This window comes from Miniopterus natalensis, chromosome 5 (assembly GCF_054644295.1).
Source record: "Miniopterus natalensis isolate mMinNat1 chromosome 5, mMinNat1.hap1, whole genome shotgun sequence".
NCBI lineage: Eukaryota > Metazoa > Chordata > Mammalia > Chiroptera > Miniopteridae > Miniopterus > Miniopterus natalensis.
The window spans coordinates 24,352,235-24,496,413 of NC_142085.1; the positions used below are offsets into that span (position 1 = coordinate 24,352,235).

The 144,179-nt window shown below is 37.6% G+C and overlaps 1 protein-coding gene across 1 annotated transcript; it reads left to right on the forward strand.

The window, feature by feature from the left end:
* The first annotated feature begins 19,873 nt into the window (after positions 1 to 19,873).
* SACK1B (scaffolding CK1 anchoring protein B) lies at positions 19,874 to 100,896 on the forward strand. Its single transcript, XM_087817450.1, has 5 exons — positions 19,874 to 19,891; positions 37,460 to 37,963; positions 85,830 to 85,994; positions 86,694 to 86,818; positions 94,672 to 100,896. The coding sequence occupies exons 2-5, from the start codon at positions 37,520 to 37,522 to the stop codon at positions 96,962 to 96,964; spliced, it is 3,027 nt and encodes a 1,008-aa protein (XP_087673576.1). The 5' UTR covers positions 19,874 to 19,891; positions 37,460 to 37,519; the 3' UTR covers positions 96,965 to 100,896.
* Positions 100,897 to 144,179: the final 43,283 nt, after the last annotated feature.

The window sequence follows — 144,179 nt, forward strand, 5'->3', positions numbered from 1 at the left end:
CCTCTGCTGTAATCCCCCTAGTAGCTTTCTATATCACACTGGATAAGAACCTAAAGGCTAGAGTGTGAAAGGCTTACGTAGTCTCTCTGACTTTACCCCTGTCCACTCTCACACTTGATCCCTTTGTACTGGACACACTGACATAGTGTTGTTAGTAGATGTATATTTAGGGGTAACATATGAAAATATAGGATCACTACCTGGAATATTAAGATAAAATAATATGTAAAACTTGAGTTTTATATGAAAATATTGGTTGAAATTCCTGGGAGTGAAAACAATCATTATATTCAAAGAAATAGTTTTTAAAATATACTTCTGTATCTGGAAAAACAAACAAACAAGCAAACAAACAAGGATTAAAGGTCACCTTTAAATTCTCTTACGGGTTTTGAAAAATTCATTTCAGCTAGATATAATATACCGCTAACAAAGAACATAACACCAGAGGCAGCAGTAACTGGACATTTTTTAAAGGGAGAGAACTTCATAAAGCAAAAATCTGACCCTGAGTTACCTTTTAGTATGCTTATCTAGTTTGAATTTTGGTGATACTCCATGAAAAGTGAGCCTGAGAGGTCCCTTCTCCCTTTTCCTTTCTTGAAGTAAAATCTCTATTAAAACAAAAACAGATTTACTTTATCTCCTGTTTAAACCTGCATTTCAGAAAAATGTCCACAGTGGGCTTTTTTTTTTTTTTTTTTTTTTTTAGCATTTAAATAAATTCCATTTTAATGCTAAACAAACTAGTATAAAACTGAATAAATAAATGTCTTTCTATAAACTTTTTAAATTAAAAATTGGCCTGATTCTTGCAACTGACTAATGGTCCAGCCTTGAATTCTACAAAATAAAACAACAAAGTATTAAATGATATAATGGGGGAATTCTTTTTTCAAAAATTGTGGTAAAATATATGTAACATAAATTTTACCATTTTAACCATCTTTAAATAAAATTCAATTTATTCACATTGTTGTGCAAAAATACATTCCCCAATCTTTTTTTAAAAAAATATATCTTTATTGATTTCAGAGAGAGTAAAGGAGAGGGAGAGAAAGAGAAACATCAATGATGAGAAAGTCATTGATCGGCTGCCTCCTGCACGCCCCCAACTGGGGATCGAGCCCGCAACCCGGGCATGTGCCCTGACCGGGAATCGAACCCCGATCGCCTGGATCCTAGGTCGACCGACGCTCAACCGCCGAGCCACACCTGGCTGGGCTCCCCAAAGTTTTTTATCATCCCAGACCAAAACTCTGGACCCACTAAACAGTAACTCTACTATCTTGCTTTCTGTCTCTATGAATTTGACTATTCAAATTACCACATAAAAGTACAATCATACAATATTTGTCTTTTTATGTCCAGGTTATTTTATTTGGCACAATGTTTTCAAGGTTTGTCCATGTTGTATTATGTGTCAGAATTTTATTTTTATTCCTGAATAATATTCTATTTTATGTATATACCATATTTTATTTATCCATTGAGCTGTTGATAGACATTTAACTGCTTTCTTCCTTTTGGCTATTGTAAATAATATTGCTTGAATATTGTTCAAATCCCTGCTTTCGGTTCCTTTGTGTATATAACTAGAAGTGGAATTTCTGGATATGGTAATTCTCTGTTTAATCTTTTGAGGAACTGCAATATGGTTTTCTATAGCAGCTGCACCATATTACATTTCCATCAGCAATGCATGCTTCTAATTTCTCTATATCCTTTCCAACACTTCTTACTTTTTAAATTTTTTATAAGCACCCTAATTGGTCTTAGGATATATTTTTAATGAGAAAAAAAATTCCAAAAATGATATGAAAAAAACCAGAAGCTATGAAACAATATATTGATGAACTTGATTACTTAAAAATGAAAATCTTTAAAGTCTCTGTATGGCTGAAATCATCATAAGAAAAATCAATAAAAAGATAAACTAGAAAATAATTGCAATTTTCAGACAGGAGTTGATTTTCCTAATTTGTAAAAAGCTCCTTCAAATAAATAAAAAATAATCACCAACCAATTGAAAAGTGGACAAAGGTTATAATTAAAAAGTTAACAGAAGAGAAAATACAAATAGGTCTTAAATATATAAAAAGATAGTATGAGTTTCAGGTTGCCCATCTTCAAAGTGAGCTAATGATATCTATTGCAGTAAGCTAATAGACAGATTAAATGGTAGGTACTCAATGAAAAATTTTCATATATTTTAATGTGCAATCTAGAGTCTCTAGGAAGTAGAGCAAAACAATCTACTTAAGACTGGTACAAAAGAGAAAAGTAGTTCTTACCTTTAAACTCAGCTTAAAAAAATAATTTCTCTAGAACCAAAGTTTAAGAGATAACCAACCAATATAAGGTATTAAAATATAAACCAGATTACAGAATTAGATTAAGTCAAATTAGCTTCAGTATAGTTGTAATTTATAGAACAGTTGTTCCAAAAAGAATACAGGAAATTTTTTTAATCAAACATCTATCTATGAGAAGAAATCATAGAACTTTTTGAATATTAGCAATATAAAATTATGGCAAGAAGAGCTAATAAAAATCTCTTTCAACACACTCATCATCAGAGATTGAAATAGAATGAAGATCTCTAAAAATATTCACCCACCATGAGAAATGTGGCTTTAGTGAATCTTGGAACTATTTTAGTATAATTCTAAGAAGTCTCATTAACTTTGAGAATGATTCCTCCTTGAGCAAAGCTCCTTGGTAAGGAAAATCTATTTAAATTTCATAAATATTTTGTATGGGAGGTAGGTGTTTCATTTTCATGTTTCACATCAGGAGATCAGAATGATCAAGAACATTCATGTAGCAGCATTTCTAATCTTGCCCATAAAGTCATTATTAAATGAGTAGTTAATACTCATACAGAAAAACAAAGTTAATGAGCTTTAAAAATTATTTTTTACAGTAGTATTAACTTTTATCTAACTCCAAATGAATGCCTCCTGTTTTCCAAAGGCTATTCTTGGTGTTTCTGGGTAGAACAGTAAACAAATATGATGAAGTCCCTGCCCTTGAAAAGACTACACACTAATAGGAAAAGATCATAAAAGTCATAAAAACAAATGAAAATGCAATATAAAAGTAAGTAAATCAAAATAAAGAAGGGTGAAAGGGGCTAGGAAACGACTAAGGGTGTTTGTCTTGTGTAGAGTGGCAGGGGAAACCCTCACTATGAGGTCATATCTAATAAGCCATATGAGTATTTGAAGGAAGGATATTCTGGCCAGAAGGAATGGTGAGTGCAAAGGTGCTGCAGTGAGTCTATCTGTGAAATGTATGAAGATAATATGTATGTAGGATAGTGAGCAAGGGGGAAAGTCAATGGCAAGGAAAGCAGAGAGGAAGTGAGAGGAATATTTATGTACCTTTCAGGTTATTGTATGAATGCTGGATGTTACTCTGAGTGGGATGAAATGCCATTAGAAAGTCTTATCATGAAGCATTATATGATGAGATATATCTTTAAAATTTTACACTTCTTGTTCTGTGATAGTAGACATTATGGGGCAAGGGTAGGAAGATCAACTAAGAGCCTCTTCCAATAATTAAGACAATAGTCTCATTCTATCCATACAGTGGATTAGGTGTCTGGATGGTTGTTCTTGCTGAAAATAACTGCAGACGCTGAAGAATACAGTATAAGAAAGTGTGGCAAAAACTGCTAGATGCATCCCAATATTTACTTTCCTCTTCTCTAGAAACAGATTATTAGATCAGCACATTGATGGATGGTTGGCGTACTTCCTAACTTTTCTGGTAGTTAGGCATAGCCAAGTGACAGAGTTCCTGCTATTAATTAGGGAGTAGAAATGTTATGTGCAGACTCCTAGAAATACTCCTAAAAGGAATCACCTTCTCTTTGTGCCTTCTTAGCTCCTTGCTCCTCAGAATGCAGATAGGTGCCCAGCTGAAGCACACATCTTAGATTGTGACACCATTCAATTAGTATAGTGGAACAGTGAGATAGAAGGACCCCTGATCCCTGATGACTATGGAACCTACTGGAAATTTCTATCTTGTTCATGCCACTGCTTGTGTATTTCTACTAAATATAGCAGAATCCAAACTTAACAAACATTAGGGGCAAAAGTGAATGCAGGTTAACAAGTTTGGAGACATCTGTAATGGTCCAAGTAAGAAATGACCAGGGTTAAGACATAATAGAATAATAATAAGTGGCAAGACTTAGGATATAGTTTAAAGGACAATCCAACAGGATTTGTTGGTACATTGAATGCAGATTATATTATAAAGGGAGAAATCAAGCATGCATTCATATTTTTGATGAAATAAAAAGAAATGGAGTTACTATTTACTGATTTGGGGAAAAGATTACAAGTGGGGCAGGATTGTTTCATTTTGTTTTGTTTTTGAATGTTGGGCCTAAAAAGACTTTATTTTGGATACATTGGTTTTAGATGCTATTATATATCTAAATTGAAATATGGTGAGGGCATCTAATAAACGATTCTGCAGTTCAAGGGAGAGGACCAGGGTGGAAATAAAATTATGGACCTATCAGAGATCATCTTAGGAATAAGTCTAAATAATAAAAAAGAGGTAAAAGGATGAGCTGAGGTGTACCAGTGTCTATAAACCCAAAAGATAAGGATGAGTTATCACAGAAACGCAGAAGGAAAAGCCAGTGAGATGTCTTGGAGGCTTTAAGACATGGGGTAGAGGGTTGTGTTTCAAAAGGAATAGAGTGATCAACTGTGACAAATGCTCCTGACTGATCCAATTAAATACAAATCAAGAATTGACCATTGGGCTTGGCAATGTGAATGATGTGGACAGTTTTGTCAAGAGCTCCTTTCATTGAGTGGTGGGGGAAAGCCTCAGTGGAATGAGTTCTAGAAAGAATGAGAAGACCGGCATTAGAGACTCCTGATATAGACAACTCTTTTTGGAACCTTTGTTGTAAAGGGGAGCAGGGAAATGAGGAAGTAGCTTTAAATTTTTTTTTTCATTTTCTTTTGGACAGGAATAGTATAACATGTTATAGTATCTCTTTACGTTTGTGGGAAACATTCAATAGAGAGAATCAATGGAAAGGATGAAACAGGAGAGAGGAAGTCATGTCCTGTCCATGAGTGGGTGTCAAGGGATAGAATCTAGTGCATCTGTGGAGGGACTAACCTTCTGCAGCAATAGGGTATAGTTCATCCAAAGGTTAGAACAAGATTTTATTTTTAGGGTTTTATATTTGTTTGCTGAAACGTTGGGACATTTTCTTCTGATTTCTTCAGTTTTCCCAGAGGGTGCCATTGTTGGTCATGACAAGGTCTAGGACATGATCATGGGAGTGGTTACATGAGGTAGGTTGGAGAAGAGATAAAAAACAAACAAAATACTCAGTGACCAGAGTATGTTGGAAAGATGATCTATGTGGATCTGCACTCACCAAAAATTAGAGAGCTATTCAGGTGCTGGAATCTTTAAGGAATTAAAGAGAGTGACTAAGAAACCATAGGTGACCATAAAAGAAGGGATAATAAGTGTCCAAACTACTCATGTACTCCTTACATTGACAGCTTTGTGAATGCACTGGAACCTTGAGATAATTCTAGGTTTGATACAATATTGATTTATTTTACCCAGTTTTAATAAGTGCTCACATGGTACTAGGCTGAAGAAGGAAAGGTGAATTAAGATGGCACAGTCTCTGATATTAAGTATATCAATCTAATGGGGAGACAAACATGAAAATAAATGATAATGCAGAGAAAATGCATTCTATCAATCTGTGAAACATCTGTAACAACCAGAAATTATGGTAGTGGCGAATTGTTGAAATGAAAGCTTTCTGGATCATACACAAGTCATCCTTAGATATAGTTCAAGAAATAGATCCACCTTTCATCGACTTTCTCAAAAAAATCTAATGAGTACTTTATAAAAGTGCAGAAGAAGATACAGTGAAAAATTAGATGAAAACCTCGTCTTTATATTGAATTATATTATGGGAGGTCATGTCACAGGTGAGATTTCCCATGGTTAGCTTTTCTTCTGACATTTTATTTAGGCAAGTCATGTAAGTTCTGTTCAGCTAGGGGCGAAGTTGGTTTTTCATGTTACAGCAAATTGCCTGAGTCATGTAAGCATTTGTTTAAAATTTAAAGCCAGAGTTTCAGCTAAGAGAAATATCAGGGGAAAACAAAACTAGATACTGAAGGTGGAGTGCACCAAGTGTTATCTCTCCAAATATTCACGAGATTTTGTATGCAAACTTAAAACAGGCTTAGTATCAGTGGGATACCTTTTTTTCCTTTTTTTCTGTTGGATCAAGTAATAATACATGTCAAAATGACTCATAATGCCACGTGATGGCTGGTATTTACCTCTTAATAACAATCATACCGTGTTACTAAATAACCAAAACCAAAAAAGAATCTGCTTTCTTCTGGGGGTTATTACTCATCTTGTCTGTTGGAAATTTAATATATCAGAGTTGACTTAAAGGAACTCAATATTTATTGATTTTTAATTTATAGTAATACTTTTCTTGAATAATTTTCAACTAAGCATGTGACAATGTATGTTAACACTGATTTTATCATATTTAAATTGGGGGGAATAAAAATATCTACATTGTGAGGTTACAGTGAAGATGAAGTGATACATGTAAAACTGTGAAAAATGTCCAATAAATGTTAGCTCACATTATTACCATTGTCATCAAAATTATTATTACAGCTACACAGGTATATTATTTTAAAAGAAAACCCGGCTAGTAGAAGGGCAAGCACACAATGAAGCTTAGTTGGACCTGCAGAAATGGAGGCCTGACATTAAGGGCTGTCATAGCATTGAGCTTCAGAAGACAAGGCCCAGGAGAACCATCAAAATTCTTTTTCCATCTTTCTTCTTAATCTCTTCCCTTATATATCATATTTTCCATCTCGGCATTATGGTGTCCCCTGCTGTCCATCTTCAGGGTAGAATCACATTGCCACAAGCCTCAAGTTTACATGTTCTAGTTCCAGCCACATGCCATGACTGACTAGCTGACACTCAAGATCATTTCCAAATAGGACAGACAGTGCGAGCAGTCTAAGTTGGTTCAGTAATTTCCTCCTGAGCTTGTTGGGATCAAAGAGATGATACAGTTTAAAACTGGCTGTTATCTCACTCTTGTGGTGCTTGGGACAGTTTCCAGAGGCAAGAGGATTAGTGTTAGCACTGCAAACAAGACCTACTTTGTCCTATTATTTCTCAGCACATATTTGTCTTTCTTTCCATATATCCGAACATATATCCATGATTCAGCGAACTGATGCATAACAGCAAACACACTCAACTATTTCATAAATGGAGGACACCTAATATAAAATGAATTACTTTACCCAGAGGCATGCTATAGGGCATATATTGGGACTTTCTTAGGAGAGAAACAACTCAAACATTTAAAACTAAAAGGAAAATTTACTAATCATTAATTGGGAAGTTCAAAGGTATCTCTAGATTCAGGCTCAGCTAGATTCGAGAGTTCACACAATTTTCCAATATGTGTATCTCTGAGGCCACTGCTTTCCTCTGTATGTAACCTTAATATTCTTGGCTTCAGAGGGACTTTCTCCCTGTGTCTGGGGGAGATGGGTCACTGTTAGACTCATGGTGTACTGAGCCAGTTTTCTCTCCATTATCCAAATATACAATCCAGAGGAGGACCGTTGTAATTGATCTTGTTTGAGTCATAGGAGCAATTGTTCTATTTAAGAAAAATGGAGTTTTATCTGTGGACAGGCCTGTGTTGTGCACTTAATCTGAGGCCTGGCATATAGGTGGAGGACAGGGATGTGCTCTATGAGTGACAGCTGTGCTGGAACCTCATGAGTGGGAAAAGAATGATTCCACAAAGATAGAAGTGCTGATAAAATACTGTCTAATCCGTTCCTGTATTCCAACCATGGCTGCCTGTCATCCACATTGTAACCGATTATTAAATGTCTTCGCCTAATGTGCCATAATAACTCCAAATGTCACCAAATATATACTCGGCCTCTCTCCATAGAGCAACAAATCAATATCATCTCCAGATGACACATCTACTGAAGTGTACTCTCCCATGGTCAACTCTGGATCTGTGGGTTTTCCATGATGTATTTAACCACCCTAACACAATCTGCAATGGGGGTTGGCAGGGAAAAAACACACACATAATAACTGAAATAAACCTACTTTTTGTGAAAAGGGGAGAAGAAGGAATAATTGCTGTTACTGAACCTTAGCAAAAATCATATTCTTTAGGAAGGAATTGTAAGGAACCCCTCTTTGGCCATGGAGTAAATAGTCACAGATCTACCTCCGTCTGCTCTGAAGTCTAGGAAGAATGCCAGGGTCCATTTTCCTCAATGGCCACCTGAAAGTAGCATGTGGAGAGATTTCCTCTGTAGGACTATAATTGCTTAATCTACCCACTTTCTGTAGATATGGTTGTAATGACCTGAGTGATGAATGAGCAATAATAGATTTCTGTTTTCCAGTCTTGAGGGGTCTCTGACAATTAAACATCCTAAAACACCCACTCTCCTACTTAATTTATTTCTGAAATCTCCACAGGATAACAAGCAGCAGTAGCAATCTTGGATCAAGAGCACTGGTGTTTTTCCCAATAATTGTCCTAATGCTCTGCTGATTTATTGAACTTACTGCTAAAGGGCTTCCGCTGAGCCCTCAGCTGGTGGTGGTAAGGGTGAGTCCATCCCTGCCTTGCCCTGCTGCATCCCAATGGAGAGTGCTTTACTACCCAGGGAGGGTATTTCCTCTGCCAGTCTGGATACAAACGTTAGGAGATTCCATTGGAAGATGAGTCTATGACTTAAGCTGCTCCTAGGTGCTCACCTTATTTTCTCACTTCCCTGCTTTTGCTTGTTCTAACTTTATTTTGAGTAGATAATATTTTTGTTTTATGACCAACAAAGCATGGGTTTTAGGCCTCTCAGTCATCTCAGATTCATGTGTTGTGTTTTGTTAGCAAATCTAAATATTCCCTTCTGCTTGCAAGTCACTGGATTGAGACTCAAAGCTTATTCTCATTTTTGCAGAATCTTACTGGAAGCTGCTAAAAATACCAATATTCGCTCACATTTTCATCTTTTTATCAGGTCCCCCTATATTTCACCCCAGGAAGGTAGAGGGTATGAATTCTTGGATACGTCAAACAAACACTTCCAGCTTCCTATCCGGAGACAGAGATCATTGCTGCTCACAGTGACATCTGGACTCAGTTTCCCACATCAGGGCTTTGTTTCCTCCAGTATTTCAAGACGCCAATTTATATATGAGAACTCTTTGGGGTACAAGGGACAAAACCTAATTTAAATCAGATTAAATTTAAAATTGGAACTGAACTGGGTTGATTGTTTTATACTTGGTTGTACCCAGGATGCAACTGTTCTAGGAAAATCTCCACACACACACACACACACACACACACACACACACACACACACACACACACTTATGGCTTATTTTTCCTTGTAAGCTGGCTCGGTTCCCTCACCCTTCAGCATTCCTCCATGCAGTTAGTGATGAAGGAAGCTGATCCAGGCTCCCTCACCTCAGATTACCTGCCTCAGCAGAAAGGTGACTTCTAAATTCTCTAATTGCTTTATTCTATATTGATATAGTTTTAAACTTTACGAAGTAATTTTATATATAATTCAAGAATGCATACATATGTAAAGGGAAAAGTATCAGGACAAACATAAGAATGATAAATACCAATTTGGGGAGAGTTATTACCTCTGCGAGGTCACAGGAGAATGGGCTGCGATAGAGAACACAGGACCTTCAGCTATATTGGTGATATTTCTTGTTACACTTTTTCTTATACATTTTAGGATGGCCAAGATATTTTATGATTTAAAAAGAAGAAAAATTATGTTATTTATGTTGAGTTTTTGATCGCAGAGATAGTCTCTTGATAGGCCCTATTTGGGTAACTTGAGCAGTTCGCGTCCTTGTTTTTATTTTTTCAGTAAAATGTACAAGGCGAGGTTATATGCTGACCCCTGTGGCTGTGGGTAGAATGAGAAGATACTGTTCTCAGCCCATCAGATCCAAAAGGAACAGGGAAAACATAGTTTTCAAAAAAAATAAAATAAGAGGTGTTAGTTGGGCAAAAACAACTGAGGGACATTTTAATTGTTTTAATTTTATCTAAGTGAAACTCATTCTTTCTCCAGTTGGTTTTCAATCTGTCCAGGTATGGATTCTCCCCACCTTCTATACTATCAGCTGAAATGATGACGTTAACCATGGCCAGTACACCTGGTAAACAACGGTGGGGGAAAAACAAGTGCAATCTTAAATACAGTAAGTCTTAATGTTTCCTCGTGCAGTGTCATTCAAGGCCACCCCTGGAGGAGCATGAGGAAGGCTCCTCGGGGTGTGGGTGTGTGTATGTGCACACACATAGGTATGCAAACACCACTTACTTCCTAGTGGTGCTTGAATTGGGACCTGAGGGTGACCCAAGTGGATAACACTCCCCACACTATTTGTTATTATGGGTCATTGTGCCTCAGAGTTTTACACTGCCCTGAAAACTCCTGGACTATCATCTTTTGGCTTCATTTTGGGGGACTCAACTTGCTAAAAACAAACAAGCAGACAAACAAAACAAAAACACTTCCACAAGACACTGCCTGTTTGGTGACTCTCCAGACCTTATTTTGCCATGAAAGCTCCCTGCAGGTGATTATGAGCTGTCACCAGTGCTCAGACATCCCCATTTGTCTCTGCTGATTGACCTCAGCCACAGTCCAAGGATGGGTAACAAAGGGATTAGGAAGGGACTTTCTTACCGTGACCACATCCTGCCCCGTCCTCCTGACAGTGTAGTGACGGAATGAGCTTTACAGTAAAATGTGGAGAGTATCACTGTTGGGAACAGATGTTTGAATACTGCTTTAAAGCCATGCTAGGGGGTAGTGGTCATGTTTGATAGATACACACCCAATATTTGGATTCTGTGGTTTTTAAATTAGTATATCAGTCTTATCTACAGCACCTACTGTAGTTCCTGTAATTTATGATTTTTTTTGTCTAACCTCAAATATTTTAAATCATTGACAAGTTCTGTATATGCTTGAAGTTGAATGCAGAACTGAAGAATATCCTGGGCAAAAACGAATAATTTCAAGGTACAAACCACACACTCCCACATACACTGTTATTTGCTACTATTTCCACTAATGTTTCATTAACACATAATTCATCATTAGGTTAACACTCTGCTTAAGTCTCAAGAGTCAACAGGTAATAGCTTAATCAAATACTTTATTGTGGGTGGGAAACTTCCTCTTCTAGGGTGGGAACACCCTCCCTGGAGACTTGACCCTTTCCTGAATTGCCCTGTTTGACATTCTCTGGGGGTCCCTTAATCTTGCCCTTCACCTGATTTTAAAATAGGTGATTCTTTAGAATTCTTTAGAATTCTAACAATAACAGAAACCAGCTTGTGTTTATAATTGCGGGAATGGAAAATACGTTATAATGATGAATGCACATCTCCCAGAGACCAAGGACAGGCAAGCCCACAGCAGAATCTGGACTTAGGGAATGGAAAGCAGTTAGGACTCAGTTTCCACTTTTCTGCCCACTTCACCCTGTCCCGTTGTGTCCTTGTTTTCTTTGCAGGCCAGGTTGGTTTACTGTCTACACGACTACATATGGCTCCACAGGCTCCAGATACATGCTCAAGTTGCCTCTAAATTCTAAGAGAAAATCTGATTGGCTTAATTTAAGACAAATGCTCTCCCTTAGTCCATAGGTTGTGCTGTGTGAAAACTTAATTTGGGAGGTTATTTTGAAACATTAGATAATCTCTTTAGAACATAACCATTCAAGGTGAACCATCAGCATGGAATTCTGCCACGTAGTCAATAATACTGTGCTTTCCATCTTAATTCATCTTAGAGCTTGTCTTGGCTTTGATGTTTGAAATAGGTGTACAATGTCTGCAGTAATGATAACCATAATAATATCAGACTTTTGCACAATAATTGCAGGTTTTCTAAGCTCTCCAACATCTCTTTGAGGTTCGTCAGTATTACTATAATTATGCTAGATTTAGGGATATGGATATGGAGACACAAGAATTTAAGATGCAGTGCTAAGGGGTCATGACAAATCCCGGATTTGCACGTAGATCAGCTGACTCAACAACTTGGGCTCAGTAAACTTAGGCGATGGTATTGGATTCCAATCTTTGTTCTACAAGGATTTCTATTTTCTTCTCATCATTTCTCATTCCAGATACTTTACCTTCCCAATTGCTTTTCACAATAGAATTGTTCTTCATATAATAACAAATAGCAAAGTAATCTGTCTGCAGCAGTAATATCCTATATGTTTTGTACATTTTTTCTCTACATTAAACATTCTCCCTTAATTCCTTTTTTCCAACTAACAATCATATTAATGGTAGATTTTATTTTGCCTATGTAAGCAGAGTCAGAGCCTTAGGGAACATCTGCCTAAACAAAGTTTAGTGAGTTTAAATTAAATTCCTGTTTCATCCCCATTGGGGAAATATGATTTTGGTTGGAATATTGAGGGTGGCGAAGGCAAAAAATGACACTGTTCAAAAGTGTGGCTGCTTGTGTTTAAACATGAATAATTTCAGTGCTTAAGAGATAAATTTTAATCCTGGAAGTTTGATATTGAGGAATATAGAAGTCAGATCTTTGAAGCTCACTGTATCTCCCATTTATCTTTTCAATGCTATCTCAACTCTCAGCTCTCAGAAGGAAGAGGGGAAATGTCAGCTACAGGAGTTAGGAGACAGAAGAGAGGCTACGCAAGCATCATTTGCAATAGTTAAATGGAGTATGCTCTAAGTTATACTATTTTATGAATTCATTCACTTTATTCACATTCTCACTCATTCTTCATATACTTACTGAGTTCCTATTATACACCAGAGGTACAGTGGTGGATAGAAAGGTATGGATGCTTGCTCTCTGGGAACCAGTGTCAGTTCTCTTGGAACTGGAGGGGTGAGGTTTTTGCATAAATGAATGTAAAATTATAAGTATGACCAGTTTCAGGAAGAAAAAGCACATACAAATTTATAAACCTAGAACTTAGCTGGTCTGAGGAGTGAGAAAGGCTTTCCTGTGGAAGAAGAGTTGCATTTAACTCTGAAGGAGGAGTTCATAGTAGATTTTTTTCTTAAATGAACAAGGATGTTTATTGCAACACTGTGACTAGCAGAACAATATAATATAGATATAAAATTCTAATCAATAGGGGAATGCCGCATATATAATAGAGTATATCCTCACAAAGGGACATTATACACCCATTAAGAGAATCAATTAGAGCTTTGCCTTTGAAAAGTTATACTGAGTGGGGGAAAGAAACAAATATATACATAAAGCATGGGAATAATTCTAGGGAGCAGTTTCCTCAAGGGAAAAAGAGGGGAATCAGAGTGAAGAACCAGCTTGCCAGGCAGAAGGACCAGCATTTGCCAATGGCCTGAGGAAGACGAGAGCCTGGTGAAACAGATGAGCTAAAAGGATGCTGATGGAGTTAGAGCTCAGAAAATGCAGGCAGGGGTGCAGGACATGGGGAGGAGGGAAGGCCAGGCGAAGCAGGGAAGTAGACAAGCCAGATCATGCAGGAATAGGCCATGCTAAGGACTTTGTTGTTATCATTCAGTAAATTATTTTACCTTTGAACTACTTGTTCTTTCATCACTTAGCCATTGAATGCCATCACTGAGCAGGCCCTGCAGAGTATTGAGTATATAATAAACTCTAAGGCACTAAGCCTGGTATAAAGGAATTACTAAATAAATCCTAGCTTTCGACTTCATTTACCTTTCCTTTACATCCTGCTTCTCCTGTGGAAGGTATAATCTGGTTCTGTAGTTCTCAACTCTCAGACTCATGTTCCTCTATGTTTTTGAACAAATAAGGTTAAGAAGGTTAATGTCCCTTTATTATAGCTGTCAGATGTTTGACTTTCAGATACCCAGGGAGACCGATGTGTTTTATTGGTAACTGATGCAGTTCTGTTAGTGATGTGAGTTATAAAATAAAGAATAGTTCTTGTCAATTGTCTTAGCAAAATACATTGTAATTGGATTCCTGGAATTTGGTGTATGTTAAAACTGCACAAAAATTTATTGCATTTGTGTATAAAACAGAGAGAAGTTCTAGTCTTAAGCAATTATAATGGATTTTTCACCCTAATTATATCTGGCGGGAACACCTATGATTTGCACAAGACATGGGGTAATTTTCCATTTTGCAGAACACATTACAGGACATTCCTCCAGGTCATTGCCCACAAAAGCCAGTAGAGATTGAGAAATGCCTCCATCATTTGTAGCATTTTCCAAATGTCTCCTATGGGCTGGGCTGGTATCCCTTCCACTTAGAATCACTCATCTGTTTGGAAGACAAGGCATTGGAAAAGTTACATTATACCAGCAAACTTCAATAACAGCCCAGAAAAATAATAAAAGGGATGTTATAAGATCACATATTTTTGGCAGAGGAGTAGTAAAGGGATCAAGGCTTATGCATTTTAAGGAGCTCACACTAGTCAAAGGTAGAATTAGAAGATGCGGGGATGGAGATGGGCCTTGCGTGATGGCTCCTGCAGAGTCAGAAAGGAGCAAGGGAGGCGCCACAGGCTGGAGATCCGCTGAGAGGTAGGGCAGGCGTGAAAGGCAAACAGGCGTGTAGGGCTGGGAGCGAGCGGCACAGAACTGCAGACGTCTGTGAGTTAGGCCTTCCAGAAAAGGCAGCTGAAGTTGGAAGTTTACTGCTACCTGTTTCACTCTTTCTCTCTCTCTTTCTCATTCTCTCTTTTCCTTTTAATCACAAACATACAAGTTATATCCCAGACCTCAGCTGACCTCTGTGAAATCCAGTCCAGATAATGACTGATTCTGAGGACACCTAGAATGATCACGGTTGATGTATTTCTACCTAATTCATTCAACATGGAATAGCAGTGGATGTAATTGTGTTAATAATATTGGTCATAATGACTGTTACCTACTGCCATGATAAAATACCTCTGAAAATGGCTATTCATCCAAAAAAATGATACATAGCCGATGACTTTTCAGAAATTAGGCAAAATATCTTAAAAAGATATTTAAAATGGACAATATATGTCTCAGTAAATACTGGTAACAGAAGATTAACAGATATATTTAAAATAGAATAATTATAATAATTAGTACTTTATATCAAATATCTTTTTATTACCATCACTCCACATTCTGTCTAGCCTCCTAACTGTATGATGATGCATTTTACCAATTGATGCTGGCTAGATATTTAGTTATTTATGTGTGTTTTCAAAAATGTAAGCAACCTAATATTTTCATGTCTGATCTGCAGAAGAAAATAAGAGGAAATGCATTCATGAGAGAGTAGGATACGATGAGTTTTGCTACTTAAAAACAAAGGAACATGGTTTTCTGCTGTTTTATCTTTTTATTTCTTTCCCTCATTCCCTAAAATAATTTGTTACAATTATCTAATATTTTACAGATACTTACAGATTAAAAAAATAATTACACAGTTCTACATCATCATTTTGAAAGAGTGGAGGAAGCACAAAGTATAATGTTTCCCATCCTTCTAAAGAAATTTGTTGAGGGGGCAAAAAGCAGAAAAACATTTATTAATCTACATATATGATGTGATTTAATTACACCTGTTTTCACACCCCTTTTCACAAATACTCATATATCTTTTTGAACTTTAAATTGTATTTATGTTTTTTCATCTTTACATACACATGAACACACACACACAGACAAGTTGAGGGTTCAGATAAACGAATCCTAGTTATATTTACTATGCTTTATTCTTTCCAACTCCTTCCCCAACCAGTGCCTGGCACAATACTTTTCCTACAGAAAAGTCTAAATAAATATGTGTTGAATTAATGACACTTACATAATATTTTGTATAACAATTTAAACATGGTAGATATATGAAATTATTATAAAGTTCATTTTAGTAATTTTCACAGTAGTCTTACATGCAATGCCGTAAGACTATTAAACTAATGTTATGATTCATCCAGCAATAGGTTTTGCCAACACTAACAGGAATTTTGCATCTTAATTTCCCCAAAGTACTTGGAGAAAATGTTAGACATGACATTCTTTCTGTATCAATGGCTTTATCTGCCTGGAGGCCACTGCCTTGAAGCACATGAAAATATGAATATTTCTAAGCTCTTGAAGGGACTAGGAGCTTAATCTACAAATAATCACTTTTATCTACAAATAATGACTGAGACCTTATAACCCAATGAAATATGTTCTTACCACATTTTTAAGAATTTTTAAAGGAACATGTTTGTTAAAAACAATATAAATAATTAGAAAAAAATATAACCAGAACATAATTTTCTTCTTTTCCAGTAAACTGTAGTTGCTCCCTCTCTTCTGTAATCATATACCTTTTGTTTTTTTGTATTTTTGTGCATATCTATATTAATATCTGTATTATTCTACTTCATATATATTTTTATTTTCTCAATTAAATTATAAAGAGGGCAGGAAAAAAACACCTGACAACTGCTTTTGAATCCCCTTGTGTACTTGAACTCAATATGGGAGGTAAACTGAGATCTGTTGAATGTAATTTAACATGTCCACTATTTTGTCCTTAAACTTTGGACTCAGTTTTGTAGAATTGAGTGAAGATTGACTTGCTATTTTGTCAATAAATATTACCTTGGGGCCTCTTCATCATGAGTACAATCTTCTCACTCACCTAGTTATGTTTTAGGCATTAACTGTAAAATTCTTGTTTTAGTTTCTGTTTTTAATATATCCTAACTGTTGTAAAATAAAATTGGAGTTGAGAGAATTTATTAGGCCCAGTTTTCATATGGAAAGAGTGAGCTTTGTGTTTCCCTGCCCACACCGCCGGGACCCTGCTCCTTACCCACTATTTGTTCTAGCTGCTTCTACTTCCTCTCCACAGCCTTTCTCTGAGTGCCTACATAGAGAGGTCCCCAAAATAACCTTTCACGTGACCCTGCTCCTGCCTCTTTCTACTTTTCACACATAGGGCTATTGTACTCTTGCCTTCCCTCCACTGATAACTCTTAGCGGCTTGAAACTCCAGTTATTTTTTCTTTCTTTCCCTTTAACTTCCACATCCAATCTGACCCCAAATGATATTGATTTTCAGTCTAATTGGCTCTCAAATTGGTCTCCTCTTTTTCATTTTTCATTACTCCGATCCTTGTCACCGCTTTTGTACCACAGCTGGCCCAAACTGCTCTCCTGACTTCCTAGAATTTATGCTAAAGGTCACCAACTGCTAACTGAGTCATTATATCACATCATCAGTAGACACAAGTCCATGTTCCTTGCAATCAGGGCTCTTCACAGTCTGACACCCAGTATAATAATAGTGGCCACTTCTTGTGGCTTTACCATATATCAGGTGCTGTGGTAAGGGTTTTATATAAACCATTTCTAATTCATAATTCTCGTAACAACCCTTGATGGTAAATAATACTGACCTCATTCTGTAGGTGAGAAAATGACTCACAATTTCATTTCCAAACTCACCTTCCAATACAGCCATGCTATGCCCATGGCCAAATCTGGCAATTGATTTGTATGGTCCTGGAACTTTCTCACTTCCAGCCTTTACACCTTCAGCATCTAGTCATACGTCATTTTCAGACTCCTGTCAAGTCTGCTCACCAGTCGGGACCCAATTCGCATTCCAGCAGTTCTGTGAGGTTCTGTCAGCATACTCCAATGAGCTAAGCAGTTAATCATTTCTTCCTCTTGTCTCTTAAAGGACTTGAGTCCTTTCCACTTAAAGCTCTTCACTCTGGCTGGTACTAATTAGCTGCTTTTGTTGTGCACGTGTCTTCTCTCCTCACCTAGCTTGTAGGCTCCTTAATGGGTCACGTCAGTTTTATATGTTCTCCTGCCCCACTAAGGATGGAAAGCCCTTCCCATAGTGCCGTTAATGAATTTTCCCTTTTCATTTACATTTCCCTCTCTTTTATTTGTTTTAAATAATTAACACTGTAGTAGATTTACTTCCTTGTGATTTCACTTGATTTATGTACGAATGCCTATCAATAAAACTAGACTTCCCACGGGCCCACTTAAATTTGTTGAGTCTAAATATTCTCACTGTTTTTCAGAAGTAAGTGTATATTTATGGATGCAGTCTCCAAATGTTCTTAAATATTGCTCCTTTAAGAAATGTCCATAATTAGTTTTGAGCACTGAAAAGGCATACCAGCAAATAAAGTATCACACAGAGAACATGCTTTGAGTGAGTCAGACAATAGCATGTGAAAAATGAAGCCTGGAATTGCAAAAATATTAAAAGGTTAGACATGGAAATTAGCAGAAACAGAAGAAAAAAGTTAGATATGTAAAACAAGACAATTCTCTATATGCTGTTGAAGAAACTATAGATCACAGATGTCACAATCTGGAAGCTTAGTTTTTTTTTTTTTTTTAAATATGTCTTTATTGATTTCAGAGAGAGGAAGGGAGAGGGAGAGAGACGGACAGAAACATCAACAAGTCAGTCATTGATCGGCTGCCTCCTGCACACCCTCTACTGGGGATCGAGCCTGCAACCCAGGCATGTGCCCTGACCAGGAATCAAACCGAGATCAACGGCTGAGCCATGCGGCTGGGCTGGAAGCTTAGTTTTGTACTGACCTGGAACTTGCTTTTATCTACTGCCTTTGGCCTTTGCTCTGTTTTCACCACTAGAATATGAAAATTTCATTCTCCTGTCTAAGTCTCCTCATCAGTTAAAACCTAAGTCAAATCCCAACAGTTTAGTGTTCCCCGAGTATTTTATTTAGAGCAAAATAGCTATAAAAGTCATGTTTAAGGTCAATTCTACTTTATGGTAATTTACATATGAGGTTGGAAGCTTAAAATATGCCTATGATCACCCTTAGGTTCATTCTTCCCCTAGGAGGCTGCATTTTTACCATTTGCTGTTAATGGCTATATCTTGGACACTCTATGGTTATACAATTACTAGAAACACTTGTACTGAGTTGCAGGCAAGGGAATAAAAACAAACTTTATTAATTTCCGTTTTTATATTTAAACCAAATTATAAAGTCTCTAATTTCATAACATTGCCTCCTAGCCTCTCACCTGGAGTGACCCGCCTATCACTCAGGTGTTCCTTTTTAGAAGAGTGTCTTTTCACTCCAAGTCAGTAACCGGGGCAGTCCTAAGTCAGCACCAAATCTTGAATGATACTTAAAATGCTTCTTTCCTATAAAAAGGTGCATGCACAAGCACTTTTTCTCCCACCTTTTCCACTTCCTGTCTTTTCCAGGCCTGGAAGCAGTCGGGCAGTTGGGCGGCTGCGGACTGGAATTGCCAACCGCGGGCCGCGCCCGCCCCGCTCCTGAGGGGGCTGTGACCCCGGCCGCCCCCTGCAGCCCCCAAGGCCTCCCCTGCACGCATTCCCGAGCCGAGGGCGGGGGGAGTGGGAGCGCAGTCCTGCTCCGCCATGTCCACCCTCCTCCCAGGTGAGGGCTCGCGTCCTCCCAGGCCTGCGCTCGCCCGGGCTCGACGTGAGATGCGGGGACTTGTGATTGCCGGGTCGTCTCGAGGGCGGACAGGAGAGAAACGCTTTTTATACTTGGCCGGGAGAGGGTTGGGTTTTTGAGTTCAGACAGGTTCCGAGGCACTCTCTGGCTGCGCGGAGTTTGGTGTGACACGACCTGGGACCTGTCGGAACAGGTCCGCACAGCCGCCCTCGCGCAGCTCCGCGCCTAGCCCCGGGGGCGCGGGGCGCGGGGCGCGGGGCGCGGGGCGCGGCGGGCCGGGAGCCGCCGGGCTGCGCGGACCTGACGCTCGCAGGTAACTCCCTCCCGTCCCCTCCCCTCCCTCCCCTCCCCTCCCTCGCGCTCGCCGCTTCCTGGGCGGCAAAGCGGCGGCGGCGGGCGCGGCGGCGCGCGGCTCCGGGGTGCTCCTGGCCGTGAGTGGGGCTCGGGGTGCCCACCGGGCGGCGGGCTGGCGGGCGCGGGGGTGGGCGCGCGGCGGGGGCCGCGGCGGCGGGGGGTAGGGATGGGTGCCTGTCCCCGCGAGCGCGCGCGGGCTTGGACACTCCGCGGGGCGCAGCCTGTCTCCGGTGCGTTTTCTTCCCCGGTCCTGGACGTGAGAGGGAGTTGGGAAGTTTGAAAAGTTGAGTCTCGGGCGGCGTGGGGTTGGGTCCCGCCGGGGCAGGCGCCGCCCGCCGTGGACGTTGGGTTGCTTTCCCTTCTGCTGAGAGTCCCCGGGCCCCGGGGGGAAGCGGCGCGCGGGGCTGGGAAGAGCCGCGTGGGGGGAAGTCGCGGTGGGAGAGGGGCGCGCAGGGAGCGGGGAGGGCCGGGGGCCGGGGGGCTTAGGCTGCAGGGGGCCTGGGGCGTTCTTTAGGTCCCGCGGGAGGAACAGGACTGGGAGAGAAGTTTTTCTTGAGAAAAATTTCTTTTTTGTTTGTATCCAGTCCCGCCTCTGCCTCCAGAGGAGCGAGCGGTGGACCCTGCTTTCCAGACTTGAGTTGGCGCGCGCCTGGGCCCCTGCCCTTGCTGAGCTGGTCAGGGGAATGGGGTGTATACTGTATCGGGAACCCCTGTGCTAGGCTGTGGTTGTGGTGACCCTCAAAGGAGAGTGTGGCTAGAGGAGACCGCTCCTGGAAAGGTCCTGGGGAACTTCAGGCGACACGGTGGGGGAATGACTAGCTCCGTGAGGCGGGCGAGGAGGCAGATAATGGGCATGTGTTAGTTGCCGAAATCATCGGTCTGTAGAGACCATAGTGCTTACAGGGTGGAGTCCGGAGGTGGTGGGGACACAGGACAGCATGCTGACTGCGCTTGGGGTGACGAGGTTACAGGGTCTCTGCCTGGGAAGTGGAGATGCGACCCAAGCCACGCTGGTGGCCTGCAGCCAAGGCCCGACGGCCGCGCTCAGCAGCTCACCGCCAGCTTCCCACATGCCAGACGTTTTGCCAGGTTGCTTACTGACAGGCACCTCCCTTCTTTCCCTTTCTCATCCCGAACAAATCCAAGAGCCCCAGGGAAATCCATGACTGAGGCTGAATCAGTCCTGACAAGCAGCAGGCTAGTGATGAAAGGGACCTGTGAGAGAAAGCTGGTTGGTCTTTTTGTTGTTTCAAAATGACTGAAGAATGCGAATGGTGTGCAACCTGATGAAGAAGGGAGGTGCGGGTGGGCCTGTGTCTGGTCGGTTTTCTCCCTGTCTCCGTACAGTTCCCAGAAGGATAGAAGCCCCCACACTTTCCAGTTCCAGATTCCACTCCCCTTGCTTTTGGGCTTAGGTCACACGTGGTGTACACACCTATTGCTGGTGCTGACTGCGCCCTGCAGAGCCTGCCTGAGGGGCTGGGTGGGCCCGGCCTTCACAGCTGGCACATTCTAGACCGCAGATGCTCGGGGTATTGTGGGAAGCTTCACCCGTGGAGCAGGGACTGAAAGGGATTGCGTAGATGCAGACAGGCCGCACCTCTGGTGCTGACTCAGTGATGCCTCTTGTGATTACTCCCTGGAGATTATTACTTTAACTATAACTGAGTAATCGCTTTGGGAATGGGTTAATTTTTTTATTCTTTTTTATGATATCCGCTCTTGGTACCATAGCCCCTTCCAGTTTATGGTAGAGGTTCATACATTGAGTATTTTCCTGACCGTGACTTACCTTGCAACAACTCACGTACCTGTTTTCCATTCAATTACGTTTTTCAATAACGAGTTTCCAAGATGTAACGCTGTACTTTAGGTGGGCAGAATCTTGTGGTGCAAATATGACCCCAGTAAAGCAGGCCTCTTCTATAGCATAAATCTGGTTGGCGGAAACCTTTTAAAAAGGCCCCACTTAGCTTAATTTAACTAATCATTTGTAAAATTACAAGTTGTCCTCGTTTAGCTAGTTAGGTAAGTTTGCATGTCTGTCCCACTGTAACTTGCAAAATATGAGCGCTCCAGGGATGTTTCACAATTCACAGTTTGTAAAACACAGTGTTACTGTTAACTTTGAAATGTACTTTTGTTCATTTAATTATTTCTAATCTGGAAATGAAGTGTATTTTAGAACTTTGTTGGTGTGAATTTATCATTTGAGAGTCAGAATACATTCCCTCCTCACCACCACCATGGAAATACAGCTCTAAATGATGGTTATTGACAAGTTAAATTTTGTACAGATAACACCTAAGCTCCATAAAAAAATAATTCCATCAACATTCCTGAGAAAATGTGCTGGAGCCTTCAAGTGGTGCCTCCTTCCTGTGGAGGTGGGCCAGTAGGCATTGGCACTGTTTTGAGGTGGCTATCACGGCCCACAAGGGTGAGTAGGGTTCTCAGAGGGATTGGCACTGCCAGTCCTTGGAGACTGAGTACTTTGAGTGGTGGTAATGGAGCTGGGGAAATGGTGAACTCCAGTAAAAAGGATACGTGTGGGGTGAAGGGGGTGAAGTGGAGTGGGAGCGCATTGGCTGGAGGATTGGGGAGGAGGGTTTGTTAAGGTGTCAGGAGGCTAAGGTACACAGGAGATAGGGGTGGGGGATCAGGGAGGCAAAAGATGTTTTCAGCAGCTATGATTCTGTGAGGAAGATAAGCCTGGGTTGGAGAGACGATCCAAATACAAGGAATTTTCTCACCCATTGGGCACATCTATGTTACGAAGTACTTGAATAACATGATCATGAATGATATGAGGAACCTTTTCCTCTGGGGACATCTAATTACTACCCAGGTTGTATTTTGTTTTATTTTCATAAAGTCCTCAGGAGTGAAGCCAGTTGTCTCCTAAAGGCACATGACATTTATCTTTTGAGCTATGTATCAAGTAATTTGTAGACTGCACCCATCCCTTGGGAAGGGATGTAGGGTAGTAATGGTCAGCCTCTTGAGTACTGGCATAGGATCAGGTGTAATCTCTATGTTATTGTCAGTAGCCAATTTTAAAGAGTTTATACAAAGGCTATGTAGATATCTAAAGGTCATAACTGTGCTCTTGCAATTGATCCATCCATTCATTAAACATACGTATTGACAGTTGTGCACCAAGCAGTGTGTTCCACTCTGGGGGATATGAAGGTAACAAGACACTGTTCCTGCATCTCAGGAAGCTCACTCTTGGGTACCCAATAATCATTATTAAGTATTAACAAATTAATGGATCGGGTCCAATTACTTGGTATTTCCTTCATATTCTCTGAAGGTCTCATTAGATATTGTATATGTTCATTAATCATTTGGAAGATTGAACATTAGCAGACCTGAGTTAGTTGTGATTTTGGACACAGTACTTAAATTCTGTTGGCCTGTCTACTGGTGTGGTGGAAGGTTTGGACTACATGATCACTAGTGTGTCACATTCCTTTCTGAAATTCTCTGTGAACAGTTCTTATCGAGGTACTATAAAATAATGTTAACTAAGGTCTCCCCAAAGTATCACTGGGAAACTCATTATTTCCACTTCTATTGTCAAATTTTCATTTCAAAGGGTTTTAGTACTGTATTTGTCATCAGGTTGCTTCTCTGATTATATAAGCATTACTCACTTGGGTAAGAAAAGGCAGTTTTCAAAGCACTAAAAAGTGGCATCCGCCACCTCATTGGCTCTAATAGAATCACTCAACCTGGAATGTTCGTCTGGGCTGTCATTTATATACATGCACAAGCAGTGATGGCTTTAATTCTTAACAGCACGTGTCTCCAAATACTTAGTCTCATCTGACTCATTCAGCAGCTGTTTCCTGGTGTTTTTTAAAAAATGTGTTTTTCTCAAATAAATTTAACTTCGGGTTATTTGTTAGAGATGAGTGAAGTAAAGCAAAGTTGTTTTTAGAATGAGGAGCTATTGACAGTGTTCCCCAGGAATTCATTTTTTCATCTCAACCCTTTCTTTCCTTTTTCATCTGTTACTGTCCCTTTATTCCTTTTGTCGGATCATATCTTTCTTGGCCCCTTTCTGTTCCTTCTTTTCCTTTGCCTTCCCTGACCTCCTTTCTTCCCGTTGCTTCTCTGCCCCTTTCTTTCTTTGCCTTTGTCTCCCCTTCCCTCTTTCCGCATCACTTCTTTTCGTTTCTCTTCTTTTTCTGCCCCACCTTTCATCTTTTTCCTTCTTTACTCCCATTTCCTACTTCTGTTTACTTGTCAATTTTTTTTCATTTGTTCACCTATTTATATATGTATTTATTTAATTCTGTAATCTCTTCAATCAATACAGTTCTCTACTTTGGTACACTATATGTTTCTAAAAAATCTATAAAATTCAAATTATATGAAAGTCAAATAACAAACATATTACAATGGGGATTGCATTCTCTAATAGCTAAGATATATTTTAAATAAAATTTTCTGTTATACTTTGAATGCTAACTACAATATATTTCTAGCATATTATACATTTAAAAAAAATTATTTGCCACTAACAATGGAGCATGTGTACAATGATCGTCCTATTAAAACGAATATCGCTTTTGGCATATCCAGTGATTTCCATCTTCTTTTATAGTCAATTTACTAGGTAAACATTGTGTCACTAAGATCAAAACTTTCAGTTTTGCATTTTCCTAAGACTTGTAAGTTCAATTTGCAATAAAATATTCAAATAAGAGTACAAATAAGACTGTAAAAAGAGGGATAATACTATTGAAAGTGCTGCAACTGCACATTGACGTGCTGATAGCCTCACTGTGCAGTTCATTGAAACATTTGTTAATTGATGGATTAAAGACTGGATTTATCATAGAAAGAGTGCTTTGAGTATCATGCAGAAAAATTAAAGGTCAAAATAGCTAAGTATGGAACCACTTATATATATGTAATTGGACTTTTCCTAAAAACACTCAGTACAAATATGATACCAAAGAAAATTAAAATGATAGCAAAAGTCTACATTTCCTATGTCTATTAAGGTCAGGCAAAAAAACACACCCATCAGTTTATATATATTGAAAGTAATATAAAAAGTGTTTTATTGCAAAAACATTTATTTGTGCAATACTAGACCAGTTCTAGTACACTCATATCTAAGGTATGATCTCAGAAAGCAGTCACATTTGGAGCGCACTCAAAGCCTTGACTCAGAGCCCTGTTTTTGAGATAGGATCTTCAAGCTATTTGAAATTCCATATTTGTTTTTAGAGAAGATTTACTCCCTTTTAGTGAGTTAAATCTTATATGTAGAAGAGTTAGCACAAAAAATCTTAGAAGTGCGTAAAAGCTCTTCAAGGGCATTGGATCCAAAATGTGATTCCTCAGAAAGCTGGGACAGGAGTCCTTGAGCATAAAAAGTAGGCGTGTTCATGTGTTACACAAAGAATAAATGACTTGATATAATTATTAATAATTTAAGTTAAGGAAACTAATTATTGTCTTTGATTTTAATATCACAACATAGTGGTATCATTATTTGGGGGAGGCCCCAAATAGTTTAATTTATTTTGTGTGCATTTCATGTGAGTAATTTTCTTGATTTCTATAGAAGATAGTTAAAACTGATGCAAAGAGAAGATAGTTTTAGGTAGTATAGTTAATGATAACACCTTCAGAAGAGTGCCAAGGTCTTTCCACTGAAAAATGTATGTTGTAGGCATTGCTAAATACTACCCACATTTTGGGGGGAAGTTAAGCTGAGAGACTAAGTGTTGAGTTCTGCCTTTGAAATCAAAACTCTGAACAGCAAAGGAGTGGGAAGAGCAAGATTCACACACAGGTACACACACAAAAGTAAATTGTGCAGAACAGAAAGTCACCAATGATAGTCATGATACCATGTAACAATGTCATTCTCTTCTCCACACAAGCCTTAAGGACAAATGAAAGTGAAACTAAGGAGCTGCCAGGTGCCCTTTCTGGTTCAGGTCTGGTGTAGGCAACTGTGACTAGAGCTTTGTAAACATCAGCTTTGTCTCTCAGTCATTACAGTGTCCCAGGTTAGAACCTCTGCCAGAAGAATTAAACACAGTTGTGAAGCAAGGTTACAGGGAACCCAGGTTCCCATGTAATTCACAAGAGCTAGAAGTCCATCTATACAAATCCAGCAGCAATTTACGCATTTAATTACGTATTCACTTATATCTTACTGATTCATTTCAATATATACTAGTGTTCTATAAACGAGCGAGAGGAGCCAATGAAGATTATTTGGAAAACCATAAAAGGTCTGAACTAGTGTGGGATGGTTTTCCAATCAGATTTTTTTCTGGAATTTCTGGGGGAAAACAAAAAAGGATCACTTTATTTTATCTGTGATATAGCTATATAAACAGGCTTGATTAAAAGTGAATCATAAGGAAAAAGACTAATAAAGGATTGCTAGAGACTGAGATTGTTTTAGATGTTCTGATTATGTATGTGGTTCTTTACACAAATTAAAATTAATCTTTTCTGGCGAGATATATGTTGACATTTAATATTTTTTGGCACTTTAATCACATAAATTTCTGCCACTTGTATAGTTTTCACAACATTATTACTAGTTTTAAAGCTCTACTTTTTAACAGTCCAAGATTGCTTTTTTGCCAATAAATATTTATAACACTCGACTTTTGATAGCTGTTCTCAACATACCTAAGCAAAATACATTTTCGTAAGGCATTTAATTTGCAAACTTTCACTTTTTCATAGATGAAGCACCCTGATTTGTTAAATGTATTCAGGAAGTCACTGTAATCATTCATTTTGGAGCAAATGTTTGTTATGTTTTCCTATATCACCTATCCCTCTGTAAATGTGAAAGTGTACCAAGACTGACTTTTTATTGTCTTAAATAAATGAGTGCATTATGACATACGCTCAACATTTCACTCCATGGGGTCCCTGTTGCCTGTGTTGCTCTTATTTAAATATATAAAGCCTTTGTTATAAATTATACTAAGGTTCAGAAACAGGTAGAATGATCCTGAACCCCACTTTCTGTGGTAATCAGGGAACTGTGGATAGTTGTGAAGTGGTGAGGACAGGCAGGCAAACAAGTGAGGGAATGAACGGATGGATGGATAGATGGGTGGATAGGTAGGAAGGTAGGTGGGTAGATGGACAGATCCCTAGTTATTTCTCCTTTATGATTACTCAGTGAGGAAAGAATGGAACATAGATCCCAATATACTTCAAATGCAAGACAATAGGCCTTATCCAAGAGAGCTATGATACCCAAAATATGCAATAACCGATATGACAGGGTAACTGATAAATTCGAATATACCACCTTAGTGGCCTTTGAGAAGCTTCCATCCTAGTGAGGTGCATACAGGCAGTGACAAGTAAACAAATGCCTTTATTATTTTACATAGTAAGTGCTATAAGTTAAATTAAGCCATATAATGGAATTAAGCATGGCAGGGAGGGTGGGTTCTTTTTAAAATGGGTAGTCTGAAATACCTCTGTAATGAGATGGCATATGAGTAAGATAGGAATGAAAATAAGGAGCATTCCAGACAGATGGAACAACTAGTGCAAAGATCCTAAGATAGGAATTAACTTGGCATGTTAAATATAAAGAAAGAAAACCTGTTAGATATCCAGGGAAGGTATCCAGAAATCACTTGAATTTATGAGTCTGGAACCTAGGGGAGCAGTCAAGTCTGGAGATTTTCAGTTCATCTGTGGATATAAGTTATTTCCTGCAGTAAGACTTGAGATCATCCTGGAGAGAGTATTGACAGAGGGTTGTCCTTAAATAGCCAAATATTTCTCCACTAAAATGGGTTTATTCGGAGACGACAGAGAATTGCAATTCAGGACATGCTGTCTAATGGCCACCCAAATGCAAGTCCAGAGAAACAAAGGAGAGGAATGCTCTTTTATGGACTTGGGAGGAACTGTTATAAACAAGGAGTCCATTGGAGAAAACTGAAAATTCAGAGTATAGTGGCTTTCCATCGGCTGAGTTATGGCCGTCTCCCATGAGCTGAGCTGTTACTGGGCACGGAGGAGCCTTCCTCCCCTTGAGGCAGTGAAGTAGCATTGCTTTCTGTTGGAGATGCAAGGTTGGTGCAGCTCTGCCTGCCGGGGTCAGTAGTGGTGCCTTCAGTGACACCTGTGTCGCAGTTCTCTCTTCTAGCCTCTGGAAGTCATTTTAAATGAGATAGTTTGTTTATTAATTTTCACAGGAGAGATGAGTAAAGCTCCCAAGTCCAAGCCTGGACAACAGGGAAATAAGTAACTCTGAACGCATTTGAAGGAAATTTTTAGCCTTCTGTCCAAGAACCGGGCATTGAGGATTTCTCAGCAGTGATTTTCAGATGCTGTCAGCACTATCAGTAGTCGGTATTAGAAATCATTTCCCCTAACACTCTAGCATTCTCAACCTCACCGCCCCCCCCCCAAAAAAACCCAAAACCCCAAAAAACGTGATCCTGTTGCAAGTTTTACCTATGGCAGAGAGATATATGTATTTCTTGAAACCAGAATTTGGGTTCAGATCTGGATGATTTATTGGATAAATTTAAGCCTCACACTGCTCTGTTTTATCAAGTTGTAAACTATTCATTTCTAAACTTCTCAGGGCTGCTCTCACCTTAATGATTAACATCTATACTCATAATTCATTTAAACACCCACTTAATTTTTTCTGCTGAAATTAGTTCATATAACAACAGAACTGATGCTAAAAACATAAGAGAAATGAGTCATGCTTTAAAGATAATATTTATTACCATTTATGTTGCAAAACACAAGACTTAGAACTTTATTTATTAAAATGAATTTATATGTACAGAAACTTTTCAGAATGACTTTAACATAATTAAACATTTCAAAATACAAAGTTTGGGGAGAACCCTCAACACTTAATAACATATCTATTTTTCTGACAGAGTGCTCTTTGAAGTCAGTATTTATATTTTTTCACAGAGATCTGTGGATTTATCTAATTACTTTTACAGTACTCAGTGGGTTCTTACTTTCACATTGTATTTTTTTTATTTCAGAGAGAGGAGAGGAGAGGGAGAGAGAGATAGAAACATCAATGATGGGAGAGTCATTGATCGGTTGTCTCCTGCACACCCCCCGCTGAGGATCGAGCCTGCAACCTGGGCATGTGCCCTGACCAGGAATCGAACCGTGATCTTCTGGATCACAGGTTGATGCCCAACAGCTGAGCCGCACCAGCCTGGCCACATTGTATATATATATATTTTTAAATATGTCTTTATTGATTTCAGAGAGAGGAAGGGAGAGGGAGAGAGAGAAATAGAAACATCAATGATGAGAGAGTCATTGATTGAGCCCACAACACAGGCATGTGCCCCAACCGGGAATTGAACCCCGATCGCCTGGATCCTAGGTCAGCGCTCAACCACAGAGCCACGCCCGGCCAGGCCACATTGTATCTTAAACAATACCATAACCTCCATTTAACATAAACAAATAGATGCCTCAGTCTTGTAAAGTTCTGTATGGGTAGGTATCATATTGTAAACATTTATACTTTAGCATTTTGGGGGGCTTATACTGTAATCAACTTTCACGCTGTTACATTAAGTTATTACAGCAGTTTATTGTTAGTTTATTTAACAGCCATGTCCTGAGCATTAATAATTGTGCTGACAGCCTGGCCGAGCATGGCTCAGCGGTTGAGCATCGACCTAGGATCCAGGCGATCAGGGTTCGATTCCCGGTCAGGGCACATGCCCGGGTTTCGGGCTGCAGCCGATCAATGACTCTCTCATCATTGATGTTTCTAGCTCTCTCCCTCTCCTTTCCTCTCTCTGAAACCAATAAAGATAAATAAATAAATAAATAAATAAATAAATAAATAAATAAATAAATAAATAAATAATTGTGCTGACAGAGACGATCGTCGTCCCAGAGCTGACAGTCCACTGAGGAAGGTGGAGAATCGCCCCTGACTAACGCAGGGAATGTGGCCAGGAGCGGGAGTGCTGCGGGAGCTCCTGGCAGTGGCCGCAGTCCTTGTCCCTGAGAGTTAGATAGCACTGGGTTAGTGAGCTACCTACCCAGACCTCATTAAGTCCATGTAGTTATTTTTATTTTTTATTTCTTTTATGGTCTCTTACCCTTATAACTTTAGTTTCTGCATGTTCTGTACTTGCTCATGTGTCTCTCTGTAAGAATTACTAAACTATTCTACATGCAGGGTTTTGAATTACCTATTACTGTCAACTTTGTTCATGAATAAAAAGAGAGGAAAATATTCTAAAGGAAAAAAATAAACTCTTAAGGTATTTATTTCTTTCAAAACTTTCCTTTTTCTCCAGTGCAAAATAATGCATATTTGTTGCTAAACGTATGATAAAAATGTATCTTACTAAACGTTTTTAAAAGAACCATAGAAACATCGCCCAGAGACAACCGCTCTTATTTTTATGCATATGTTTTTCTTTTTGTTTTTGGATGAGTTTCCTTTATAATTTTGCTCTTAGGTGGTTTGGCAGCCTGCTTGTTGTTATCCACACAGCATCATCACATAAGCATTTTTCCATGTTCTTGAAAGTACTAGAGGCGGCTTTTGACTTTCTTGAGTTTTTTGTTTGTTTGTTTTACATTTGAAAATGGGTGGGAATAATGTTTATTTAATGTAAAAAAAAGAAAGAAAGAAACTGAGCTGTGAAGGGTGACAAAGAAGGAACTGGGCAGAGGGATAAAGGATAGCAGGCAGCTCCTTACCCCACCAGAGTAAGAAACACTTTTGTGACCACATCCCAACTCCCAAGCAAAGTTAGCAAGTTTGTGGGTGTCACAAAATCTCTTTAGCGGGCAAAGTAAGTGTCATCTTAGAAATCTGAAAAGGGGGTGTCCCCAAACCCCACTTGTTACACATTATAGGACTGTCAAAGAGACCTCCTCTGCGTGGATATGTACAGAAAGAGGGTATTCAGTAAGAAAGTAAGAGAAAAAGGAGCTTTACTAATAAATAAAATTCCTTCCTATTTTATTACCTAACTATGTTTTAGTGCTTTTTATGGCTGATGTAAAGGTGAGGGCTTTTATCTCATTTAGTTCCTGTTACACACATTGATCAGAACCAGGACGAGATGGAGCACTTTGCCACAGTGCAGGATACAACCCCAGCAGTTCCAGCTTCTGGAGCGCTAATATCATGATGGAATATAATTCAGGAGTAGCTTGGGTGTTGGTGAAAGAGTATTTTGCTTTAATTTCACTTGCATTTTAAGCCATACATAGAGTATATTTCTCTGCAATTTGACTATTGAGTATATGCTCTGAGTAAAGGGTTTATTGTTTTTTCTATGAATTTCTGTATAGAAATTAGTGCTTCCAAATGATACTGAGTAATTATGTTTTAATGTTAATATATATTGGGGACCTTTATATTCTTATATCTAAACTATAGTTGTGACTTTGGTTTGCAAATACATTGAATAACAGCCAATATAAATAAACCCTGTAATTATTTTGGTGGCAATGTGATAGATCATCACCCCATCCCCCAATTAAAAGAAATTAAGGGAAATTAAAAAATGTTTAGGTATAAGTAAATGGAATTTTTATTGAGGTTTATGAAATTAATTTGAGTGTTTAGGTTTGTCCTTTTTATAAGTTTGGTGGGAAGGGTGATTCCAGTGATCTGCATGTGGAGATGTTTGCACCCAGTGCCTTGTGACTGCGTGCGCTCTTATGTTCATGTATTCTTTGGCCTGCCAAAAATTATACCCTGGAAGAATGTAATCTGTGCCATTGCACCACTTTTTATGTGTTATCATGAAGCCAGCTTAGAATTTTTTAATAAGTTTAGATGCCAAGTTAGAAATCAAATTGTACTTGACAGCTTGAGTATTACAGTGAATATTTAGTTTAATAGTAGCTTCTTGAATGTTTTGATTGTCATCTTAAATTTCTGGCAATCAAATTCAAAGCAAAGACGATCTTGGCATCTAAAGTTTTGAAGAAAGAAGGGGTACATGATTTTCAGCTGTCGTGGGCCATGGATTATGATTTTATGAGGCAGAGATGTTCCAAAACAATCCTTTCTGAAACATTTTCTCATATTTTATAGGCAGACATTTTGATAAACATCATAAAGTCAATTACCCCCCAAAAAATTGATTTGAGACTTTTTATCAGTATTTGAAAGACTATAAAATGTTCCTTAATAAAATTTGCTCAGGATTGACGTTATGTCAGAGAACTAGTTTTATATCATCACATAAGCAAGAAAAAGGATTTGAAATAATTTCTGAATGGAAAATTAATTTTATTTATTAAGTTTATTTATTTTAAAATCTTAAGATTTAAAAATAAAGACAATCTTTATGTGTATTTGTATTAGCTTCCTGAGGCTGCTGTAATAAAATAAAACAACAAAATTTTTAAAAACAGAACAATTTATTCTCTCATAGTTCAAGACGCTAGTAAATAGCCCTAAATCAAGGTGTCATCAGGACCACGTTCTCTTTGAAAGCTCTAGGGAAGAATCTGTTCCATGCCTTTCTCTTAGCTCTGGTGTTGCCATCAGTCCCCAGTGTTCTAGTCTCTACCTTCGTAATCACTTGGATTTGTCCCTGTATATTTGTCTGTGTCACCTCTCTTCTTATAAAACACCAGTTATATTGGGTTGGGTCCCACTGTAATTGAGCATGTCCTCATCTTAACTAGATTGCATCTATGGAGAAGACCCTATTTCCAAATAAGATTACATTCACTGGTATTGAGGATTTGTACCTGAACATATCTTGGAGGACACAGTGCAACCCATAATAGTGTTCAATACTAGAAGAGAACCAGCCTAAGATATTGGAAAAGGGAATTTAAGAACATTGTAATTTCTCTTTGAAACATTTTTCCATTGACTTACTACTTCAGAAGTCTTTCCAGTGAATCTCAGATCAGAAACCATAAACAAATTGACACTAGGTTCGGCTGTTTACTTAACACTGCAGTTGCCAAAATAGTGAATGACAATGCTAATGGTATGATAGAATCATTATCTTTTTTTAATCTTAAAAAACTTGTGATCAAACCTTTTTGTACCTTTTTAGCAGTTTTACTTGTAACAGGTTGTTTAAATGTAAAATAATAATAATGTTAAAAGCTAAATACTTTTAAGTGCTTTACCGCATTTCCTCTTTACAGTGCCTCAGTAAGGTGAAGAATGCTGTCATTCTTTCTGCACATAACCAACCTGACGCTTTGGACATAGGTGACCTGTCTGAGAGCTTCACCATAATTGGGCGAGCTGCCTTTGAACCTGGCAGCCTGACCATACAAATAAGCTCTCACCCTCTATTCTGTATATTGGAGTTTTGGGGTTTTTTTTCCTATTCAAGGCATATGAAATTGCTCGTCAGTATTTGTTTTTTAATTGAAATTTCCTATTTTGAGGTTATTGTCAATTCACAGGCAGTTAAGAGAAATATTTCAGAGGGATTCCTTGTATCCTTTACTAAGTTTCCCCCAGTAGTAACATCTTACAAAACTATAGTGTTATATCTCAACCAGCACATTGACACTGATGCTGTCAAGATACAGGACATTTTTATCACCACATTAAAATCACTCCTATTGCCCTCCTTTCCACACACCTTCTTTAGAATGACTTAGTGAGGTGAACCCTGGCAACCACCAGTCTGATCTCCATTCCTACAATTTTGTCATTTCAAGAGCACTATATAAATGGAATCATGCAGCATGTAATCTTTGGGGATTGATTCTTTTTACTCAGCACAATTGTATGGATTTCCATCTAAGCTATGACATGGACCATTAGCTTGTTCATGGTATTGCTGATTAGTATTCCAAAGAGTGAATGTACAGCAGTTTGTGTAATATTCACCTGTTGAAGGACATTTGAGTTGTTTTCAGCTGGGGCAATTACAAATAAAGCCACTATGAACATTAATGGACAGTTTTTGAAGGAAGGTAAATTTTCTTTTCTCTGGGATAAATCCCACGAGTGCAAATTGCCGCATCATCTGTCATTTGCATTCTTAGTTTTATAAATGAAACTGCCAAGCTATTTTGAAATGTAATTTTTTGTACCTTGTTTTGTATTCTTTGTATTTACATATTTAACACTTGGAAATTATACTTTGCAAAAATGACATTAAACACAATGTCAAATGCAATTTGTAATGGTTTTGAGGCATGGATGTGAGTCTCTTATTAAATAAGGCTATTTTTCTGGATTGGGTCACTTAACTAGTAGATGAGCCTAGCAGTTTGTTCAGCTTTTACATCATAGTGAGATTTTCTTTTTCTCTACTCTTAACTCTGTCGTGTAGGTGAATATACTTTCTAGGAGTGTTTAATGGTTATTAATAAAATAATGTGCTTTTATATGTCTAAAGGCATACCCAATTAATTTTGTTCTCAAATTAAGCCCTTCAAATATTCAGTGATTGAACTCTTGAGAGTTCAATATTAAGTCTGTATCTAAATACAGGTGCTATATATTTATATATTTAAATATATCTTTATTGATTTCAGAGAGAGGAAGGAAGAGGGAGAGAGAGAGAGAAACATCAGTGATGAGAGAGTCATTGATCGGCTGCCTCCTGTATGCTCCCAACTGGGGATCAAGCGCACAACCCGGGCATGTGCCCTGACCAGGAATTGATCCAGGATCTCCTGGATCGTAGGTCGATGCTCAACTGCTGAGCCACGCCCGGCCGGCCAGGTGCTATTTTATTGCAGTACCCATTCAAGCAAGTGCCATTACCTTTCTGTTCTCCTTTAAAATTTCTTCGTAGATTGTTCTTTCACAAAAACAGCCTTTGTGATAAATGCATATCTCTAGGCAGTGGTTACAGTATTACTTCTTCAGTAGGACAATATCAAGTGTATTTACTTCTTATTTGACCCCTGTGCTTGCTATCTCAACTTCCATGCCCACAGCTATTGCATTTTTTCTCATCTTCAATTGTTTCTTCCGTGATTAACTTTTCAACTGTGGTTTGTGGTTTTATTTTGCTTTTTTGATCTCTGATTTCTTAGATTACCCATAGTTCAAGAAAGAATTTTTTACATAGCAAAGTATATATTTGCATAGATGAAGCTCAGAAACTAATACAGTTTTTGAAAATACTTTATGCATTTTAAATTCCAAATAGGTAATAGGTTTTTAGTTTCACATGTTATGGGAATTCAAAAGTTAAATTTTTAAAATTAAGAAAGCTTAAGATTAAACAAAAACAACAACCAGTAGTTACCTACCATTTTTAACAATTACAAATAGTGAATGTGATTTTCATCTGATTACTGGATGCTTGTCCTGCCATGGGCTGGAATTACCAAATGAAAATCTCACCTCACTAAACCTTAGGGAAGTACACTTTAATCAAATGGATTGATTCTGTTCAGTAGGTACAAACCTTTTCTCTTTGTTACAAATGAGTACTACATGTAAAAGAGAACTTTAATGAACATTGAAAAGGTCATTAATTAGTATGATGCCATGCATATGAAGTGAGCAAGTTGAAGATTTCTCTGCTTTGGCACTTTTGACATTTTGGGCCAGATAATTCTTTAATGTGGGTGGCTGTCCTGTGCATTAAAGTATGTTTAGCAGCATCCCTGGCCTCTGCACACTACATGCCTAGAGCATGAACATGTTCTATCTTTAGTCTTTCATCAGATTTCACCTTTATGCTTTCTATGTTTTTAGACTGTGTGAGTGAAAATTTGGAGCCTAGAGATGGGAGCCGAATTGTCTCCACTAAAATAGAAAAGTGGACTGTTTATTTTGCTCCTCAGCTCTGCTTAGTATATACTGGACTTTTCTGGTCCCTTCCTGCCCAGCTGAATTTGTGTCCCTATTGTCCATTTTTCAATTTCTGTGTATGATTAGTGACTCCTAATACATATTTTGAGCTAAGGAATCAACAAATGATAATGGTTCCTGGGTTACCTTCCCAAATCAGATTTCAATTTTGGTAGGCCTGAAAAGGCTGATTTAAATGGAAAATTTAAAATTAGGTCCAGGCTTTCCATATGAAAAACTGTAAACCTAATTTTACCCCACCCTATATTGTATGGTGTCACATGGATACCAGACATACCAGCTGATTGCTTTGTAAGTTGTATAAATGTATAAAACTAATATAATATTGTATGTCAACTGCAATTGAAAATTTTTTTAATTATTTAAAAAAAGAAAAATAAGTGAAAAGTAAATAAAATTAAGGCCAGGCCACTGACAAAGATGTTTTTGGTCAAATTAGCCCTTCAGTGCTTGTAGCACATTGTAGAGTTGTACTTTATTTGAATCCATACAATGGAGATCATGATTTCAAAAGCTTGGAAAGTCCCTTATGTGAGTGAGATACAGTCCAATCCAGTATCTCACACAGTGAGTGGTTGAATGAATAGCATTGTGGGGCATTGTGAAGGATGGGGTGTGAGCTTGAATAGGCAGATTTTGATTCCTCAGAGAGATTCCCTGAATTATCTTAATGTCTTAAATTTCTTTATCACCTATAACTGTCAAACCATCAAATCTCAGGAGTTCTTGCTTTGAACCATCTCTTGAATACACTTATCGCTTCTTCACCGAGCATTTGAATGCTGACCCCCCTAGCTACTTGTCTCTCCTCCATTCCCCTCTACCAGACTGGCTGAGTCACAGAAATCTCCTGGGTCCCTCCCCACCTGGCTCCATTGTGTCTTTTCTGCCTTATCGCCTACTCCTACTGAAAGGAACCTGCTTTCTAGCAGACCAGGTTTTTTCACTAAGTCCTGAATGTACAAGCTCATACCTGTTCTGTGCTTTAGTTTGTTTCTCGCTCTTGTGTGGGATGAAACTATTCATTCTTGCCACCTGATTGTATTCTTACTCAGCACCCTGGGTTCAGCTGAAGCCCACCTCCTGCACAGGGATATCCATAACTCCTTCTTTCCATATTAATTTCCACTTGCTTTTATCTGAAAGCATGGACAGCAGGCAGTACTCGTTTAAGCCCTTAGCAATAAATGGCTTTGTTCAAAGTGGTAACAAACAGCTCTGTGTGTGCATTTTGCCTCCTCCCCTAATTAATAAATTACTGGAAAGCAAGTGTTTTGTGTTTTTTATATTTCATGAATGTGTGATTATGTGTATAACAAGTACTCAGTAAAGACATATCAATGGCTGGCCAGGTACTGATTTCATTCTAATTCTATTTTGAAGTATTTTAAAACCAAAATCATATAGGCTTATAGAAACTGATATCACCCTGTGTAGTAGCAGACTAAAGCTAAGAATGGACTTTCTGGATATCAGAGAAGGAGAGTGTATTTCCTTAGGTGAGAAACTGAAAGTAGAAGCCTTGGAAACAGAAAATCAACTACTAGTCTGTAAAAGGAAATCTATTTGTGGTAGCTTTTGAATTATGGTGCAATGTATGTTAGATTGACCTACAAGTGATGGAAATGAATAAATCCAAAAAGAATCGTAGACATGGATGATAAAACATTTGATTACAGAATTCTAACTGATCTTAATTTTCTTCTTTTCAACACCCAGACACTTCTTGTTGCTGCACAAATGGACATTTGAAAGTGCTGTTGGCAAACACTTGCAAGCATGGAGACCTCGTCAATGCTGTCCTCACTGAATGATGAGTGTAAATCAGACAATTACATTGAGCCTCACTACAAGGAATGGTATCGAGTAGCCATTGATATGCTGATTGAACATGGGTTAGAAGCATACCAAGAATTTCTTGCCAAGGAACGAGTATCAGACTTTCTAGCTGAGGAAGAAATTAGTTATATTTTGAAAAATGTCCAGAAAATTGCACAAAGTACAGTACATGGTACTGATAATGCCTGCGATGACACCTCATCCTCAGGGACTTACTGGCCCATTGAGTCTGATGTGGAAGCTCCAGATCTTGACATAGGCTGGCCGTACGTGATGCCTGGACTCTTAGGGGGTACCCACATAGAGCTCCTCTTTCATCCACCAAGAGCACAGCTGCTTACAATTAAGGAAACTATTCGGAAAATGATCAAAGAAGCAAGAAAGGTAATAATATTTCTATTTCTAAAGAAAAATTTGAAATGTGGAAAAGCACCGGAAGAAAAACACATATGTATGTTAAAGTAATCTCTATATGTATAAACCGTGCCTATTATTTTCAGGAAATGTACATATGGCTGTATAGGAAGATTATATACTTACATCTTTCATATATCTGAGACAGTTGTGAGGTCCCTGCTAATGGTGGGGATTTCATTCTCCTCGTAATGTTCATACACCCAAGAGACCTTATGCCTGTGAAAGCTAAGGTGTGTGGAGAGCTAAATGAGATGATATGACATGTTTACAAAGTTCAAAGCACTGAAGTTTTCCTTAATCTCTGAAAGGAAATATGTCGTTGGTAAATCTGGTGAAATTTTCTTTGTTCTCAACAGGACTGAGCCTTAATTCTTGCTCTGGATATAGTTTATACTATTAAATAAATCATAGATTTACTTATTTCCTGAGTTGTGCGAAAATGGTATAAAATCAGACATGATAATGTAAAATTCTGAAGGAAGGTACTGAGGTCCACTTTTGGGCCTCGGTGTTCTCTATTAAACATTTGTGTTGGGTTATAAGTCTCAGAAATTCTATTTTAGAGCTCATGTTAAACTTTAGAAATTTTCTTTTAATCAATTAAAGTTATTGAGAGTTATCTATGTACTCAGCACCATGATAGTCACTTTGGAGGCTATAACAAAATTTCTTAAACTATTTATTGAACTCAACCTAGCATTTTAAAATGTATGGACAAAAACCTATGATTTTTACCTATAAAGTGTCTAGTTCTTAGTTACAGATACTATATAATATAGAAATTTAGATCTAAAAGGGACCTTAGGATGTACACATACATGAAGTTGCTTTCTTTCATGTCAACAAGACACAGAAATGTGTCGAAAGCATGCATTTATGAAGTACAGAAACACAAGAAATCTACTGAAATCTACAGTGACACTGTAGACTGTGAGAGAAGCAACTAAAAGCCTCTCAGTCATGTTAAGGAGAAACCGTGTTCTGAGGCTGATGTCAAATGTAGGCTTTGCAAAAGAAAGATGTTTTTCTCCCAGACCTCTTAAGCTCAAATAGCCAGACTTTTTAGCTCTGTTAACTCCTTTAGCAGGATTAGATTAAAGAAAGCACTAATCTATTCCAATTTTTAAAATTTAGCTATAGAGTCAGGCACATGGTAGGTATCCAAACTTTTATTGAATGACTTGAACTGTCATTTCAATTTCCTGAACTGAACCATGAGTATTTTAAAAACTACCATCCTATGCTCTGTGAACAAGTCATACAATTTTGTTCTGTGAAACTACAGATTTTAGACTATTAATCTTTATAATAGTCTAAGTAGATTTTAGACTAGTTAGCCCATATAGACAAGGTGCTATGATCATTTTTAAAATAAGAGCAAATATTATTTTGAAATAAAAGATTGTCAGAACATGTTATTTTTTAAAGATTAAGCAAAGTTTTCGTTACTAATTTGCTCAGCAGATAAGTCAGTTTCTTATAATCCTTCAGAATCAGTGGAAGCCTATTAGTTATCAAGATAAGCTTTCTCTTTTTGAGCTGTTTTCAGAAGACAAATTCTCTTTATTGGTAACTCAGCGAATTGTCAAGGCAAATAGGATGATCTTTTATTCAGAAAATGTGTGAATAATGTTTATTTTAATGGATAGAAGAAAGTTTCATGCCTCCAAATTTCTCGGATATTTTTTTGGTAATCAACATTATGAAACTCTATGAAGATATGAAGCCAAACAAGTAGGGCTAGAAACTAGCAAACAGAACCCAGAAAGCCATCTCAGAGAAAAATTTAAATCCATTTTCACTGTTCTGTTTGCAACTGAGATAAGGTACTTATGAATATAAATGTCATATTATTGAAAAATCTTGAAAGAAAGAATCCAAAAGCAGTTTTTTTAGCAGTCCAAACATCTGAAGTCTGACCATAACCACCGGGTAACCTTGTAGTCTTTTGAGAAAGTAAATAAAAATGATACTATATCCTATTTATCTTTACTGGAAATATCTTGTTTTTGAATTTCACTAGCTTATATGTGTTTGATGTGTTGGCCTTTAACAAATAACCAGATATTTCTCCAGAAAAAATAGGTTTATTCAGGAACAAAAATGAATAGCAATTTGGGACATGTGGTCTAATGGCAAACCATGCTCAAGTCCAGAGAACAAAGGAGATGAATTTTTTTTTTTTATAAAGGAAATGGGGGACTCAGATGGGATATTGTAAACAGAATCCATTGGAGGAAAATGAGAATTTGAAGTGTAGTGGCTTTTCATTGGCTGAGTTGTAACAGTCTTTTACTGGCTGAGTGGCTGCTGGTCTGGGAGAAGATCCTCCTTCCTGCTGGAGTAGTGATAGAAAAACATCTTCCTGTTGGAGATGGGAATTAGCAAGGAGAGTCAGTACATGAGAACCCCCCCCCCCCATAGGCCCTCCCAACTCCAATTTAAATGAGGTCCTGTTTCTTAATCTTCACAATTTCTCTCTTAAGTAATATAAACTTTAAATCATTCTACTTTTATAAGAAGAATGTAATCTTGATAATATTTTAGGAAGCCATAGATTTATTTTTATTGCTTCTGTTTTTTGCCTGTTGTCGCTTAGAAGTTGTTTAGAAGGTTTCTTTCTTTTCCTTTCCTTTTCTTTTGCTTTCTTTCTTTTGTATGTTTGCTTATATTGAGAATTTTCCTTTGGGAAAATCCAACTGCAGATAACATCTTACTTGTGCCCTAAAAGGACCATGTTTTTATTTACTGGCCCTTTTTCTAACTTCTTTCTATTTTTCACTATGTGGTTGACATATTTGGGTCAACTATATAAAGTCTGATAGTGTCTAGCAAGACTTTCCCAGGTAATTATTTGTCTCTCAAGAGGTGTTCCCAAGATGATATATGCATGTATTCTTAATTACTGTGAATACCTCTTATGAAAGCATCCTCTCTAATTACTTAAAAAAGTCATCTTTCATTAAAGTAAATTTTCTTCTAGCCACTCAGTGGTAGATATCCATAAATTATAACTTTTGATAGTCTTGAATATGTAAATGCTTTACCAGAATGCCATTTGCCTCTCTGTTTCCTAATTCTAGGCTAGTTGCCTCTGTGAGATGTGAATCTTACTCTTGTGAAATATGGAATCAAGAAGATACATAAGCAAAAGTCTAGTGAGAATTAGGGCAGAGTAATTCCTGAGGTGCTCTGTACTGCATCTCCTGAGTTCAGGTCCTGGTTCCTCCCTGAGTCACTGTTCCTGGGTGTGTCTGTTATGGCCTAGGGAGTTATTAGTAATACAGAGAAACATTAACTACAAGCTGATCCCATGGCTGCAACTGGGAAGGCGAACAGATAATGGGGCGTTCCCTGGGATTTGACTGGTATTATAAAAATAGTACTAGATTAGAGGCTTGATCACCAGGGTTCTACCACTGAGTAGGTATGGATTCAACAAGTTGTTGCACCTCCCCAGGTATCTTCATTTATTTACTGAAATATATGAAGCAAAGCATTTTAGTGTTTTTAAAACCTAGTGTTCCTATCTAATTCTCTTAATAGTGCTAACCAACTCAAGATTATTCCAATATCTTACACTCCTTGCTGAATTAGTCCATTTGTGAATAATTTTTATTGTGTCATAGTGTGTCACTTCCGCCTGCATTACTTTGCAACTATATCCTGGCCAGCTAAATGATACTTATGTATTCATCAGTGCCTCTTTTAGATTGGGATCATCTCTCCCCTAATGTTCCCAATTTTTGTTAAGAACTTCCTCTCTACCTCCTCCGTATTCCATCTCTCACGGTGAATGTCTTTTTCTTTGAATTTGAGTCAAAATTTGTTTCTTCCAGGAAATATCTTTTGCTTAGTCAGATTTAATGACATTATTATCTCTTGATAATAATTTGAACGCCTCTTCTCTGAACAGAATGTATTATTTGTTAATATATATTTGTATGTATATGGGGGGGAGGGAGAGAGAAAGAGAGATCTTGTTAAAATTGCACTGACCTTGCCACCATGTAACTCTTGCTGTGTATGGGAATAGTCTTTCTGTGCCAAACTTCTGGTGCTCTACAGAGAGAGAACACATTCCGTTTCTGCTCAGCTCATTCACACACTCCCTACGCTACTACCAATAACCATGATAATATCAAGTATATAATTTTTAATACAAGGACCTAAGGGAGAGGAAAGAGGAAAGAAGATAGCATGTAAGGACTCTTTAACTTCATTGCAAGATAGAGTTTTGGGTTTCCTTGACTGATTTGATAAAGCCACAGTCTTTTTTTTTTTAATTGCCAAATTCAAATGATGCCCTTTTTAAAAAGAGGGTTTATGGAATGGTATGAAGGCCCTGAATCTTAGAGTCTCAAGCAGCTATTTGTATTACACGTTACCCTACTGCCTCTCTGAGGCTTATTTTTCCCACCTGTAAAATGGGGGTCTTAATACTTTATAGGAACCTTTTGAGAATGGAATGAAATAGATGGTGTGTGTAACGTGATACCGACCACACATTAAACACCCTGCTCCTGCCCCTGCGCCACCTCCTTCTCTTACCACATCATTCTGGAGCTTTATTTTGTAAAAAAATAAAAGTAAAATCTATTATTCTGTATTTTTGCATCACTGTGATTGGGTATCTGTTCTTTTTTTTAACATTTAAAAAATGATTGGTTGATTGATTTTTGGAGAGAGGGGAAGGACGAGAGAGAAAGGGAAAGAAACGTGGATTTGTTTTTCCCTCTTTTTATGCACTTGCTGGCTGCTCCTTTTGTGCCCTGACCAGAGACTGAATGCACAGCCTTGGTGTTTAGGGACGGTCCTCCAACCAACCGAGTTAACCCGCCAGGGCTGGGCATTTGTTCTTTAAAAGTCCCGTATGTAACAAGACGCTATGGTACTAGGTATGCCATCTAGGATGATTCGCTTTTGTGAAATGACTATTCCCGAAAATACTTAAAGGCTTCTGAAGTATCATAATGATTATGTACACTGCATTAGCTGTAGAGCAACATAGCATTTTCCCAGTGTTTTTTCTTAGAAAGTTCAAAATGGGAAAATATTGATTCAACATGAATATATTTCACAATAAGACCCACTGTGAAGATAACTTAGATATATATTTTATATTCAAAATGTGCTAAAAAGGCATCCTCTTTTATGGAAAGCAGGTAAGTATGGAAGAAGAAATTCTAAACCATACTTTCTTACCTAAAGTTCTGGAGATCTAAAAAACTACAGAGCTAGTTTTTTGATGAAAAGCTAAGGGAGGGAGGGCATGTTCTATAGGCAAAAAGAAAAAAATAATCTTTCCATTTTCATCTAGAATTTTAAAAGTGATAATTTTATTAGCTTTCTAAATAAAGACATTATACAAAGGTTTTATATTTATGAAAAAGAACAACAAAGTTTTGCAAAATTTTAAAGTTAATTTTTATTATAGACCTACCATTCGTTGTCAAAATTTGGCCTAAATAACTGAGTTTATGAAATATTACTAACTAAATATTTCTGATATAATTCAAAAAGTGATAGTGAATATTATTTAAGGACTGCAATAATTAGTCTTAGCTTAAAAAAACTGTGCTTTCTTTATAGAGGTGCTATTTTATGCTTTGTTGAAGGAAAAATCTTAAGATTATGAAAAAATAAAAATAAAATTGTTAAACGAGATTTTCAACTTGGTTGTATACTAAAGTAATCTGTAATTTATGAGTTTCAGATATTTTACCAGGCAGTGTGTTATCATGTAAAAACTAAAGATCACCCATGATTTTCATTTTTAGTTGAGTTTCATTTGAAAATTGGCAACTTGTGAAAGAGTTTAGCCTTAAACAGAAAAATTAGAATTACTGTTAGAGACAATAAACTGACTAGAATCTCTGGTCAGTTATACTGACCTTATTATACCTCTATTAATTATTGGGGGGGGAGGGGAGGACACGACAATTTAAAATTTGAGTTATTTTAGAGTGCATATGACTTATCTGATTAAGGGAAATGTTTTAAAACCATTTTCTCTCCTCATTTATCACCCTTTGATACTCTTTAATTTACTTATTGAATTGTTATTTGAATTGTGTAATATTTTTCTGACAACATATCTTTAGTAGTTTGTCGGAATGACAAAGCTAATTGTCATCATAAAATATGATGTTCATAAAATACAGAGTTTTCCTAATGTCTAAATAGCACCTAAATTCCATAGAGATAATTTAGCATTCTTACAAAGTCACATGCCTTTAGGGCCAAGCCAGAAATATAACCCTACAGAGGAAAAGGGGGCAAGTGACACTCCAGTAGAGAGTGAAAGGAACATGAGGGAAGAGAAAATAACTTGACTCTGTAGGAATTCTTGTATAAAATGTTATAAATAAAATGTAGCTTGCAGCTAAATGTGATGATAAGCTTAGGACCTCAGGTACACCTTGAGGCATCTTATCAAAAGTTAACTTTCATAAGAATAAGGGCATATAGCTTTCCTTATCTGTCCCCACTATGAGATGTAAAATGTCACAGAGTGAGCTGCGGGAGCCTCTTTGAGATGATGAGGGCTGGAACACCAGACTGACATTTTGTATTTTAAGGATCCTGTCAGCTCTTCTAGAGTTCCCACAAACTCATCATGTGGCATACACTTTTACCGCAATTACTCAGGTCTTTTAACTAGTCACTCTTCAAATTTTTGTGAAAAAAAATTGTTTTGCTTTTATCATCAGGAGTGGGATTGCCTTCTGATGCTGTGTAATGAATTTACATAATATGATCTAGTAAAGAGTAACAGGTAATAGTTATTGAGCACTTACGTGTCATACACTGTGTTAAGCACTTTGGATACATTACCTTAAATTGACCTTCACCACCATCCTGTGGCAAACGTACTTTTATCAGTCACATTTTACAGCCGAGTAATCTGCATTCTTAGGATAGATGTGATTCTAGTCAGTGGTAATGATCCAAAGTGGCGAGAATTGGAAAGTAATAAGGACGGCGTGCTCCTAAGGGAGGTGTTGGAGGGCATAGTTGAGAGGGTGTAGGGTTGAGCCCAGTTGGTGATGTGGAAGTGTTAGCTCCTAAGTGAGTCAGGTATAAGGACAATATGGAGCTGCTGTTGGAAGTCAGAAGTAACACACCTGGAACTGAGAGCAGGCTATACTGGGTAGGTGAGGTGGAGCACCTAGGATGCAGACTAGATTAGGACGCACTGAAAATCTTCCCAATATCTGAGTTCAAATATAGGGAAGATTCACAAAAGTAAGAGGACAGACAGTAAAGTTGTCTTTTGGTCTCTGCTGGGTCCAACTATGAGGGGAATCAGTCAGTCTTTGGCTTACCTTACAGGGGAAAAGTATGGCAGGCTCTTCATTCACTTAGCAAGTTTTTATTTATTTATTTATTTATTTATTTATTTATTTATTTATTTATTTATTTAAATTTATTGAGGTGACATTAGTTAATAGGATCATACCGGTTTCGGGTATGGATTTCTATGTTTCAAGATCTATACATTGCACTGTATGCCCACCACCCAAAGTGAAATCATCTTTGAATGGAGCTTACGTACAAATGGGGAGATAGAATAAGCATAGTAAATGAGGATTGCTATAGAGAAAAATAAAACAAACCATAGATATGTTTGAATAGGAGGACTGGGATTGGCGATAGGGGTTAATTTTAGAGTTCTCAGAGTAGGCCTCATCCTTTACCCTTTGGGACAGCATGGTGGGACCTGGAGAGTACGCTAAGCAAAATACGCCAGGCAGAGAAAGCCAAGTATCACAGGATCTTACTCAGATGTGGACTCTAATGAACAAAATAAACTAATGAACAAAATTGATCTAGAGACACAGAAGCATGGAACAGACTGAAGAATCTCAGAGGGAAGGTGGGGGTGGGGAGAGATTAACCTAAGAATTTATATGCATATATGTATAACCCTTGGACACAGACAATAGTGTGGTAAAGGCCTGGAGTGGGGGCGCAGGGTAGAGGGGATCAATGGGGAAAAAGGGGGATATCTGTAAGACTTTAAATAATAAAGATGAATTAAAACATAGAAGAAGGAAAGAAAGTGACTTTGGAGTCCAGATTTGAGAAAGAGGCAATAAGCCATGTGTCTATTTGCAGGCAGAGCAGACCAGACAGACTATATATATGGTAAGCTTTAGGGCAGGAAATGGCTTCTTGTTTGTCAGAAGACCAGTACGGATGACAACTGCTGGACAACTCTGGGCCCAAGAAAGCAAAAGGGGAAATGAGTAGGTGAGTTTAGAGGGGTAACAAGGAGGTCCTCATGGTCCATTATAAGAACCTTGGCTTATGCTCTGTGTCAAATAGGAAGCTACTGGAGAATTTTGAGCAAAAGAGAGACATGATCCATTTCAAATATGCTGTGTTTTAAGAGAATACATCTGGCTGCAGTTTTGAAAATTGACTAGAGAGGCTGAAGAATATGAGAGTCTATTAAAATAATTCAAATGTGAGATGATGGTGTCTTAGATGGTCAGGATGTTAGCAGTGATGGTTAGATTTTGGATATATTTTGAAGGCAGTAAAATGTGCATGTGAAATAAGTTAAAAAAGATAAGATTTCTCAAAAAAATTTGACTTGAGCAATTGAAATGATGGCATTGTCATTCAAAGTTGGTGTCAGAGTCAGCAGAGGGTTGGATTAGGAAGCAAGCACAGGGGCCAAGTTACAGAGGCTTTAACATTTTCACCACAGCCTTGGGATTGTTGACCAGCATTAGCCCAGCCACCAGGACCTACAGATATGTCTAAGTAGAGATTGGGGTTCACATGAGAATCTAAACATAGAGCGACTGGACTTGGAGATCAGTCCTGAGTCTGAGGGATGGCATTAAAGTAACTTGGATAAGATTCAGATACAAAGGAATGGGTAAATACACAGTGTGAGATAAGAAGAAGACTGACTGGATGCTGACCCAGGACTGATAAAACATTATATAACCGCCCAAGAAGTAGAACCTCCCCAAAGCAATTATTAAGCAACACCTGTATGCTGGGTCAGGTATGTGAAAGACAGAATAAGAAACTGGGAAGGTATCACTTGGGTGATCACTTTTGTAAATCATTTTAGTTGAATAAATTTTGAGGAATAGGACATGTATGGTGGGAGAGGTTGGCATTTTTAAAGAGATGTGGGGGAGAGACTTGGTTGGAGAAAGGAAGGTGGGGGTGGTGAGAGAGGTAGATTGAGATCGAATTGTGAAGGTTCTTCAACCCAGCTTTGTGGATATGGACGGTGGGAAGTCATGAAATGTTTTTGTGTAAGTCATGGATGCCAGCAAACCTGATAATGGACATATTAACATTTTGTTGGTTAGCTCAAATGTAGAGGAAAATATAAAACAGGTTAAAAGGGATAATGCTCACCAACAGGCTAACAATAGCCCAGAGTCGACTCAAACTCAATGTAAAACACAGTCTCTTCTTGAAGAGAATATACCATCAATTTCCTGCTAGAACTGAAAAAATATATAGCTACATACTTAATTCTGTATCTCAAGGAAGGTAATTTTGGGGGTCTTAAAGTTATTATTGAGGTGTCTAAATTATCTGATTTTAAGTCAACAAAATTTATTTCTGTACAAAAAGTTTCAATGATATATACATAGCTTAATTCTATATATACTTATTGAATCTCTGCTCTGTTCAAAGCATTCTGTTAGGTCATGCAAGTGGAGAAAGAAACACTTCAAGTGGTTTTTGTCTAACATTTGGGGGTGGTGCTAAAAGATTTCTGGGAGATATATAGATACACTACTGAGGGCATATTGACATTTATGTGAGTGACCTATGTATTACAAAGGGTCTGGATTTCCCCCCCTACCTTTCTACTCTTTAGGAATCAGAATATTATATAGTTATTTTCTAAAGCTTCAAAGTAGGAACATTTTTAGCTAGATAAAGTACCTTCAAAATATTTATTGACAAACACAATTGTGTTTTCTTACTAGTTCAACTTGTTAGGTCAATAAATGTATATAGTGAAGTTTTATTTATTTTTTATTAACAGAGTAAATATATTCCTTATAGAAAATATGAAAAAAACTACAGAGAAGGCTTTAGAAAATAAAATTTAGAAATTTTCTTCCTTGTTAAATAAATAGATGGATAGAGACATCCATGTATATATGTTTGTGTGTGTAGGCGTATATACTGAGATCATACTTGAGATTATGTATAAAAAATTTAGCTGCTGCTTTTTTTCATTTAGGACTTTTCCCATAATAAAGTTATTGATTTCCTGTACTGGTAAGCAATGGCATAAAAAAAGAGGCAGCATTGGGGGCTACCCACCCTGGTACAGGTGATAAGGAAGTTCATAGTCTCTAAGGAATTTAAAAACAATGCTAAGATCAACCAAATGCAGTCTGCTTTTTATTACACCATATGCTGACAGCTGTAAATAATATCAGTAATAGTAAGTTCCTGCAGCCTCCACCCGTCCCTACCTCCCCTCCCACCCCTTGGTACACCAGTGCTAACATAATGAGGGGGTCATGGTAACCTTCCTATAAAAATGAAGAAAGCCTTATAACTGTTTTCGTGTAATCATTAACCACTCAATAATTAGTTGACTCTTGAAGCTTTAAAAGCATAAAAATCAGCAAGTGTACATTTTCTTTCACAAACCAAAACTTCCATTTGGGCTGGATTAATTTCTTATTAATAATTACATTTTGATTTTCCCCCCAAGAGCTCAAACAAATATTTTAAACAAGTTAATAAATGTGAGAGGCAAAAACATTGCCATCTGGCTAAATATCAATCCAATATGTGCTACTGGAAAATCTATGGTCATGAAAAAAAAAAAAAAAAGCATCTGAGTCATAGAAGTCATATTCAAGCCTGCTGAAAATCTGGAGCAGTTGTGGAAGAAAAATAAATACATAAAAAATCTGGGAGTTGTGACCATGTGGTCTTTTTACAGATGGATGGACAGTTGGAAATTGAGAAAGTCCAAAAGTCCAAAATCACCCAACTGATTAGTATCTATCAAGTCAAAGAGTATTCAGGCATCTCGATTTCCACTGCAAGGCTCTGACATCATATCACTTCTCTCTTTGGGAAGGAGAATTAAATTCGTTAATGACATTAACAATATTGAATATATATTGAGTGATATGTACCAGACAGTATTTGGAGCTCTTTATATGTATTAACACTTATGTTCACAATCTCTCTAAAATAGGCTCCTCTGTTGTCTCCTTTCAGTGGTGAAGACCAAAGAGGTTAAATAATTTATACTAGGATTTAGAAGTAGGAGATTGCAACGCTGGTATTTGAGCCCAGGCAGTGGGCCCAGGCAGAGCTCTTCGCCTCTGATAGACCATTCCGTGCTGGCACCCTGCAAACCACCTGCAGTCTCGCAACACCTCTGTGTAGGCACTATTGCATTCGGTCCTGGTTACCCACCAGATACAGTCCAGCCCAATAAGTATGTGGCTCTTCATGTTGAAAGATGCTCCGCATGCATCTTTACCTTTGTGCTTTATCTTCTTACACCTCCCTCCAGTCACCTTATACTCTGGTGTCACTAAATTCTGGGCCTTCCATGGCAGCTTATTTCCCCCTAATTTTGTACATGGTCATTTGCCTACTTGGAAAATCCTTTCTCATATTCTTTGCCTCCATTCATCTTTTAAACCCTGTGTTACATTTTATGTGTTTGGTTGAGCTGTAATCAATTCCCTTACCTGACTTGATTAGTCACCCTCTGTGATATTGTCACCTTATGCTACTGTCCTCTTATTATTTTATTTTTTAAAATATATCTTTATTGATTTCAGAGAGAGGAAGGAAAGGGGGGAGAGAGAGAGAGAAACATCAGTGATGAGAGAGTCATTGATCAGCTGCCTCCTGCATGCCCCTGACTGGGGACTAAGCCCGTAACCGGGGCATGTGCCCTGACCAGGAATCGAACCGTGATCTCCTGGATCCAAGGTCAATGCTCAACCTCTGGGCCATGCCCGGCCAGGCTATCTGTTGTATTCTTTATTTCGGTGTTGGTGTTTTTCAGTTATATAAATCTTGAATGCCTCAGTAACAGCTATTTTAAAGTCTGTTTCTGATACCAATACCTGGATTACCTGTAGGTCTGTTTCTGTTGTCTATTTTTGTTGTTTTTCTTGTGGTGTTTGGCCATTTGGTTGTGTCCTCTCATAATTTTGAAATTTTTGATTGAATGATGGATATTTAGTATGAAAATTTGCAGAGATAATCTCTTTTAGAGAGGATTTAGTTTTTTTTCTTTGGGTTGACAGTTAAAGTAAGAGTAGATCACCTTATTCCAGACAGGGATTCAGATATTATGAGACTGAGATTTAATCTTTCACATTAATGGTCTTTCTCCAATTTTCACTTAGTCCTAGGGTAACTCTACTGGGGTTTCCTTTAAACGCTGGAGGTTTTTACAGGAAGGGGTCTCTCTTGGACGAATCTGGATCTCCTCTCTTGGAACTCCAACTTTTATCTTCCCAATATGATTGTTAAAAGCTTTCTTAAGCTTTTTACTCTTATATCAACTTACCTTTACTTGGTTTCTCTTCCTTTTGCTCAGTGACAGTTTAGGATTTGACAAATGCGTTAAGGTTAGTTAGTAACTGCATGGAATTTTGAGTTCACTTTATTGTGATTCCCTTTAATCTGTGATTAACGTCTTCAGGTGCTTTTTGCCTTGGTGGTACTGGACTCCAGCTTTTGGTTTTTTTATCTGTCTGAGATTGCTGAAAGCATGTCACCACAGTTGGCAAATATGAAAAAAGTGTTAGGTGAAAAGTTGGCTTACTTCCTTGTTTCGCCTTTATGATCTTGGCCCCACAAATCCTTGCTGCCTTTATTTCTGCTTTCCAGCCGTTATTGTTTTCAGTAGGAGAGTTGGTCTAATACAAGCTATCATAGTCTTATATTAGAGGAGTCCTTTTCATTTTATTTTGAATGAATTAGTATGATTAAATATCACAAAATCTGCATGTAAATTTAAGAAAAAAATTATACATATTTGGTGTATATTAAAGGAGTTTTAAATAAAAAGAAATGATAATCTGTCACTATTTTAATGTTTAGAGAAAATTGTTTAAAATTTATGTCTAGTACTAAAATATAAATGTTGCTCATTCAGTGGGTCAGTTAAAGTCTATTTTTATTTTATTCTTATTTTGAGCATTTCCAACATTTTTATGGATTTTATTTTATTTTTTCTGATGCCTTATCTAACATTCTCCTGTGCAGTGCACATCATGAAACTCACTATTTCAGTTATTATCCTGATAAAGTTTTGTCTGTTTAAGCTACAAAGATACATTTTTGTGTTTAAAATACTACTTAAAAATAGTATACATGTAAAAATATGTTTATGTTATCTTCTATTTATGTGTTATATTTATGTGTCATATTTATGTCATATATTCTGTCTGTAAGGATAGGTGTTCATGTGTACAAATGAGGATACGTGCACAGACTTTTCAGTTCATCATGTTTAAAATCTTACAAGGAGACCTCAGAGTCCTTAAAACACACAAATTTTAACTCTATTGGAAATATAATGGGGTTTAAGGGCTCCTAGGATTAAAGCCTTTAAAAATTAATTCTGTATGTCTTTTTAAAATGGCACTGGAATTATTATAGATATTATATACAGACAAATATAATTTAGTTGTAAAGTTTATATGTAAACACATATATAACTTATATTTTAACTATTTCTGTTAATCTTTATTTTTTTAAATAGAAGTATATATAATGCCATAATATACTCATAACATGCAGATGAAAATGAACAGCTCCAAATGGAACCAAATACAAGAATTCTATAGCATTATATTCTTCAGATTTATATTCTAGAAAACATAGGTTTTGGAAAGTGTAATGTTAATTGTTTTGAGTATATGTTCATTTCATCTTTTTTCAAAATCATCTGTCACATTTAAGTAGTGAATGTATTCATTGAATCAAACAGCACACCAACCTTTTTTTTCTAAGTTACATTTCAAATAGTTTATTTCAGTTAACAATCCAATTTGAAAACCATTCAGCTCATTCCTAAAAAAAAAGATTGTCATGCCAACTGCCTTTTTAATTTTTGTAAAGGTAGCTGGATTCTGATTCAATCAGCAGAGCTTTTAGGATTTATTTACATAGTTTCACAGTAGCAAAATCCCTGAAGCTCAAAGTCACAGCTTTCCCAGAGCTTAGTTTCACATTAATGTGTATGTCCACACTGTCTAATTTTTAAGGGTGAGACCAACGAAATTGAGAAAGCCAAAACAATTATTTAAAAAGAGCACTTCAGGAAATGTGACCCAAAGAATGCACTAGTCTGCTCACATGTGAAATTCTCTCCCAACCCCAGAAGTAGAAAATGTCCAATTTTTGTTTTCTGGTAATTGCTGAAGAAACTACTGTAGAGATCCTTCCATCCTGGTCAGGGCACATACCGGGGTTGCGGGTTTATTCCCCGGTCTGGGCATGTATGAAAAGCAACCGATCGATGTTTCTCTCTCACATCTATGTCTCTCTCGCCCTCCCTCCCTCCCCTCACCCATGTCCTTGGGTTAGGATTAAGGAAGCCTAATTTCAGTTTCCTGATCTTCTAACAGCTTCTTCAGAAGGAAAAATAAAAATCTCTGATCTTGACACCTCACCCCCTGCAATTCAATTACTTTGGTTTTTATACTTTTAATTTGCATTTATGGTTATTTCCCTCTGCTTGCCAATATGACACTCCCGCAGAGTTCTGCCTGCCTCCATGCACCATCATCTCTTTCTCCAATTCTTTATCTCTTGCTTTTTAACCATGATACTTCCTTAGGAAAGTCTCCATCAAGTGTCCCTACTTCCTTCTTTCTCTTTCCTCCCAACCCTGCCGTCTGGATTTCTCTTCCATCCCTCTCCTGACCTGGGGCCTCAGAGTCCACTGTCGTCCGCATGGTCGGGACATGCCAGCAGCTCTCTGATGACCCGCAGTTCCTTCCGCTTCTGTGTGAGTAGGGTACACCATTGGCTTCTATGTGCTTCTCTCCATTCTTTCCCTGAACTGCTATTGTTTCTTAATGTCCTTTGGTAACTCTCTTTCGATGTCCTGCAAGTGAATGCATAAAAGGTTTTTTATTCCTGGATCTATTCTGTCTCCACGTTTTATTCCTTCCTGCTGCTCTCCACTTCCACACCTTCAGCTAACACTGCTGTGCACAGCTCTGGTCTTCTGAACGTTGGCCTTTAATTCCAACAGTCCAGCGTCTTTACCCGTATGGCCCACTGGACTTTCCCATGCATTATGTCCAAAAGAGTAGCAAGAAGTTTATGAAACTCACTAAAGTTTTTCTCCTGTCTTCTCACTGTTCAAGGCACCATCACTTCCTTAGACACCAAGGCCACAATATCTCCGAATCACATGTGACTCATCCCTCTCTCATCTTACAGCTCCAGTTTTGTCACCTGGCAGAGTTCTGGACTTCTGCCACATCTACCTCCTGACTCTCTTCATTGCTACTGCCTATGTTCTGCTCTCTACTTTTCAGGTTAATTGCATCAGTCCAATTAACTCATCTTGCTACATAACAATTCTCCTTTCTCCAGTATTCCTACAGTCACTTGCCAGAATGATCAATGACCATGGCATTCTGACCGTGTCATTTTCTAATTATATACCTTTCTGTCTTTGCATTCTGTAATTGCCACAGAAGCACTGACCTCATCCAGCATCTGCCTTTCTAGATTTGACATGCCTTTAAATCTTTGCTTTTGCCCTTTCATCGCTTCCAGAAATATTCCTCTCTATCTCTTCCTGCTAATATTGTATATATTTTTGTGTACCAGATTTTAATGTTAGATATGCTAATTTTCAAATATGTCCACAACTCTTCAAAGGTCCTCCTTCCCAAAGTTGGATCTGAATTTCCTTCCCATTGAGTGTGGACTGGACGTAGCGACTCTTGTAATGAATAGAAGATAGCAGAAGTGATGATGTGACCAGGTTATGACAGATGTCTTGCTTCTTCCTAATACAGGAAGCTTGATCTCTATTAGTGAGATGAGATTATTCCTGAGAATGCTCTTGATTTATGCCACTGATATGTTCTTTGACACAATCTGTTTTGTAGTTACTAATACATTTTATAATTTGGTGTATTTTGGCAAATTTTTACAAATCTAAACTGTTTAATAAGCTATGTAAATACATTAGAGCTTAAAATATGAACCCAATTTCTAATATCAGTTCAGTAACTTAACACTGTATATCAAAATAGTTCTAGATATGAATGTTTACTATCACCTGCTGGGTCTTAAAAGACATTCTCAGCATCTTAAGTTTCACATTTCCAATTATATGTCCAACAACCATAAACCAATTAAAATATCATGATTCTACTGAATCAAGTTACATACAGAACCAGTCTCTAAATCTAAGGCCTAATACCTAAACAAAGTGATGTTGATGGAAAGTTATTCTTTTTATTAAAGCCTTCTAAAGTTTAGCACCAAGAATTCTCCTTTGGTAATATAATATATGCAGAGAAATATAAAAGGAATCTCCAAAGAGTGCTTTATAGTGCACTTGTGTATAGGTGTGAGGCCTCAGTGTTTAATTATTGTAGTTCTCCTACTTCTCCTTTATGCAAGTGATTTGACATTCTGATTACTTTAAGTGTTATAAGTGCTAAAATATAATTGGTTTCTTGTCACCTTATTTTAACCTGAATCATTATGTTTTTATGGTGGTCAGAGAGCAGTACTCTTTAATCATTCCAAGAGGGAAGCTGTTCTTTTTCATTTGGATATTTATGTTTTTCTGGAAAGGGTTAATTTAAGGGTGAAGAGTTCTATTTAGGCTGGTATTTAACAGTGTATCTTTGCACATTAATCACATAATTGCTGTAGGACATGTAGCCAGTGTCCTTCAGTGACTGTGGTGTGGTATCCACTGATTTTAGTGTCTCTCCCAAGTGTTCCATATCTAAATTAGAGAAGCAATAGATCAGCCAAGAATTTGCAATCTCCAAGTCCTAGAAGCATTTTCTTTTTTTCCCCCCTGATAGAATAGTGGTCAGATAGTACATGCAGTCTATTTGGATTCTGATAAAACTCTTGACTTTTTTTTAAGATGACAGTCTCATAGGTAAATTGGGGAACTATAATCTACTTTTTTGTAACTTAACATATGTGTGTGGCGTCTGTCAGTAAAAAAAACACACACATGCACCCCAAAATGTACAAATACAATCTAGTTTACACAGGTGTCTTATATTTTAGAAAACATACTTAAAGGGGTTTTAATTAAGAATATGTGTCATCTTAGAGATCTTAAGAAATGAACTCTGATGGGCTTGTCCTCAACTATCTGGTGTTTGATTTAACATTTTTGGTTTTAACTAAAATAGAATACCAGCCTTTTCCTTCAGTTTTTAGTAGATGACATATTAGCAAGGATAACAGGCCCCGGGAATTTAGGATTCTGTTGGCAAATGGCTTTGTTTGCTGAAAGATTATTAGAAATAAGCAGGGACAAATCTGATATCATACCTTGTAGAAAGAAACTTCAAGATATATAGATGTCTGTGGCAGCTTAGGTCAGTGGTTATGAGCATAAACTCTGGGTCTAGACTGCCTGACTTTGAATCTCACTCAGCTCTACCACTTACCTTTTGCTGTGTACTAAGTTTGATGCTGCAGGCCTAAAAGAGTATTTTATTTGATCCTTGAAATTACCATGGGGTATATTTTATTTTACCACCTTTCAAATAAAGAAATTAAGATCCCAAGAAGTTAAGTAATTTGACCAAGAGTAGCAACTCATACATGGTAGGTTTAAGACTGGGGCCTAAGTCTCTGACTTCTTGACAGGATGTTTACAAATACTTTATTGTTGTGAGCTCAGTAATTCAGAAGGGATGCGGGAAAACAACTATAACATTAACATCCAAAATCTGGATTAGTAAGAATAAACATTGCAAAGAGGCATTGAAGAAATGATCACTGTTGATCTAGAGAGATCACATTTTGGTTAGACTGGAGCAGGTATGGTCTTGGGGAGATAAAGGGATAGATTCAGTATAATGCCAAGGTCCCTTCAGTCTGTCATTTTAGCTTTGCATAAAATTCTATTATACTTTGTCGCACTTTCTTGAGACTTGTACATTTCTTTTTATAATATATGTATGTCCTTCTTTTATCCGTAGGTAGATATACCAATTTGTGGCCCTGCTTTTACTTGCACAGGCACTATGTGTTCAAACACAATTGCATCAGAGTTTTAACACACACATATCAAGGCATCATATATTTGAAAATAAACATACAAGGTTCACATTTATAGCTTTTATTTTGTGTTGTTTCTCTTGAGCTATATTGTTTCTGTTTAACTAAATTAGGAAAAAAAATGAGTCCTGAAACCAATAACCAATAGTATGTTATAGGTTAAAAAAGAGTGTTGGTTAAAATGCTTTATCAATTGCTTAAACTAGAAGTAAACACCTAGTATGCTGCCTTTCTAGATCTGGCTGCCTGTTTATAGCATCCCTCAGAATGATGCAGAGAACCAAGAGGTAAACATGCAGCCCTAGGGCAGCCAAAGTAGACTTGATAAAAAATTACAGCTTTTTGATGAAACATGCCTCTTGGTTCCACCCCAGAGCCCATTTATCCTTATTTTGCACACGATTCAAATGATCTCCCTGGTCTTCTTTCCCAAAGCACATCAGATTACAAGCCTTAAATTAGAATACAAGGAGCTATACTGACAGGAAATGGAGGTGTTAGCTTGACATCCTGATAGCAAGAGAAAAACAGTAAGAAGTGTACAAAAGTACCATGTGCATAGCAGTTAAGCCCCCAGAAAATAGTGATTGCTACTGTCAACAACCTTTAAAATTTTTGATGTCTTAGAGTAGATTTAATTAATACTAGATTTAAATTATATTCAGTAATGCTTGAGAAGTTAGGGAAGATGGTCTACATTTAAGAGTGTTTTCCACTTAAAATTGATAGAATAAGAACAAAAAAAATATTTTGGTGCTTATAGTCACATTTCTGCAACTATCATAAAAACTTATGTAATTTGAGTTTGTACATGTTAGCCAGATTTCTTGAAAGGAATCAAAATCAGTGCATTAAAAAATTAAACATAATTGAATATTATCGTCAAATCTAGATTCTTAGAGGTCATATGGAAATGAGGAATGCACAATAGTATGAAAATATATTTGACAGCATCCTGACAGTATTTAGCTAAAAACTGTCTCTGTATTTCCTTTCCTTGAGTCTTCTTTGTTGTTGTTATTATTATTATGGCTTTTGCTATTATTTTCCTGTTCAACACTACTACATTCCTTCTCATGTCCTCTCCCTGAGATCTTTGAGGCCACTTACTACCTTCCGACAGATTTACCAGCTAATACAGCTGCTCTGCTGGCATGACAGTAACTTACATGTGACCGCATGGGACGCAACACCATCTGACTAGTAGGGAAACCACAGATGAGAAACAGCTCTGGGTACCATGATTAATCTGAAATAATATTTATATACTTCTTGCTGATAATGAGAACCATGCCTGCCTTGTTATATGTTCTAAGTAGTTTAAATATTACAGATAGGAAAGAGCTTAAATGGAGTTAACATTTCCGATATTCACTAACCTATTATTGTATTTTCTACGAATAGAATATACATACAGAGGGCTAAGAAAATTTTCTTAGAACTTTTGATAGCAGTCCTAATAACGATTTCCATCTGAAAAACAGCAGATTTTTGGAAAAAGACGAAAGAACACACAAAACACAACTGTTCTGTTAGCTGTCAAATTCAGGTCAAAGTGTTTAAGCTTTTGTTTGGTAGATTTATATTCTGGGACTCTTCAGTCATTCTTTTTTTTTTTTTTCCTGTGACAGAACAGACACATCAGAACACTAAGCTATCTAACAGAAGAATTAAGTAGCTCACATGCCAATTCACAGCCAGCGATGCTTTTGGCAAGCAGGTGGGGATTGGGCATGTATAAAACGGAAATAATGCCTGTACTATTTTCCTAGGGAGCTATCTTAAGGTTTAAGGAATTTCAATGTTATAATTATAGCACAATTAATTATTTGGGCCAAAGAGAAAACTTGAATAAGGAAAATATCTGAATTACACATTTTTACTTGGCATTATCAGTGCCATGGAGAGGGAATCCCCCATTCTACCCTCCTGGAGTTCTTGTGTGTAGGCTATTAATAATAAAATTGGCCCAAGGCAGAATAACGGGAGAAAATCCCAAGTTTTGTTATGTGTTCATGGCAGAATTAAAAGAATAATTCTCTATGAGAGAAGTGGAACAGGCAGTTTGTATGTCCTTTACCTAAAGAAACAACACATTTCTAGAGATTTGAAAGCTAAAGGAGAACAGGCTTTAGTGTAATTAAGGAGGAATTTAAGTAGAATGGGGGTTAGGGCAGTAAATTCTCCGACTTTGGCCATAAGGCTGTCTCTCCCTTATCTGTGGCTCCTTGGCCCTTTTAGAGCAGGGAGGACAGCTTTCAAGTTACATTTCCTGCATTTAGAGAGACAGAAGAGAGTCAGGAAGCTCCTCCAGAAGCTTAAGTGATTTTAACTCCAAATAATCAATATGTTATTGTGGGATACATGGAGAATCAGGATATCACTTACATACTCTGGTTGTATATAATTAACACATTTCTTCTTTCCTCCCTCTACTCAGGTTGACCTTTCGTAGGGTGACTCACCTTATTTTCTCCCTCCCCCTTTGGATGCTTAAACTTTTTTGCTCAAGTGGGGTTTCCACGGGTATGGCATAATATGTATCCCCTGGGAATTAATGCCCAAGATAAACAAGCTTCTGGCATTCTTGAACCTGCCGATCACTGCTATCCGATGTTCTCCTAGCTCAAGAAAGAATTCCCTGTGTCGCCCGAGGCGTTGTATGAATGACTTGGTCCCTTCAGAGACTTGTCACACACAAGTTCTGTTCAGTATGAAGCAGACTCTGGTGCTTTCTACACTTTGCAGAGACTCAGACATGGCGATGCTGGTCTTTGGAGGTCATTTGTTACTTAGTGAGAATTGGGACAAAGACCAGGAAGAATGAAGGGCTGCCCATCCCCAGTTCACAATCACTGTCTTCTGGGCATTTCCACCCGAGTGTTTCGTACACACTGCATTTAGTACTTCTCCAACTGAACTCCTTAACTCTACCCCTCCTTCCAAATCAGATATTGCATTTATGTTTTCTGACTAGGATAGTGATATCACCATCTTACCATGTATTCAAAACCCTAACTTTGAAATCAGTTATTTATAACTCCTTCCTCTCCCATATACCTTACCATAGCCCATCCAAATTTTTACAAGATGTTTTGACATGTGCCAAATTGGCCCTCTCTTTCTGTCCCTGTTGCCATCTGCTCTACTTCAGGCTTGCCTGGTCTCTTGCCTGGACTGTTTTGGGAGCCTCTTACCTTTCTGTTCTCCTGCAGTGCTCCTTCCTGTTGATTTCTTTTTAACCTTCAAGTTTTAATGAACATGTCTTCACTGCTGAGCATTTCCCTGAACTTCCCAAGTTAATTGAGTATTACCTTCCATGCTTCCATGCACATCTTTGTAGCAATCGTGCTATGATTCAAATCTTATTGTTTATGCTCCTGTTTTTCCAACTAGACTTTGAAGTCCTTGAGAGAGGAACTTACACATTAAAAAATTATTACCACCTAGTAAATGCCTACCATATTTCTTAAAGAAAAATGAGAAATTAAAAATGTGAGCTCTGATTACTCATAAAACCCAAATTAGTGTTATAAATTGATAAATAAGAAATTAGGAAGGCCTTATTATTACAGTTTAAACAGACATTACATGCAGCATTTGTGTGAGTGGGAGAATAGGTTTAAGGTTTTCCCAAACATTTCTCTTTTAAGCATTTTAAAAATCACAAACAAGGATCATTGTGCACTGAGATTTTAGGACATAGTGGGAAATACAGCAACTCTCTGCTGTAGGAAATATAGCAACTCTCAAAACCATGTAGGAAATACAGCAACTCTCAAAAACACGTTATCTTTTGTCATACCTAATAGTCTCAGTGCTCTCTTTACTTGGTTCTTCTGTCATCAGTGTTTTGTTCAAAAGCTAGAGGAAATTGTCAATTTGCAGCTGTTCAAATGTTCTTGCATTTTGGTGACTGAAGACAAGTTGAGCTACTGGGGCCAAATGACCTAGGGAACACTTTTTAAGCATAATGAAATTAAATGATTCAGGTTAAAATGGACTAAAACCTGATATATGAAGTGGGTAAAATAGTTTATCCCATGATATACAGTATGTATACAGGGTGTCCCTAAAAATGTGTGCACACTTTAACAGCTGATACCTCAGTTTAGAAAATGAAATGTATTTTAATAAACACTGCCTTTGTAATTATTCAAAGTGTGTGTATGCATTTTTGGGACACTATAGATGATTACAAAATGCAATATCACATTTAAAATCAACTAAGATTTTGTGAAAATGTATATGAAGTTATTAATGGAATAATTATTATAGCATAATTCAGCTTAATGGCAGGGCTTTCAGCTTTTAGTATCTTCATGTAAATACAAAGCACAGCTGGGAAGCAAGAACAAAGAACTTACCTATCTTCAGATCATTGCCTTTCAGCGGGGTGAAGTGATTGGACAAGAGTGGGGTACATACAGCCTCATTCTGCCCCACGGCAGCATTGCCAGAATCTCCGGGGGCACTTTGCAGACTGCTCATTCCTCTGGCCCCAGCAAGAATCACCATGTGTGAAGAGAGCTCTTACTTGACTCAGTGTGGTATCTTAATGAATACTGAGGCAGAAAAAATGAGAGCACTATTGAAGAAAGAAATCAGCAGATGATGATTCCTGTTTCATATTTCAGAAACACCAAAGATATAATACCTTTTCTATTTTTACATATTTGAAATGAAGCATTTATAAAATAATGATTTTGGTGCCGCAGGTTCTGTCTTTGCTCTTAATCAAGTAAATGTTGATGACTGAGGGAAGGGAAAGGGACATTTTAATATATATATATGTAACAAATATACTTAGCAAATAAAGTGCTTGATTTAGGAAGGCTGAATTGACTCTGTGCTTGCTGCTAAATGGTGGCATTTCTCATATAAGTTCCTTTTACAGGAAAGTGAAAGACGTAGGGAAGTTGAGGGGAAAATGAGAGATGCCAAAACTGATGTGTTAGACAACCCCATTCGACTTAGTAAGAATGGCTGGGAAATGTGGGTGCAGAACCCCCAAAACTAGATCCGCACAAATGTAACCCCTAAGTAATATCAGGCACTTGTATACTCAACATTCAAAGCAATCCTATGTTTTCAGACAATAAAGGGAGATTATAGGTCAAAATTTAAATTTTTTTCAATAGAACATGACTTCTCTTTGACACTAGTCAACTTTGCTGAGTTGCTGGCAACAGAAGCTATTGTTGACACATGTAGAAAGAACTGGGAATCTTTCTATATATCTATCCAAACCAGGATTCTTGAATAGTCTAAAAACAAAAGTCTGAATGAAGGTTAAATATGACAAATGCCTCAGAACACAGCTCATATGGCTCCTGCTTTTTAGGCTATTTTCCTTAAGTTCTTTCGTTCTCCTCTTGATACATTTAGCGCATTTTCCTAGACGGGAAACACCACTGGGACTGGGAAATTTGGGAAATACCTATATCAATATAGAATCTTGGTAACTAAAACTGTATCAGGTTTAGTGTTGCTCACCACTATAAAAAAGTGTATATTGTTATCTTGAAAGAAATGTGGTCAAAGCCTCTTTTAGTAAGGCAAAGGGATGATAGTCTTATCCCCTGAAACCAGTATTATAAAAAATTTCCTGTCATATGAAAGAATGTAAAACATCACATATTCACTGAGAGAAGCTTTTTACAGTGTTGTGGTGACTCAGCATTGCCACAACATAGAAATTTAATAAAATAACATGTAGATTCTTATAAAAATAGCAGTTTCCTTTATTAATTCCTTTAATATTGAAACAGAAAGAAAAGAAATAGCAGTTTCTGGGTGAAGTTATGTTGTTGAGGTACTGAGTTCAACCTTAGATTGACATTGAGGAGAAGTCAGTATTTTACATTCTGATCATTTGTATTAACCAGATTTGTAAAGAATTGATTTAATGTTGTTTAGTGACAGGTGTTTCATTTGTATGGAAAGTAGTAGATTATATTTCTTTCCTTGAGTCTCTCCCCTGCCTCCTTTTCAAGTCTTACAAGTTTAGCTGGTGTTCCCATCCCTGGGTCTTTCTTATTTGGGTAGCATAAGACTGACTTTATTTTCATCGTAATATGGGAATTTGACATCTTTTGCCTGAATCACTTTGAGCACTATTGTTTCTTTTTTCATCTAACTTGTGGCAAAGAGATTGCATTATTGGGCCAAACTTTGTTTCCTATCTCTCTCTTTGTTTCTGACATTGACATCAAGCTGCATGTTGTGGGATAACACAATAATTTCATTCCATAATGTTGACTCCAGAAATGGGAGACTCTGTCGAGCTTCCATGTTCTATTTCAGAGGCATTTATGACTATAAATCATGAATTCACCTTTAGTTATTCTGTATACATTTATTATTTGACTCTACGAACTTTCAGAGATAGAAATTTCACAAGTCCAACATCAACTATATGGAATTACTTCATATCTGGGTCTACATTAGTAGGAATTGGCTAGATCTCTTATGATTTTAGTTTTCAACTCTGTTGTGATCAGAGTCTTTCTAAGAATTCTAATCAGTTGGTCTTGGTTATTGGGGAGGCTACATATGCCCTTCTTAGTCATTTTAGTTAGCTTGTGTTTAACATTTTCCAATACTTTTGTGTTTGTCCTGTCAACAGATGATCGTTGGCACCAATTCAGTGCCAACAGGAATCCACAATTTGGGGTGGGGTGAAGAAGGAAACTTTATGCAGTGCAAGTAGTGATTCGGCATGACTGTGAAAACAGCATGGCCATGGAACAGCTCTGGGTCCAGGTGGCCCTGGGGGCAAGTCCCTCTCCAGCTAGACAGTTCTCTGCTCCAGGATGGCCCGTTCTGCTCTCCTCCAGGGAAACAACACGTCTTTGTTGTTTCTGCCAACCCAGGGAAACTTAGTCTTCAGCCTCCAGTGGAAAATATGCTTTCCAGCCAGAGGGCAGCTGGCCTGTGACAGAAGTCTCCTCCCCCAGTTCCTGATTGGCCCATCCTCATGCAAATGAGGACACCAAATCCTCACAGTTTGATTGGCCCAAGGGCACTGTTCTGATTGGTCAAAATAGAGCAGCTCTGATTGGTCAGAGCTGCACGGCTCTGATGGGAAAAGCGTCAATCTTATTGGTCGAAGTAGATTTATAAGGGCTGGTTCAAATGGCAAAAACACAGTGGGGGGCGTGGGGGGCGTGGGGGGCGTGGGGGGGCGTAGGGGGGCGTAGGAGGGGCTGGGCCCCAGCTGGCAGGCAGGCAGGCAGGCTGTTGAGCACAGAGACAGGCAGTTTAGACCACAGGTCCTCCTGGAGGTGCAGTTTGTGTGCGAGGCCTCTGTGGGGAAATGACAGCTAGGCTCTGCTTTATTTTATTTGAGCTCAGTCAGCCACCAGGAACCCTTCTTAGTAGGTTTCTTTTTTTCCCCTAAGAGTTCACAGTCCTAAGATAAAAGGACCTAGAACTCCAGTCAAATCTTATTATTTTGTATGAGTCAAATTGCTCTTTTAATTTAATTTCTAGTGTTCTAATGATGTCTGAAATCTTATATACATGTACCCTATAGCCCACGCAGACAGAAATAAGTCTCATTAAGACACAATTTTTTTAGGGAGTGATGGTTACTCTGTTTGCTCTCTCTATACGCAAAAATCTTGAAGGGCTCTTTAACTTCAATCAGCCTTTAGAATAAAACAAAATGATTTATTAAGAATGACTGAAATCCCAATATGTAAGGTGAAATTTATATAGTTTAATTTCATAAATATTTAAACAAATACATTTTGATAATAAAAATAGAACTAATCATATTTATAATAATATTAGTACAATAGAAGAGGTAGGTAGAAGACAATAAAAATAACCTGAATTAATTTTGGTGTAAATTTTTTTCTGTGTATATATTCTTTATACTTCAATACATGGGTTTATATCCTACATACTGCTTTGAACCTGGCTTGTTTTCACCACTTTCCCCCCTATATTATATGGATATACCATAACTGCAATGCACTGTTATTTATTGAATATTTAGGTTGCTTGCATATGTATGTAATTATAGAGAATAGAGTGTTGAACATGCACGTGTGTACATCTCTACATCTGAGTAATGTTTCCCCTTAAGGATAAGTCCAGAGAATTGCTCTGATGTGGTAAATGTGTGTGGTTTGGTCACCTATTAACTGTAAAGAACATTACCAGGTTGTCAGCTAGGAAAGTTGTCTCGATTTATACTCCTGCTGAGATTTCACGTTAGTACCTGTTTTCTCTCACCACTTGCCAACATTGTGCGTTGTCCTTCACTTCAGTGCGTCGACGCAGTGATAGATAAGGCTGATTGTTTACCCGCATCATGTTTGGGACCGAGGTCTAGTACACCTTCTCACATGCTCCTTGGTCATGTGTTTTGGCTTTAATTGTTTTTCTACTGGGGTCTTTGTCTTTATTTTTTTTATTTCCTAACTCCATTAATGTAATACATTGTTAGTAACTGTTCTAAAATCATCTTTATCGGAAAGCGTCTTGAATATGTTTTTACTCATTCTTTCCTGTATTTTTCCTCCAGTCCTTTCCACTGCTGTTTTATTTTTATGTGTCAGAAGCATATTATTTTATTCTGTAGTAATACTGCCCTTTTGATTTACTCTTTTCTCTGATGCTTCTGTATACTCGCATTTCATTTCCCATGCCCATAACAGAATCATTGCTCTATATGCTTACGGGTCATGCATTTATAGGGGAGGTACTAATACACTTTCCAGCTCTTGTTCACTAAGGAACTAGTGTCAGCCCTTACTCAGTGTGACTAGGGGAAGAGTTCTTCCTTAGGCTGAAATCTGTCCTGTGCGTCTATTATTGTCCCACCACATTTGGCCAAGATATTTGCTGCTTTTTTTAAGGCTACTATAACTAATCACAAATGGCTTAAGGTCTTTGTTTACATATTGTTCAGTGTTCAATTGTTAAGCCATCATCTTTTTAAAAAAATTATAAGCAAAAGACTATTTCTCTCTTTTCTAAAGTGTCCTGCATAGTAGTTGGTCTCAGATATTTAATGGTGTTAGGGAATGATGATCCGTAAATATGTTGATATGGAAGCAGTTATAAAAAGTCTACCTAAGCAACAAAACTTGTTCAAAAGCAGTGAGTAGAATTATCTTCCAAAAGCCTGAAGGTGCCCTGTTCAGTGAATTTATAGGTATTACCATTTCTACCTAAAAGTACAGTTGTCCAAAGATTAAGTATTGTTCCAACCTAGATTATTGCCTCCCCACTCCTTTCTAAGATAGTTTAAGATAAACATACTTTGCCCCCTTCCTCCAGCTCAATTTAACACCTCTCACAGTGTCTGACAGAGAATGAGAGCACAGTACATTATTTTTTTTTAATAAAAAATAAACAAATGGATGGGACCCCCCCCACCTCTGCACATTCCAGTCATTAGCCTTTGTTCCATGGATGGGCCAAAAAGATTCTGAGTGTTGAGACATTACACTTAAGAGATTCAGAAACTGTGTCAGCAGATGAAATTAGCACTAGAACTGTGAGGCCAAGAAATAGTAAGAACCAGAGTCTAGCTCTGGTTACATGAAACTCACAGAAGCCAAGGTTGGCAGAATGGCAGTGGGAGGCAAAAACTAACTTTGTGGAGAAGCCAAGCTATAAGAGAAGTAAGGAAAAAAAAAGTATCCAGTAAGAGAAGCAAAAAAAAGGAGGGGAGGGAGAGAGGGGTTAAAGAGGAGAGAGCAGGAGAGAGGAGAGGGAATTAATTACTTGGAAAGGAAGGAGGTTCTGGGAAGGTATGGAAATGACTCCCACAGGCAGCAGCCCTGGTGGAAGGAAGGAATGGAGGAGGCAGCTAAGAGGAGCAGCTGCAGGCCACCTGCTAATGCCATGCTGCAGCTCGGTGTCAAGTCTTCTCTGCCTCCACTGAAGCTAAGAGGGAGAGGTGGAGAGCAGTCCTTAGGATAAGCAGGGAGCGGTTATTTGCTGCAGAGAAAATGCAGGGCTGTGGAGCAGGTTGAAATCACTGTTGGCTCCATCTGTGGCTCTCATAGCTGCTTTCCTGCAGACCAGGTGCCAGGAATCCACTCAAGAAACAGGTTGCTTCTCATGCTCCAATATGAAGCTACCAGTGTATGTGTGACTGTGCTGAAAGGTTTATATTAAGAATCTGAAACTTTTGTTTTAACTGATCATCCTGTTCTGTCTCCATGGAGAACCTAAATTCCATTTAAGTGGAATTTTCAAAGGACCACAACTTAAGAATGTCTGGTTCAGTTTAGAAATAAACTAGTCATTTTTACTGTTAAGAGCAAATAAAAGTACCAGAACTGTAACAGTGACCCCACACAGGTAACATACGTGGACTGGTGTTTCTTTATCTATTTTATCTGACTTTATCATCTATATTTAAATTTAGAACATTTTCAAAATTTTTCTAGACTTAGAACTCAATCTTGTATAGTATATAGTCAAAGAAGAACAAGTTGTTGACTCTGCCCACAATTAATAGGTGATCTTAAAAATATGGCAATTTTATATAATGTTGCTAAGAGTTATCTTTAAGTCCTAGTAAAATATTAAGACTACATAACAACCTAGTGAAATATCCATTCACAGATACAGCAGGTATTACGCAGTCTCTTTCATCTAGTATATATTTATGAACCTTTTTTGTTTTGACATTATTTCCTTGTTATATTAAAATTCATTCTGTTATATGATGTACCCATTTCCATTTATTCTGTTATTATGGTTTTAGCTAAACAGCACAATCAAACAATAAACCTCATTGAAATTATATGGAAAAGCCCATTTATTAATATGTGCATTTTCGGCCTGTACTTTTTTTCAGATGCTGGTTAACTGTAAAAAAAAAACAAAAAAAAAAGCACAAAGACAAATATTAGAAACATTTTCTAGCCTTTTTTGTTGTTTCTTAGTAAAGAAAAGCTATTATCTCAATTAGCCTTTTTATGTTTTTGATTAAAATAAAGAATATTATCGTATATTATTATCCCTGTCATTGTTTTAGTCAATCATATGATATTTAAGAATGTATTATTTTTCTTAGATAGTATAATTTTATTTACTGACCTCAGTTATTTGGAAATTTTACCATGGAAGACCAAAACAACTCCAAAGCACTGTTAAATGTAGCTAAAATATAAAAGTGAAAAAGTTCAGTATGGCTAACGTTGAGTAATGTTAGCCATACTGATGAGCCATTCTCATGAGCCAACTGCTGTACCTCTCCAGTTCCCCATTCTTTTTCTTCTCATTTGATCTTTACTTTCAACTTTTATACCTAACATCTCATCAGCTTGCAATATAAGGAGCCTCCTGATGTCATGTGACCAAGGAGGTAGAAGAGAAAGTCTTGTTACTATTTTCATAGGGAAAGTTTATGAAGTTGTTTTTTTCCATAGAGGTGTAGAATTTTAAAGTTTAAAAGCACTTCAAAGGTCAGAATTGATCAAATTCATTTCTTTGCTCAATGAATAAACTTCTTCCATTCTATATAGGATTCCAGTTAAGCACTGTAGTGTTCATCAATTTTCAGATAATGTATTAAGATTTGAAGGAACCTCAATTTTTGATGCTAACACATTTGTTATAATTGCTTAAAAAGTGACCTGCTGCCATATATGTTATACATTAAGCTTGAGTAAGTTACCATGTGATTTTTATCAAAGGAATGGCATTAAAAAGGTGTGACAGACAACCCGCTATGAAAGAAAATCCACTTGAGGGATTAAAAAAAATAAAATTAGTTGTAGTCAGAGTTTCATCACTTTACCTTATAATCTTAAATAAGTGTCTTAGCTTCCATGATCTTAAGCTTTTTGTTGATGTTGGTGTGTAATACTGTTGGTGTGTAATCTAGCCCAATTCATAGGGCTGTTTTGAGAAATACAATTCTTATAACACCAAGTGCAAGTGTTATTATTCCCAACCTACTAGGACCCACATTTTCTATATTTATTACCTTTGGCATTTACAATATATTTCAAGGCCTACTTCGTTTGAATAGTAGACAGATGACCTTGACCTTTAGGAGTGTTCTAGCTGTTTGATATAGGTGTACATGCATAAAATATTTCCTAGAACCAGAAGGTCAGTAAACAAAGTTGTAACAACAGTCCATGTGCTCCAGCCTACCTCCTTCCCAGAACTCTTAAATTTCAAATAAAAAGTACCATTCATTTCTGAGACAGTGCTTTATTTAGTAAATCACTAGAATCTTGAGGAATCCAAAAAGAAGAGATGTAAATATTTGCTTGCTTACTACTTGAAAATAACTCCACGGTGCTTTGGGCGAAACAACAGTGAATACTTTAATAAATTTTTATTGAATTATATTAGTAAGCTGAATGGGGATACCTGAGTCAAAAATGGCTGACATACTCCCCACTCTTGGGTATTTTATTACCCTCTTAAAAGTAGTAAGTAAGCAACAATGAATGAAATAAAAGAACAATGAATGAAATAAATGCTGTGGTAAAAGTACAAGCAAACTGTAGATGGAACATAAATTAAGATGCAGTTAATTTAGACGCAGGGAATTGGCAAAGGCTTTGTGAAAGTAGGCTGGGTCTAGAAAGATAAATTGGATTTTCATAGAGAAAGAAGATGAGGATTTTAGATAAAAGGACATACAAGGACTATATGAAAGATGGTGAAATGTCACGGCTTTCGGAGCTGGACTCATGGAATATATAGTATGTATGAAACTAAGAAAAGTTACTTACACTGACAGACATTAAATGCCATTGTAAAGAATTTACATTTGATTCTCTGAATTCTTTTCAAATGGTTAGTCTGAAAGGTAGAATGGGAGTCTGTGAAATGGGAGGCCAGAAACTTTGCCCTGAGTCGCAGACCCTGATCACCAGCAGCCCGTAAGGGTTTCCACAAAGCCGTGTCATGAGTGGCTGAAAGACACCAGACTCAAAACCAGACTCAGAGTCCCATCTGCCTGTGTCTGTCATTGATAACACCAACCACTCAGTCACCCAGTTAGCCCAAGTGCATTGTCCTCCTATACCCATCATCAAATTGACTGTCACATTTTCTTTTTGCCACCTAGTTCCTAAATATCTGTGAAATCTGGCCTCTTCGATATCCCTGAGCACATTAGTTTCTAGGCCCACTCCTACCAGACCTATTTGCACCCTCCTGTGCCCTTCACCCCCTTTTCAGAGGCTGTCGCAGTGGGCTGCGTGCCCTGGCCTTTCCTGCTGCCCCTTTGGGGCGGAGGGAGGTGCCCAGCGGGAGGCACCAGCAGGAGCGTGAACACAGGAGGAAGTTCATGTTCCGCCTATTTGCTTGTTTGTCTCCTTGCTGAAGCGCCAGGGTTCTGTCTCCCTTACTGGTTCCCTTAACCATGCTCACACTCCCCTAAATAGTCAGTTCATGACTTTCTCAACATTGAAAACTCTTAAGGAAAGTCTTTTTCCTGCCAGCACCCTGAATGATATAATCCCCTTTGCCAGTTAGGTTTCTGGGCTTCTGGAGCAGACTCCTGGCTTGTCTTTCTGTGTTCAGGATTCATTCTTCACACTGCTTTGGAGAACTACCTTTTCCAAACATGTGATGTTACAATAGTTTTTATAATAGAATGTTTATTCTCTAATGGTAAATATACAGCATATATCATCATGTAAATATGATCTCTGTTAAGAATATACATATACCAAGATCGAAGGAAAATGTCATTGTCTCTGGTTGTGAAATTATTGCTATTTCTCTTTTCTTAGTCTGTTTTTTTGTAATTTTTTCTCTGGGTGTAGAAGGAACAAGACAGACAGACAGACAAACAGTGTGTGTTTATAATAGAAAAATAGTTTGCAAATGTTTTATGTCATAAGAATATTGCTAACCGCTTGTTTGTCTATTTTTTTATTCAGATGCTAGAATTAAAAGACATACCTCTAAATTCCCTTATGAAGTTTGAGCTTAATGTAAAAAAAGAACAAATATCAAGTCTAAATACAAGTAAAACAGTGAGATGACCTTTTAACTGGATAATTAGCCTATCTGAAGAAGCGGGTTTGAAATTCTTTTCTAGATGCCTAGAATTGTAATTTAATTTCAAACTAAATATGTTATTGAAAATGTTAATCTTTAAAAAAGAGAGTGAAAAGATTGAAACACAGAAGAATATATTACATCTTATCAGATATTGAAATTCACAAGAGTATTTTGCATAAACCCAAGTTACTTTGGGACCCTTATCATTTAGCAGACTTATGTTTGCATTTGAGCAGCTCAGTAATAAAAGCTTGGGTTAGCTTTCCTATTGAACTACTTTACATTTTTATGATTTGGATACTTTTTTCTTCTGCTGTGATTATCTGGATGTTTTAATACCTATCTGGTGTGATTTTGCCATTTGTTACAGGCATATTTAAATTGTTTTAAAAATACTTCACTTGCCCAAATCGAAACTCCAGCTTGAGTTTTGTCCAAATGGAAGTACTTTTTAATATTATTTGTGTCCTTATACATAAAAGATGACATTATTTGGCCTTTGGAAATATTTAGAGGTTAAATGAGTTTTTTTTAATGCCATTTGATAAATTTGGTATAGTTACCAAATTTAAAGTGTTACTCTAAGAAAATATCTGTGTAGATTTTCTTCTAATTTTTATCCTTACCTCATCCTGTTTCTCTTCTTTAATCATTAACTTTCTTTTTCCATATATTTACTGGCTGCTTGAGGATATATTTATATGGAACATATTTAATTTTCCAAATAACATTTATGAAGAATATCAATCAGCTTATGTATAAGAACATAGAACTTCCTTAATTTTACAGATAAAACAATTTGGTTTAATCTAATAAAAACAGTTTGACTAAATGTGGTTATTTCAGCTTTGATAAAGGCAATCTCAGTTTTGCTCAAACCTCTATTTTCAGATGTAAAATATGTAATAATCAGAAACAGACTTTCTACCCAGAATACTGACCAATTCATTTTTAGGAACCTAATTTAGGAAAGTAAGTAAATTATATTTTATAATTTTTCCAGCAGATAAAACTGAGGATTTTAATGAGACTTTAATCATATATTCAAGACCTGAAAATAAAATAGCTGCTACTGAAATATGAAATCTGTGTCTTACTACTGTGACACACTGGAAAACACTTGTTTTGTGCTTGTGTATTGTTCATCTATATAACACAACTATCAATAGATGTTTAAGAAACTTAAGAAACCTGAAGTGTGTGGGGAAGGGATTATTCAGGAAATAGTCTAAGTAATGTGGCTAAAGTTTTTCCATTCAGCTTGCTGGTCCACTGAAAATTATTTCCCGTATCTCTTAGCTTTTAGAATGACTGCACCCTACCACCAAAGGTATGCTGTGTTTCAACTTTCAGGCATCAAAGTGAAAAAATAATGTGCCAATTACAGAAGCTATTAGTGTAAAAATTACCCAAAAGAGAAAAGAGGAGTAGCAGAGTTAAATAAACCGGAGATTAAGTATGTATAATTTGACTGTAAAGACATAGGAACAGGTTACATTAAATATGAAATGCTACTTCAGTGTATAAGTCCTTTGTATTTAGGTTTCTTAATCAAATAGAAATTACTAGGGGATAAATAGGATTTGTGGTATTTTTGCCATGAAGTATGTTTGATTTTTCTATGTCAGGTTAATTGGTTATTTATAGTTGACATTAAAATGAAAGAATTATTGCCCAAGTAAAGAATGCAAGCTCTTAAAGCAGGAGTAGAAAGTTTTACTGTTTTGTTGTATTTATTGTTTTAATTGTTGGAGAATATTTGGTTAAGGCCAACATTATAAATTAAGATATTAATGGCTTGAGAAAGGTGAAACACTGTGCTCATCTTCTCTTTAAATTGAGGACTATCAAATTTTGTTCAAATATAATGAAATGTTCATTCTTCAAGCTATGTTTTCACCAACATTTTTTTTAACAATAGCAATGGCCCCTTACCGTGTGCTTATAATGCTAATCATTCTTTACCATGTGCCCCTCGCTAACAGCTTGATACATAGCATCTCAGCTTTCCCAACAATTCTATGGGTTAGGAGCTATTTACTTGATTGTATAGATGAGAAATTTGAGGCTCAGAGAGGTTAATTTTCCTTTCTTAGTTCACCCAGCTAGAAAATGGCACATCTCAGATTCAAATAGATATGTAGGGACAGACATTTGTAGAAGACCAGGAAACACTAAAAAGTGATTTTAGAAAGAACGAGTACAAAAGTAAAAGGGAAAGTTAGCAAGAATGATATAGGACTTAAAATGATAAAAATAGGAAAAAATGAGAAGGAAAAGTAATGAGATAGATGGAATGAAAGTGTAGATAGTTTCTTGAATACTTATCTTGTTATAGAACTTTACAAACAAAAAAGAGAGGTAATAATACAATGAATCCTCATGTACCCACCACCCTGTTTCAGTTATCTTCAACTTATGGTCAACTTTGTTTCCTCCATATCCCCAATTAAGTTAAAGAAAATCACATGCATTAGATTATTTCTTTTGCAGTTGTTTCAGTATGACTCTCTGAAAAATAGAACTTTAAAAAAAACATCCCATACGTTATCAAACCTAGAAAAAAATATTATTAAATATCCAGTCAATATTGAAATTTCCTGTTGTTACACAAATCTCTTTTTACAGTTGTTGAACATTGCTGGAAAATACCTCAAAAACTTGCTAAAATGTCAGCTTCAAGGTTACTTTTTTCTTTTTTTAACCTCAGTTGGACTCTCACCTTAACATTGCAAAACTCTTTTAATTCTCCATTAACTTCTTACTGTATTGCCCAGAGCAGCTAATATGAATCTTTTTCATTCCCATGCAAGCCTGTAGTCTGAGCCCTCACTGACCATATGCCCAGAGAAAAACTTGGCCTCCAACAATGAAATGTATGTTAAGGGCATCCGGTGACCATCTACCGATCTGTTTCCCCTTCCTTCCCTCACCATGCCCTACGTACCACCAAAATATTCTTTTAGTTGTCACCCAGCTTTTCTTCCCATAGTCTCAGCATATTTGTGAAACCCAGTTCTAAGGCCAGCTCTTCCTCCTGTGCTCACTCCGTTCCTTTTGGACACCACTGAGATACGCCGTCAGCTGACTCACCTCTTTCCCATTTTATTCGTTTGGTGTCCACCCAGCGTTTCCTGGATGCTGAAAAATTTTCAAGAGTCAGTGGTTAAAAAAAACCTGGATGGATGGATGGATGGATGGATGGATGGATGGATGGATGGATGGATGGATGGATGGATGGATGGATGGAAAAAGCAAACAACTTTTTAACACATCGTTTAGCACGTTGTTTTGGGCTTCCTTATATATAAAAATGAAATATTACTTTTGAATTTTAAGTTTTTGTTATAATGCTAAAATAATTATCATGTAATTTAGGTCTCTCACACCTAACGATTCCTGACTAGCCCCCTCCATACCTTCCTTGTATCCTTGTACCACCATCCATTTTAGGATCTTATACATTTATGCTGCATTAGGACTGAAACCCCCTAGCTCCTCTGTCTACTGGTAGGTGTTCCAGCTTCTAACTTATCCCATATATACTAATGTATTAATTCTTGCTCATAATTTTATAAAAGCAAGTGAGTGTCACATTTATGTATAGTTCTGTAAACAAATCTCACAATGCTGTGAGCTCCTTGAGAACAGGCACCATGTAGCCACAGCATTTCAACAACAACTTATTGAACACCTGATATATTTCAGATACACCTACCTTGGAAGCTAGGTATAAAAGTAAATATACTCTTTAGTGGCATTAATTATAGAGAGATCTAACTAAACCAATAGTTATAAAACACATAATCAGAAAGATCACATTTTAGTCTAATGTAGAGGTTTTACTTATAATTAAAGTTTTCACAAAAACATTTTCATAAAGTGATTTAAATTTTTTTTCATTCCTAACTAATTTCTTCCCAATGGCTTCTTCCAAATTTAAAATAATGTTTAAAATTATTTAATGCCATTTTAATACTCATGATTAGTGAAAGTTAAAAAGCCAAGGAAATTTCTAAAATGTAATAGCAATCTATCCTTTGTTATATTTTTACCCCCTTTTCACAATTTTCAGTAGTTTTGCTTGGTTAATTAAATTAATGGTTTAAAATCATACTTACTATAATAATGTTCTCCATTATAGGTTTTCTTTTAAATACTAGCTGTGGAAAAACCAATTCCACCTAGAATTTTAGTGCAAAATTGAAAGGTTAATGGCAGGCTATTAAGAAATTAAATATAAAATGTTTATTACTTTTAATGAATGGCTTTTGGTCTCAAGCCTATCTTCTATTCAGCAAGTTTCCTTTTATATCTGCCCAGCCTTCTCCTAACCCTGGGTAAAAAAATTTTAATAAATAAATTTATTTCAGTTTTTGCTCGGAATTTTGATCCCAAACCTGTTAATACATTTATGTAAAATTAAATATAATAAAAATTTAAAATATTAGTAGTAAGTATACATATTCAGTGTGTTATTTTTTTAATTTTCTGTGTATTTTACAATTTTAATGATAAAAGTTAAGATGAAGTAAAAAAAAAAAGTCATACGTAAATATTACATTTTGGTATATACTTAAGCTCTTCCCTAGCGAGGTAATGCTACTCTATACCTGAACACCTGATATATTTCAGTTGTTCTATATACCTGTATACTTTGATGTATTAGTGTACTATGTAACATGTATTTTGTCTGTGAAAATTATAAATGCTTCATAGTTTCCTAGTAGTCTATTACTTTTAAATAAATATATAAATTTAACCTTCTCTTTTTACAAATGTTGCCAGAATTTGACTAAAATGCAGCTCTGATTCTTTTGTAGCAGCAAAATAGACTAACATTTCTAGTGCTGTGATAACAGAGCACAAGTCTTTCTTCTAAAGAGCATCCCTTTAGCAATACACTGAGAGGTGGGTTTTGCACACAGTTAGGGGTACTGTAACTGCCTGCTGGTTGGACCGCATCGGCCTTAGTGCCCCTTCTTTGTCTCTCTCCCATCCTGTTGAGGTCAGGCCCCCTGGAGCTCCTTCCTAGGCTCTGTGGGGTGGGCTGTTTCTGTGATCACTCAGCTGGGAAGTCCAGAGCTTGTTTTCTCACTCCTAACTACTCTTTCTAGATCCCCTGACACCTTGACTTTAGGGTCCCATGCTAGAAACTTGCCAGGCCAAGTTTCACTAAAATTCTCCTTTTTGAGAAGTGCTGGGGACATGCAAGAGGACTGAATTGGGAAACCAGTAAAAGGACTATGGCTCCTCTTTGCATTTTCTTTTAGGCCTGCCCGAACCTCATTCTTTCTTTCCTCCTTGAGGTATTAAGAGTAAAAACTATTCTAAAAAGCAAAGATGCCTACTGGTCCAAACCAAATACAAGGTTTTCCTTAAATATGACAAAGATGAAAACCTAACTTATTTTTATGGTTATCTCACTCTGTTAGGGCTGCTATAACAAAAATACCTTGGGCTTAAACAGCAAGCATTTGTTTCTCACAGTTCTGGAACCAAAGATCAAGACACTGGCAGATTTAGTGTCTGGTGGGGACGTACCCCTTTCGGTTGATAGACAGCTGTCTTCTCACTCTGATGAAGGGGTGGAAGGAGTGAGAGCTCCCTGGGGTCTCTTTTATAAGAGCACTAATCCCATTCATGAGGGCTCCACCCTCATGACCTAATCACCTCCCAAAGCTCCTCCCTCCAAATATAATCACATTAAGTTGTTAGGATTTCAACATAGGAATTTTCAGAGGACACAGACATTTCGTCCATAAAGCCCTGTATAAGTACTACAAGTACATTCAATCATATAATACAGTGTAAAAAAATCTGGGAAATAATTTATGCAGTTTCCCTTCTGAGTTGCCAAGCATACGTATTAATTCTACAAATGTATATTGTAGCCATAACAGAGCCCAAACATTTCCCTTTACATCTCCTTTTGACTTTTATTACAATACCCAATATTTTTTTTACTTCCACCAAGTCCTGTTTGGTACAATATTTACAAGTTAAGTACAACAATGTACGTCTTAATCCAATTGTTGGATAATTGGAAGTAAAACAGAATTTTAGAACGTGATACATGCAAGGTCTCCTCTGGTTTATTTAATAGGTAATAGATGTCACTGAGACTCAGATTCATTTTAGTGGCTTCCCCAAGATTACTTAATTTATGTCAGACCAAACTAGTTGAAATATCAATAGAGCTTTAGTCCTATACTAATAGATATTTAAACATCTGCAAAAATTAAAGTATTTATAATGTAAATCTATAACTCACTAAATAATATTATAATGGACAGAACGTATATAAAATTTCACACAAAATGGATACTTTTAGTTGGGTTGCAGAAGGATGCGGGCGGAAAGCACTTATTTGTAATGTCAGCTTCTCTTTTTTTCCTGAAATCCATTTAGCACATTGCTTTTGACAGGCTTTGCAGACTCAGAAATATATGTTTCCTAAGTAATCATTTCCCTTGATCTCTATTATTCAATTCTTAAAGTTTTCTAGTTGTGTTGAATTTTCTTATAAATACAGTTATTATAGTGCTCCATTCATTTTTTAATTTGAACGCCTCATTAGCTTTTCTGCTGTGGGAAAAAGTAAATCCTCCTGTATCTATGAATTACCAAAGGCAATTACCAAAGAAGTCCGAGCTCTTTCAAATGGTGCTTAGTATTTTGAAGCAGAAAAGGTATAATACTCAATTTTTCAATTTTGAGGGTGATAATGACCGTTTTTGGCTACAGAACATTAAGCTAAGGTGCACTTACATTTTGATAAGTATCTAGGTCATATAGAAGCATATTACTAATAGCTTTCTATCCCAGTAGGTTGCCGAGGACTAAACAATAGAGGGCTTAAATTAAAATACTGTAGATTGTGAAGCATATTTAGAAGGAAGTGTGTGTATTCAGCGTCAACATTGTGGTGAACACTTTCTGTCAAAACTAGCATCGGTTTTCAGTTCTTTACTTTTCGTCTCTCTTATCACTGGTTTCTACCTCACATCGTTTTGGGTATTTCAGTGCATTTATAAATATGAACATTACAATAAAAATGATAAAGAGGGCTGTATAATCTTTATCAGTTAATATGACTTAATAGGATTTAGATATTTTTAATATGAATATTGCTATGAGACACATTTTCCAAAGGTACTCTTTTGACCATATATTTTCTTTTTGAGAATTTATATTGCTCACTAGATCAAATCTAAACATGTGTCACAGTTTAAAGATCCTTCATAATCTGTATAAATCCTAACTAAATTTATTCCAAGTTCATGAGCATAGGTTTGTATTTAACTTTAGGTTAGTTCAATAAATGTATCAAAATATTACTATCATTTTCAATGCTAGTCTTCCAGCTTAGTTGGCTAAAAATGATCTTTATTATTTAAGGTTTTTCCATGAAACCCTGTTAGTCAGTTTCATTCTACCATGTACCCACCCCTAACACCCATGTACATATAGAGCAGTTTTTTTTCTGAATTATTATTGCAGTATATTACTTAACAAGTGATTGCGTGTTCTCCTGAATGGCTATCAATTATGTCATGAATATGAACTTATAAGTTTATCGTCAGTATTTATATTACCTTAATTCAGTGTGACCTCCACTGTCTCGGTCACTTCAGGAAAATTTGCTGCTGTGAGAAAGCAAAGTGAAAACCAACATCCTTGAGTCAGAGTCTCTGAAGCTACTAAAAGATGGGAAATTTCACTCAAGTCTTAGAAACAAATCGGAATGTCTTTCTAAACATTTTTAAGCCTCATGTTGCTGATGGATTAACGTATACTTTTTTCAACTCCTAACGCAAGAATAAGAGAGGAATTAATGAAGAAACGAGAAGAATTTAAATAGTACGTAACGTCATGGTAGTTTCTCAGGTACTATGTAATTGAATTGGTTTCTGTGTCCACTTCTAAAATCAATCAGTGTACCTTTGGAAAACCTAATCCCAATCAGGTGTAATTTCTTTTCCTATATAGAGCCATGTGATCGTTTCTTTTCATTTTTCTCCCCATGGTTAGGCATTTATCTTACTGTTACAGACCTGCAATACACACAGACAGAGGAATTTCACTGAGCAGTGTTTGAGTAAGAGTGAAAACAAACACAGCTTAAATATCTTACAGAATAGGAACAGATGAGCAAAATCTGAAACATCTTTGCAATGTCATATTACATAACAGTTACAAATGAAAACCATTTATTTTGGCCAATATGGAAAGGAAGTATGGATTATGTGAATAAAAATGTTTCAGAACTGTTCGCATAAAATGAGTTCATTTATGTTAAAAAGAATGGCATGTATTACGCTATAACCCAATGTATAAAGTAAATGTATATGAGTCCATACAAGTATAACTAACTAAATAAATAAGGAAGGAGGGAAATATTTTTCCCTTCAGAAGAATTTCAAATGATATGTGTAGATGCTGTCCCCGCCAAGAGGTGGAACTTAATTCCTGTTGCCTTGGGTGTGGGCTGAACTTAGTGACCTACTTCCAAGGAACAGAGTATGGGGAGGGGAAAGCACGGCCTTGACCCCGGAGGACTTCCTACACGTTGCCTTAGCCAAGCGGTCAGCATTCCTGTCACCAGCAATAAGCCTTATTGATAGGATGTACTGCCTGATGCAGTGTGACGAGAAAGATGCTACCCCTCCGGTATCCTTCCCCCAAACCCATAGCCCCCGTATCGTGAGAAAAACACCAAACTCAAATTGAGAGACAGCCTGTAAAATATCTGACCAATACTCCTCCAGACTGTCTAGGTATCAATAGAAGGAAAGACCGAGGAACAGAGCAGAGGAGGCTGAGGGAGATGACAGCTAAATGGACTCTGGGAACAGTATAAAAGGACATTAGTGAAAAAACTAGGAAAATCTGAAAAAAACACACCCTATAGTTCAGTTAATAGTGAATATACCAATGTTAATTGGTTTTGATAAATATACCACCACTATGTAAATGTTAACAATAGAGGAACCCGGATGAAGAGCAGATGAGAATTCTCTAACTTTTCTGTAAATCTAAAATTATATATTTAAAGTTTATGTTACAAAAGCAAGGGAGGGGTTTGATAACATGCGTAGAAATCTATGAAAAGCTACTCAGGAAACTGTTAATACTATTTACTCCTAAGAAGTAGGATTGGGGTGGGGGTCACTGGAGGCGGGGGGGGGGGAGGGGAGAGAGAGAGGTGAAAGTGGGAATTTATATTTCATTTTTACCCTCTTCACTATTTTTTTCCATGTTTTGACTTTTTTTAAGCCCACCACAGCTATCAAACCACTCTCAGCCCTCAATTCATCTTTTTGAAACAAGAGAGGAGACACTTCATTTGGCTGAGGCACGACTCTGGGCATATTAGCTGTGTAATGAAACCTGTACCCTGCGCCTCACATTCTAAGGTTTGAGTGTCTCCTTAGGTCATAACTCGCCATAACGTTAGTCATAGGGGACCAATCCTTCAAAGCAACAGTTCCCCAGTTAGAAATATATTCTAGTTCAAACACTTATGTTCTTTCCCTAGTCACCTTTTTTTTTTTTTTTTTAAAAAAACTTGAATATTGTATTTAGGTTGACATACACAATTCACTGTAGTAATAGCAGAAAAGTGTTCGGTCCACACTGGCATCATCTTGAGGCCATAAGTTGGATTAGCAGAGGAAAACCTTTCAGTGAGGATCACTTCCAATAAGATCATGGAAATGAAAGCCCCTTGATATAATTTAGTTCATAAATAGAAGACCACCTTTCCTACCTTCACTCAAGATGCAACTAAGATTATTATGATTAGAGTTTGTGCTGACATGAACATTTTTGGAGAATGTGTATAAAATAGCAAGGGTGCCCACACCTTGCCCGATGGCTGAGCTTGGGAAAGGGCAGAGGGGGGTGTTTGCGCAAAGAGGAGCCAGAAGGAAGGGAATGAGATGAGGGGTCCCACTTCCGTAGGGAATAATTGTGTGCTAATGCACATGGGTCAATGTAAAAGATTATCCTGGTATCTGGCTAAAATCAATGAGTTGTACCCTCAGTTCTGAACGATAAAGTTCAAAAAGTTGGCAGAAGCTATTTTCTCAGACTTTTGTGGAGATTTGTCAAGTTTTCTTCATAAATGCAAATTTTGTTTTTGTTTTATGGTTTAGACAGGTTCTCTTTTGTTTGTTCGCTTCTCTATATTTAAAGTGCATCGCTGGTAACTGGGTCTTGCTTTTTTCCACTCTGACAATCTCTGTTTAGCACATAAACAATTAAAATTATTTATATGGTTGGATTTAGGTTTACCATTTTATTATATTTTGTTTTTTTAATTTCTCTGCTTTTTTCTCTTCTTTTGAAATATTCGAATTGGTTTTATAATGTGTTTATAATTATCTATTGTAAATTTTTAGATATTCTTCTTTGCATTGTTTTTAGTGGTTATTCTAGAGATCACACTATACATACTTAACTTCCATTATGATCATTTCTAAAGCACAGTGTGATTTAGATAACTGAGGATACGTAGGTTTGGCATATCTCATCTCTAATTATTTATTCATTTCCAGGAACGTAACCTACCACTTAAAAACAAAGAGAGAGAGAAATACATTTTATATTACCTCTCTTGGCACAACTGACATTTTCTGTAGACTTTATATTATGTTTCAACATATCAGGTGATGGTGCAACGCACCAGAAGTCCTGATAAACTACCAGATTCAATTGACATCAGATAAGTTTGTCAAAAGTGTGTGATCTAGTCTCCTGGATTCTGATCCAGTCATTTATTATCTGTCAGGCAAGAGAGACTGGCATTTGTTCTGTCTTTGATGTGCTAGAATCATCCATTGGCTGAATGACTTCAATTACTCTTTGCAAACAAAAACTTTTATTTATCCTGGTAATGTGTATTTGTTCATTTCCAAAGTTTCCAGTAAGTAATTTGTTACATGAAACTATCTGGCGAATTAAAAATAAATTCTTTAGATATGCTGATTTTAAAATTCCTTTCTAGTTAAAAAAAAAAAAAAAAAAAAATTGTGCCAGACTGCTGCAGACATATATTTTTAAGAGTTATTTTGTAAAATAAGTTTATAATGTGGACATTTTCTTTCCTTCATCTCAGTGCCTATTAATCGTCACACCACTCAATAATGCAGGGTAAACTCATTAATCACAGGCAGCAGTGTGGTGAAGGTCAGGGGATGAGGGGGCAGAGCCTGGGTGGAACTGGGCAAAGGGGGGAATTGGGGGACATCTGTAACAGTGTCAACAACAAAATGATAATTGTGAATATGATTTGAAGGTTTTTCACAAACTTGATGTTATAAAGAATTTTCACAAGACATGAGTGAGGTTGTTATCACTAGCTTCTCCCTTCTTCTGGCACCTCAGACCATTTATAAATAAGAAAAGGATCCTGGGAGGCGACTGGAATGATTGAAATTGCTCTTTCTAGAGAAAATCTAATTCAAGTATGTTGCACAGGTAGTTTGGAGAATGTCATCAACTTGTATAATTTATGCATGGTCCAGTATTTCGTTTTAACATCTTAATAGTGTAAATGGAATGATTTAATATATTACCTGTGACTTTACTCATTTTCTGACATAGTCACAATGTGCGCATTGTATCAGCCTGGCTGTTGTTGCCATGTGTCTGTTCCCAGGTCGTGCCATTGTCTCTCATTTCTTGACAATTTTTGTTCTCTGTCACTCTTTTTACTAGTGTTCCAGTCTGAGTTCCTGGCACTTTCAGTAAACATGTAAGAGATCCTCCTAAAGACCAGTCCTTCCCTCCTCCCATGGTGGTGTCCCATATATACTCACCCATTGACTCCCACTCATACCCTTTGTGGTATCATAGCCTGTAACTGCAGATCTTATATAACCTATTTCATATGTACCCATCTGATTACCACTTGTACTTATAATTCTGGCTTATTCCCTCTGGTACCTGTTAATATCCAATACTACTTTCATTTTTTTTTTAACTTTGTGCTATGGAAGTTTCAAAATAGGGAGAATAGTAAGAGAATACTTATGTACCATCAACCAGCTTCAACAATTATCAATTCATTGCCAATTTTGTTTCATCTATTACAATATGAGGTAAATACAAGGCAATATATTTTATCTGTAATATTAATGTATATATTTGAAAGATGACCTATTATCTTCTTTTTATTATTGTATTTCAATAAGCATTAAAAAATAACAATTATTTAAATCTAACTGTCCTTCAGCCCCAGCAAGACCTCAGATTCATTGATCCCACCTTCATTTCACACCTGTATTATCCACGACATCTTCTTTCCTCTTTTTCTCTCCATATTACATACACCTTGAATTCCACTCCCTTCTCCCACTTTGTTAAACTCTTTGCCTGCTCCATGCCTTGTGCTCCTGCAACCAAACAAAGTTGAGAATAACTCACAACCACATTGAATGGTCTCAGTTTAAATTTATGACCTTATGAGTCTTAAATGCTGCCCTGAAATCATACTATATTTCTATAGGGTATTCCTTTTCCTACTAACCTAGGTGACTACTTAATACCCCTTTCCTCATGCCTCTCACATGTCTTTTGTAATTCACTGTCTTCTCAGGGGAAGACCCTGCTTTCTAGTTCAGTGAGAAAACTGAAGCATGCAGGAGAAATTCCATCGAACCATCACCCCATCTGCCCTTTCACCAGTGTCTGCATGCTTACACTTGGCCTTCTGTCTTCATAGTACAGATGATCTTTTACTGGTCTTTATTCTCTGTGCTCTAATTACTTTACTTTTGTACAAGATCCTATCTTTTTATTGCCTACTCCAAACATTGCTCCAGAAATTCTCTCCTTCCCCACCTCACCTCCCACCATTAATTTTCATTCATTTTTCTTGCACCATTCATTTTCATTCTTTACTGGAGCCTTTCTTTAGCATATAGACATGCTATTATTTCTCTCACCTTAAAACAAGAGAAAAAATACAACTTCTCTTGTCCCAGCTTTATCCACAGCAAACTCTTCATTTCTCTGCTGCTTATTATAGCTAAATTACTCAGAGAGTTACCTATTTCTCTACTCCCACCCCCTCCTAAACCTCTTTAAATAAGCCTTTTGCTCTTACCACTCCACGAAAACTATACTTGTGGAACTCATCAATACCTGTATATTACTAAATCCAATGAGTTTATATAATAATCCTCATGTTTCTTGGCCTAGCAGTAGGATTGGACTCTTGAGCACACCCTCCTTTTTGAGACACTTAACTTGCCTTCCAAGATTGCCACCTTCTCTTAGTTTCCTCTATCTCCTTTGTTGGTACTTCTTGTCCCAGGACTCAGTCCTTTGTCGTATTTTCTGTTTAACCAATCTCTTTTGGTGACTTGGATTTAATTGTCATCTATACACCACGGTACCAATTTACATCTCTGGCCTAGACCTCTCTACTCCGCAGTCCACTGGGATATCTAAGCACCTCAAAACTAACTTGCCTTATGAATCTTCTACCTAAAATTTATACAGCTGCAGACTTCACTATCTCAATTGAGGAAAGTTGGTTCTTCAGGTTGGTGAGGCTAAAAATCTTAAAGTCTTTCTCTTTTTCTCCTTTTCTGTCTTATATCTCATGTTTAATATCTAACCATTTCTCTTTATCACTGATGGTAACCAGAACTGGGGCCATCACCTCCTAGTTGAATTGCTCCAATAGTTCTAATTGTCCCTGTTTCTACCCTGGCTCCCACACTTAAAGCCTGTTATTCTGTTGTTAACATAGTGGCCTGAGCAATATTTTTGAAACATAAATCAAGTGATATTATTATCCCAACTTAAAAGCCTTAACAGCTTACAATTTAATTCAGAAAAGAGGGAAAAATTGCTGAAGGTTTAATAATGCCTTCAGAGCATTGTGGTTTTTCTTTCCTTTTCTCATTTCATTTTTGCTCTCCCCTTGCTGTTTCTTGAATGTGCCGGCATGTTCCTGACATAGGGCCTTTGCACTACTGGTTTCCTCTGCCGAGAACATAATTCCTCAGGATACCCACTTTCATGACTTCCTCAATTCCGTGTCTTTGTTCAAAGGACACTTTCTCAAAGAGACCTGGAACCCTTCAACCCCCTTCTCAGTTTTCAGGGACCCATGATCCCTCTTATCCTGCTCTATCTTTCCCAATAAAATTATCATCTTATAGCTTATCATATATTTATCTATTTATTATGTTAATTGCTTATGGTGTCTTTCCCCCACTAGAATGTAAGCTTCACAAAGGACAGGGATTTGGTCATTCTTGTCTGACACAAAGTAAGTGGTCAGTCAAATGATTTCCTCCTTTTTTTAACATTATTTCTCTCCCAGTGCTCTTTGGAGTTAGTAATGGTTATTTTTCCAACAGTTAACTTGGACTCTGTCCATTTTAGGGGCCTGTTCTTTAGGATAGTTCTCCCTGCGTTTACCTTCTTAACTATCTTGCCATTTTTCTCCTTTTTTTTCTTTTGCTTATTCTGTTTCCTAAACTAATTTTAGGCATGTGCATTTAATTTTCTGGTCTTCAAGTCTTTTTATACCCTTTCTCACTTTTGGCTCTTACTTAGTTATGTTTCTATTTCTAGAAGATTTTTTTTGGTCCCAGGTCTCCAAGGTTTTATTTATTTATTTGTTTGTTTTATTTATTTTTAAATATATCTTTATTGATTTCAGAGAGAGGAAGGGAGAGGGAGAGAAAGAGACAGAGAGAAAGAGAGAAACATCAATGATGAGAGAGTCACTGATCGACTGCCTTCTGCACGCCCCCTACTGGGGATCAAGCCTGCAGCCCAAGCATGTGCCCTGACCTGGAATTGAACCTCGATCTCCTGGATCCTAGGTGGATGTTCAACCACTGAGCCATGCTCGCCAGGCATGAGTTTTATTCCTAACAACTAGTTCCAGAAATCTTGCTTTTCCTGGGAAATGTTTCTCATGTAAATCTGTAGCACTGATGTCCACCTTCCATCTACCTGTCCCTGCCATCTACCCTATAGCAACCTGTAAGCCATGATTCAGATTTTCCCTTCATTGAACATCACACTAAAATGTAGATTCCCACCTGGCCGGGCATGCCTCAGTGGCTGAACGTCAGCCTAGGATCCAGGAGATCATGGTTCGATTCCCGGTCAAGGCACATGCCCAGGTTGTGGGCTCCATCCCCAGTGGGGTGTGTGCAGGAGGCAGCTGATCAATGACTCTCTCTCATCGTTGATGTTTCTATCTCTCTCTCCCTCTCCCTTCCTCTCTCTGAAATCAATAAAGATATAAAAAAAGAAAAGAAAATGTAGATTCCCTTTGACTTAAAGCTAGTATGACATTAGGTAGTGTTACATATCCGTATATAGTAATTTGTTTATTTTCAACATAGTTTTTTATCCTCTGTCTTCTATTTTAGAAAACACAAATATTTGTATGTACATTTATATGTATTATGTACTTAATTTTCTATTTTATCTAATTTTTATTGAAAGCACTAATTTCTAGATCTTTTCCCAGTGGGTATCTAAAATTGTTTGATATTCTTATCTTTAACAGGTCATTGCTTTAGTGATGGACATGTTTACAGACGTGGACATTTTCAAAGAAATAGTGGAGGCATCAACTCGAGGGGTATCTGTATACATTCTGCTCGATGAATTCAACTTTAATCATTTCCTAAGTATGACTGAGAAACAGGGTTGTCAAGTTCAGCGTCTCAGGGTAAGAATCTCAGGTACTGTTTTCATAGTTTGTGTACTATTTTTGTCTTAGTCGAATTTAAGACATCTTAAGCTATAGTATTCCAAAAGTAAAATAGAAAAAAAATACAAAATTTAAGGTAGAAAAATGATTGATCACAAAAGAGCCCTCCTGTACTTTTTCGAACATAACTGAAAATACACATCTTCATGATAAATTTATATGGTGCTTTTCTTCATAGGGAGGCAATTGAGCTGCTGAATTTTCTTTGCTACCAGTCATAATTAATGCTTCTGTTTTGCATGTACAACCTTGAAACCACTGACTCAAGTGATTCATGCAGCAGATGTTGCTTATCACAATCATTTGGCATAGAGATTTCAGTTCCATTTGACTTTAAAAGGCAGATACATTTTAACCTAAGTTATTTTGACATTACAATACTATAACCTGAAAGGATCTTGCAGTAGGACTCTAAGTGATTTATGAAACCACATTCTGTGTAAATGAAACCATCATATTTTAAGTTACTCTTTTTGGAATATTTCATTTTTGGGTGATGTTTTAAAATTTGCTTCTATTTTTTTTGGTTATGTGTTTAAAAATTATTTCAAGTACACTTTTTTTGGTACCAAGGTTTTATATTAACATATATTTTACTTTTCAAAATATTCCCCTTTCTAGCCTTAATTTTTATGTTATATTTATGTATAATTCTAGAATATTCGAGTGAGGACAGTAAGAGGCCAAGATTATCTTTCAAAAACAGGAGCCAAATTTCATGGAAAATTGGAGCAGAAATTTTTGTTAATTGACTGCCAGAAAGTTATGTATGGTTCTTACAGGTAAGATCATTGTATTTACCTCTCACCTTAATAATCATTTATAGAACTTATTAGTTTCAAATTTTAATTGTAATCTGCTTAGTTCTTTTTTAAATTGAGTTATAATTGACATGTAACATTATATTAATTTCAGATATAATGGTTTCCATATTTGTATATAATGCTAAATGATCACCATGATAAGTCTAGTTAACATCCATCACCATACACAGTTACAAAAAAACTTTTTTATCCTTGTGATGTGGACTTTGAAGATTTCTTTCTTAGCAACTTCTAAGTATGCAATTTAGTATTATTAACTATAGTCACCATATTGTACATCCCATCCCCAGGACTGACTTATTTTATGACTGGAAGTTTGTACCTTTTGACACATTCACCCATTTTACCCATCCTGCCTCTGGCAACCGCCAATCTGTTCTCTGTATCTCTAAACTTTTTTTTTTTTTGGTTCTACATATAAGTGAGATCATACCGTATTTGTCTGTCTCTGTCTGACTTATTTCACTTAGCATAATGACCTCAAGTTTATCCATGTTGTTGCAAATGGCAAGATTTCATTCTTTTTTATGGTTGAATAGTATTCTATTGTGTATATATACCACATCTTTTTTATCTATTTATCTATTAAGGGACACTTAGGTTGCTTCCATATCTTGACTATTTTAAGTAATAACCAATGCGATAAACATGGGGATGCAGATATCTGTTTGAGTTAGTGTTTTTGTTTTCTTCAGATAAATACCCAGAAGTGGAATTGCTGGGTCATAGGGAAATTGTATTTTTAATTTTTTAAGGAGCCTCTATACTGTTTTCCACAGTGGCTGTACCTATTTCCATTCCCACCCACAGTGCACAAGGGTTCCCTTTCCTCTCATCAACACTTATTTCTTGTCTTTTTTAAAAAATAGCCTAGTTTGTGTCTACCTAAAGCATTATCAATCATTTACAGAAATTATTAGTTTCAAATTTTAATGTGGTTTGTTTAGTTATTTCTTAAAAATAAAAAACAGCATGCTTGCATGGAAACTTGGAGACTTGGGTTTCTAAAGAACATTAAGGCATTGGGCAAATCACATAACTTCCTTTGGCTTCAAGTTCTTCATCCTCAAAATGAGGAGGTTGACTAATATCTCAGGTTTCCTACAGCTTTACAATACAAAAAGTGTTTTTGTGCCTTATGAAAACAGTACATAGTATGGACTTATTAACAATTGTTCATAAAAATAGAAGCTGTGTATCATTTTTGAATAATCTATGTAACAGATTTTTTTTAAAATTTCAGCTGTATTAAGAAGCTGATAATTATCATGTAGTCACTATAGTACTACCAACAAATGCATATAAACCCAGCCGGTGTTGCTCAGTGGTTGAGCACCCACCCATGACCCAGGAGGTCTGGTTTGATTCCCTGTCAGGGTACATGCCCATGTTATGGGCTCGATCCCCAGTGTGGGGCGTGCAGGAGGCCACTGATCAATGACTCTGTCATCATTGATCTCTCCCTCTCCCTTCCTCTCTCTGAAATCAATAAAAATACATTTTTTTAAAAAAAATGCATTTAAGAATCTGGTTGTTAAAAATGTCATAGTAGACACTAGACAAGTGACTCAGATTCTACTCTCCAGCATCTTTGGAGGCTTCCACTGGTGATACAGGTATTCTGTTCAAGCTTAGCTCTTTTACATATTTCAGCTCCATCCTTGCAACTTATCTGCAGGGCTGTTCTTTTCATCTACATTTTATAAATGATGAAATTTAAGTGACTTGTTAAAACCCCACAGCTAAGGGCCACAGGCAGTCTAGGACTGGTGGCGCTGTCCAGATCTCCCTGGCTCCACAGTGCAAGTGCTGCCCTAATATTCTCTTGTAAATTTTAGGCATTGGTCCTGAATGCAATACACAGTGAGGCTATATCAACTGGCAGAAGAAAGAACCAGCAAGCATGTATGCACTCTAGGTCACCAGGGCAGAGTAGACTCAGTGCTAAAGACTGTGGGAAGAAGCCAGGAGAGCTGTGGATGGAAGCAGGACAGTGTTAGGGGAAACTTTAGGAACTTAAGGAGTCCTCAAGAAGGAGGCACCATGCTAAAGTGGAAGGCTGTGGGCAGGTTACTTAATTTGGTTGCACTTCAGTTTGCTTCTCTGTAAAAGGAGGGTAGTCGTAGAACTACCTCATGTTGTTATGAGAATTAGAGTTAATGCATCCAAGCCTCTAATATTAGCTATTTTTTTAGGCCTTTTTAAAAAAACTGTTACCTGCTGACCTTCCCTTTCTAGGGGACCATTTTTTGAAAATGTAGTTTGGAGTTCCAAAGGAAAACGTGTAAAGAGCAGAAATTACAACTAGCACTGAAAATTAATGAGCCCTTTAAAAAAGTCATTATATGTGTATATATTTGTTCAGATCCACTTGGTTTTAATGGAAATTTTAATTAAAATTGGGAGTTCACTTGACTTATAGAATAGTGTTTATTAGTTAATCTCATCATAATGAATGCTTTCTATTTTTATTATTTAACTTGACTTTTAAGATGATCTTCAGCAATAAATTTACCTGCACTTTGCTTTGCTACCACCCAGTATTAATCGGTGCTATATGTTGAGATGACTATAGCTGAGCTACTTTAGAGGTGAGGATGGGAAAAGCGAACAACAGCAACAGAAACTCGGTATCTTTCTATCTATATCATAAGCCAGAGGCAGAGTTTAAGTTACTATTTATGGAAGTGGATATGGAACACCTAGGACCACAGATTATAAAAATTAATCAAACTCTTATCTAACAACTCTCCCTCTTTATGATTTCATGTTAATTTTAAATATATTTCTTTAAAAAAATTCATGGTTGTCAGCCCTTGTCCCTTTTGTTTTTTCTTACAAATTATCATGGAAGTTTCCTATTGTAAGCAATATTCTAACAGGATCTGGTGGAACAGTTATGAACCAGTCTTCATAGAAACTCGCTAAAATTTTTATTTTCTTCTGGTTAAAGCCATCCTTTGTCTCTCACATTCTATAATTGTCATTATTTTCCTCATAGGCAAATTCAAAATGCCACCTTCTTTATTTCAAAATTCTTTACTCAGCATTTCTAGCCAGGCCCGGTGTCTGTACTCACCATAGTCACAGGTTGTACAACAGCTCACTCATCATGATGATGGTTTTATCAGAAAACATAACAAGTGTTTTTTCATATCGTGATACTAACATTGATGAGATAAAACACACACTTTTTATCAATGTGTATAAATCAAATTTTGAGTTGGATACCCTCATTTGAAATTGTCATATGAAAATCTGGAAGATATTTAGTATTACCCACAAAATTGACCAACAGAGAATTTTATAAGCTTTTTTTAATATTATGATCTGTATAAAAGTTACTGTCACTGAAGTGAAGTAAGCTTCAAGGAAGTTATTGGCTTCAAGGGGCCATTTTTTATCAGACTTGCAGATCATCACATTTAGAAATCTATGTCACAGCTCGGCACTGTTTTTAATCCTTGGACTTCACTTTATTATCCCCCAATCAGGAACTCAGAGCTCTTGAACCATTTTTTAATATGTGAGTTCATAGTACATACCTAACTTCATGACTAATATATAACCATGTGTTTGGAGGGGGTGGGATAGTAAGTTATGATGCAGAAAACAGACTGACAGCTGTACAGGGGAGGGAAGTTGGGGGGCTGGGTGAAAAAAGAGAAGACCTTAAGCAGTACAAATTGGTAGTTGCAGAATAGCCCCAGAGATGCAGTTTGCAGCGTGGGGAACATAGTCAATAATCCTGAGATAACAGAGTATGGGGCCAGGTAGGTGCTTAGGCTGTGGGAGGCAGGGACCATTCAGTAGAGTGCATGGTTTTCTGGCCACTTTGCTGTATATCTGAAACTGGTGTGGAATGATACTGAATCTAAACTGTGGTTGAAAAAAAAAAAATTTTATCCAAGTAAATATATGCACATAATTTTAAAAATCAAATGAAAGATATGCAATACAAAATGTATCTTCTACTCCATTTCAATATACTCCTCATTCCTGACCTCCAGATATAGTTATTTAATTCTTTTAGCTAGTTCTTCTGATAAATATTTCATTCTCTTAAATAATGTGATTGTACTGCTATTTCTCGATTTATCACTTTTAGATATGATCTTTTGAACTTTGTATTATGGCAATTGAGAAGTTCTATTTCGTGCCCACTCATATCCAGTTGCCCTTCTGATCCCCATTCGCCCAATACAGTTTTATCACAACTTTTTGATTAAATGAGAAGTATGGGTTTGCATTAATGAAATTGTGTCAAAATTTATCATTGATGAGTGATAGAATGATTTACAGTATACTTTCTCCATAACAAAGTTAACGATGACCATTCTGTTTTAGTGTACTCAATGACTTTGTTTTCTATGTAGCTACTGTTTTTTTTTCCCCAGTGGACTACAGATTTCTTAGCATATAAAAAATTTTTCCAAATGCTCAGTTACTACCAATAATCTGTGATGTCCAATCTGGACTAGAGCTCTAATGAGCACAGTTGGGGGCCTGGTATTTTCTATATTCCTGGGTAATTTGAGCTACAGTTTTTAAAATCTCACTTTTTAATACCATTTTTAACTCGTTTTTGTTTCCAGTCATGGTTTTTCTCCCAAGTTTGCTCAAGAACATTTTCTATCAGCATGGGATTTTTCAAGTCCCAAAATTCATGATTTTAGATGATTTATGGTTTAACTGGGGATGAAACTCTAAGTTGAATCATTTTTCCTCCCAATTTGGAAGGTCTTGCCCTGCATTCAAAATTGCTATTTAAGAAGTCTCAAACAATTGTTGTTCTAATTCTCTTCATGTAACTTTTTTTTTTCTTTCTGGAAGTATCTAGAATTTCTCTCCTTTTTTTTTCTTTATTGATTTTTAGAGAGAGGAAGGGGGAGAAAGAGACAGAGAGGGAGAGAGAGAAAGAGAAACATCAATTTGTGGTTCCACTTATTTATGTATTCATTGGTTGATTCTTGTATGTCCTCTGACCTGAGATCAAACCCACAACCTTGGCATTTCAGGAGGTTACTCTAACCAATTGAGCTACACATGGCCAGGGCCTAGGATTTCTCTTTTATTCCATGCTATTCTCAAATGTATTATGATGTTTCTAGCTCTAGGCCTTTTTTCTTTTGTTATTCTGAGCAATCCAAATACTTCTGTCTTTCCATTCTGAGAAGTTTTCTTATCTAATATTTCACAGTTTCTTCTCCTCAGTGATCTCTATTCTCTCTCTCTCCCTGGAATTCTTCTTAACTAGATTTCTGCTCCCATTGTATTTTTTTCTCCAATTTCCCTTCCAGGGGTGGGGGGCATTATTACTGACTGGGGGATTTTTTCAATTACATCTTTCAATCGTCCTATTTAATATCCTTTTAAAATTTGTCATCAAATATTTTGAATATCTGCTATTTGAAACATTTTCCTAGCATCCCATTTGTGTTTTATAGATTTATTATTTTCTTTCCTTTTCCTTTGAAGATATTTTGTGTGTGTGTGTGTATGCTCTTATTTGTGCATTTCCTCTGTTTCCTCCAGGTGCCTTTTTTTGTGTTTGGTTTGGTCTGGTTTCTGTATTGCATCTAAGCTTTTAAGCTTTATAAGCTGTCTTCTAAACTTTATTCTAATGTCTGCCAATCTTCTGCAATGTCTTTATGTTTAAGAATGAGGGTCTATAGAACTTACTGGAAATTGTGCAGGAAATTATTATCAACAGTTGAGCTCACAGAGCAGTGACTGGCTGAGTTCCTGGACATTTTACAGGAATGTGCCTAACCGTCAGTATCAGTAGCTCTTTTATCTCTGGGAGTGGTCCGTGTTTCCAGAGAATAGTCTCTAAATTAAATATTTCTGATTGAATGTCTTTCCACTGCCTGAAATTATATCACAATATTACTTTCTGATTTACCAAAGCATGGAAGCTTTTCCGCTGCCTCACATTCACCAGTACCATTATCGTCTCAGGCCCCTAAGCTCCACGCCTGGAGGTCATTCTTGTTTCATAACCTATGCGCATCCTTTATGACCTGCAGATATTCTCATTCTTTCTTGTTACTGGCTCAACATTTTTTCTCATTATTCCAGTCAATTTCTGCTCTGGTTTAGTCTCTAATCACCTTATTCCAACTACTTTACTCATCACAGTAAATACAATCCCTCATCTTTCAAGTCTGTACTATAATTAGCTATTGAAAGAAATCATTCTTCAAACATCTCTTTTTATTATACTTTATTCAAACCTGGAAGCAGATTCTACACAATCAAACTCTGCTTTGCTTTCAAGATTTATCCATCTCTTATAGAGCTTCTTTGCTTCAGTTAAATATAATTTGTTTTCCATGCGGAATCAATGCATGGCCCTTATTACTTCCTTTTTCTGTGTTTCTTCTTTCACACAAATTGTCCTCCCACACCTTTCCTGTCTGAACTTCAGGGTTCTCCAATTTCTATCAAAATATTGCTAAACTCCCATTTTCTCCAGGGATTTTTCTCATATTTGATAGCTGTTAATTCCTTTACTTGGTGTTGCTAACATATTTTGTACTCATATCTTCAGTTGGATTGAAAATTTCTTTCATGATTCACTTTTGTACCATTTCTTTGAAGTCACCCTGGTGGCCAACACATCTGTAAATAAAGAGCACCTAGGAAATGTCCTACTCATACCATTCACTCAATAAGTATTCTAGATCACATTAAGCATATCAGAATAATACTAAGTTGCACACTGCTGTTTATAATATTTCATGTAGTTTAAATTATTACTCTGCACATTCTTTTTAATAATTTTACCTGCCTTCATTATTGTCTCCCCTGTATAAATAGTAAACTCCTTCATTGTGGAGAATGCCTCTGTTGTTCTTCCTTTTGTATTAACCCCTATTGTATCATGGATATTATTTGATACATAACATATTATCATTTTCTTTGTCAGCCCAGTGACTCTGTGGGTTAATTATTTAGATTTTCAAACATTAGATTTAAAATTTTATGTGATGCTTCAAGATAACTGTTAATTCTTAACTCTGGAAAACAGATTGGAAGTTCCACAAAGAACTATAAATTTATTACAAATTTATTTTCCTAGAAATTGTACCTGAATAAAAGAACTTAATTGACATTCTGACTGGCTTGTTTTGTGAGGATTAGATTTACCAATCCTGTGAACACTGAGTGCACTGTTTAATGACTGAGTCTGCTGCCCACAAACCCTCTCGCTGTTTAGAAGTCCCCGCATCCTAAATTACACTTACTAAGTCACAGGGAGAAAATGCATGTATTAGCACAGACCTATAATGCATTATAACATGTTAGAACTATAAGGAATCATAGTGATTATGCTGTTCATGTCCTCATTTTGGATATGAGTAGACTGAGGCCCCACGGCATGTGACCGGAGAGCTCAGCAGAAACCAGTTCTCTCAACTTTTCTTGTACTAGTTTGCCTGGACCTTGCCCAGATGCTATATGTGAAATATAATATCATTTTTTTTTTACTCCATAAAATCAGTAGGCAGAGATGAGAAGTATGCGGCAGACTTTTCTTTGGACTTCTGATAAGTAAAAATTATGGGTGAATTCAAATCCAGAAGTTGAATTGCTATGTTATTTAAAGTATGAATAGGGCAGTGGGGCGACATATGTATTATAAGCATGACATGACTGCAGATGTTCTAAATTATGGTAGTCAAGGAAAACAACAAAAAAATACCTTTCTGTCGACATTAAATGAGTCCTCTTAGTAGAGCAATATATGTTGTCATTAACCTTTGAACTCAGCAAGTGTAAAATTTTCCCATTTTGATTTCTTTCAGCTACATGTGGTCATTTGAAAAAGCTCACCTCAGCATGGTTCAGTTAATCACAGGCCAGCTCGTTGAGTCCTTTGATGAAGAGTTCAGGACTCTCTATGCCAGATCGTGCGTCCCCAGTTCGTTCGCCCAGGAGGAGCCCGCCAGGGCGAAGGAGGGGAAAGCCCTGTGGGAAAACGGCACTTACCAGCGCTCCGTCTCCTCCTTGGCTTCTGTTTCCAGCCAGAGACACTTTCTTGGTAGACAAGACAAAATTCACAAACTGGATTCCAGCTACTTCAAAAACAGAGGGCTCTACGCTCGGAACGAACATGACAAATACAGCATTAGAAACCATGGCTACAAACCCCACTTCGTCCCCAACTTTAACGGCCCGAGCGCAGTCCGTCCGTATCAGCCTAGTCAGAACGAGAACTGGAAGAGGCACAGCTACGCCGGCGAGCAGCCCGAAAACGCGCCGTACCTGCTGCTGAACAGGGCTGGGAACCGCCCCATCAACCCTCCTGGTGCCTGGAAGAAGCCTTCGGACACCCTCAGCGTGACCTCCTCCTCACGGGGAGGCTATGCGAGCCCCCGTGACACGCCTTCCCAGAGCTTTGGCACTTGGCTGGCCCAGAGGAAGACGACCCATCTGGCAGACAGGAATTCAAACGTGCGGAGGTCGTTTAATGGGACAGACAATCACGTTCGCTTTTTGCAGCAACGAATGCCCACCCTTGAAAATACCACGAAGTCCTTCTTACGTAACTGGAGAATCGAATCGTACCTAAACGATCACTCGGAGGCTGCGCCCGATTCTGCCGGGTCGGCTCTGGGGGACCGCTTTGACAGCTATGACAGTTCTGAGAACCTGAAAGGCAGCGCCCTCTACACACACGCTCGCCTTCGCCCCTCCCTAGTGTTTAAGCCAACTCTGCCCGAGCAGCAGGAAGTTAACAGCTGTACAACTGGCTCCTCCAATTCCACCATCATTGGTTCCCAGGGAAGTGAGACACCCAAAGAGGCCCCAGACACCCCCACAAGCGGAGAGCACTTGACAGAAGAGCCCTTGTCCCAATCAGGCCCCAAGCTCCCGTTGCAGTCAGAGACGCCAAGAGTGCAGGCTCCCGAAAACCACTCGGCAGCCTTCAACCAGGCTGCGGAAGGCCATCCGGAGTCGAACAACTATTTATATACGAACTTGTGTGTCAGTAAGCAGACGGGAAATCTAAAGAATCAACAACAAAATGAGAATCTGCTTAAAAGGCGAAGTTTCCCGCTCTTTGACCACTCAAAAGTCAATTTAGATCATGCAAACAGTAAGCACTATGTGTATAGTACGCTTACCAGGAATCGGATCAGACAGCCCGAGAAACCCAAAGAGGACCTGCTGAAAAGTTCTAGAAGCATGCACAATGTGACCAACAGTGTGGAGGAAGAGGAGGAGGAGGGGGTCGCCAGGAGAGACCCCGCAGGGGGTGCAGCCAAGTCCATTTCCATCGCTGCTTTGGTTGATGCGACTAAAGAGGAACCAAACAAAGAGCTCACATCGAAGAAAGAAGTGAAGGGCTCCCCGAGCTTTTTGAAAAAGGGATCTCAGAAGTTAAGGTCACTACTTAGCCTTACCCCAGAAAAGAAAGAGAATCTGTCCAAAAATAAAGCCTCTCCCTTTTATAGGATGTGTAGCAGCTCTGACACTTTAGTTTCTGAGGCTGAAGAGAATCAAAACCCAAGAAAGTCAGAACCGAAAGTTGATTCCTCCCCTCGGAGAAAGCGCACTTCCTCCTCCAACTCTCAAGGCAGCATCCACAAGAGTAAGGAAGATATAACAGTCAACTCCGCTCAGGGGATAAACTCTCCATCCGACGACAGCGATGAACTGCTACCTTCTCCAGGCCCAGTTGAGAACACGTTCTTAGAAAGGGCAGGGGATGCCTCTGCCCCCAGGTTTAACACAGAACAGATCCAATACCGAGATCCCAAGGAGATGAATAGAGTTGTTGCTCCTGTGAGAAAACCAGCTCCCCCAAGGCCAAAGCCCAACGAGCTGCTAAGAACTCAGTCAACTGACCGGCGCATTTACAGTCGTTTTGAGCCTTTTTGTAAGATCGAGAATTCTATTCAGCCAACGAGCAGCATGTCAAATACCAGTATACACCGCCCAGAAATAAAATCCACAACTGTGGGCAATAGTTACGGCAGGTCCAGCCCAAGGCTTAATTACAGCACTAATGTTTACCACACATATCAGCCAAATGAAAACAAGTTCCGAGGATTTATGCAAAAGTTTGGAAACTTCATACACAAAAATAAATGAAATACTATAATTGCAAATAGATATTAAAATAGAAGATGAATGTGGCTATAAATATTTGTCCAGAGAACATGGTGGACAGTTTTTGTAACATGCCAGTAGATTTCTGTAGGGGCAGAATTGGAGGTATGATGTATATTTTTACCAACATACTGTGTACAGTAAAGTTATTGTTCTGTGTGATAGAGTTAACTGTGCTTAATTATGCTATTGATGGAATGTCTCTATAGACACATGGTTTTTAAATGGTTATGGTAAAAAAATGTAACGAAATTGTTTTCTTCAGACTAAAGATCTTCTTAAGTCTTAAATAGAAACTTTAGTGGAGAGATGGTGTATGGGTTTTAACCATTTATTCCAGTCTTTCCTTTTATAAAAGGACCCTAATACTCTCAGTTGCCCTTTATAACACCTCTTTATGGGGTTTTCATAACTTCAGATTATGAGTAAATAAGACAAAGCCTTTTTGTTTATAGCTGCCTTTAAATTTTACAGGATAACTTGTTATATTTTATTAATGTTTTATTACTTTTCCTCTGGAGCATATACAGCTGGTTGGGTAGCTCAGAAACATTTAAACTATATAGCTCAGCATATTTTTATGTTGCCTGAGGGTGTTTGCAAAGTATCAGCCTCCTGTAGTACAAGTACATCATAGGAATGTGTTTTCCTTGTTTGAAAACCAATCAGGATGTGCTTCTTTCTACTCTTTCCAGGGAGCCTGTGTTTCACTTACCCATCAGCTGCTGACCTTTTATAGTCATGTCTTCCTTCAACTTTATATAAAGCCAGCAGGCATTGAAAAACCCAAATTATTCCTCTCCTTTTGCTAATATAAAAAAAACTTTTAGAAATGTAAATTTCTACAAAAATGTTTGTCTTAGGGTTAGTATGGCAATGCTTAGGCGTTTTGCTCACAGACGTCTTTGCTCTTTTCTTATGCTGAGCCCAATGCGGTGTGACTGCGCAGTGCTTTCTTAGGAGCGCTGTGATGAATATAGGTGGCACCTGGTCCAGTCTTCTGTGGCTGTGGGACCTGGTGGAAGGCCTTAAGGCTTCCTTTGTCTCAATTTGATGATGACACTCAGATCATAGCAGCCCTTTGCCTTTCTTAGAGTAGTGAAAGAAAAGCTCCATATCCATTACAGAAACTTTAACTCGGCTTTACCTCACCCACAAAGAACAGAATTCAAGAAGCAGTGCATCACTGGAGAAGTGAGAAGGGTTTCCACAACGCTTTAAATGTAACACCTTCTAAGTTGCTGTATGGGGCAGTATTTTATTGTTTTTAAAATTCAAGATTCAGTCAAATATCAATACTTATGTTATTAAATAACTTAAATGATGGCATTAAAATATCTATGTCATTTAAATAAATTTTCCATAGTATTTTAAAACCATGATAAGAAATAGGATGGGAGAAAACATGACAGTCAGGAAAAGAAACATTTACTGAACGCTTACTCTACACCAGGTCTTGAGCCTGAACATGAAGTCACCACAGCAATGTTTTGTGGGTACCATTGCCCTCATTATTTATAGTTGATAATTGAGACATTGAGATTTAGAGAGATAATGCCCCAGGTCACATAGCTAATAAGTAATGGTACCAAAGTGTCTATGACATACTGTCTCATCACATCACCACCCAAATGCTTTCAACTCCTGCCTCTCCCAAACTGTTAGGAATTAAATGAGAAAATGTTTATATTTCCTGACACAACAGCAATCAACCAAAAAGGGTTTAGTCGAATTCTACCCGACAACAAGGACACACGGTGCTTAAAATAATCATAGTAGGCCAGATTGAGGAATTAAGTTGAGATTGATTTATGGATATAACCTAGCAGGCCAGTTTTAATTGGTAGGCAGTCATTTTGATCCCTTTTAGTGGACCTGTGACAATGAGAAGGAGGGAAAAGTAACTCTTAGTGAGCCATAACCAGCTCTGTACTAGAAGAAGAAGCTCATCAGGGTAGGAAGCTAGGCAGGGAATGGAACTCAGTGTTAAATATATAATCTAGTAGTTGAATATTCACAATAACCCTGTGAAGTAAGTACCTCCTTTTTGCAAATAAGGAAACTAAGCCTCAGAGAAGTTAAATAATTTTCCAAGAGTTGCACAGCTCTGAATTGGTAGAACTAGAGTTTAGACACAAAAGACTGTATTTTTAATACTATACTACACCATACCTTACTGGTTTCTTACTCTGTGCTTGAGGAACCTCCTTTGAAAGTAGTCATTCTCTTTTGCTCTCTCCTTACAAATTGCAGAACTATAACTACAGCAATGGCATTTTATAAACACAAATCCAGAATAGAATATTCAGTGTTACATCATTCACAAAAGTAGATTTTAAAACTCATTATAACCTAAGGAATTCCCAAGTACTACAACATAGGATTTATTATTTTGGTAAGCTGAACATAATCAAAACTTTTGCACACTTTGTAATAAATTAATAGCATAAAAATAAAACATTGAGAGGAAAGAGTCATTTCCAGAAGCCAAGTATATTTACAAAAAATATGAATTTAAAAAATTTTGAAATGTACATTTTTTGGTATTCAGAAAAGGAGTTCAGTTGCAGTAAAAAAGCTGTTTCTAATTATTAGTGGGTTAATTTTTAGTCATCTGGAAATTATATGATCTTCATAGATAATATCAGGTTATTTAAAAACATTAGCAGTGAGTGAAAGAGATTTTTTATTTTGCTCTTAGAAAAATTGACTTTGTAATTCGGGACCATAGTCCTTATGCATTTACTAAAGGCAGAACCCACAGTTAGCCAAACTAGGTTGACTCTAACATCTCACCCATTCCTCATTGCTGTTAGATGGGGCATCTTTCAGAGATAAGGGGGTAACGGGCTAATTGCCTTTCGGTGCTCTGAAAGTGCAAGCCTTGAAAATTTAGAGCAGTGTAACTTTAAAGCTGAGATTACCAAAGGACTAGAACGTTAATCATGTTTAATTATAAGCAAGAGCTAGTTGCCTTTTTGTACAGCAACTGCCATCATTTCTGGAAACAGCTTTTAAGTAGTTTCTGAGTTCCTCCCCTCCCTAGTGAAATTGGGAGTACAGGATACTTTATTGTATCCACTTGGGATGGGCAGCTTAGGCTTTTGCACAGCAGATTTATTTCCTGCCTTTCCTTCTTCTATTTATTTCCTTCAGAAATATCTATATGTCAGAATCTTTCCAAAGTTTCCATGGCTGAGCAACTCCACAAGGTTAAAACTGAGCAAGCACACAGTACTTCAAAACAGACACTCCGGACTTCATGGATGTATTTATTTCAAGCAATATCAATTCTTTTTCTCCCAAATTAATATTGGCAGAGAGAATGTCACATAAGTGTACGTTCATATTAAAATTTGGTAAGGTCATTTTTTACTTTCTACTTAGTACATTAGTTTGGAAGCAGAAGCTGAAGAAAATAGGTGTGATTTTAAAGTAGTTCTTGGCAGATAGCTTCAGAATAGTTTAAGTGCCTGTACCCTGAATCCATTGTTGCCCCTCCATGGAAGTAAATATTTAATCAAGATGACATCTAGTGTGATCTGTATAAGCAGGAAGAAGGTGGAACTGACTGCATTCAACTTCACGTTTTCTCAGGATTATCCAGTTATTCAACTATTATTCCACAGTTATTTGTCTTTTGTGACTATCTGTTGATTCGCAATGTGCCTGTGGCTAAGGGATATAAAGTAGAGTCATGATTTCATGTTAACTATGTGTGACGCTGTTTTTTTAAAAAGAGTTTATCATAATATTCCATTTGGACCCAGAATATTTAAAATGAAAAGAATGAAATTATAAACCAAAAAGTCAAAGTCAATTTTTAACATGCCTACAATGTTAGCGAAGAAATATTCTTCCAAATTAACTTCTGTTTTTAGTTCTAATAAGTGAATATTAAATCATTTTGTACAAACATCAATATATTGTAAGTTGTTTATTTTTTTATCTTCATACCCTGGATTTTTCCATATAAGCTTATACTTTCCCTTAGTTATTATGAGTTGAGATTTTTACACATTTTTAAATATTTCTCCATAAATTTGAAACCATAGCTTAAATACTTTTATATTTATTTTGATTAGCAATTATATTTTATATAGTAATTTATCCCTATTTGATATCTGATAACAATATTCTTCCCTTAACAATATCATATATACTCATTCTCTTTATTCTATATATACTACAATATAATAATTTTAAGTAACTTGTGACTGAAAAATAGAGAATCTCTTTTTTTAAAAAAAATTGGTAGCTGACTTATATAACTTTGTAGCATTCGAGTGAGTGACATATTCTAAAGGAACATTTGTATTAGATCAATTAGTGACATAAGTTAAAGTCTGAAAGTTATTTAAAACTCAAAATGTGTTTTCCTTAGGAAAAAACAATTTCTCATATCACAGATTAAAATAGATGAAATACGGTGTTTTGGAAATTAAATAGTGTCTTTGTAAAGGCAAATGTGATTTTTAAATAGGTAAGTATAATTTTAAGTGGTTAAGTATAAACAATTTTTATTTTATTTTTTATTTACCATAAATGCCAACGTTTAAGAAAAACCTGGTCCAATAGAATAGTAAGGGAAATAGATAAGAGTTTAGTTTTTGTGGCCATCCCAAAGGAAACTTGTGACTAGGCTCAGTTGATTTAAGTTGTCAAAGACCATCCTCAGGTAATTGGACTAGATAATAAGGAAAGGCATTAAAAGGAATAAATGTGTATCCTGTCTGGGGAAGAGAATCACATGCGGTGGAATTACCTGAGCTGAAAGCAGTAGGAAAGAGAAGCCAGTGGTATATGAAAGAAAATTCTCGAGTTAACAAAGGAAAGTATAACATGTCAAACTGGACATTTTTGTCATAGTAATCTGTTTCAGCAATCTGCTCATTTATTTAGCACACACTGGGAAACTATTCCAAGTGTGTAGGTTATAGTAGATTTTTGATGTAAAAAAAAGAATGTCTTTAATAATAAGCTGCAGCAAGATTTCATGTGTGTGTGTTGGGTTTTTTTTAAACTCACTCAAGGATTTTTTTCCATTGCTTTTCAGAGAGAGTGGAAGGGAGAGAGAGAAACATCAATGTGAGAGAGACACATCGATTGGTTGCCTCCTGCATGTGCCCAGACCAGGACTGGCATCGAGTCTGCAACCGAGGTGCATGCCCTTGGCTGGAATCGAACCCAGGACCCTTCAGTCCACTGGCCAGTGCTCTAACCACTGAGCAAAACCAACCAGGGCTCATGTGTTTTAACACTAGCCCAATCTAACAGCAAAAATGTGTATGCTGTTTGTCCAAACTGTGCTTTGATGTACTCCTAGTGCCTAGCAAAGGGTGCACATAGAGAGGCCTGGTAAATTTATTCTTTGTGTGAGCCCAGTCATTTCCTTAACTGAAATTGTAAATACATATACCATTAATATCCTTGCATTCAAATCTGCATTTTATAACTATTTGAATAGTCATTTTTATAAAAGGCATGGATGGGTTAAATTAAGCGGGGTTTGTAGTTTAAATTTCAACCACATTTACCCTGGGATTTGGGCATCTTTAGAGGTCCAGCAGGGCTAATCTGGAGGATATATATATATACACACACACATATATGTATAACCCTGATAAAGAATTCATCCTAAAGGAAATGGAATAGGATGTTCAAATTGAGTTCAAAGGCAATTGGCACACGAGAAGGAAGTGGTGCCTTGTGTTAGTCACTTAGATTGTCAACCAACCTAGGCCACATATATGATGCTGTCGGGAAGAGTGGCTCCCCTGAAATCTCCCTGGATGGTGCTTAGATTCAGGCGGTGCCACGGCACCCTCACCATGGCCTTCGGCACACAGCCTCCAGCTTTCAGTAGTGGCCTCTCTGCTAATGTTGAAAGGTTGTAGCAATAACTGCAGATTCTATGCTGGGCAACAATTAGACACATGGACCACTTTTGGTACGGAAGGTCATTGGCAGTATTAGCCACAGTAGGCCGGAGCAGGACAGGATAGATGCCACGAGGTAGCGATGAGGGTAAATCCATCTAGGGACCCCTAGGACATATACGGCAGAAATTAGGGGGTGCTGAAATTCCACCAGAACAGACTCAGATGGGAACTTACCATTTGTCCCCTTATTCTTACTGAGTTAGAATGGCCTAGGAAATACAAGTTAGAAAGAGGTAAATGGGGAACCAACAACCTCCAAAATAAAACAAAAATAAGAACCTTTAATCAGGAATTTATTTGAGAAAAAATTCAGGGCATATCCTGATGCTAACACATTGTGTCTCTAAATTTCTTTTTGCTATAGCTGTAGGAATAAAAATTGTTAACAATCTTTTTATGTCTCAATGATCAGGCACGTTCCATTAGATTTAACAGACTGTATTTTAGAAAGAACATTCTTTTGTTTTTGCTTGTGTATTTTTTTATTTGGTTGATCTACAAACTACCATAATTTTTATTTTAGTTAACTTCTAAGGCTAAATAAGTTAGATATTCATTAAATTAAAATAAGTATTCTAGTTAACAAGGGTCTACCATAAAGCTCAAAATTAGTTGTATTTCCATAAATAAGGAGTCGAAAATACTTGAAGTTTGACTTATTTTCCTTCCCAAGCAGAATATAATATTGCTCTTTTAAAGAAAGAGAAAATTCTGTTATATATTTTGCTAATTCAAGTAATATAGAAATATTCATTGAGCTTTGCAAGGCGTTTTTCTAAGTGTTTTATGCGATTCAGAATTAAATAATATTTGTTATATCGAGTGATTTCGCGGTGCTTGGCACAGGGATAGGACTGTATTTGCTAATTTCATTTGATTTCCAGAGAGAAAATGTGAGAGAAATTTTTTGCATTCTAATAATGATAAGGTGGAAGACACTGTTTTAAAATAAAAGTAAATTAAAAAATGGATGAGCAGAGAGCAAGTGGGAAGCTGAATGTTACTTCTATCTTCTGACAAACCACTTTTGAAACGGAACTTCTCTGTGCTTGTTTTCTTTCATTTTTAATGAAAATGATATTTTGTACTTCATAGGAGTAAGTGCATACTAAAAGCACTTTGTCATTTGAGTCCCCCTGAAAGAAGGGCACAAGGTAAATATTAGCATAGGAGAATTATCATCTCCATGGCATTGCTTTGTATGTTTTGTTTTGTCTTTTAACTTGGCTAAAGGCAGTAACAGCCTTTAAATTCTTAGCTCTGTCCACTGAACTCAAAGTTTGACAAAGAGGTTGCTTTCCAGATGCTGGGAATTAAAACTGTAAGTATGTGAGGGTAAAGTATATTTTTAAATGTCATGTAGCTTAGAATGTTTTTGTGTGAGTTCCAAGAAATATGTAAGACCAGAGGGCAGAGACTGGGGGACTTGGAGAGCATGCGGCAACTGCTCCAACACGATCTCCGGGTGACATGCTGGGGTAACAACTGCTCCGTGTCACAGATGACAGAATCCCATGGGCTCTTCTCCAAATACTAAAAACTATGGTCGAAGAGGCCTCAAGATTTCTTAAAGTTTAGTGAACCTGGGTAGTTTTTTACGTTGTCTTTATCTCATGTTTGGGATTCTCAGAGACCAGCAAGCAGCACGCCTCAGTTTGGTTCATGAAAAAGGTGTGTGTAATGTGTGGTGACCAGGCCTGATTCTTAACACAGTCAATTATAGATTTTAGATTAATTACAAACTTTTCTACATCAAGCTCCATATTGACTCATCCAAATTTATGTAAGTTCCCCCCCCCATATTACTCAATACATATTCAGCAAAAACTATTTGTAGGCCCTTTTTTTCAAATACTTAAATTATTTTCTTTTCTACACCTGGATATTATTTGTCTTATCTCTCCCTATGCCAGAGTAATAAACAGATAGATTGAGTTGGGATTTTAATTCGATATGCATAATATTAAACTACCCAATGACATCAAACACTGTCCTCCACTTTATCCAGCCCGGGCCTCAGGGACTGCAGGGTACATTTGTGGAAATTGTGTAAACATATAAGTACAAGTACAGAAATAGAGACTTTAACAGAATGTATGAGTTTAAATATTCATCAAGCCTTTTGGTTCTTAAATGTACTATAAATGAATGTCTATTAAATCATCCAAAAACTGTTAAGTTTGTCACTTTTTAGATGTCTAGATGACCTCTTAGTATCAAGAACTTAGTGGTACTCAGTTGTTCATTAATACATTTATTTGATCAGTTTAAATAGATTTGAAGCTAGGAATAAAGTATCACTATATGGGAAGTGACAGTAAAAAAGGCAGTTTAGTAGGACTGCAGAGTATTCAACTTTATCACTAAGCTGAATGCTGCAATATAAAAAGTATTTATTTTGTTTGTGTATATAGCACCACCTCAGGAGGCCTAGCTTATGCCATAAAAATAAGATTGAAAGTCACCTTGATAAATAAAAAAGTATTTTAGAAAACAATGGCATTCAATTTTTTTAAAAATCAGTAAACCAGGCTGCCCAAATATAAACTAAGGAGTGGCTTTGGTTGCCTGGAGGATCTATGAAACTGGGCATTTCTTTGTGGTTGCAAAGCTGTAATACCAAAAAGACCAGTACAATGAGAGTACAGATGTTTATGCTCAGAGTGGAATATATGTTCAGGAGGACTCTCATTTTATAGTAGGGTCAAGTAGGGACTTAACCACTAGGACTCTATTTTAAAAAAAACATACCATTGAGCCCTGCCAGCATGTCTCAGTGGCTGAGTGTGGACCTATAACCAGGAGGTCAGGATTCGATCCCGGTCCCAGCACATGCCCGGGTTGTGGCTCAGTCCCTGGTGGGGGCCCTGTAGGAGGTGGCCAATCAGTGACTCTCATCATTGATGTTTCTGTCTCTCTCCCTCTCCTTTCCTCTCTCTGTTAATAGAAAAAAACAAAACAAAAATACCATCAATGTATTTTTCTATTCAGATTAAATCTGAATAACAAATTACGAGATATACTTAAATACACCTTAGTATTTGGAGCTAGTTTAAAAAAAGTGAAGTAAAAATGGAGAGGTCATCAAGATTGATGATTCTGTGCTTTGTTAAGTACAGAGAGAGAAAACTAAGGACTCACAGGCTTGGGAGAGGTTTTTTTAAGTTTTTATTTTTTAAGGAAGGGAGAGAGAGAGAGAGAAACATCAATGATGAGAGAGTCATGGATCAGCTGCCTCCCTTACACCCCCGACTGGGGATGGAGCATGTGCCCGGACTGGGAATCGAACTGTGATCTGGATGCCAGGTCAGCGATGCTCAACCTCTGAGCCATGCCTGGCCAGGCAGGAGAGTTATTTTTATATAAAGCATTCTGTATGGACAAATACTATCTTAACTGAAGACCAGCTAATACATTCAAGCTTAGCATCATTAATTATCTATTTAAAAATGCCCCAGAGGGTCAAGAAAACTGTAGTAGGGACAGCTGCACAATAGATCAGCGCTGATTATAATAGTATTAATAGCTAGTACTTACTGAGCGCTTATATCATGCAGGGCATTTTAAATACATTGTTTCAGGTGATCCTCACAGAAATTTTATGCACTAAGCTATATTCTACTGTTATTCTCATTTACCCAATGAGGAAACTGAAGCTTATGGAACTTCTGTAATAGTCTCAAAGAAAAAGGAGATAGTAAATGGTAAAATCAAAATTTGGATTAAGACAATTAGATTTTAAAGCACATAAAAGAAAATAAATATATATTTAGAACTGATTCACCTTTTCATTGCATTAATTGACTGTGGTTCCAAACACATTATATGCCCATTAGTGCCTTAACCACAAAGTCTGTTCAGATCAGATTTATTATCACAGATTAGAATAAAGAATCATGTTTATCTATTCACCTCAACAAAATTAATTTGAGGCACTTAGAATACAAAATATTGTGGTTCCTGGAACAGTACTCGGCATATAGTCAATGTTCCATGAGTATTAGAGATGGGAAAAGAGAGGAACATTTTTGGATGCTGTAATTATACCTAGAAGGAAGATGATGCTGAAAAATATGTTCAGATTGGACACTCTCCAATGCTCCTGATATTTTGTTCCTTCCTTACCTTGGAAATTGCAAGTTCTTTTCAGGTCTAATCTTCTTACATCTCTCTGAAGTTCCCCTTCTTATCTACTTTCTCCTAAAAAAAAAAAAAAAAAAGGTAAATTTTCTTCTCCACTTTGTGTTTATTTACTCTTTGTATTTGCAAAAGATCAAAGCAAATCAGATATTCACAAAACAGATTTTCATTAGTTTAACACAGGAAATTTTGTGGCACATAACATTTTCCCTGTGTCCAACAAAAGCATACATCTTTCCTTATAATGTGTATTTCCATTATTAAATGTTTCATTCAATTTAAGTCAATGACTTTTCATTAATCCCTTATATTAGGAAGTGAAAATATTTTTAAGATTCAAAATTTTTAAGATTCAAAACTCTGCCTTCAAAGAGTTTACAATATGTTGAACAGCGATAAGAAAACACCAGAAGTTCAACAAGAGGCATGCAGACAAAATACTAAGATGACTCAGAAGATGAAAGAAACAACCAGGTGAAGATTCGCCCACTTTGCTTATTATGTATATGAAAATAGCTTAATTTTGAAGCAAGCTTTGTCCAGAAAATGAGTCAAACACACTAAAAGGAAAAAGACAGTTTGGGAATATCTTATTTGCTTTAATTTTTTTTAAATTTTAAGACTAATTTTTAGAGTAGTTTTTTGGTTTATTAACAAAATTGAGAGGAGAGTACGGAGATTTTCCTTATACTCCCTCCCCAGACACATGCATTTTCTCACGATCGACATCACTCACCAGAATGGTAGCATTTTTTTCTTTCCTGGGTTTCCATCTGCTTGTTTACATTGCCCATGTGTCTTGCATCTTATCCATTAGATCTCTTAGCATATTAATCAGAGTTGTTTTGTATGCTCAGTCTCATAATTCCAACATGCCTACCCTGTTTAGTAATGATGCCTATGGTGCTTGCTCAGTCTTTTGTCAGGGTTTTTTGCCTTTTGGTATGCATTGCATTTTTTTAAAATTTATCTTTATTGTTGGAAGTATTACAGATGCTCCCTTTTCCCCCCCATTGATCCTCTCCACCCTGCATTCCCCCCCTTCCCCACACTATTGTCTGTGTCCATGGGTAATGCATGTAAGCATGTAAGTTCTTTGATTAATCTCTCCCCACTCACTCCCCCACCCCTGCCTTCCCTCTGAGATTCATCAGTCTGTTCCATGCTTTTGATAGGGAACATGATTTACTGGGTGAAAGGAACTTGTAAACAAGCCTTTGGTAAAGTGGTGTTGAGGTGTGGAGGGACAGAGAGCATTGCATAGTCCTATGATTAGGCCTCAGACTTTTAGTGGGCCTTCAGAAGTGTTTCTCATGGTAAAACAGGATGACTAGAGTGGGCTGGATTTGGGTATTTCCCTTACCCAAATTGTTTTAGGCTCTGATTAAACCTCAGCAGGTTAGATTTCAATTAATTAGTGTCTCCTGAGGGAAAGCCTTGCTAAGAACAGAGTGCCCTAGAGAATTTCCTTTCCACTCCCTGTGGGAATCCGGCTGAATTCCTCCACGTAAATCCCCATCTGACGCCCCCGCCCCGCGGTTTTTCACTCTCCGAGCTGTTCACACTGAGACCCCAGCACTTCTTCAGTTTCAGTCGGGTGTTTCTACCCCGGCACTTGTTCCCAAGGCAATTTCTGCCCGTGATCGCTGCTCCCACAAGCCTTGACTCCCTGTGTTCGCTTGTGTGTCTCCGCAATGGTCAGGGCACCGGCTGTCCCAGTGTCTCCTTCCATCTCTGACAGACCCCAGAGAGTTACTGATTTTTCCATCTGTACAGCTTCTCACCTGTTGTTACTATAGAGTGATAGCTTCTAAGCTCCTTACACATGGAACTGGAATAGAAAGGCCAGATTTAATTTTTAGCAAGTCTCTCACGCTGTATAATTTTCTAATACTTACGTCTATTTTTCTTACCGAGAGTTTTTTTTAATTAACACCTTACCTCTTGTACTTCTCCACTAAGGCAGGCAATAGTTCTACAAAAGCAGTGTTCTCCCAAGATGTGCCGATTACCTTTAGAGCCAAGGCACAAAAACGGATATTCTAAGATCCAACGCAGCAATAACTGGGGGATGCAGCCTTCCAGAGTGGACAGCATATCACAGTGCAGGTTAAGACTTTCAGTCCAAAGATCCTAACACCATCAACAATGAGGATAGCATGTAATAATACCATTATGACTATTAGTTCCTAAGTCATTGTTGCATCACAATACTATTAGCTTGTCACTTTCCAGTCTGTGTAGAGACAGTCTATGCAACACATGCAGCTCTGAGAATATTTAAAAGCACTGTTTCTTAACCCTTCCTGCCCCTAACTGCATGCTCTGGCATATAAAATAATAGCATCCTTGAAAATTAGCTTTACGTGCCACTGCGGTAAGAAAGAACAAAAACAGACTGTACAATTATTTTAAATGATTAGATCTAAAATATAACAGCTGTTTAGGTGCAAATAAAGTATCATAAATCTGTTTTTAATATTTATGTTAAAAGCTGATCTTAAAATGAACGTTGGGTATTTAAATGTTATTCTGAGATAATGATTATTATGATGCAATTCTTTTTTATTTATTTAATGGATTGAACCCTTTGCCGCTATTTCTGGCTTCTGAAACCAGGAAAGGGTTATTTTTTTCCCTTTACTGGCAGTTAAGGGAATGTATAATTTGAATAATCATTTGTAATTATTTCTTGGGCATTGTCCCATGCCTTTCATCCAATTCCAAAAGCCTAGTGTATATGCTGTGCTTTTGAAGTTAGGTCAGAAGTAGAAGTGGTTGTAATAGGGGCCTTGGCAATCATTCCACTTGAAATAGGACCAGGACTTCACTGTACCGTGCAGATGTCAGCAAAGCAAAATGCTCTCCTTATAAATTCAGCAGCACACCATTTTACAGAAGTGGTATCAGTCACCTTCTGCCAAACCTATCTCAATGGTCAAGATAGAAAAGTATGACTACAGAGTCATTAAAATGTGATTACTTTCTGTGTGTGGGGTTCACTGAATTCTGTAACAACTGAACTGTAGCCACAATATATAGTTGTTAAGGTATGATCACTTGAATCCATCATCAACCCAGATTTTATCTTAGTTTCACCACCTAGTTTTAGGGGAGGCCAGGGTAAGTTACTGAATCTCTGATCTTTAGCTTCATTATCTCTAAGTGGGGACATCAAAGTTTTTCAGTTAAGGGTCAGATAGTAAATATTTTTGGCTTTGCCAGCCAGAGGGTCTTTGTTGCAACGACTGCCCTCTGCCTTTAGAGCAAACTCGCCCATAGACAGAATGAAAATAAATGGATGTGGCTGTGTTCTAATAAAACTTCATTTATGGATATGCCATTTAAATTTCATATAATTTCCCCATGTCAAAAAGTATTGTTCTTTCTTTGATTATGTTTCAACCGCTTGATAATTTAAAAACCATCCATAGTTGATAGGCCACATAAAAATAGATGGTGGCTCAGACCCATGGGCCACTGTGTGACAAATTCTGATCTATATAAGAGGCATAATTTTAGTAGGTCCCTTATGGAGTTCTGATGAATAAGAGAGATAATAAAAGTACAGTTCTTAGCATTATTTTGATCTTTACAATTTTCATTCAAAGAAATGTTGTTTTTATTGCCTAGTCATCCTGGGAGTTAATATATACTTTTTAACCATGGTGTTATTCAGAATGGTTATGTGTACCTCTTGGGGAAGTGGCTTAAGAGACTGGATTAGACCCTTCTACTTGCTGAGAATTTGGCAGCATGAGCCAGCAGGAAAGAGAAGCATGAAAGCACTAGATGAAATCAAATGACAGCTTTGCAGCCAGCCTCTTGGTGCCACAGGGCTTGGGTAATTCTAGGTTTCAGACAGGCCAGCAACAATGCTGAAGGAAATCCAATTTAATGGGTTGAACAAGATAGTAGAGGTCACTCACATCAAGAAGTGCTCACATCAGTAAGTCATCAATGCAAAGTATCCTAATTATGAATACATTCAGAATTAGTCCACTGAGTGGAAATTTACAGCAAGGATTCAAAAGGGCAATAGTCAACAAAGAAGGTAGAGACTGACATTGGCTGTGACCTCATGTATGTTGTTACTGGTGCTCAGTAAGGCCCCCTGCCTGCCCAGTTCACAGCAATAAAACTCTCTACTGGTGAAGAATATTGGTCTTGATTGGTTCAGGAGAAATGATAGGATTTTAACATTAAATATGTATGGCCAAGCAGCTCACTCTCAGTTACATATATAATATCTCATTTTGTCTCTACTTAATGGTTGACAGAATGTATTACTCCAATGTTACAGAAATAGTAAGTGGTAGAGTCCAACATGGTCTAGCTGGATCTTTTATAGCATTGAGAAGAGATTAAATTTTTCTCTCAAATGCCCCATCAGCTCTCTCCCTCTTGAAGTTTTAATAACCTAGCCGAAAGTTGGCTAGCTGACTGAGCCCTTTCAAAAGAAGAACCCAAGGTCTCCAGATAAATGCAGGGCTGGTATTCAGACTCACCCCTATTTTCTCATTTTCTAACAAGCCATTTCCCTGGTTAAAAAACTTTCATAGTTGTATAATCCGTGGGATGTCACTTGCCATCTCCTACTTCTCTATAAATATGTAAAGTATTTTAGTCAGAAAGACAATGAAGCATGGCTTGGTGCCCTCTCCATAGTGATGTGGAGAGGTGCTAAGAGCATGGTATGCTTCCAGCTTGGGTAGCATCCTCTATGCCATGGTGTGTCCCTGAGGCTGAGGACAGGCCAACAGGCCGCCAGGTTTACCTCCAACACTTAGATGTGTGCTTGGTAGACTTCATCAGGCATTGGACCCCATCTTTGACTTAAAGAAACAGGAATAGATTCAGGCTCTGCTTCATTGCTTCCAGCTTAGATATCACCATGACCAGGCTTCATGGCTCGTGCCATGCTCTGCGCACCCATGGCCGGATGGGAGCTGGAATGGAGAGGCGTCAGGGTACAGGACAGGCATGGCCAAGCTGGGCCAGCAACTGTCATTGCAGTTCTCTGAAGACTTGCCTCCAGGCAAGAAACACTCACTTTTTAAACAGATATGGCATTATCAGTATTAAAAAAAAAACACAACAGAAAAAAGGGAATCAATGGTTTTTGAAAACACAGTCTAGCCATGCTAGAGGAGCTGTTGAATATTACTTTTCTATTCTCTTTTTAGAAAAACTATATTATAAAATCATCATCATTGGAAGCAAAGAACATGCACCAACAATTATAGAAAGTAAAGTATCGACAGGTGTATCAGGTTGCCGATATTAATGTTATTTTTCTGCATTATGTAATACATGTGGTACTTGGTGGTTTAGGTTTTTTAATTCTTTGAGATTTCTTTTCTTAGTTCTAAAAAAAATGTACTTTTATATTTTTAATCACTTTTATATTTTCCTTAAAGAGGAGTCCCCAAATTAAATGTGCTTCAGGAACCACAAAACCTGAATCTGCCTGAGTCCACTGTGAGGCCCCTCCTTTGGCATGTGGTGCTGCCCAATGCAAGTCTGCATCTCTGACAAATAGAGAACATGTCTACTCTAATGCAAATTCTTTAAATCTTTCTTTCTCGCTCTGTGCATTGCTAGTGGTGTGTCTGTGTCAGTTACCCATGTATTCCTTGCCTTGGTCATAAATGACTTGAAAATGGGCAGTTTGAACTTGCATATGGAGAGCATTTGAGTAGCTATGGCCATAGGCGATCTCTCAATATTTCATTTAAAAAAGTCTGTTTATATAGGTTATGCTGAGCATTAAATGAAATTATGCAAATAAAGGGCCTTGAATAGTTTCTGGCTTTCAGGAAATTTTTAGTAAGTGTTAGCTAATGTGTTTGTCAACATCATTTTTATTGAACTGATCTATGAAAGGCAGGGACTAGTTTTGGTTATTTATATTGGTGACAAAATCTTCATCTTGAGGGGAAGCTAATAGATGGAAACAATCAGAGAAACAATAAAAATAAGTCACAGATGGATTTAATGAAAACAGAATGTGCTCAAAAGAGTGCCATGTGGCATTAAAGGGGCCCATTAACTGGCTCTGAAGGCAACACCACCCTTTTTCCAAATATATCTGATACAGTAGCAAATTCATGGAATGTTTGTCCTTCCAAGGTGACTGCTCTGACAAGGTTCCAACAAACACAATCCTGTACATGGATGTATGAGGTTTATTGTGTCTAAAACTAAATCAGACTCATAACCCATACAGAGTTATTCGGTTCTGCTTGGCTCCCTTGATATGAAGGCAGGAGGAGGTGGTCATTCTGCCAGGCACATCTTAGTGCATAAGAAAACACGATAAAGACGGGCAGACTGACATGCATCATATAAGAATAAATGCAAGTTATTTTGAGTTCCTGGAGGGAAAAAAACTCCTTTACAAATTCAAAACAGCCTCATATCTGACTTCCTTCCTGATGCTTTGTCAAAATCGACTTTGAAATATAAAAGAACAAAGAGGCCCAGGCTTGCACCTTAATCAAAAGAAGGCATATTCAATTATATCTTGTTTGAAATTGTATGTCTAAATTCAGAGTTAATGAGAAAAATGCATTCTTTTCAGATGATTAAATACAACTCCCACACTTGTATTAATACAGAATAAACAACTATCTTAGTACTGGTGATGACATGCATGTCATTTGTTTGAATGCCTTTTATCCTTAATGTTTAACTAACTGTTAGAAACATATTTCAGTATATTGAATTAACATCTCCCTCTCTTTTTGAAGTAATGTATCTTTTAGGGGTCATATATTTTGCCAAATGATTTTTCCAAGAAAATTTTAAAAAATGTATAGAGGCATAGTTTTCATGTTTTTAATGACACAGATGAATGTACACATACAAAAACAAACAAAACACCAAAAAACAAAGGAGTTTCCGTTACTAAAAAAACACAGAGAACATTTTACTCATCGGCAATTTTATATTCATTTTTGCAAAAAGTAATCCAGTTTCCAAAAACAGAGATAATTGTTTCTTTGAAATGTAGAATAATTAAAGTTATAATACACCATTTAAAATAATGTTTATAATTTTTTCAGTATATACTTTGCATTTGATATTCATAATTAAGTCTCTAAGAAGCAATCAGGAAAACTATCCCACCTACGCTAATTTTCTAAATTTATAAATCAGCAACTCTCAAACTGTTGCATGACTCAACAGAGATCCCCAGGTGATGCTCATACAACTAAATTTTGAGAAACATTTGTATTAACTATGGTCACTGCCAAATTTGAGCAGTTACCCCCCCATAATTTCCTCTTTTCTCTCGTTTTATTTTTTCAGGTTTATTGAGGTATAATTGGCCAATACAATAGTAAGATATTTAAAATGTTCAACACGAGGATTTGATATATGAATACATTTTGCAAAGATTCCCTCACCCAGTAATTATATCCATCACCTGAAATCCTCTTGCTCGCTGATTACTGTTGGTGACTAGAAACACACCCGATGCTTGTGTAGTATTGATTGCAGGTTGATTCAAAGCTGAGCTCTCAGGCAGCAACTGCGAAAGGGTTAAGTACGTGCCCTTTCAGGGAGAAACTGGGCAATGGGTGTTTTTGCCTGTTTTCTCTGTGCTGAGTCCAGGTGTCTGGGGGGATAGGTGGGAAGGAGGGCGTGTCATCTGCAGGCCGCATCCATCAGGTGGGAGCCACAAAAGCTGGGCTGCAGCACGTGTGTACAAGCTCCTTCCAGGTGACTCGGTTTTATTGTTGGAGGAGTCTGGAGCTAGAGGGGGCAGAGGTGGCCACTGGCCTCCCTGGTCACTGGGGAGGCGGCCAGCCCCTAGATGCCTGATAAATTAGAAACCTGGCCTGCAGATGAACTTTCAGAAGACAAAGTTTTTTACCTGCGGCCTCAGGTGCTAAGCCCTGGGAGGACAACTGCGGAGAGTGGTGCACCCTGTAAGTACCGCTTCTTTGTTTGCTGCAGTCTTGTGTGATTTGGGGAATAAAGCCGTGTTAGTGATCAGGGCCAGGCAATTGGGGGCCCAGCCCTTGGGCGGCAGCCCTCAGGGCTGAGATGTGGCTGTTTGGACAAGCTCCTTCCAGGTAAATACTGGCAGCTGGGAGTGGCAGGGAGAGTGCCCTTTGTCTCCCCTGGTCTCTGGGGAGGATCATAGCCGGCCCCAAAGTCCTGCTAAATTAGAAGCCTGGCTTTCTGGGGCAGCTTTTAAGTATACAGATAAACCTCTTTCCAGGAGGGAGCTGGAGGTGGGTCGTTGTGCCTGTTCCCTGAGCTCCTTGTCCTGAGTGGATAGCTGTGGGGGATGCGCTTGTGCACCTATTAAGAACTGCTTCTTGTCCTGGCCCATGGGGCTTAGTTGGTTGGATGGAGCTTGTCCCCTACACCAAAAGGTTGTGGCTCAGGGCACATACCTAGGTTGTGGCTTCGATCTCAGGTTGGGGTGCGTGTGGAAGGCAACCTATCTATGTTTCACTCTCACATCCATGTTTCTTTCGCTCTCCCTCTCCCTTCCTCTCTCTCTGTAAAATCAATTTAAAAAAAAACTATTTAAACAAATTTTAAAAATAAAGAATTGCTTCTTTATTTGCTCTAGCCTTGTGGGTCCCATGGACACACGCCTTCTTGGCCTTCAAACTAGGCATTTGGGAGCCCATCTCTCCAGTGAGATTCTTAAAAGTTGGGACACTAGGTGTGGAATCCAAGCCCTTTGCTCCTCAGGGGGAATTTGGGAGCTGGTGGTCCTCCCGCAGTGGTATGGCGCCGAGATGGGGAGGGGTTGATGGCCAGAGTGTGTCTCAGCCTTTCCTGCCTTTTGCAGTGCGGATATTTTCTCATATGTTTGATGTGTTGCTAGTTTCTGATCCTTTCAGAGGGCTTGCTCTGTGTGGCTGTACATTCAGTGTGTCTGTGCGAGGGGGCAGCTCAGGAGCCTCCTATGTTGTCGTCCTGGCTGATTCCCCCTCTCATATCTTATTTGATAAAGTATATCTACTTTTCCTGTAGAGATTAAGATCCACATTACATCACTTATTTTATTGGCAGTGTTCCAGTAGTGTTGGAAAAGAATTACAAAACAGGCACAATCTTCTAAGAAATAGATACATGAAAATTATTTCAACAAATATGGTAAAAACCCTCTTTTGCATAAAATGTGTTCCACAGTATTTGGCTGCTTCTTCTATTGGCTCTGTTGTGTATAAACTGCTCTCTTTAAAACCGTGCTTATGAAAAACTAAAAGAGAAGTCACGATGATTTGGGTTAGGATGATTAGCTGTTGGCATGGGGAGGGGATGTCATACTGAGTGGCATGAAATGTGGAGGCCAAATGTTTGTTTTAAACCCCTTGTACCGTGGTTAAAAGTGAAGATCTTGTCAAAAGAGTTACTCCAAGTTTAGGTCCATCCCATGGTCAGCTAAGAAAAGCATATGTTCTCTCAATGTTGCCAACGTGTTGCTCTCAGGCAGCTCAGACACCTTCTGGAGCCCAAGGTAGGGTTCCTGTCCCTGCAGTCCAGCTTGAGGCAGGGGCAGAGAGCTGGTGGGGACAGGCTGGGACTGTGCTGATTGGGTCTTGAGTGGGTGTCTTTACCATAGTCATGATTTGGTGGGCTCCGTTCACTGGACTGCAAACGTCCCCTTCTCTGCCTGGCCATTTCCCCCCAATATCTGTATTCCCCTTTTAATAGCAATTTCTGCTTCACAACCCATTTCCCTGCTAGGCTAGCCCTGACCTAACTGACCTTTGATGCTGCCCAAGCACCATGTCCTGCCCCCTATATATAATTTACATCTAGGGGGCATATAAACAAGGTCAATCAACCAGATGATCAGCAAAGTCACCTGCCTAGACTTAAGTAAGTAATGTTCTGTGTTGGGATCTGACCTACTGGGCTATAGTTGCCAAATCAGGCCTGGGAGAATGGACCTGGAAAAGTGTCAGTCCCCTTTTACGCTGCAGTTGTATCCTTGAGCACCTGCTAAGCCAGGGGCAGCTGTCAGCCTTATATTAGAGCCAGTCAAGCCCTCCCTTCACCTCGGTTTCTTATTAAGATTCCAACAAGCCTGAGTCATATCCACCTGATTCAACACGTGGCCCATATTGATGGTGGGTTATCACAGGGATCATGGCAAATACCTGGCTTCCATCTTCATTTTTCTGACGCCTATGGGAAAGACCACAGAGTAATCTCAAAACTCTTCCTGAGCCCAACATCGACTCATCATTCTTCTTAACTAGCCGCATGACAAACTACACCAATACAGTAGAAGAGGAAAAGAATCTTAGATCTTAACAACCTATTTTCCACATAAACTGCATTTTATCCAGAGAACTCTTTTAGGAACTTACAAGCCCTTCTCATCAGGTCTTGAAAAATGCCATAAGAATTAGAGAATTTGGGCAAGGATAGACTTTTTAAAAAATTGATGTCATTTTAGGCAATTCAATGATTAAAAGACTCTCAGTATGAATCAGAACATTAATCCTCTTTTAAAATATGTCAAGATTCAGGGTGATTCCTTTCTCCGAGCTTTATATAATTCTTTGAAGAGCATAAAGAGAGGAAAATCTCAGGGAAATCAGAGATTCAGAATAGCCGAATGGGATACCCTGTCCTTCAATTCCCTGTTAAATATGATGCTAGGCAATATGACTCTTATCATAGCAGTGCTTCCAACTTGTGTCTAAATAGAGATTTGTTACTTGTCCAGTAAATTCTGAACCTGGGGCTCATGGTGTGCTTGCAGCAATTGGGGTTGGGGACAGAGAAAAGTGCTTGGACCTTGCAGCTGTCACAAAGTGTGACCTGTGGGGCCGGTGGTTTCTTTCTAAAGTGAATTTATCCTGACTTCTTCCATTGCTTTCCTTTGACAGATGTGATTCTTGGTGATTTTCAGTTATAACTTATTTGATTTATATCACGGAAGAGCAAGTTACTTTCAAATTCCTAATAAAAATATAATAAACCAAGCAAATACAACCTATTTCTAAAAACAGATTTATAAGAGTAGATCTATAGATTTACATTATTATTTCCATTGTTTTATATGCTGCCTATGTTCTGAAATGGGGTATTAAGAGATTTATTTGTTTAAAAATAAAACCATCTGTAATCCCCTTGTATTCTATAAGAAGGAAAGATCATTACAAGACAGAGGTCTCAGGACTCGCAGAGATTTTATGAGGGTCTCCCATAACAAATGTCTTTCTCAATAGTTCTTTGTCCTTTCAGGTTCCCTTTCTGCTTACTTTGCTTCCTCCTAGCCCTTAATGAGTTCTCTTTTAAGCAAAGTCCCCAAAGCTTGTACAGAAGCTTTCCATGTTGCCTGGTTTATGGTGAAGTTTAGGATGTCAAGTCCTGAAGTGCCCGGCTAGTTTACTGAGGGGCACCACGTGTTGCTCAACCCCAAGTGGTGGACAGTGTGGTCAGCTGGAGAGTCTTTTATCTACTGGTGAATCAAAAAAGGGAAGAAGAAATCTGTGGCTGAAATTTGGTTTGAGGGCCACCAGATTGCCAACAATGGTAGTTGTTGGAATAGTAACATATTTAGATTTTGTAAGCTTTGATTTGAATTTTGGTTCTCCCGATTATTAGCTGTGAGACTTTATCCATGAGCAAATACCTTATTTGCTCAAGTTTCACAGAAACAATTTTATTTGGCACAATTGACTCTCTGTAAGGCTGTTAGATAATTTTGTGTGTGGGGGGGTGGGTGGGGAGGAAGCACATCATGAACCATAAAGTTATATAAACATGAAATATCATTTAGTTAAAAAATAGATATCAGGTGTCTAATATACATAAATTACTCCAATTAATGATGCTATCATAAGAAACAAGAACATGTAGAAGATATGTTCTTATTCTCAGGGAGATATAATACTCATTTGAAGAAATAAAACTACGATACAGAAATCATCTACAAAAATGCAAGAAAATATCATTATTTTAAGTATAACTGGTGTGCTGCATTTTTCACTGCGGTAGAAAACATTTATTTTCATAGTCAAATAATCAGAGCTCTAAGAAGAAATACTTCAGGCTCCAGGGTTTGGCTCAGCTCTTAGAGCAGCTCTTTTATTCATATCCACAGCCTCTTATCCTGACACACCCACTCATGCTAAGTAAATGGCTTGGCAGGAGGAACCCCAGCATCTATCACAGAGCACAGGTCGAAGCCAACACCACACCTAAGCCAAAGGTCTGTGCCAGGACAAAATACACGTAGCGATTCACTTGCTTTATTTTGAGCTAATAACTGGAGAGTGAATTCTCATGAAACTTCCCAAATTTAGGATCTGTTATTTCTAACCACAAGAAATATAAATTGACAACACCTTTTTTAAGAAAAAAAAAAATCTTTATTGATTTCAGAGAGAGGAAGGGAGAGGGAGAGAGAGAGATAGAAACATCAATGATGAGAGAGTCATTGATCGGCTGCAGCCCGCAACCCGGGCATGTGCCCTGACCGGGAATCAAACCCCGATCATCTGGATCCTAGGTCGACGCTCAACCGCTGAGCCACGCCCGGCTGGGTGCCAACAACTTTTAAATAGCTTTTCTCTGAGATGAAAATAAAATGAAATTCTGCATTCTTAAATTTCCCAATAAATGATCAAATACTGAGAAATTCAAGATAGGGGACTAATGTATACCAAAAAAATAATCTTGCAGGAAGTTGGGCCTGTAGATTAGCAGGTGCCTGGCTGGTTTGCTAAAAAACCATTTGGATGGCGGGATGACAAATTCATGCCTGCAAGTCATATGTTTGGAATTTTGTGGCATTTCTCTGGATTCTGTATCATAGAATAAGGCATGTATGGATCAGGAAAAAAAACAAAAACAAAGCAATGTCTTTGAATTAGTGTAGCACGAATGTTTGCCCTGTATCTTTAATAAGTGCCTGCATATAAATTTCAGATACCATCTATCTGGAGTAGTACCAGCTTTGCTTAAATTGTACTTAAATCTAATTTTTTTTTTTTTTTGCTATAAATCTTCATTTCAGAATAAGAACAAAAAATAAATGATGTTCTAATGCAATGGGCTTGAATATAATAATAGTGCTTAAATTTGAATATAGGAAATTTCAAGCATAGCCCCTCCGTTTGGATGCTCCGCAGTTTCATGTGGTGGGACATATCTGTCATTTGGGTGTGGCTTTGAATAATCTTCACTTTGTCAAAGCCGCTCATTCTGCTGCAGTGAGCCTGAGTGGACAGGGCCGAGACATTACTTCCCCTGAGAGAAATGGCCCTTTCTCCCAGTGTGGCGCAGGGAGTCCCGCTGAGACAATGGCTCAGGGATGACTCTGCGGGCGGCCTCGGGATTAGTTTCTGCAGTCTGCCCAGAGATGCCCCTCCGTGCAGCCCATGCGCCTTAACGTGGCAACGAAGTAGAATAAATTGCTGTATAATTTAACATATAGATCTAAATAATATATGCTGACGCTGAATTCAGAGTCACTTTATTTTTTATTTTTTAAAATATGTGTTAGAGAGGAAGTGAGAGCAGGAGAGAGATAGAAACATCAATGATGAGAGAGAGTCACTGATGGGCTGCCTCCTGCACACTCCCTTCTGGGGATCAAGCCAACAACCCTGGCCTGTGCCCTGACCTGGAATCAAACTGTGACCTCCTGGTTCATAGGTCGATGCTCAACCACTGGGCCACGCTGGCCAGGCCAGAGTCACTTTAAAATAAAAGATGTCCCCTGAATATAATTCAGAATGCATACCAGAACACTATTCTTCTTTATTTGGGCTGCCAAAGGAATAAGGATTGGGAGAGTGAAAAAATATTAATAGTAAACTGTTTCCAGATTTCCTCCTTCCTGTCTTCAAAATTAAAGAAGATTGACTTTGAGGATTAAATCTGTAACCCATTCCATGAATAAATCATGCTTAGCATCTCCTGAGTACTTAGGTGATACTTTATTTAATGCATTTTACTGAGAATTACCAAGACTACCTAACTTCCTATATGTGTTATGCATTTTCCCGTTTTATATTTTGAATGCAGACTGTGAAAAAAAGCAAGGTAACTGGCTCTAGGTTCATGTATAATTTTCTGCTTTGAAATGGTTACTATGGCTTCCAAGAGCAGTTTCTTTAAGCAAAATACCACAGTATTAAATTGAGGAAGCAATTTGAAGTGTTACTAGGCCTGTTATCTAAAATGACATTGCAGCCCCTTCTCAGTAATCCTGAATCTTTTCTGCCTTCGTTGTCCCCAGTGAGCCAGGGTCAGGACAGCTTCTCTGTTCTGCTTCTCCTGCATTAGGTGAAATAGTTTGTCACTTTTCCTGTATGATGTGATCACAGAGGTACTGGAAATATCTTTCAGTCAGTCACTAGTGTCTGATCCCATAAGCCATCACTGGGCATTAACCCCACTCTAAATCCAGCCCTTTCCTATAAAGAAATTTCCCATTAATGGAGAAAAAAAGTTAAAATTCAAAATATATCTATCAATTATATACAATCTTTGACATTTCCACAAATTTCCTTTTAGTTTCTGATTTATTCACAGGTATATTTTTAAGTTGAAAACAAACTGTATATGCATAGTTATGCTGTACTTTTAAAATTTATTGAAAGCTTGTCCCCATAAAATGTCTTCATAAACATCAATTTAATGCCTACATAATACTCTATAATGTGCTTGAACTAAAACACATTTAGCTGTTAGTCTATCATTAGACATTTTTTATTCCTTTATAAATGTGGTGTAATAACATCCTTATTTAAATGTATTTTAAAGAGGTGATCACATATTTAGATCAAATGGTTAAAACTTTTAGGGTATTTCAAAAGCATTGGCATATAGGTCATTTCAAGAATCATTAGTAGTGTAGGATAATGGTCTTTTTACAACACTCTTGCTGGCATTAAATATTCTCATTAAAAATCATTGACACATAGGTTGTTTCCATGTCTTTTCTATTGTAAATAGTGCTGCAATGAACATGGGGGTGCAAATATCTTTTTAAGTTAGTGTTTTCATTTTCTTTGACTAAATACCCAGAAGTAGAATTACTAAATTATGTGGTAACTCAATTTATAATTTCTTGAGGAACCTCCACACTACTTTTCACAGTGACTGTGCCAAATACATTTCCACCAACAGTGCACAAGGGTACCTTTTCCTCCACTTCCTCACCAACACTGGTTATTTCTTATGTGTTTTTTTCTTTTTAATAGTAACCATTCTAACAGGTGTGAGGTAACATACTATGTTCTTTGGGAAAATGTCTATTCAGATTCCTGTCCAGTTTTATATATCTTTATTGATTTCAGAGAGAGGAAGGGAGAGGGTGAGAGAGAGATAGAAACACCAACGGTGAGAAAGAGTCATTGGTCGGCCACCTCCTGCATGCCCCGGACTGGGGATTGAGCCCAGGCATGTGCCCTGACTGGGAACCGAATGACAATCCCCTGGATCCTAGGCCCATGCTCAACCACTGAGCCATACCCGTCTGGGCCCTGTTCAGTTTTATATTAGGTTTTTTTGTGGGTTTTTTGTTTTTGTTTTTTTTTTGCTGTTGAGTTGGATGAATTCTTTATATATTTTGGATATTAATCATTTATCAAATATGTGATTTGCAGATATTTTCTCCCACTTGGTAGGTTACCTTTTCCTTTTATTGATGGTTTTCTTTGCTGTGCAGAAGCTTTTTAGTTTGATGTAGTCCCACGTTCAACAGCATATTTTTTAAAAGCCATAACAAAACTAGAAATAGGAAAGCCATTCTATAAGTGGATCAGAAATGAATCACTGGAAAGTGACAGATAACCAAATCAGATGAAATCAAAAGCAATATACAAAACACTCATGTTGGAGGGGATTAGATACTGAGCAAGGGGAGTAGGGAGAGAGAGAGAGGAAGGTATTCCGAGCTTGGATGTGGTGCATGTGTTAAAGAAGAAGGGCCCGTCCGGTGTGGCTCAGCGGTTGAGCATCAACCTAAGATCCAGACGATCTGGGTTTGATTCCCAGTCAGGGCACATGTCCTGGCTGTGGGCTCGATCCCCATTCGGGGATGTGCAGGAGGCAGCTGATCAACGACTCTCATCATTGATGTTTCTATCTCTCTCTCTCCCTTCCTCTCTGAAATCAATAAAGACATATATTAAAGAAGAAGAAGAAAAGACTAGGAGTCAACAGACAATAGTCTTGGTGGATGGGGCCGCCCCAGAAAGCATGGAAATCTCCCCTCCTTCCCTCAGCTTAAGGCCAAGTAGAGGTCTTTGCGGTTAGGTAGAAGCAGTGAGATTTGGCACATGAGCCAGCGAGGCGTGACAATGCCTTGGGTAGCTGGAGACATCCAGGAGGAAATGGAAAACTCTGTGACCAGAAAATTAGCTCCTGATTAAGTCCTTCTGACCTCACCAGTATGCACAGTAAAATGAGCACACAAGGAAAAATCTCCAGTCATGTAAGAAAGACATTCAATGGCTAGGAGGTATGACTCTCAAGGAAAATAAGTATCTAATGGAATGGTATGACTTGAGTTCAAAGAACAAGAATTTAGGATAGATAAAATTATTATCCTCCAAGTGATGAAGGGAGAAGTCTACACAACAAATAGTAAGAAACCTTGGACATAGAAAATTTGTTAGATAAAATTCATCAGATAGAATGAGTATCAGAATAGACTGGCATGAAGAGGGATTAGTGAAGGATGAATTCCTTCTGCTTCTAGCCTCTGAAAGACATTATAGAAAATTGACATATTATTTTTCCTTGAATGTTTGATAGACTTTACCTGTGAATCCCTCTGGGCCTGGTGCTCTGAGTCTTGGAAGGTTTTTAATTATTAATTCTATGTCTTTAATAAATATAGGTCTATTCAGATTGCTGTCTCCTGTGTGAGTTTTGGCATGTCGTATCTCATAAGAAACTGGTTGATTTCATCTGGGGCATAAAATTTGTAGGCACAGACTTGTTCATAGTATTCCTTTATTATCTTTTTACTGTCCATGGGGTTTGTAGAGTTATACCCTGATTTATATCTAAGTAACTTGTGTCCCCCTTTTTGTACTTTTTACTTAGCCTAGCTAGTGGCTTATCAAATTTACTCATCTTTTCAAAGAACCAGCTTTTGGTTTCATTTATTTTCCTCTATTGATTTCCTGTTTTAAATTCCATTAATTTCTGATATTATTTCTTTTTTTTAATGTAATTTGGGTTGATTTGCTCTAAATTTTTTAGTTTTTTAAAGCGGAAACTTAGGTAATTGATTTCAGATCTCTCTTCTTTCCTAATATGTGCATTTAATGGCATACATTTCCCTGTAAGCACAACTTTTGCTGCATCCCACAAAATTCGATAAGTTGTGTTTTCATTTAGTTCAAAATATTTTAAAATTTCTCGTTAGATTCTTCCTTGATCCATGTTTTATTTAGAAGTATGTTGTTTAATCTTGAAGTATTAGAGGGTTTTCCAGTTATCTTTCTGTTACTGACTTCTAGTTCAGTTCCATTGTGGTCCAAAGCAGATGTTGCTCGATTTATATTCTTTAAAAATGTTTAAGGTGTGTTTTAAGGCCCAGAATGTAGTTTATCTTGGTGAATGTCCCGTGTGAGCTTAAGAATAATACCCATTCTACTGTTGTTTGATAAAGTAGCCTGTAGATGTCAATTATAGACTCAGTAGGGTCATTGAGTTTAGCTATGTCCTTATTGATTTTCTGCCTGCGGAATCTCTATTTCTGAGAAAGGGGTGTTGAAGTCTCCAAGTATGATAGTAGATTTATTTGTTTCTCTATGCATTTCTATCAGTTTTTGCCTTGTGTAAATCGCTATGTTGTGAGTGCATGCACATTAAGAATTGTATCTTTTTGGAGAACTGACCCCTTTATCACTATGTATGTAATGCCCTTCTTTATTCCTGATGACTTTCCTTACCTTGAAGTCTCTCTTTCTGAAGTTAATGTAGCTACTACTCCTGCTTTCTTTCAATTAGGGCTAGCATGGCATTTTTTTCCCAAGCATTAACTTATAATCTACATGTGTCTTTATATTTAAAGGGGGTTTCTGGTAGATAACATATAGTTTGGTTCTGGATTTTGATCAGTTCTGACAATATCTGTCTTTTAATTGATGCATTTATCATTGATATTCAAAGTGGTTATTGACATTGTTGGTTAGTATCTATCATAGTTGTTACTGTTTTCTGTTTGCTGTCCTTGATCTTTTCCCCCAATTTTGTCTTCTACTTTTTTTCTCTCTTTTGTGGTTTTAATTCAGGAATTTATATGCATCAATTTTCTCTTCTTTCTTTGAATATCAGTTATATGTCTTTTAAAACTTCTTGTAGTAGTTGCCTTAGTGTTTGCACTATACACGTAGCACTAATTCGAGTCCACTATCAAATAACACTACACTGCATCACGGGTAGTGTGAACACTTTATAATAACAAAATATTCCCAATGTTTTTTCTCCCATCACTTGTATCATTATTGTCATTCATTATACTTATAGTGTTACATATATGTAAATATATATTCTATGCCTAACTGTACATAATCAAATACATTTTACTATTATCATTTTGAAGAACTCTTATCCTTTAGGTCAATGAAAAATAAGAAAAATAATAATTTTATACCAATTTCTTTTAATAATCTTTATTTAGCTACTGGTTTATCATCTTTATCATTTTTCCTTTCTTTTAAGAACTTCTTTTAGCATTTGTTGCATGGCAGGTCTATGGGCAACACATTTTCTCACATTTTGTTTGAGAAAGTCTTTGTTTCTCCTTTAGCTTTAAAGGGTAATTTTGCAAAGTACAGAATTCTAGTTTTCAGCGTGTGGTTTTTCTCTCAACACCTTAAATAGGTCCCTGCTCTCTCCTTGCATACATGGTTTCAGAGGAGAAGTCAATGCAGTTCTTACCTTTGTTCCTCAGTAGATAAGTGTTTTATGCCCTCCTCTGGCTTTTCCAGGATTTTTATTTATCTACAACTTTTTCTAATTTGGAAATGATACACTGAGGCACAGTTTGTTGGGGCTCATTCTGCCTGATGTTCACAGTGCTGCCCAGATCTGTGGTTTGGTTTCTGACGTTCATTCAGGCAGATTCCCAGGAGTTATTATTTATTGATTCAAATACTTGTTCTCTTCCTTTCCCTCTTTCCTCTTTGGTTTTCCCTTTATGCATATTTTACACCTTTGCAGTTTCCCCATGGTCCTTGGATATTCTGTTCTGCTTTTGTAGTCTTTGTTTTCATTGCCTTTCAGTTTTCTAGGAGTCTATTGGTATGTCCTCTGGCTTAGAGACTTATTCCTTAGGCATACCCAGTCAGCTACCGAGCCTGTCATAGGCACTTCTTAACTTCTGTTACCATGTTTTCTATCTCTAGCTTTTTTTTTTTTTGGTTCTTTCTTAGTGTTTCCATCTCCTTATTTAACTTTGCTCATCTGTTCTTGCATGCTGTATACTATATCCATTAGAGCCCTTAGCATATGAATCATAATTGAATTAAATTCTTGGCCTGGTAATCCCTTCATGTCTGGTTCTGATGCTTGTGTGGATGGAAAGGGGCCACATGCTAACCTGACAGGCTCAGGGAAGGCCTGCTTGGCAGCCTTGCAAACTCAGAGACCTAAAGTTACCACAAAGGATGGTCTGAAATGAAAACTTTTTAAGCTAATAGCAGTTTATGGTGGGTACTCATGCCCTAGGCTGGCATCTTTCCTGACAAAGGTCAATCTTTACCATAACTGAGACTATCTGTTGTCTTTTTGAATCTACAATAACATATCATTGGAATGTCAAAGTAATTTTCCTTTTTCTGGACCCCTCAAAGCATAGCACTGCTCTGCGGAGACTACAAATCCCTCATTGTGACTGAGTTGATTGTTGACTGTTAGCTATCCTGCACCCACCTAAGTAAAAGAAGTGTGTGTCTATCATTTCACTTTTTACTCAATCCCAGAGGTTTCCCCATTGTGCTTTCTCCCACCTCCCTCATCTATCACTAGCGGATTTCATGTAGTCCATATATGTCTCCTCTTTTGATTGTAATGCATAAAATAAGGTGCAAAACTGCCATTCTCAGGAGCATTATCTCAATCTGTTGAGATTCTGCTTCCTGTCAATTGTCAACAGTTTGGCTCAAATAAACTCACAAAGATTCCTCACAGGTTGGAATGTTGACACTTGCTCTATCTCTTCAAACTGTTTTCATTTTTGTTTTCTTTTGATAAGCCTTGCATGTTTTTTTTTTTGTAGAGTAGGTAATGTTCTAGGTAAAAGGAACTACTGTAAATAGCTCTTTAATAACGTGGTGTTGAGGTGTCAGGGGAGTCTCCTATGGACTACTGTTCTAGTCCTGTGATGAGGTCCTAGTCTTTTAGTGAGTCTATGCCTCTGGACTGTAAACTTCACAGTGTTTCTCAGTTTTTAACTCTCACCGAGGTGAGACAGGATGGCTACAGGGTACTGGAGTTGGTTATTTCCCTGCTCCCACTGGGAACTCTTGAGCTGGCTAGGGTTGGGTCTCTTCTTATCCAGATCAGTTAGGCTTTGATACCCCAGCAGGTTAGGCTTTTGTTAAAAGTTTTCTGTAAGATAAGAACAGAGTGCTCTGTTTGTTTCAAATTGAGCCCCACCCCGGTCACAGCTGGAAGCCTGAGGGGATTTTTCTTGATATTTACTGTGGGAATCTGTTTGAGCTTCATTTCTTTAATATGACGTTTTCTGCTTTCTATCCTTTGGATTCAAACTGGCCCCATCCAGCACCCTGACCCATCTGCCTCCGCGTCCCCTGCACGTCCATCCCTTAATCATTAAGCCCTCAGGACAGTGAGGCTCTGGTCGGCATCAAACCATCTTAGGAACAAAGTCTCAGGTCTGTTGACCACGGAGACAGAGTTTCAGTCAAACTAGAGACAACATCTAGGCCTCAATTGTATTTCAGCTCCAAAACGACCCCACTGACCACGGCCCTGCAAAAGATAACTGAGCCACCCGACCAGGGCTATCGCTTGTAGTCTTGATGAGACATCCATGTGGGAGAGACACATCGCTTGGTTGCCTCCCGAATGCGCCCTGACTGGGAGCAGGGATCAAACCCGCAACCCAGAACCCAAGTACATGCCCTTGACCAGGAATTGAACCTGTCACCCTTTGGTGCGAGGGCTGATGCTCTAGCCACTGGGCCACACTGGCCAGGGCAAAACAAATTTTTGTCTGATTGAATCATGAAGTGCTGAGGTCTCTTTTTACCAGCAGGTTAGCTTGTACACCAAATGATATATTCCTTGAACTGAAATGTAGATAACACCATCACAACCACCACCGACAATGAGAACAGCAACCGCACGGTGAGCCCTCCTTTGCGCTTGGCTCTGTGCTGTATGTTTTGAATGTATGATTTCATTTATCCCTCAAAACAACCCAATGTTGTGCATATTATCCTGAGACTTCAATGAAAATCTTCTTAAGCAATCTCCTCTCAGTCCTTAGTGAAGAATTGAGAAAGCTAAGATTGAAGCCCAGGTCAGTATATTCACAAACCTTGTAACTTTTAATGTAGATTAAACCCACTTTCAGCATTCCCAATCCTTCATTTAATGCCTTATTGTCCCAGTTTCTCTAGAGACGTAAACGCAGGTGGTCTAACTCCCAATACGTGGCTATACCACCGTGAGGGTCGAGAGACACTTGAGTTCAGTGAGACCGAGCCAATAATTCAAGTTTCAAGAAGGGAGACAGAGACAAACATGAAGCAAATCACACAGGGTTTATTTACCAGTTCCCGATGGTTCTCGGCACCAGCAGGCCACCCGGAGGATCCCTGAAAGACACACACGAGGTCTGGGGGTGTGGCCGTGACGGCTCGGTCACCGCAGCCCTCTGGAAGCTCCCGCAGAGAGGTGCGGGGCAGAGCAAGGCGGGGGCAGCTTTCCCGGAGCTGGGGACGAAGTCTGTGGAGGGCAGACAAGCGTCCAAGGATGTGGCCGAAAAGCCCCTGCTTTTAACAGTTCAGCTGAAGGTGTGGTGCGTCTTCAGCGTGTCTTATCGGGGTCCCACAGAGCGCGGGCCTGCTTGGAAGCCGGGGCTACAAAGTGTTCATCTTATCGTGGCACCAGGCATCACAGTTACACTCAGTCACACAAGATGAAGTTACTTATTTCAAGTCTGATACACACATCAAACTTATATTCCTGACTCTAATACACACACAAATCTATTTCTATAACACTTGTTATAAAATGAAATTTTCTGTACCAACTCTCATGATACCATTAGTGAATTTCAACTAAAAACAAAATGCTGCTGTTTCCATGATATTAAATTACTTTGTACTAATTTTATTATTTTCTATTTTGTTTCATTCACAAAATTTCCATTGACTCTTTTGTGAAGGATATTGCTAGAGTGAGACAAACAAAACCAAGAGCACAGACTGTCTGGTTAGATAAGAAGGAGGGAATGTACAAGGGAATCATTATAACGCTAATAAACAATATGCAATTAAATGTTTACAGAGTGGAAAATCTAGAGATGACTAGGGTGGCTGGACAAAACTCTGTGTAGTGCAGAAATTTTAATTGACCTTAAAAAATAGTTGATAAGATGGTGGAGAGGAAGAATTTCCTGTGGGAGGTAAACAGTATAAGCAAAACTTTAGAGCTAAAAATGAATCTAATGCATTGTAGAAATACTTAGGAATTGATTTAATAGAATTTAATATTACCACTGAGAATAGCACCTTACTAAAGGCCTCCCAATCCAAATTGAGGCTAGAGGTAGGAAAACTGGTGTATCAATCTATAGTACTAGATTTTTTTAATAAACTCAAATAAAAAGGTCACTGGAATCACAAGGTTAAACTAATATTTTTAGAAAGATTAATTGAGCTGACTTACATATTGCATTCAGAAGGAACTCAGCAGAAAAAAAATTTGTTGAAGTGATTCAGGGGTGAGGTACACAAGCACTGATTTACAGGTAGGATTTTTTTAAAAATTTAAAAATGTGCCCGGCCGGGCGTGGCTCAGCGGTTGAGAGTCAACCTAGGATCCAGGCGATCAGGGTTCGATTCCCGGTCAGGGCACATGCCCGGGTTGCGGGCTGCAGCTGATCAATGGACTCTCTCATCATTGATGTTTCTAGCTCTCTCTCCCTCTCCTTTCCTCTCTCTGAAATCAATAAAGATATATTTAAAAAAAAACAAAATTTAAAAATGTGAAATACTATAACAAAAGATGCAAGGCTTAGAGACTGACTAAAAGCGATTGTAAACATTATTTCTAGATCAGTATATACTGTTTCTGTTTCAAAAATCACAAAACTATGGGCAGCAATGATCAAATATCAATAATATCAATAATTGCTAGATGTTTTCTTCTTCTTTGACTAATATGTACAATGTTAAGAGGATTGAGAGTGGAAGCAGTACCATCACTTTGAAAGTATTAAAGAACAGTGCCGAACAGCTTTGAGGGTCAGGAGATGTGAGGGAATATCCAGATTGAGTGGCTGGCCCTTCCTTCCTTCCTTCCTTCCTTCCTTCCTTCCTTCCTTCCTTCCTTCCTTCCTTCCTTCCTTCCTTCCTTCCTTCCTTCCCTCCCTCCCTCCCTCCCTCCCTCCCTCCCTCCCTTCCTCCCTCCCTTCCTTCCTTCCTTCCTTCCTTCCGCATTTAGAAGCAAATGCCAAACTGAAAAAAGATTGAGCAATGCTTTGAAATTAGATTATCTAAGTTGTCTCAAAATTTTTAATAACAGAGTTTTCTTAGAAACTTCATAACTGACTAGTTTTCATTTTATTCATAAGAGAATTATCACCTTCACTAATTAAAGGTCAGTTTAAACATTAGAATCCTAGATGGTTTTAGCTCTTCCCTGTGGCCCTCTCTCCCTAATCCCCAAATAATTCATTAGTGTGAAGATAAATGTTTACCTTCAATGCAGTGTGTGCTGGATTGCATAATCATCCAAATTTATACATTTCCAAAAAAGGATCTTCATAGTTATATGCCACTCTGTATACTTTTTAGCCTCAGGTAAAAGAAATCAAAATTTTCCTTCTCAAACTAGTGTTTGAAACTTTTCTATGTAAATTTCATTTTGACTGCAGACATACTCATATTTTTGGATACCATTTACCAATTAGCAAAATTCCAATTCTCAACTTCTATTATCCCTGGACATATGCCAAGAAATTTGATTTATGTATTAGTCTTTTTCTTAAAGGCTTTCTGAGAATTTCAAAGAAACTCCTGAAGCCCAAGCTCCAGCACTAACACACTAGCACATAGGCCTTTTTCAGATCTCTAATATGATGATAATATAGTACAAGAGAATTTCAGGCCGCTTGCTTGTAAAAATAAAAGGAATGATCAGGTACACTACAAACACTTTGATTTTTTTCTCACATTTAGAATATTCTTCCAAAAGCTGTATTTGGAACAGAAGTAAACAGTCTAATTCTAAGAAACCCAGACAGTACATGTGATGAGATGCGGGCGTGCAGAATTAAAACTTAAAACCTTTGTTAGCTTCTCTCCATCTCTCCCCCTCCAGTTGAGCCCAGCTTTATGTATGTGTGCCAAGGCTCAGAATTATTCTCTGTCAATCAAATATAGCAGAGAGGAAAGTTTGAAGAGTGAAGAAAAAAGTTTCACAGAGAAAAGTATATAACTGTTTCTAGCTCGGCCAGTTGGAATTTGTGCCTAGCTGTCAAAAAAAGGCAGGGACGATAAAAAAAGAGGCTCCAGATTATAAAGACAACATCCCCAGTGTAAGGACGACAGAACACAGTGGGTGCTTATTACTGAGATATAGCTGCTGGCTTTGTGTTGATAATTGTTGTAATAAAATTAATAGCTCAGGAATTAGATGGAGCAGAAAGAATAAGTCAGTGCTGAGTACAAAATGTTGGTATTTAGTGGGCTCGATGAACACTGTACTCACAGCAGCAGAATTGGTCAACATGACAATAGATAAAAGATGTGGGACAAAAAGATAATGGGCCAGTTGACGTCATTGAGCCAGAGAACTAGGTGCAAAGAGTAAATAAAGGACATTAAGAACCTGAGGCCAGTGTAGAGCCATGCAATCCAAACTGTTCCCAGGTAATCTGCAGTGAAGGCTGTGCATTGTCAGTAATAGCAGAGATAATTTCGTGGCGAAACAAATTTGAGGCTGAGAACAATACACAGAAAATCTGGGAGCCCAAGACAGGAGGTGGGCAAACATTTGTAAGAACGAAACCCCCCAAAATTAAAACCACAGCTTACAGAAGGAAATAAGCCAGCCCCGAGGCTGAGATTTTTATCTCTGGACAGCTGTGAAGAAAGAACTTGCTAGCCCTTGACTGTGGAAGGATTTGTGATTAAGACTCCACCTGTGATCCGCCCATGGTAATTCAAAGTATATAGGTGTTTCAGTAATTGTTACATACAAATCCTGAGCTAAGACACACAGTGCTTTCTTATACATAATTTGTTCTGGTTTTTCTCTTGTCCATGGTTAAGAATCTTCATGGCATTATAAACAAGATTTGTCTAAAATAACTGGGGCAGCTGGCCATCTGATCAGGGCCTTTGGGTCCGGGCAGGGCCCATTTTGTGTGTGTTCTGAGTCATCAAATGGGCAGACCTAAGTTACACACAGGGTGCCTGGAAACTAGTTCTTAAAATTGAATGTCAAAGACCGAAGGAAAGACCATGTGGGTAGAAAAGAATAAAAAAGGGTAATTTATTTTTATTTATAATTTAGAGCATGATTTCCCCCCTCCCTTTTATAAATAAATGCAAAGCCGCCCCAATTTTCCTTCTTCTGCCATGTTATTTTCCTTAACTTATTTTTTTTCTACACATAACTCTTCTTACATCTCGAAATCTCAAAATGAAGAAATGATCAGATTCATGATACGCACGCATTGCCTTCCTTTTTACTTTAAATTAAAATCTCAGGTATAATTCTATTCCTTCTGTGTCTCTCTGTCTCTGCCTTTCTGTCTCTTTCTGTCTTTGTCTCTATTATTATTTGTTTAAAGAAGATTAAAAATATAACTTGTAGGAACCCATTGCTATTTATTTTTAAAGGACAACTATCCAAGACTGAAGACAGACTGAAGCTCTTTGCAAAGTTGTAAAGAGAAGTTTTTAGTAGTATACTGAAGTCAGTTGATTCTTCAAAACTTTATTTAATAAGATTGCTGTCATTTTCTATAATATTCATTGTAGCAAATTTGGTCAGTTCCCCATACCTTTCAGGCCCTGAAACCCCAATTTCCAGCTTCCAGTGTCCAGGAGTATTTGATTGCGGGCTCTCCTTGGTGCAGGGAGCCCACTCGGCCTGCGCCCCGCACTGAAGGAAGGGCCGGGAGCTTTCCCTGTGGGAGAAGCCGGCCAGCAGTCGCGCTCCCCACGAAGATCTGTCTCTAATTGTCCACTGTAGTAGTTTTCTTGGCAATACAGTATTTGATCTCCTCTTTCCCTTTCCTGTCTCACTTCCCCACTCCCCTGTATTTCTTGGGAATGCTTCCCAAATAAACTTTCACTCGAATCTTAGCTCAGGGCTGACTTCTGGGGAAACTCTAACAGAGTCTTATGAGGGTTCATCCCAAGTTCCTATGGAAATGGTGAAATAGTAATTTTGTAAATAAAAACAAAGTCAAGAAGATATTTTTATTATAGAGATTCTTATGTTAATGTCTCATATGAAACTGAGAAGAGGGATTCAAAATGAGGAAAATGTTTTTAAACTGAGCAGAAGCAGTGACATCTTAGTAATGTAAAACCTATTAATTTTTCAATTGTGAAAAATGCTCTCATTAAATGATTTACAAACATCCTATGATTTTATTGACTCCTTATTTCAGTTCTCTTTAATTTATTTCAATTCATATTTTCATTCAAACAAGGCACAGTGGAGATTACAAAAATAAATACAGGTTTCTTCTCTTGAAGGTTTTACAGAGTAATTGTTGTGTAGATGTTAATACGTGAAACAAAATTATCACTGCATATCATGCATAGGCCTTTAAAATAAGTGGAAATAAATGAAAATAAAAATGTTACAACTGAGAAAAATGGAGAAATTCTATCTTATAGGCCCTCTACTGGGATCACTGCATTCATTCCTTCCCAATATCAGTTGCCCTGGCTAAAATGGGCAGCCAATTGCTGATTTTCCTACATTATTTCTCTAGCCTTGACTACACTTCTGAGTTCTATAGTTTCACATCCTGCTAGCTACTTCCTTTCTCTATGCTGATGTCTAACAGACATGTCAAACCTATCACAGTTAAATTGGGATTCCTATTTTTGGCCCCCCGCCCCATGTATTGCCCCACTCTTTTCTCCAAGCTGCCAGTTAGTCTATGTATGCAACCAGCTGCTCAAGAACTTCGGTCTTACTCAGTTCAGCAGCGGGCATGGTGCCCATTCCTTCACACATTGCCAATGTGAATGTTCTCTCCTTCTTTATCGTTTGCCTGTACTTTTCTCCCTTGGGGTCTTTCTCCTCCCATTCTTGCTTCTATACAAGCCATTCTCCACTTAGAAGCCAGAGTGATCTTTTAAAATGAGAAATTAGATCCTGCTTCTTTACTTTAAAAAAAATGTTTTTATTGATTTTAGAGAGAGAGGAAGGGAGAGGAAGAAACATCCATCAGCTGTCTGCTGCACACCCCCTACTGGGGACTGAGCCCACCACCCAGGCATGTGCCCTGACCAGGAACTGAACTGGTGGCCTCTTGGTGCATGGAAGGAGCTCTACCAACCGAGCCACACGGGCCAGGGCATGCTTCTTCCCTTTTTAAAATCCTCCATTGACTTCCACTGCAAGTAAATAAAAACTCCTTGCCATTGCTTTGGTCTCCAGCCTCATCTTCTACCACCCCCCTCCCCACCACCAACTACATTCCAGTCATACAGGTCTCTTAATGTATATCAAACATGCCAAGTTCCTCCTTTCTTTAATGCTTTTATAATTGACATCTGAAATACTTTGTTTCCATTTTTGCACAGGTCAGCTTCTTTCTATCCATATCTCAGTTCAAACACTCTCTCCTCATTGAGGCTTTCCCCAGATCTCAAATAAATGGTTTCTCACCACCATTTAATAGCATCCATAACACTACCAGATACCAAACAGATACTCAAAGAACATATATAGGAAAAAAAAATTTTGAATGAAAAAATAAAAGGGAGTGAATTTCCTGAGAGTGAGATGTAGATAATCTTCAGGAAGGCTGAGAGAAGTGGAAGAAAGGGAAAGGGAAGATGCTTGTGCAGCACCATTAGTCAGTTAGGAAGTTCTGAATGGGGTGAGTCCTACCCGCACTTGAAGAAACATGGGCTTTGTCCTGGGAAGGGAAGAGTAACTTGTTGCCACATTGTAAAGGCATATTTGGTGATGAACTAAGATAGATGTTCCAGGAAAGACAGAGAGGAACATGACAGGAGAGGGAGGAGTTGAGCAGGTGAGGTAAGAATAGGCTTTAATCTGTGGGCTGAGTTCAGATTTGATGCAAGATAAAAGAATAAGCCATTGTTTGTGTTGGTGAGTGAATGGCTTAAAGCATAACAAATGGAAATAATTTATAGCCTTGCCTCAGAATGAAAGTCTTATAGTGTATCCTAATTGATTTTCCAAATTGATGCCTAGAACAATATGTTAAAACTAAGAACTTTGTGCCTGGCCTGGTGGCTCAGTTGGTTGGAACATTGTCCCGCACACCAAAAGGTTTCGGGTTGATTCCAGGCCAGGGCACATACCTAGGTTGCAGGTTCCCTCTCCAGTCCAGTCGGGGCAAGTAGGGGAGGCAACCGATCTAGGTCTCTCTCTCCCCCTCTCTCTCCCCCTCTCTCTCCCCACCCCACCCACCCCTTTTCCCTTACTCTCTCTGTAAAAATCAATAAACATATTCTCCAGGTAGGATTTTTAAAAAAGGTTAAAGTGAAAGAACTTTGGAACCAAATAGATGTGAGTGTGCATGCTAACGGCAATTTGCTAGCTGCCTGACCTTGAACAATCTCTCCTTCTCAACCCCAAATTGCAGTGCTTTCTCTAAGATTAATTTTAAGCATGTGCATAAATCACTCAATGCCATGCCTGGCACAAGAAGGGATTAGAAATGTTGTGATCATTATCGTTAGTAATATGCTGAACTGTAATATCTGATGCGGGTCCCAGCCCTTATGTTTAGATGGCTCCTTTGACTCTGCAGCACCGGCCAGCTTATCTTGTCTCTCCACCCACCACCTGGGTGCTGACAGACGGTGACACCAATGATAAAAATGGTAGAGTTAAGTCAGTTAAAGAAATGCTTTGTGATAAAGAAAAATAATTAGACTTATTTTGTAGGTGGCAATAATCATTGGGCTAAAAAAAATTTTTAATAGTGACATTTTGTATATCACAAATGGGCATGCGGCTAAGTCTTAAATAAAATAAAATTTTAAAAAAACTATATAAATGTAGATTTCTTAGATCTTTGTGCTCAACTAACAGTGAACGAATGCATTTTTGAAAAGTTCATTTATTCATTCACAAACCCTGGGAACTGACACTGTGCCAATCAATGTCCTATGAACTTGGAAAATATGGTGCATAAATGTAGACATGGTCTTATTCTCATGAAGTTTATGGTAGAGTGAAAAAGACAGACATTAATTAATAATTTTTATAACTAAAATTATGATGGCAAGTGCCATAAAGGGAGTTAGATGATTCCAAGGGATATTATAATAAATAAACCTTACTGGAACCCTAAATTTCTATAAAAATATGCTTTTAGAACATAGCGTCTCCATGGCAGAGTTAGCAAAGGGATCTCTTATAGACCAACTTAAATGTTTCTAATGGGAACTTACTAAGACTACAGTTGTTTGTCATGTTGAATATAATACAATAAATTAAACATAGTCATTTGTTTTTATTTATCATTTACGTGTGTGCAGGTATGTATACAGGTGTGTATGTATGTAAGCATGTATGTGTGTGTATATATTTACTGGCGCTTCATTTATTCCAGGATCTCTCACCTCATCTTTTCCTATCTAATGTCTCTCTGAGTAAGAAAGAACCTTTAACAATTCCTAGCGCTTGTGCAATATACGTTCTCCCTTCTCTGTTTGACCCTTTTGAGAAGCTGCTTGGGGAATGGACTTCCCCATCAAACTTCATCAGGTTTGACTTCCATTTCTAACCCAATGGCTTACAATGAATCTCTACAGTTTGACAATGTTTCCCTGAGTTCTGGCCCCAATATATGATGTCATGCTGCATGTCTGCACCTAAATGTCACTGTTTGGATACCTTAAACTAAAAATATGAAATTAGACTTATTGTTCCTCAATTCTGATTCTTCCCATGTATTCCAGCTCTTGGTGAATACCATCTCTATCCATCTTGACATCCAAATCAGGGTTGTGGAGGCCATTCTAGGGTCTTCACTCTTCTCCCTCACTTTATATTCAGTTTGGGCACAAGTACCGCCAATGCCAACTCTTCCATTCTGTCGTATCTGACCCCTCCTCTCTATTCCCACTGCTACTGCCTTGGGCTGCCTCTCGCCCTTCCTTCACCTGTAGAGGTTCACCAATGTTTTCACTTTTTCCCTCCTCCACTGCAGTTATTTCTCCATGTTCTCCGTATTAGAGTGACTTCCTAGCTTTTAACATCAATTTTTTTTCTTTCCCCAGTTTGAACCCTCTGATGACTCAGCACTGCTATTCCCAGCACTGTTTTATCCCACTGGGTTCAGGTGGCTCTTCTCTGACCTTCAGTAACTTCTCCTACATGCACAGATGATCCCTACGTAAAGGACCCAGAGAACACACCGCCGCCTTGTCTTTGAAACTCTTCTCTGTGCCACGTCCTTCTCTGTCATTCTACGTGATAAATTCTCAATGCTCGGTCTCTGTGAAATTCAGTTTCTGTCTCCTCAATTCCGTGACAGTGCTGTGCTCTGTTCAGGTTCCTGGGCTCTGCACTGTGGCCTGGAAACTGCCTCCAGGCGGTAATCACTGGGCTCACCTCTTCTCTTCCCCCTCCTCAGGGATCACAACCCTATGCTTCCTGTTGTCCAATGTCTACAAATTATTGTTTCATATACTCGCTTTTCTCGCTGTTTAGAAGGTGGGAGGATGAATACATTTCCTGCTTGTCCATCATAATCAAAAGCAGAAATTTGGAAATATGCATTATTAAAAAGAAAAAATATTGAGTTTGTATTGATATTGCCGATTCATAATTAACAAGGTGGTTTCTATTTACTTTTAAGTTTTAAATATGCTTTTTATTGATTGTAGACAGAGAGGAAAGGAGAGGGAGAGGGAGAAACATTGATCAGCTGCCTCCTGCATGCCTCCTACTGGGAGTCGAGCCTGTAACCCAGGCATGTGACCTGACCTGGAATTGAACCAGTGACTTAGTGCATGGGGCCACACTCAACCAACTGAACCACGTTGGCCAGGGCTCTAATAACTTAAAAATGTATACTTTATCATTAACATAATTCTTTATCATACAATATGCACATAATGATTTCAAAATAACAATATAATTATTACTAGAAAAAATTAAAGTATAAGATATATATATATATTTCCTGACATGTATCCCATTGAGTACACTGTGATAGAAGTCAGATGGAATTACTCTTTACATCTCTGGGCAGACACATGGAGGGACATTTTGCAATGTATCCAACCCAAATTGTCAAGGTAATGAAAACAAGGAAGGTCTGAGAAACTATCATAGTTGCTCTCTCTCTTTCTAAAGTGATGAATTGGGGAAAGTAAGATAAAATAGCATGACCTACATATTCCAGTCTCTTGACTTACATGGATTTGTCTACATTTCTTTTTCTTTTCCCTAAATTCCAACTTCAGTGAGGGCAAGGATCATGTTTAATATAGCTCTCTATTTCCATCACCTAGCAAAGTCATTAAAACATCATAAATACATTCATCTCTGTATTTATAGTATTAGCAAAGTCCTTATCAAATGAGATAATAAATACCAGCTTATGGAAAGCAAAAGGCATAAACTACCTGATTCTAATTTATTAAAGTCAAGTATTCAGTTTTTAAAATGAGTTATATATTTTATCAATTTTATAAAAATTAAATTATCTTATAAAGATCTAAATATAATGAAGTCTGGCACTAAGCTTTGATTTCATTTGTTTTATATTTTATAATTTTTCAAACTATAATATGTGATGTCCCTCTCCTAGTCACCTACACTATGGAGTGACTCAAGCTTACTTTTCAAAATTATTTTTGGTAAATATTAACTTTGTGAAATATGCCCAGTGCTTGAGTTGAGGAGCAGAATGTTGGCCATTATGAATGTTAGTAAGTGACAAAATCATATTTAATGAAAGAACAAATACAATGAAGTAGACTGAGTATACAATGAATGAAAAAAAAATGTAATCCTGGACTGTGACATATACCCATTCCATTAAAGTCCAGCTCTGCCCCAACATTATCTCTGTTGCTACAATAAAAATGATATGAGCGTAGAAGTAGAACTGAAGGTATTCCTTGTTTATGGGCAAGTATTTATGAGGGTTGACCTATTCATAACGTTGTTCTAGCAGCTGTTGGGAGTGATGGATTCTTTGTGTGGGTGACGTACAGGCTGAGCAACATTTATAATTGAATCTCAAGTATCAAGAGACCAACTGGCAAAAGCTCACATATGTCATACTAAGGATTTCCTTTAAGGAGTGTTGGGAGAGCCATTGAAGCTGCTTAACCAGACAATGGAATTTTCAGATTTGTGATTTGTGAAAGCGATTTGTCTTAATAGGTCACAAAGTGAGTGAGGTCAGTGGGAATGGGAAGGGCAGCTGAAAGTTCAGCAGAAATATTGGAGGAAAGCTGAATACATGGCAGTCACGATGGAATAAGAAAGAGACAACTTGCCCAGCCGGTGTGGCTCAGTGGTTAAGCGTCAACCAAAGAACCAAGAGGTCACAGTTTGATTCCCAGTCAGGGCACACGCCTGGGTTGCAGGCTCACTCCCCAGTAGGGGCCATGCAGGAGGCAGCCGATCGATGATGTCTCTCTCTCACTGGTGTTTCTCTCTATCCCTCTCCCTTCCTCTCTCTCTAAAAAATAAAATAAAATCAATTTTAAAAAAAGAGACAACTTCCAAAATGCATTTTTGATCATTAGAAATTTCCAATTTAGTAATGTGTCTAAGAAATACACTGATATGATGATGGGCCAGGTAAGTAAGTATAGAGTTGCATCACTCGTTATAGATTGTTTCTTTATTCTTGCAAAACATCAGGGAGGGAAGTAGCAGGAGATAAAAAATTATATACTTCACTACTTATCAAAAATTGTTTACTAGTACTTTCTTATAGAAAGATTCTATTTCCCATACTTAAGAATCAGAAGACATTTTGTGTTTGCTGCCAACCACAACAAAAAGATAGGTATTTAAGGACCATGGTATTTTTATACATTGCTGTGTCCTTATAAGCCAGAATGTTATATACATCAGTTGATATAACTGACAATTTAAAAAAGAAGAACCACATTACTGAAATAACATCTCTTTCTAGAAAAACTTGGAACTTAACACATCTTTGTTGGCCAATGTGTCACTAAAGCATTTTTGTCTGTGTAATTTTCACAATGGCTATATAAAATTTGGTTATTCATATAAGTTTGTGTACATATTTAGGTTTTCTGAAAATAAAATTTAGTTAGTCATTAGTTTGTTTACATATTTAACTTTTTAAATATCTTGATATCCATTCTCAACTAGGTGGGTATAAAATTGCAGGTCACTTTAGAAATGTCTCATTAAATGCATATCACATTTTTTATAATATGAAATAAACTGTTACAGGCTCTGAAAAAATTCTCTAATCATCCTCAAATCAGATAAATGAAATAATGTTATTGACTTAGCATTTCATGCTGTTAGCTTGTCTTTGATGAGGCTTGAATTCACACACCCTTTGCAGACCATGTGCTCAGATAAAGTATATTCAAGAAGATCACGCTAGAGTATAGGGCTTCAGAATTAAAAAAAAAAAAAAAAAAAAGTTGATGAAATAGCTCTCTGAGCTGGGGATAAATGGATTTGTAGCAGCTGTTGGTAGCTATTAAAATGTTAGCAGTGCATTTGGAATATTAAAGGGCAAGCATCACATTCATGATGTTAAAGAGTTTTCAAGTAAATTAAAGGTGCAAATGTGTTTAGCAATTAGCAGCAGTGAACACACATCAAGGGATTTCAGTTTCTCCTAAATCAGGTGTTTTATAATAAAGTTTTAAATTCTGGTACCAAAGTTATTTATATTTTAACTTGCCTGAGGCAGTCACAGCAGTATTTGGAATGCATGGCCTCCTCCTTCTGGTTGTGTTATAAGCTTTCACTGATAGCAGCCAGGCTGGATTTTTACAGAGCTTCTATTATTGAATTTCAGAAACTTCAGGCCATGCCATGCTCATGGTTTTCTTTAATTTATTCATATTTGGCTTCCACTGTTTCTTTAATAAAAACATACGCCAGTTGGAAGTCCTTAGTATTTCTCTAGTCAGAAAATCCCATGTCATGGGCAGAGGTGTATGAGAAGGATTAGATTCTTCTGGAACTATTCCAGCATAATCGGAAGACCTATATGTAGACTGTAATCTAGTATAATAAATTGACCCCCGATCCAATCTATTGAGAAACAGCAAGAACCAAGTCAAAGATGGAGTAGAACAAGGGGCCCCGAGAGGGTGACAAAAGGTGATGTGAAAAGAATGCATATAAAAGACACTTGTCTTCATCATCCTGTTCCTTCCTCCTTCCTGAGGTCTGTCTTTCCCGGCTCCCAGTGTAGGCTCTAAACTCTGCATCTTGCTCCAGGTTGCTGTAGTGAGCCAGTGAGGCGACAAGACAGCAGATGGAATGAATAATCATTTACACAGCTCCTTAAGAAATGTGTCCCTTTTGCCTCTTGAGTAAGAGGAAACTTAGTCAAGGAAAGAGCATGAGTTAAGGTAGACAAATGTTTGCGAAATGGCCTCCACATCTCTAGCTGACCCTCCCCGCCCAACCAAGGTGCCAAGTATGGTGACCTCACCATATAAACTCTGTCCTTTATTCCCAGCATAAAATAACTTAATTGACACCTGGATGCAAACTTAATTTGTAGAATTTTTTATTAGTAGTGATATAAATCTAGAAAAGGGTGCTAAGTGTTTCATCAATATTAAATCTAACAGGCTCTTTGTAATATATACCTTATATTTAATTCACTTAAATAGATTAAATAGTTAAAACAAACTTATTTAAATAAATACTTTGTGTTAAATTTAAATAAAATAGAGTAACATTAAAGTATATAGTAAATGAAGTGTCTCAGTGATACTTGTCTGAGGGTGTGGGGTGGTCATGTATTGACACATAACAGGAATGACACTCACTTTCTCTGTACTCTAAATATTGCAGATGTTAATACATTGAAAATATGCTGCATTTTAAACAGCATCCTATTTTTGATGCTGTTTATTGCCTGAAAAAAATCCCAAAGCATCATTTTCTTATTTTTGCTGTATACTTTTAAAAAATCACTTTTTATGTGTTTACTATTCTTTTTCAATGACATATTTACATTAAACTATCCACAGATATTATAACATTCTTGCAGGCAGATCATAACTAAATCTTACATATAACTGGGCAAGGCAGGGAAGATAATTTGCTGTATGCACAAAAAATATTTGACTACAAATTGAATCTTGGCTAACTTATAAATAATATGTGTAGTTACAAGTTACTGGGTAATCATTCACAGTTTGCCCTCTTGTACATAAAAATGAAGAAATCAAATGTTGATGTTATTTTTCTGAAATACATTATACCTTTTAAAACTTTCCTCTGCATTGATAAAAATCTGAAGGGAAAAATGAATTCTCAGAAATTATGCCAATACCACTATGTCCCCTGAATATAAAACTAGAGTGCTAGAGATAAAGCTCTTTTTCTTGGTCTAGAGCTTAAATATTTAGAGAAAATCTTTTCAGAGTCTCTAACACATACCACTCCCAGAACTGGTAAATACTACAAACTATAGAGGTCAGTGTGCAATGACACTAGGAATGTTCTCAAGTGACTAAGATGGAAAAATAAAAGTCAAAACCTAACAATAGTATTATTGAATCAATTTTGTTTGAGGAACAGTTGTGATACATACCTTTGATTCAGTCAGGTGTATATTTTCTGTATACAATGTTGACTGATAGTTACAAAAAATTACCAGGGATTTTGTACTCAAGATGGTCAAATCTACGTCTGATTTTACCTGATTGCAGGCTTAATCAGGTTAATTACTTGAGAGCTTAATAGTCTAATTAATGTCTTCATATTGCCCCCAAAATCTTCACCCCAAGACTTCCCCAAGGTGGTTGATGGCAACTCCATCCTTCTACCTGACTCAGGCCAAGAACTCTCACTTTGTCTCACACTGCACACCTGGTCCATCAATCTCCTCTTGGCATCCTTGCTTCTCAGTGGGATTATTCTGATAGCATCCTAACTGTTCTTACTGCTTCCATCATTGCTACCCACCCCCAACAGTCTTTTCTCAACACAGCAGGAAGAGTGTTTTTTTAAAAACTATCCATCTAATTACATCATATTTCAACTCAAAACCCTCCAAAAGCTATTGTATTACTTGGAGTAAAAGCCAAATTCCTGAAATGTTCACAGGTCCTACAAATTGTGACTCCCTAGTCCCTCTCTTACCTTGTGAATTTAGTACAGAGAATATCCATATCTCCCCCACCAACACACACACAGTTTCCTCTGTAGTTAAGATATCACTTACTATGGCACATCTGTTACAATCAATTTACCAATACTGAAACAGCACTACTAGCTAGAGTCTATATTTTACTCAGATTGCCTTCCTTTTTACCTGGTGTTCTCTTGTTCCAGGGTCTTATCCAGCATATCACAATTACATTTATTTGTCATGCCTGAGTTCTTCTGGCTGTGAGCATTTTTCAGAATTTTCTTGCTTTTGATGACAGTACAAGTTTCAGTTTTGAGCAGCACTGTCTACATATTATGTGAAATATCTCTCAATTGGGATTTGTCTGATATCTCTCTTGTGATTAGACCAG

What these genes read in the sequence shown, in the direction of transcription:
- SACK1B (XM_087817450.1), top strand. Translation starts at nt 37,520, where the DNA reads ATGGAGACCTCGTCAATGCTGTCCTCACTGAATGATGAGTGTAAATCA. An exon ending in TGATCAAAGAAGCAAGAAAG is followed by an intron (nt 37,964 to 85,829) that starts GTAATAATATTT and finishes TATCTTTAACAG; the next exon opens with GTCATTGCTTTAGTGATGGA. An exon ending in GTTATGTATGGTTCTTACAG is followed by an intron (nt 86,819 to 94,671) that starts GTAAGATCATTG and finishes GATTTCTTTCAG; the next exon opens with CTACATGTGGTCATTTGAAA.